The sequence below is a fragment of the Dipodomys merriami genome, unplaced genomic scaffold (genome assembly GCF_024711535.1).
Source record: "Dipodomys merriami isolate MVZ:Mamm:240054 unplaced genomic scaffold, mDipMer1.0.p SCAF_148, whole genome shotgun sequence".
In the NCBI taxonomy this organism is placed as follows: Eukaryota; Metazoa; Chordata; class Mammalia; order Rodentia; family Heteromyidae; genus Dipodomys; species Dipodomys merriami.
Window position 1 is genome coordinate 11,682 of NW_027202804.1, and position 144,179 is coordinate 155,860.

General features: G+C 42.6%; 1 long non-coding RNA gene across 1 annotated transcript; it reads left to right on the plus strand.

The window, feature by feature from the left end:
* Nucleotides 1-46,615: 46,615 nt before the first annotated feature.
* LOC138826670 (uncharacterized) lies at nt 46,616-98,856 on the plus strand. Its single transcript, XR_011371806.1, has 3 exons — nt 46,616-46,700; nt 97,909-98,001; nt 98,724-98,856. It is a non-coding gene; the product is annotated as an uncharacterized lncRNA (long non-coding RNA).
* The last annotated feature ends 45,323 nt before the right edge of the window (nt 98,857-144,179 follow it).

The window sequence follows — 144,179 nt, forward strand, 5'->3', positions numbered from 1 at the left end:
AAGAACTCATAGCAATCTGCTCTTATAGTGTACTTCAAGGAGCAAGCTCATCAAGGGGGAGGATTTCCCTTCGCTCCTGACATCAGAAGGTTCTGGTCAGAGGTTTCTGGGGCCAAGATGCTGTTAGCATGGGGTATTAACCAATCATACTTGAACCCTGTTTTTGTCAGGGGTGGTTGTGGCTTTGATGCAGCCTTGTTCTGTGGACTTAATTAAAACCCAGCTCCCTCTTTTATCCAATTTATGAGGCCTAGCCTGCAGGATTAAGCGATTACAGACAAAAAGGCCCATTTGTGAAACACTCCTAAACTCAAGCTGTTACGCTGCTTACTTGTACTCCATTAAATTAATAAGGAATGAATCGGCTGATCCATTATGAATAAAGCAGTAGGGAGTCTTTGCCGGGTTCATACTTTCTGCTCCCTCCTTGGAGAACATTTGTGTAAAATGATTATGTTCATATTCATTCAATTGGAATTCTGTAAAAGTGGAATGCATAAATTACTCTAAAGACACAGAGTTTATCTTAAACATTAACTATGAAGGGTGAATTAATAAGACTATTATAAAACCATTAGCATTCAGTGTATTTACCTACAACTGCAGTATAGTTCGACCACATTCAACCCACAATTGCCATTTGTGTTCAATGACCAAGCCAGTTTATTTTAGCTCACACTTTATTTAAACTCGTAACATCCTTCTGAATATCTCATTTTCCTATTAATTACTTTTTTTCAGGGATTTTCTCAGTTGGACTTTTTACTTCATAATGCAGCCACAAACTTCTATCCAGAAGTCATGATGCTCAAACATCTTATAACATTGTTTTAACTCTGCAGGCAAAATTGGAGGGTCCTACACTGTGTTCCATAGAAGCCAATCTGGTGCACTCAAACCACAGAGGAAAGGGACTCTTGGAATGGGATTTTAGTTGACCACAATCTGAGAGTACTTTGAGGGGTTAAATGGCTTTGTGTAACAAATCAAATGTCATTTTAATCCACATTTTTCCAGCCTGGACAATCGTCTCTCTGGGCTGGATCATTCAGTGTGCTATGGTTGTCCTGTGCATTGTGGGATGCTTTTAAAAGCATCCCTGCTTCTTCTCTTCATATGCTTAGAATAGTGTCATCACTTCTTCTCTAGTTATGACAACAAACACTACTTCCAAATTTGTCATGCCCTTTAGCAAGGGCATGGAAACAGGCCCAATTGGTAAATGGATGCCTAGATCTCTTTAAAAGCTCTTGGTGTCCTTATTCTGAAAGGGTGAAAGGTGACTGCTGAAGAGTTGTGACAACACTCCAAATACTGGTCATCATGGAATGAGCACCTTCGTTTCCCTTGCTTATCGTGAGGCACAATCAGATTGTCAGAAGGTGAACCACTACTCTGAAATCACTATCACTCCCTTCTTATCCTCTTCCCTGGTGACACTTTTCTACTCCTGTGTGGTGGCTAGTGTGGCTTGCATATGGTCAGGAATATCATATTCTGTTCCTTACACTAATGGAAGAAGAAAGCCAGGTAGATGGGTATTAGCAACACAAACATTTACCACTGGCTGATTGGCACAATGCAGAAGTGGACACTTGTTTCATTTTGTGGGAGACATGATGTCTAGGCCAGCCGCTTGTCCATGCAGTGGGGACTTAGGAAGGAGGCAGGACAGGGTTAACCCAGCTTAACAGCTCCCTCATTGCATACATTTAGACGAATTGCTTGAAATCTGACTCTCAGTTTCCTTATCTGACAAAAAATTTCATAATCCATGCTCATCAGTGCTAAGATGAGAAAGAGCAGAGACAACTTGTTAAATGCAATTGTCATTAGACTGCTTATTAAAGTACTATCATGGGCTCCACACACACCCTTTCAACATATAACTAAAGCTGGGCTCTCTCTACCACGAGGCCCCAAAACTCCTTATCCCCGGCCTAGTGGGAGGATTAATGAATTCTTTCTTGAAAGAACTTACATGTGCATATGGAATTGGCAAAAGTCTGGCTCTTTGGCCCAATTCCAAGCAAAACTAATCATCAGAAACTTCATGCAGATTTACGATTACTCTTTCTATAACAGGGTTAGGCCCAAGCTGCTGAGACAGAATTAAAAGGGGCTGCTGCCAGCAGCAAGGACTCTGGCCTTCACAAAGAAGCATTTTCCAACTCTGCACCTATTGCGGACATTCTTGCTCTAGGTTGGCAGAAAATTAATGTCAGTTGTTAAAATAGCCTAGCTCTTCTTTTCTGAGATTGACATGGTGGATCTTCACAATGGGGCTGTGGGCTTTCATTTAAGGCTAATATAAAAGGACATATAAGACCTACTCAATATCATGAGTTTTAATTCAAGACAGAATTTAATTTTATGATGGCTGGTTTATCTCAATTAAGTTGAGTGTGTACACAGAGGTCTTAGCATGGATGAAGTGGAAACAGCAACTGGACCTTCCTTCCAGGCCGGCTTGTCATATACTAACAGTGCCATCGGAGGAGATAACTATCTTGTCTCTTTTAAAAGTGTCTGTGTAGCATCCCACTGGAAAGTGTCAACTGCAGCTAGCCCAGAGAATAGCTTGTACACAATGGCTGTACATTGCCAAGAAATGTTAAGTTTATTGACACTTCTAACAAATAGGGACAGGCTGTATTAAAAGACACTGGGGAAAACCAAAGTGTCAGGTGACAAGACACCTGCATTGCAGAGTGGCATCCCTTGGAGAGAGTGGCCCTTGGTCATGTGGTGGCCTTTCAGTTCACTACTGTTCCCACCACTCCTGATTGCAACATCTGGCTTCCATGATTCATTCATATCTGTTCTCGTTCTCATGTTATATACTTTGAAATTTCTGTGTTGCAAAGGCTTCTTGAATGACTAAAATAGTTTGTGCAAAAATACTCTTGCTAGATAAATGTTTTAGGAAGGAAAATCTATTATTCATCTACTAACAGACTTCAGATGTCCCTTCCTGATCCCATTTATCCCAGAACTGCATCTTACAAGTTCGCTATGGGAAAAGAGCTGGCTGGTAGATAAGCAAGCTCTCATCATTAGATGTTGAGGGTAGAATGATGAACAGGGTGGTAAGCATACACTTGATAGGAGGAAAAATAAACAAGCAAACAGACAAATTAATGCTAATAAAATTACTATCAGGGATAATTACTAGGTAATAAAAGAACAGATACAGGAAAGAATCATTTGGAACAAATGACTTTAAGCCAAGGATCTGTCAGTGAATCTGAGATTGGGGGGAAGGGGTAAGAGGGAAGGTGGGCAGGAATCCGCAAATGTCAGTGTGACTAGAAGCAGCACACAGAAGTTGCCCAGGGAGGCAGCCACCTGACCAGTAGTTTGGAGGGTATCACTGGGGAGGCCAGCTTGAATTTTCAAGGCTTTTGGGCAAAAATAGTGCCCTGAACGAACACCTGTGTTTACACAGATCAAGGAGTCTCTGCTTAGAGAAACTGCTAACACTTGAATGGGACCAGCCCTCCTCACACTCACTCACTTCTTTCTGTGAATACACCCATGGTCTCTTCCTGTGGGCCCTCCTCCACAGTCCCCAGGTTTCTGGAAGACCTTCCTTCTATCCTTGTTATTGAGTCATCTTGCTAAAGAAAACCAGTTCAGGTTGAGCAGGTTCTAAAGCCAGTGGTGGCTCTGTCCTGTGATAGTTCAGAAAGCTTTTATCAATGTGCAGTGCCCATGAAGCTCGCAGATCGTAGCTATGGGCTGAGGGATTCCACCGGGTGAACTCTGAGCAGTACCCAGGTTACCCAGGCTAAAAAGGCAAAGGTGGGGCGGGGAAGGTAGCTCAGTGTAGAGCCTTGCCTTGCATGCCTGAGGCCCTGGGTTCGATTCCTCAACACCACATAAGCAAAAAGAAAAAAAGCCGGAAGTGGCGCTGTGGCTCAAGTGGTAGAGCGCTAGCCTTGAGCTGAAGAGCTGAGGGACAGCGCCCAGGCCCAGAGTTCAAGCCCCATGACCGAACCACCCTCCCCCCCAAAAAAGGAAAAGGTGGTCAGAACTCTAAAAACATCCTCCCAGATTCTAACCCCATAGGTCAGTGTAGCCTGTTTTTGAACTTCATACATATGGAGTCATTCAGTATGTATTTACTTCTTTTTCTTAACATTTCATGGTGAGATCCATGTGTTTTGCTCATTGTACTTCAGGGTTTTTTTTTTTTAAATTATTCTAAAGTATACCACTGTGCAAATATAGCACAATGTATCATTTTTACTTTAGAGGGATATTAGGTTAATGTAAGTGTAGATTTACTGTGAATGATGTGGTAGTGGGTCAGCACACATCTCTACACATATGTATTCACACATACACATGTTATTTCATGTTCTGATTTAGCAGATCCTAGCGGTTTTTTATCTTTATATTCGCCTATACTTACTTATTCCTTGGCCTTTCACATTGTTCTTTTGATCTTGATGATTTTATCTCCTTTTAGCTCCAATGGTGGGCATAGTCAGCATCTCAAGGTCACTGAGCTAGCTGCAAAACCAGGGAATGACCTTGGATTTGTCTGGTTCCAACTGCCTAGGCTCTCCAGTCACTTAATGACCTCTGGATGTCTCGTTAGCTATGGATTGTTGCTTTGTCAAGGCCCCTCTCATTCAATACCTCCTCTCCCATCATTCCTTCCCCAGGTGGTCAGGAAGGATCTACTGTGCCTGCCTTCTGCTCAGGATGTCCTGTGGCCTCTCTTACAGAGAGTGAGTGCCGGAAGAAGTGGCTCCATACCATACAGACCTGGGGGGGGGGTCTCCAATCTGCCACTTAGTTCTTAGGAACTCAGGCGCAGTTTGTTTTTCTTTAAGGCAACATCTTGCTAACAGCCCAGGCTTGCCTAGAACTTCCTATTCATTTCCACTAACTAAACCTGAAGGATTGTATGCACAGTTTACAGATAGGGACAGTGAGACTCAGAGAGATGAAGGGACGTTACCCAAAGTTACCAGTTTATTACAAGCAGAGATGAAAAGCAGATTCACACTCTAAGACCAGTGTAATTCCCTTGCTTCCTGAACCATGCTGCATCCCTATAGAGACTCGATGTCTGTGATTCTTCTACAGTTCTGCATGTTCCTGGATAGGCAAAGGCTTTTCTGTACTTTTTCACAGAGGCTTGTCAGTACTTGTGAGAAGTGGTTTGGAGCCAGCCTGCAGGCAGGAAATAAATGAATGCACTGAGATGCTGTGAGCCATCGTAGTAGCATCATATAGCCCTGTGCCATGCTGGGTGAGTACCTTTGTACCCAGGGAGAACTGGCCCCAGCTCGTCTGTTTCTTACTGTTGTAGGTTAAAACATGCCCTCTTAAATCCATGTCTACCCAGAACCTCGGTGTGTTCCCTTAGAGATACAGTTAAGGATTTTGAGATGAGGCTATGCTGGATGTGTGTGGGAGGAGCCTAAAAATCCAGTGGCAGGTGTCCTGCCTAAGAGGAGGAGAATGCAGAGACAGGAAAGAAGCCATGTGAGGTGAGAGGAGAGGCTGGGGACACATCTCCCAGGCCAAGGAGCACCAGGGCTGGCCAGTGCTGGGGGCGAGGAGGGGGTGATCCAGGACTCCAGGAGGACCAACTCTGCCCACTCCTAGATTTGGGACTTCTGGCCCCTACCACTATGAACAAATACATGTTTACATTTTGATAGTGATAACTCTCCAGTTTATTAGTTATAGAAAACTAATACATTTGCTGACTGGCTTCAGCACCTTTGAGGTTGAAAACATGCAAAATAGGCCAATGGGGTTAACCATTAGGAGGCATCCTGTGAGGCTCTAAGGATGGTGAGTAAGAGCACACACATGTTGACCTGAAGTCCTTGTGCTTGTAAGACAGATGCTCTACAACTTAAGCCATACCTCTAGCCCTTTAAAAAATTCTTTGTGCTCTACTTGGGCCTTGAACTCAGGGCCTAAGCTCGTTCTTAGCTTTTTCACTCAAGGCTGGAACTCTTCTACTTGACCTATACCTATACTTCCTGCTTTTTACTGGTTACTTGGAGATAAGAGTCTTGCAGACTTTTCTGCCCATGCTGGCTTTGAATTGTGATCCTCAAATCTCAGCCTTCTGAGTGGCTAAGATAATAAGTGTGAGCTACCAGCACCCAGGCTCCCTGTCTTTAACTTTTTTTTTTCTTTTAGATGTGGTCTCATCTTTGTGCCTGGGTTTACTTGGACTGTGGTCTTCTTATGTCTGCTGTCTTTGTAGTTTGGGTGACAGGTGGGCCACCATAGTTGAGATAGGGAGATAGCTAGTTGAGATGGGGAGTCTCACTAATGTTTCCCCAGCTGGCCTGGAATTGTGATTTTCCTGATCTCTGCCTCCGCAGTAACTAGGATTACAGGCATGAGCCGCCGTGCCTGGTAGGCAGCTATGACTATTGGCATAATGGAAAACTTCCACTCTCCCTCTGAAAATGATCCTCTTTGGACCTGTGGACAATCAGTCATCACAGGCTCTCAGAAGCCTCACCCATCATCTCAAGCTATGTGTTCTTGGGATTTCTCTGTGGTTTCTAAAATCAGTACACCCTGTTGCTTTCAGTTGCGAGCACGTACTGCCACAGTCTCCTATCCCCCGTAGAACCATAAACACTCTAATAGCAGTAACGGGGCCGCCTCCATCATGACCAAACATGATTACATTCCACATAAAAATATAAAAGCTCATTTGAGCCGGAGCTCCCCTTGGGCCCATTGCCTGCACTTTTATTGAAAACCCCACATTCCTGGCTCTATGAGCACTGATGTCGGGGCCCACTGAGCTGCATCCCTCAGACTGTTGTAAAGCACCAGGGCAGCCCAGAGGGGTTACTCCAGGAAAATCCCTGTCTCCAATGGGTTCTGTGGCTCAGAGCCTCACACTTTGCTCCCTGGGAGCTCCTATCCACACAGCTTTTGCTTAGTGGCTCCATCTATATACTACCATGGGAGCAGGTCTGTTTCCCCTTGCTGCAGGCTCAGGGCCAAGATGTGTGAATGAACTAGCCTCAGAACCTCCCTGGTCTGTGCCCAGCCATCTTGTCCTGCCTCATACACCACTGCTCTCTCTTGAGTCTTACCTCTCAGCTCAAGCCCACAACCCATGAACCAGCCACAGTTAGCCTCTGTGGCTTTCCCGTGTGTCCTGCCTCTTCCCCCTCGGGAACACTTGACCTGTTCTTCAGGAAATCCTCTACATGCCCTTCAGGTGTCAGGCTAGACACCAACTTTTCCCTAGATATTTCGCTATGGTCAGTTCTGCATCCTCAAGCTCATCTGTGTTTCCTGAATCCCTCTGATTGGCCACCCCACCACCTGTTTACTTCCCTCTCGACTTGAGGCAAGATACTTCTTTCCATTGGGCTTGGCAGAGTATTCTGCTCATGGCATTCTTTACAAATGTTTGTTGAAAGAATTAACACATTTCTGAGAGAAGAAACACTCAAGAGTGGCAGACACCAAGGGAAGCAAGAAGAGAAGAAAGAGAATGCTCAATGATAGGATGGAACACGCAATAGAACGTGATTTTACAATATCAGCCATTTCGTCCCCACAACTATGTGAGAAAGCCAGTGCTCTCTCCCGCTGCCTCTCCCTTTCTCTGACACATGGAGGAGTGGTCATAGATGTTACCTTGTCCAGTGGCAAATGCATATTAACAGAAGGCCCAGGAATTTGGTTTAGATTTGTTCAGCCAGACCCATAGCAAGGTTGGGATATGAGAAATCTAAGAAACACAATCTTAGGGAATAACTCTTGGGAATGAGATTGTTGACCAGTGCAACAGTCAGAGCCCAGTTATCCACACAGCCACCCATGCCTTGGCAGGCCTGAGACAAACCAGCCCCAGCTCTGGTTGAAGTTCCTCATCTGCTTGTGAAGGGGCTGGACACACTAGCATCAAGTAAGTGATTGCCATGCCCATTCAACTCCCCAAATACACTGAAATTTTTTTGTGTGTCTTTTTTTTATTGTGAAAATACTGTACAGAGGAGTTACAATTACATGGGCAAGATAATGAGTACATTTCTTATCAAGCATTGTAGCCTCCTCCTGAAATTTTATAGAATTTATGAAAAACATATATTTTGAAAGTCAGTGATTGAGGGAACAGATGCCAGCATGAGGTTTCTCTTGCAAGTCTTAAAATGGATTTTACAGAAATTTGTGTTTGTATGTATGTATACATGATAGGTGTGTGTGTGTGTGTGTGTGTGTGTGTGTGTGTGTGTGTGTGTGTGTGTGTGTGTGTGTGTGTGTGTGTGTGTGTGTGTGTGTGTGTGTGTGTGTGTGTGTGTGCATCCATTGAAGCCCCTCATCTATAGAATAGCAACTGTGCTGGGGTGACCTTTACAACCTGCCACAGCTACTTGCAAACTTGCAAAGCTTTCCAGCAGTGCTGCTGTCTGAAATAAGACCAGAGGCTGATGGGGCACGCTGTCCATCTCATTGTGCTCCCTTCTTACTCAAGGAAGCAATCAGCTCAGCATGAAACACTGTGGGTCCTCTGGTGCTAAAGGAGTCTGTGGAATGGTTCAGGAAGAGGACCATGAGTTAGGCCTTTGTGGCCAGCTTGGAGTGCATCGTAAGTTCCAGGCCTGCCTGGGTCACATAGCAAGACCCTGTCTCATTTTTTTTTGTTCTAAGACTTTGTAGATGTGGAGGATCCTGAGATGGAGAGTCTCCTGGATGACCCTGGTAGGCACACTGAATTCATAAGGGTCTATAAGATAAAAGGGGAGAGGAGAAATACCAGAAGGCTGTGGAGTGCAGGCGACATCCAGGAAAAGGCAAGAAAGTAGATTCTTATCTGGTTGGCACTGGTTACCCTGAGGGAGGAGGCAGTTGGGTTCTGCTACAGGAGCCAGGGTAGGGGGGAGCATGCCTTGTGGAATGTATTCTCTAAGTGAACTCCAAGCTGGGAAGGAATGTGACCCAATTTAGAAAGTGTCAGAAGGGTAGAGAGCCTGGTGCCCAGAGTTGCAAGGAAGAAATCATACAAACTTAGCCTGGGAAATGTCTACAGAAGTTGGATCATGAACAGCCCTCTTACACTGGGTTAGAAACCTTGTTTCTTAACCCAGAAGAGTGGGAAGTAGTTTGAACGGTGTTAACCCAAAGGGATACTTTAGAACTGTGCTGTCTAGCCACTGGCTTTGTGAGGTTGCATGAACTGAAGTGACTAAAAGGCCCATGCTTTCCAAATGGAGGCTCCTCAGTCACGTCAAACGCAGGACAAGTGCCACCTAGGTAGCATGAGCCTAGCACATTTTCGGCCTGTGGTAGTTGCGGGGCCCAGAGCATCCGTGGAAGAGGTGCCTGGCTATAGATGGCATAAACGGAGGATGAGCATGATTCAGAGCTACTTGCAAGTGCTAGCCTGCATCTGCACTTGCAAGTAGCTCTGAATCATGATCATTCATTAGTGTGGGGTGGTGGCAGTGGACATGTACCTAAGTGAATGGATTTGAAGTCCATTTAAGAAGTCACATGGAATTTGGTGTTCAGACATAGGGAAGTTTCAGTCTCACTCAGGCCCTTTACTTCATTTCTCTAAGCTTCATTTCTCCCACTTGTGAGTGGGTCATTCCTCTTGCCAAAGGGATATTATGAGGTGACGTCCTTGGCATAGTAGGATTTCAACAAAGCATATGGTTTATCCTCTTTGTAACTCTCCAACATAGAATGGTCTTTGGATACTCTGGAGAGGATGAACTTGAGCCAGAGTCACTCAACATCAGAAATACCTACTGACCAGGTAAGCCATCTCTCCCAAGTATCACCCATGTAGCTGGACAGGTCCTTGCTCTTGAGCAACCTGGGGTGTGAAGGTCATAAGAAAAGGTACTAAGAGAAAAACCATATGCAGAAAATGAGCAATTCTGTTTCCACCATGACGGCAGGGCGCCCAAATGGAGCTATTTTGTAGTCACAATACCGCGTAGGACCACTCTAGGAGAATAAGCTTGGGGGAAGCCAGGGGAAGAGCGTGCCATCCGTGTAGAGAAGATAATTGAATCCATGGGAGGTCGACTGGGGCTCATTTCACAGAGAACCGCACAATAGCACATGGCTCCCTCCAAGACAATACAGGCCTTCGAAGGGAGCTGCAAAGGGGAGCACGTTTCTCTATTAAGGCCATAGCATATTCTAAGTGAGACACACTGTTATGCCTCCTCTTCCCTGCCTCTGCCTGGAAATAGCCATAAAAGAAATGAAGTATATTTGCCTTGTTAACACAGTTTGTATTACATATTCATAAACCATTTTGTGAAACTGCAAGGGAAAGATTCAATTGTCTTGGAAGCTGATAATGGCCAAACAGCCATACAGAAGGCAGGAAGCATGTTATGGAATTAGCTGCACAATGAATGAAATGCAACGCCTATAATAAACCCATTCAGATATAAATTATGGCAGAGGAGATGCAATGTTTGTTAAGCAATAAAGCTTGCCACCCTACACGGGAAATTGAATGAGATTTATCATAAAATACGGTGGAGAATGCACTGAGAATCCGGCTCCCCAAACTAGGCTTAATCAAAACAATCTAGAGAGCAGGCTTCCAGGAACAGGAAACCAGAGGAAAATGATAGCGGCGGGTCCAAGGGGCATGCTGACATTGTGACCCTAAATACCCAGGCTCTCAAGAATTCCGCAGAGGGTGTTTACATTTGCACAAAGCTTTGTTTTGATTTTTTCCCTTGGAGGATTACCAAAATGTCTTGAGCTCTGGGAATACAGAATGTGACCAATAATTGCCTTCCTGGTTGCATAGGGCAATAATTCAATTCAAGGACAGGGAACTTGTCCAAGTGACATTGGGCTTTGGTTTGCCTTGGAAATGGTTGAGGTTGATCCCCAGTGAGGCGACTGGCTCTTGGACTGCACTGTTGGATATTTTACTGGGTCCTTGGAGGATGAATGGCTTCTTTTCTCAGAAGAGCTCCTTGAATCTTTCACACACACAGCTAAGTGAACATGAGAGCACATTGTGTATTGATTGCCCCCTGCAGCTGGGAGTTTGAGCTTGTCTCAGACTCTACTTTTGGGGGGTAGAGAGGGAGAAAATGAAGCCAAATAGAATAAAATAAGAATTAACCCAGCATGATGCAGGCTTTCTGGTATTGTTACATGAAAATAACTGCAAGTGTTTTATGACTTTACAAGTTGAAGTCAATGTTTTTAGTATATCGAGCACAATGCAAACTACCTTAGGAATGTATTATAGTCCCAGAGTTAGATTAAGAACGTTCAGAAGCCAAAAAGAATTTTCTGCCTGCTAATAACATTACCTTGCAATCTAATGAAATACTCTCCCAAAAGCCAAGCTTATAGAATAGGCTGATTTCCCATTTGCTGGTAAAAATAAAACCAACCAGTATCCTCCGTGGTCAGTCCACTTACTGTTAAGCTTGTGAGTGTAAATTGGTGTGACGAAGTCTTAGAGATGTAGATGGTTACCACCCTTCTGTGAGGTTGCCAGAGTATTTGAACAGGAATAGCAAGCTTTAATATGTTAAAAACCTTTTGGGGGGAGTTTTACTGATGAATTCGGCTTCCAACATCTTCCCTGTGTCCAATTAGTATGTGTGTGCATGCACACTGTATCCATATATTTTTTGTGTGTGTTTTAGTGATATAAAAGTTATGGGGCTAAATGTATATTATATACATATTATATATTATATATTAATACTATATGTATATGTATATTATATGTATATATACAGAGATAATTTACCAGAAAAGCTCAGCATTAACCAAAAAGATAGGAAAATATAAAAGTATTATGTGGAATATTAATTTTAAAAAATTCCATTTCCTTCTTCTCATCAATACTTACTCTTTATACTTCCTTCCTTAAAATGAAATTATTTGTATTTGTTTTGTAAAGGTCGTTACAGTAGTGGGTACACAACTAAAACACAACAAACATGTCCTCTCTAATCTCATCTAGGAGTATAACACAGTGACTTGCGTTCGTGTGGCTGTGCGTTTCTTCCTTGCTGCCATCTCATTTACTTCCCATGAACTGTCTCCGCAGAGCTGAAATCTCCATGCCCATTTTACAGACTGGAAAAGTTGAGAAATTTTCTGTATCATTAGGGCACATAGCCTTTCAGGTATAAGAAATAGACATCTGAATTGAAGTGATGAAACAGACAGGGATTTCTTTGTCCTCCATAACAAAGAAGTCTGGTGGCAAATCTGTCCAAAATACATCCTCTTTTCTCTTTCCTTGCTGCCATCTTGTAGTTTTTCCAAAAGAAGAAAGGATGAAGGGTGAGGGAGTGAGGAGCCAGGCTTGTGGAGTGTGTCCTTTTATTTCTTCAAACCAATTTTTCTCCACAGCCTAGAGTACAGACTTTCTTCATTCATTTTGTTGGTCTGAGCGTATTACTTGGACACCACTAGCTAGGAAGTGGCCAGAGAGAGGGAGCTGTGGTGCAGGCTTGAGTCATTCAACCACCCCTGCCTGACATACTCAGAAATATTTAAGTACTTGAACAAATTCATATCCTTTACAAGTAACTGAAAAACAACTCATGGACTCAGCTTTCAAACCTGGCTTTTCTTTTTGTACACCTAGCTATTTGAATTACAGTGGCATCATTTCTTTTTTGGCTTGAAATTATACCTCTCAATTATATCTTTGTTAAAGCAAAGAAGTTTCCAAAGCTAAGTAATATTATGCATGAATTAAATGTGAGTCTGAGTTTGTCCAATTGGCATCTTCTAGATAATAAAGATTATAGTGAACTTGATATGAATTGCACAGATCCAGACACTGAAGATTTCCAAGTCCTAGTTTATGATTCTGAATTAGTTTAGTCAATATGGATAATTTAGTGTAATTTCTGAACCATTTGGCTTTTATGGGTAGACTTGGCGAGGCAGCTGTTAGGCCTGATATTTAGAGCTGTCTAAGCATGAGGCTGTTTTTCCAGCTGAAAACTCTAATGTGTATTATATTCCTTTCTGAAATAAGCACCCTGTGGCCCTCACTGTAATGTGCAGTGTGGATTGGTTAACCAGTACACGTCTGTTGCATAAGCAGCACATCAGTCATTTTCCTCCACCTGGGGAAGGGAAGTATTAGAATCTGAGCTGAGAGTTCCAGGGGCCAAAGAAAATGAAAGAACATTAATTCCCTTTAGAAACCTATTTTCTTATCAGCTGACTTGTATCTCAACTATAGATGTAGTCAGTTTTGTATGGAACCTGTCAATGTCCATGATTCAATATAGCCATATTCCATAGTACTGTCTTCCTGGAGCTTGTATGTGGAAGGGCGAAGAGAAAGGAGCTAAAAAGATATCATATAATATAAGCAGTGGTTAAGGCAATATCTGTCTTTAAGATACTGTTTAGGGAAATACAGAAGCAAATGCTATGCTTCATGTTTAGGTCACTAGTACTCAGTCCAAAACATGGGTCTCTGCTTAATAGATTTGGCTAAGATAGACATGTTCTCAGTTCAGTTATCTACTAAACTGGAATCTACATTCAACCACTTACAATCTGGTGACTTATGACAACAAGCATGTACTGCCTGAGAGCTCTGCAGTTTCGTTAAGGTTGGGTGGGGGTGGCTCATCTCTGCCCCAGGTGGTGTTGCTGTCCTGTGACTCAGTGGTACTCTACTGGGGGACTGAAATGACTGGGAGTGGCTGGACTCTGTCTCTGTGTTCTTTCACTGAAGAATCCAGTTTGAACTTCTTTATATGACAGATAGATCCCAAGAGAAATGGCACTAGAAACTTCCAGGCCTCTTAAGAACCAGATTCCAAAACTTACACATCACTCTGTCACACTCCATTAGTCACAGCAAGATCACGATTCAGGAACAGGGCCACCCTCTTCCAAGTCTTCCTGCAGCCTGTGGCACGTGCTCTCTAGATGGGAGGAGTTGGTGGTTTATACAGACAACAAGGTACACCTAGGATATTCTTTCTCTGAAGATGTTGTTGATTTCCTTTGAAAGTCACCCTTGCTTTCCCAGGACTTTAGTACCATCAGATAGAGCATCACAATCAGATAGTTGCAGAGCAAGAGAAATAGAGGTGGATTTCTGGAGTCTGTGTTTTGCTGCCTTTGATGCTCATTGTCAAATCTTGGTGAAGTTTCTCAATGTCTTAGGCTTCAGTGGTGACTGTGATCAAATAAAGAAAGCAGCAGTTCCTTCTCATAAGCTCTAAAGTATATTATAGTTAATCCATGGAGACCACAAAAGGCAGTACCTGACACTTGGTGGAGGCTCAGTAACCTGGATTCACCCCATGTTTTTAGCCGATGAACTTCCTCATCTGTTTATTCCCAAGATTCCGTGGAGGCTTTGGAAGTATGAAATTAATGAGTGAGGAACCATGGCTGCCATTTTCTTCAATTACAGACATCTAGCATCAGATATTTATTTTCAATATAGAACTGAGTCAGCATTTTTGGGCATGGTGGCTCAGCCACTCAAGAAGCAGAGCTTAGGAAGATCATGGTCTATGGCCAGACTGGAAAAATGTTGGTGAGATATCATCTCAACCAAAAAGCTAGCAAAAGTGGTATGTGTCTATGATCCCAGCAACATGGTACAGGAGGAGCATAGTCTTAGGCTAGTCTGCACAAAAACATGAGATGTTACATTCAAAAGTAAAGTAAACCAAGCAGGAGGTATGGCTCCAATGGTACAACACTTGCTTAGCAAGTGTTAAGCTCTGAGTTCAAACCTAGTACCACCTAAAAATAAAAATAATAGTAACTAAATAATAGACTTGAGGCAACTAGAAGCTTTCATATTCATTCAGTAAGTATTTATTGAGCACTTGTTATAGAATAAGTGGTTTATAAATTGCTTAAATAGGGATAGAGGTGGACCCATTGCAACAATGAGATGTACAAGACATTATGTCGAAAAATGAACTTTACAACTTTGGCCGGGAGGGGGGTATGGGGAAGTGTGGAGGGGGGGAGGGGGGAAGGGATGGGAAGGGGAAACAAAGGAGGAGGCAACTATGTTTGATAAGAAATTACCTTGCCCATGTAATTGTAACCTCTCTGTACGGTATTTTCACACACACACACACACACACACACACACACACACACACACACACACACACACACAAAAGTGGTTTATTAGACTCAGGAGGGTATGTGGCAAACACACCATACATTCTTCTTCCCCTGATATTCTAGCAATAAGAGGATTAAGAAGTAGATACAAGCATAGAAGATAATATATTAGCTCATATTTTAGAGAAAGCAGTCATATGATAGAACCTCTTATTGAACCATGAGTGGGATTGCATATAGCCTTGGGCTGGATATTTTATGGCTGGAACTTGGGAGTTTCTGCAGAGATGTGAAGGAGGACAGAATGAATGGCCTGTGGATAGAGCATTCCAGGAAGATGGAGGAATAAGTCAAAACAAGTGTTCTGAGTTCAAAAGGCTTGAAGTCTAGTGGGCCGGGACTTGATGGGCCAAAGGGAGGACCAGTTAGCAGGGATGAAATGCCGTAGCACCTTTGATTGAAACTGTGCAGTAGGTGTAGTAAAACACCATTGAAGGAGGTTAAGCCTAGAAGTTAAAACCGGTTTCCCTTCTTGGATTTGATTCTTAATGATAATGAAGATGAAGACAATGATTTATGTAATGATGATGAAGATGAAGAGGCTGAGAATACTGGGGTTTTTGAGGTACGTGTGAGGATATGTGCTGGTATTTCAGGGCTGGTAGGAAGAATCCTCTTCCATCTACATGGGAGCTATGTAGATTTTCTGGAGAACATGCAGTCCGATGCTCAGATTCTTCTAGCAGCAAGAGTGAAGTATTGCTAGTGCCTGACAAGGACAGCCAGGAGACTCTAGGGTTGAAAGCCTAGCCGAGGCAAACCAGCTGGGGATTTAAATCAAATGCCTGGACCTTCTCTCTCCAGTACATATCAAAATTCTTCTCATCTACACCTCCCCCCAAGAATTCTCCCAGACAGCCCAGAGAGATGGGGAGTGAGACTGGATGATAAGTTACAAGATGTTCTCCAGAACGTGCGGAAATCACAGGGTGGGAGAGGCGCACTGGTTTCCCAACAATGCTCCTAATGAGCAATTTAGCAGTGCACGGTGCACATGTGCGGGGATTCTGCAGCGCCGTCTGCCTTTGGCACATTTGTAGCATTGTTTGGTGTCTGCATGCGACTTGAGATTTCCAAAATGCTACCCAAGGAGGTGGATGAACGGCATCTCTCCAGTTGCATAGATTTGGGGCTGAGGCAAGCTAACTGGTGGCCTCAAGTCACACAGTCAGATGACAGGCACTTCAGAGGCCCAAGTGGAGAAGCTAGACTATTGTGCCCTTCAATGGACATGGAAGTGATTTGATCCTCTGCTGAGGCCAATGTTTCCTGGAAATATTCACTGGGTTATACTTCATCCATTGTTCCTTTTATGAACTCAACTAACATGAAGTGCTTACAGGATCTTAGGGACATTATTAGGTCAGTTGTCTGGGGAATAAGACATGGCCAGGTCTAAAAGATTTCTGCTCTTGTCACTTGGACATCTGCTTCCTTCTATTTCAATGTGTCTCAATCTGACCCCATAGAGGTTCAGGATATAAGTGCTAATATAAACCCACCTGAGTCTGAACCCGGCTCAGAGTTACCATGGGCTAGTATCTCTCACTTTTCCATTTGTGCAAGTATACTGTTAATAAAAAAAATGTATAAAAAGGATTATTGTGCAAACAAAAAAAACGATAATGTCAGTAAAGGACTGTTCTGTGATTCTTTGCTGATAAGCAACACATGGGACGCTTGTTAAAAATGTATCTTCCCAGATCTCCTCCCTGGGAAATTCTAGTTTAGTGCCTGTGGGGCCCAAGACTTTGTTCTGTTGTTTTGACCAATATTCCCGATGATGGTTTGCAGCCATACAGGGGTAGTACAGAGGAAGTAATGACTCTCAACCTTGGTTGTACATTGAAGTTTCTGGGGGTGTTTTCAGGATGCCGGTGAGTGAGTGGGACCCCAAAGTGCCTGTCTTAATAGGTGGGGTATGGATGGCAATGCCTACAGGCTTCCCATGTATTTGTAATATGTAGCAAAGGTGGAGAACATCTAATATGAAGCAAATAGCCTGAAGCCTGACACAAAGCATGACATCATCATTCATCCCTCTATGAGATGAAAAACGCACAATTAGAAAAAAGCAATAGTACCCACTCATATACAGAAAGAGACAAGAGCATCCTGAGTAATCCTTCATTTTATTTCATGAGGAGACTCGCTCAATCTCCTCCCCTCAAGCACTTTTATCTTTTCCATTCTTGACTATAAGCTATATCAAAATGATGCTTTTGTCTTTTCTTTGAGTCTCCCAAAGATTTATCCAGAGCTCTGTATGTATTATAGGCACTGCGCCCCTAGTATTTATAAGTAGCAGAAATGTTTTCACGGAGGGATAGTCACAGCATCGTGTGACAAGCGTGGCGAGAGAGTGGCAGTGAACTTGTGACTTGACACTTGCAGAGTAACTTGTGTCGTGTGGAGGGAAGTGAGAATGGCCATTTGGCGAAGTTGGGAGAAGTTGCTTGATCAAATTCAGAGGAGATACTATTAAGTATAAACTGAAGAAAAAGAATACCAGTTTGGATGGAGTGTTGGATGTAGGGAACAGCATGGAGGTAGACTGGTGAAAGAGGATGTTAGAGAGTTAACTGTACCAGCTCCTTTGTTATGGAAATGGAGACCCTTGCCCATAGTTGGTGGGATTTGAAGGTGGCTCAGGTAACTCTCCTAACATCAAGCTGCAACGTCCCTGTCTCCTGGGGGCCTTAAACCTGAGAGACAATTGTAGACAGATGGACAGAGCCCCTGCAGACCTTACAGAACAATCATCTTGGTGGTTGGGAGGAGGAAAGCTGCCTCTAGGGGGATGAAACTCAGTATCAGCAGAAGGGTTCTTGCCAAAGTTTTCCTTCTAGAAGAGGGTGAGTGACACGCACACTTCCACAGACAAACAAGCCAGCTCTAAGGTCAGCACACAAAGTATACAAATTCGCGCCGAGCGTTCTAGCCCCCTGGAAAGACTGGCATCTGAGTGTTCTGGCAGCCAATACAGAGAAGAGCATGTGATTCACAGAAGTTATAAAAGGAAAACAAAATGTTCATGCAGGAGACTTTCAGAGCTTGACAGAACTGCTGTCACTGACCTCAGTGGACAAATTCACCCAGTGGTTTTGGAAGTTAGAACTCCTGGGGAAGACTGAACAGAGCAGTTGATGGCCCTACTTCCTGTTTCCTGAGTGTTCTTTTGTTTTGTTCTTTGGCAATACTAAGGATTGAACTCAAGACTTCACACTTACCAAGTGGGTACTCTACTATTTGAGTTCCCAGTACTTTGGCTTTTAGTTTATTTTCTTTTTTTAAAAAAATAAGTTTTTTTAATTGTGAAAATACTGTACAGAGGGGTTACAGTTACATGAGCAAGGTAATGAGTACATTTCTTATCAAGCACAGTTACTTCCTTGTTTGTTTTTCCCCTACCATCCCTTCCCTTCCATCTCCACAACTACACAACATCCCCCCCACCCCCCACCCCCAAATTGTGAAGTTCGTTTTTCGACATAGCATCTTGTACATCTCATTGTTGCAATGGGTTTTTTAGTTTATTTTCTTTTTTTAAATACATTTTTTATTGTGAATATACTGTACAGAGGGGGTTACAGAGGGGTTACACTTACATGAGCAAGGTAATGAGCACATTTCTTATCCAGCGTTGTTGCCTCCTCCTTTGTTTTTCCCTTTGGCCTAGGCCACTCTTGAACTGAGATCCTCTTAGTTCTGCCTCATGAGTAGCTGGGATTACTGATGTGCACCGCCATGCCTGGTTCTGAATGATTCTTTTGTTGTTGTTGTTGATTGTGGGGTTGAACCCAGGGCCTGGGTGCTTTTCCCGTGCCTCCTTGTGTTCAAGGCTTCTGCTCTATCACTTGAACCACAGTGCCACTTCTTTTAAGGGGTTAATTAGAGACTTAAAAAGCCAGAATAAAAAAGCCACAGCTTTTGAGTGGTTAATTGGAGATAAGAGTCTCAGGGGGACTTTTCTGCCTAGGCTGGCATGATCCTCAGATCTCAGCCTCCTGTATAGCTAGGATTACAGGCATGAGTCACCGGCGCCTGCTTCTGAATGATTCTTAAGTAAAAACTCCATCTTAATCTTGAAGTAGCTAATTTCACAGTCTGGACACATGATGTTTTGAAATGCTTACTATTGTTATGCTATGTATTATATTTCTTTTGCTTTTGGTTGCCTTTCAAAAGTCAGCTAGCTCTATGATTAATTTCTTCTATATTCATTTAATTTCAAGGGCTAGAAAATAGAGACTAGACGTAAACACATAATTTTCTTGCTATTACAGCTTAAACATTATGATGAAATCTCAATAGGTGCTATAGTATATTAATGACAATCTTGCCATTGGTATCTTGAAAATCTAGGTGGTCTCCAAGGTTTATTCCTTGGAAAGTTTTATTCCATGCTAATGATTCTTTGTACCAATAGTTTCATATTTAGAGTCACCTAACACTTATCCAGCTATGAACCCTTTTTCCCCCCTTCCTGTCAGTTCTCAGATGTAAGATGTAGGTAGGCTCAGTGTAAATGTGGCTTCTCACACCCCCTCATTGTTGTAGGACGGCAACATGAAGAGGCAAAGGGGAGGAGGATACAGTAAGTGAGTTGCACATCTGCTCTGTGCCAGACACTTCTACATCGCTGTTCTAAACAAGACCACACAGTGCCACGTATAGGGACAAGGGGAAGTAAAACCAAACAGCATGTGCATGTTTGCACACGAGTAAATGTCAGAGAAAAATATTATGATCTGTTTAGGTGACATTCCTGAAAAAAGAATGGCGACCAAGAATAAACAATGGCTGCCAGGGGTGCGGGAGGAGCAGCTACAAAAGGAGAGCATGGGAATTTTTAGGAGGTGTTGGAGCTATTGTGCATCTCAACTGTTGTAGTGGAAACTACAACATGAATGTGTTAAAAATGTACAGAACTACCGGATACTGGTGGTTCACGCCTGTCATCCTAGCTACTCAGAAGGCTGAGATCTGAGGATCACAGTTCAAAGCCAGCCCGGGCAGAAATCTCCAATTAACCACCAGAAAACCGGAAGTGGTGCTGTGGCTAAAGTGGTAGAGTGCTAGCCTTGAGCTGAAGAGCTGAGGGACAGCGCCCAGGCCCAGAGTTCAAGCCCCATAACTGACCAAAAAAATGTGCAGAACTAAACTGTCCATCCCCCAAAGCCAATTTTACTATAAACAAATCTTTTAAAAGTCTTAAAATAAGTACAACAATCATTTCTTTTTCTTTTCTTTTTTGTTTTTTTTTGTTGTTGCCAGTCCTGGGGCCTGAACTCAAGGCCTGGGAAATGTCCCTGAGCTTCTTTTTGCTCAAGACTAACACTCTACTACTTAAGCCACAGGGCTACTTCCAGCTTTTTCTGTGTATGTGGTACTGAGGAATTGAACCCAGGGCTTCATGCATGCTAGGCAAGCACTCTACCAATAAGCCATATTCCCAGTCCAACCATCATTTCTTTCAATGTTTTTTTTTAGATATTTGAGTACAATAACAACAATGCTCACTTCCTGACCCTACACTACCTCATTTACAATGTCATTCTCCTCTCTCACCAAGAATAACCCTTCTCCTAAGTTCATATATGTTCTAAGGTGGCAATAATTTCTACAGTCTGGTATTTACCTCAAAAGCTCAACTCTTTAATTATAAAATCAATACAAGTAAACATGGGAAACACTCCAGGGTTTAAATAAAATGAAAGATTGGCACAGAGTATGTGATAATAGCATTTGCTAACACACACACACACACACACACACACACACAGAGCTCCTTTTCTTGAGCTTAGTTTTCTTCTTATTTTTTATTACTGTCCTCATTTACCCAAACCCTGACTCTGTAACAGTTGTTACACTGTTCTTTTAAATAACTTATTTATTTCCTTTTAAATCTCCCCACTTGAAACTCTCACCCATCCATCGTGGGCTACAATAAAATCAATCTCGGGCAGATGTCGGCCACAGACACACAGCAGATGTAAGATTACAGCAGAAACAAATGGCTCCCTTTTGATCTACTAGTCCCTCATGCTTTCTCTTTGCCTTTGGGATTTTCTATGCCATCTCTCCTCTCATTTCTCTAACAAAATGCACTGAGTTTATGACTTGAAACTTCAGCTCCATGCCCCAGATTTTAGCATGAGGAAATTCCAGATGATGTGGGAGGGAAATCTCTGTTAGATACCCCTTTGCAGTCTTTCCTAATTGGCTAGGATTTGTCCCATGGACAGGTCATCTGCTAATATAATGCAAAGTCTGGGCCTCAGGCATTGTCAGTTTTGCTTCCTGTCTTGTACATCTGCACTCTGTATACTTTTTCTCTTGATTCAATCATAGATGGTATCTCTCTGCTGCCACTCACTCAACCATATATTAATCACATTAGTTAGTCCAACTGTCAAGTGGTGAACAATAGGTGAGTAGTTTGAATAGCAGAGATGAGATGGTATCTCATCATTGGTGGCTGTTAACAGTTCAGTGATTGTAACTGGATCAGATTGAATACCTAGGATCCAATCCACTGAATAGAACTTGACCTAAAGAAGTCAGTTCAGTCATCTAGTAAAAGCCAGACTGTGTCCTTACTTTAAATGTCCTCTTTTCCAATAAGATTGCAAGGATGGCTTTAACAATCATTTGTTGTGATTTGTGCCTTGATTTATAAGATGCTTTTTTTTGATAAATAATGTCATCTAACACCTATCATCATATCCACAGCTAGGATGATAATGTGATGTGTGATTATAAGTAATACTTCCCCCCACCACCACCTCCAAATCCCTGCAGAACTCATTATAAATGGTTGTATGGGAGATTGTCCAAGGCATGCACCCAAAGTGAAGCTCATAACACGTATTCTGTTTTCAGGTTATATTTAGGAAGGCAAAGTATATGGCGAATAAAGGATATGATGTCAGACAGTTTGTCACATGCTTTATTGTGTGCTTAAAAAAATCTCCACAGTAATCCTGTGATGTTGGTGATTCTCTCTCTGTTACTTACATGGATAAGCTGTCTACTTCCTACATGGTAGCCCCGTCAGAGACACCCCATCAGAGACAGCACCACCAAAAGGGTAAGATTCACTATGTTAAAATTGTGTCCTGTAGACTTGCGAAGAGGGGTACAAGTGATATCCTACCCTCACTTGTTCTGCCTGCTAGACAACTCTTGTGTACTGCGAAACCTGTACAACTTTATATGGTGACCCTCAGCAAAGCCAACAAAATTACCCAAGCTCACAAATTGTAAACCAAGGTTTTATTGACTGTGAATTCTGTTCCTATTTTAACAAAAGACTTACTGATTAATAAATAAAATTCATGGTGTCCCTACAATGACAGTTTGAGATTTTAAAAATATTGAATGTGACATAGTACATACAATAGATTTTACAAAATGTAGCTTTAATTTCCTTACGACAGAACCTTCTTCTTTTCATATTTTGTGGTCAGCTTTAAGTTCAACCTAATCAAACTCCAACCCTGTCACTCCTCTCTTCCCTAACCTCCCACTTTTCTGAAGCCAGATTCCGCCATGTATCATACACAGGACCTGAAATATTGTCAGTGGCATCAATGAAAGCCACAACAGCATTAGAAGAATTCAAAGAAACTGATTTTCTTTCAGTAGCTCAAATAGCCAATGCTTTCCAAAAATATCTGCAGCTTTGTCTAATGCAGATTTATAACTTGAATCCTAATAAAGCTTTATTTTCCCCAAGTTGTGGTGTTTAAAATTCACATGATGTAATGCCGTTAACTAATGTTGCAATTTATTTCTATTTAGGGCATTATGCAAGGGAAACATAGAAGAATAGCTTAACGGGAGAGAAGAATAGCTTAACAGGAGAGATTCAGAATGATATTAAGTGTTAATGAAAACACAATAAGGCAATAATGAGCTGGATTGCCTGACTCAGGTTGGAGAGGGTGTTTGTTTCCCTGAATCTTGTTCATCTGTCCATTGAGGTGTAACTCCTTGCCCTCTGAATTCCCCCTCTCACTGAGACCTGGGCCCATGATCTACTTTTCTATAAAGAGCTAGCTAGGATGAAGTGCATCTCCTTCATTAGTGTATGGGTAAGTATCTGGCATAGACTTGCAATGTTCACTGAATTCATATAGGGCCATATTCATGGGAGCAAATTTTATAACAACCCATATCTGAAAATGACACGAAATGGTTGTCTAACCAACTGGTGTGTCTAATCAGAGTGACTAACCATCTCCAGTGAGCCAAGAGGATGGCGAAGCATCCTAGTGAGTCTAGGACTGAAAGGTTTCCTGGGGCAGGAGGGACTATGGTGGGAAACCAGCAGAACTGGGTTAACTGGAAGGAGGAAGTCAGTTGTACTATGCCTTCTCTTACCCTGCTCAGTAAGCCTGAGAGTTCTCAATTAACCAGCCCTTTAACACCCCTATACATTAGCTGAGCTTTTTTTAGGATAAATCCCCTGAGAGCTTCCCTCACCTACTTAATACTTATTTTAAATTATGCCAAAATAATTAAAGACCTCAAAGGCCAATTATGAGTTCTTCTCACATATCCATCCATTATCTTTTTCCCCTCCTTGCTCATCTTTTTTTAGTATTGGAACCAAAAGCAAACTAATCTTCAGATGAAAAGAAGAAAGAAAGCCAACACAGGGCAGTATCTGAGTTACCATGGACACTGCTGGGGTTTCACAGATAGGCGGCAGAGGAAGTTGGGACTCCTGGATTAGGAACAATTGATGGTCAGGATTGCCTGAGATAGACTCTTGTGAACTTTTCACTCCTAGGGTTGTCTTCAATCTCTATTCCCAAATTCCCCTCCAAAGTGCCTGGGATTAAAGACTAGAGCCACCATTCCTGGCTGAAGTGAAGTTGTATGTCACTGTTCTTTTTGGAGTGTGCAGGTCATCTTGTGTTGGAAGGACATAGGGTTGTTACTCAAAAGACATCCTTTCTCAGGAACTGATGGGAAGTTGCAAGAGGGCCATCCATCTTGAAGAATAGCAGCCTTGGGTTCCTTGAGTGTGGACCTTTTTTTTGTAGTCTTTTTCCCCTTGTTTGCCTTGTTTCCATGGGTCCTCTGGGAGGACATGGTTGTTTCTATGAGTTTTGGATGATGTCTGAGTCCCTGTCCCACTCAACTCAGCCTGTGGAGGTCAAATTTTTCTTCTTAGGCCCTAAGGTAGAAACCAAAACTACTAAGGTAGGTTCCAGATTTCAGCAATGAGTTTGATGGGTCTTTTCTTGAGAAAGAAAGCATTGAAATCAATCAGATGAGAGTGGTCACTAAGAGGATAGATCCCATTGTATCTTTTGCATGGGTACTCAACCAGTTTTGGAGCTATCTAGCGACTTCTTTGCAATGCTAAGACCATGTGTATTTGGACATAGTATAAAGAGGATAATAGTGGATTTCTCTTGGGCTCAGAATGTGGAAGTTATTTTTAGTCAGGGACAAAGAGTATGAGAATGAGAAAGTATGACTCAGCTAAGGACTCCAATTAGTTCCATGTGAAAGGCCCTTGTCCAAATCTCTCACATGTCAGATGGGGGTAGGAGTGCCTCCAGGGTTGTGGTGTGTGTGTGTGCGTGTGTGTGCGTGTGTGTGTGTGTGTGTGTGTGTGTGTGTGTGTGTGTTTGCATGCACGTGCACATGCATACACATGCCCAGTGCTTAATGATATTGTGTTTGCCATCTTGAATTTCCTAATAAATTCTAAAAAGGGGTCATGTATTTTTATTTTGCCCTGAGTCCCACAAAGTATACAGCTAGTCCTAAATGGGGCCCTGGGGGTGTAATTCTTTACAAAGTCTGTATTTCTGGATGATTTGTTCATAAAGAGAAAGGAAAGTAAACATGCTGATGTGGAAAGATTAGAGTTAACATCTCAGCAGCTCATTCAATATTTCTTTATTTACCAAACTCTTTCCAAACATCTGCTGTGAATCAGACATTTTGTTAAGCACTGAAGAGATAAAACTCCACTGCCAGACACGTGGCCTTGTCTCCTGTACCAGCTGTGTGCATTTCAATTGATTTAAAGGATCTGAGTCTCCGTTTCTACATCTGTAAAATGGAGAGAAATGAGGTTTATCTCCCACAATCCTTGTTGTAAGGACTGAATATGAATCTAGACAGAAAGTGTGTAGCTTATGGTCCAACACCTTGCAGATATACATGACCACACTATTATTGTGTGAATATAATATAATAATTCATGGAAGTAAGATTTATAAAACATCCTGGGAACTTCTGATCCTACCTGTGGAGAGAGAGGGTTTGAAGGTCTAGATGAGATTATTGCTTTTGAATTGGACCCTGAAGATGGATGAGATTTTAGGTAGAATAAGATTTCCCACATCTAGATGTGGTGATGTTTTCCTGGTGACATGCCATGCTTTGATTATGATTGGACACTGGGAGTGCTGGGCATCAAATGAATCTGCTGGTCCAGTTTCCCTAAGTCTGGATCATAAACCAGACCATCACAAAGTTAAGAACATCTTGTATAGTATCCTCTGTGGGAAGATAAGGCAGTAGCTGAAGGTGCACATTGCACTGAGCATTGTATATGGGAGAGTTGGTGCACAGATGTCATCTCTGGACATGACCTAGGTCTAGGAGGTGTCTAAGCTGGCTGAGACCTGGTAGCCCACTTCTCACTCTTCCATTGCTTTTTTAACCCCAAGGAAAGTTATATGTATCATAGGGATGAATGTTGGTGCTCACTGACACTCTAGTTTGTCTTTGTTTCATTGTATGGATTTAACACTGTAGATGTGGGCTTCCCTGAAGTAGAAAGAAAGGGACACAAAGATGTTAGAAAATCAACCCAATTCAGGAAGTTTGTGGAGGGTCAGAGTCCGGGCTCAGACAGAATGTCTTGAACAACAATTTTGGTTACCTTGCTTTGTGTTCCTTTTCTTCCCTCTTCCTTCTCTCCTTCCTTTTTCTTCTTTTCTTCCTTCTTTTGCTTCCTCCCTCCCCCTCTCTTCCTTCTTTCCCTCCCTCTCTCCCTTCCTTCTTCCTTCCCTTGCTTCCCTTCTTTTTCTTGTTTCTTCCTTCTCCATTGTTTCAGATGTACTGAGCATCTCTTGAGTCCTTACAACTTTGTGATGTGTCCACTAGGGCTAGGCAGAAATACCCCTTGCACAACTGTCTTTGCATGCTGATGGTTTGGATAAGATCTTCAGGATCTATGGAGGGAAACAGATGTGCTCCAGCCATTCTGCAGCTCACATACTCAGCCTTGATCTGCCAACTCACTGTGCTGGCATGAAGCAGAGACCAATCCTGCCAACACTATCTCCCCTGAGACTCCCTTTTCATCTCCAGCTCCTGGACCAGGAATCTATATAGCTCTAGGACACAGGTCTTGGCTTCTAGAGTCAATTTGGTCACCAAGGTCATAGGTTGCAGTAATGCCACAGGTTTTAGTTCATCCTCATGGTATCCTAACTTGTACTTGGTCTACTTTTATCTTCTCAGGAATAACTTTCCCTTTGTGATGAGACAGACGTGTTAGTGCATCTGGAAGGTAGAGGTGTCAGACTGATGTATGGACTCTAGAAGAAATCAGGCATTTCTATTAGAAGCTGACCTGGCTCTGTAGGTCAGAAGATCTTTGAGGCTAGTGGTGTGACCTTTTGCCCTCAGTCACCTTACATGGGTCTCCATAAATCATTCAGAAGCCAAAGCCAAGGCCTTGTGTGCCTATGGAGCTGAAGCTGGTCTCCCCCAATCATCTTGTTTCTCTCTCTGGGGCATGACCATAGAAATATCTACCTGTGGGGTTTCCTTTGACCATGATGTTTATATGGTACCCTCTTTATGGGCAGGGTCCAAATAGGTATACACTGTACATCAGTGCAATGAATGAATGGTGAACGAACAAATGCATGAACATGGGGTATAGCCCACTCATGAAGACCCAGCCCTGAAATCTGGGCCTCAGATATCAAGAGACCATCTTGCTTTTGGAGATAACTTTCAGTTTTCTGGTTTCTTTTCTGCGGTGGCCTCTGGCTTACTAGCCTTGGTATTGGACAACAGGGACATTTGAACTGGTAGAGACGAGATTTTCACTGGGTGCTGTAAAAGTCACACTCCTTAATGTGACTTAATGAGAAACAACATGAGGACTAGATCAGCCATGGCCCAGGAAACCTGCCCAGCTGGTAACACCCTTGTAAAAGAGACTGATAAATAAATAAGCAAGCCATCCAGCCTGTCTTCTCCTCGGGCAAATGAGATGAAACAGCTGGCCTTGGACAGAGGCCCTGCTTTGTTAACTGGAAACAGATTAGCAAACTCAATCCATTGACCAGCTTTCCAGTCCCAGCCTTGTAACATTTGAAAAAAGGGAATTTTGAGCATTTCTCCAGTAAGGGCCAGGCAGCAAATAACATGAGCTTTGCCTGAATATTTGTTCTGGTAGATAAAAGTATTTAATTGTTTTTTTTTAATTTTAGAATCTCATCTTTAACTTTCTTATGGATCTTTGACTAAAACCTCAGGGAATTCTATAGAGTGCGTGTTGTCAGTATTTTAATCAGCTTTAGCTGTCAAAACTCTTGTAACCCGCCTCTTCTATTTAAAATGTGTCTCCTAGGCATAAAATAATTAAAGGTGCAGGGCCATACAATAGACACAGAGCCATTGCAAGGTGACAAGAACCTATGGATGAAAAGTATTATTTCAGGAAGTTTTAAATATAAATTTTGTTTTGTCAGAAGGCTGCAGGGCACACATTTTCTATACTGTCAAGCTTGATAGTAACAATATTTATATTTCAAATAAAAAGATTAAATTGCAGTCTTATGTGTTTCTGGCTTTCATCAATTTTTTTTACTAGTTTATCATAGGGCTGCATCTTGGTATGTCATCATACCTGTTTTTTCTGACAATACTTTTATTGAACTATTATGTCTTTTACTGTCAATCTCAGGGTTGAAATAATGAAGGCAGGCAGCCTAACCACTAGGGTTTGGTTGTTTTACAAACAAAGGACTTGCTTTGCACCTTGCTGAAGGGTTTGCAAAAAGAATGTAAAATAAGGAAACCAAATTAAGAAAAAAATAAACACTGCCGATCCACGAGTTTAGCAAGAATGTATGAGGAGACAGCTTTGGGCTTTGCACCTGGAGACATGTATATGCCTTTTCATCTCTACATAGGAAAATAAACAAGGACCAGGCAGGGCCAGCAGAGCGGAGGAAGGAGCTGTGGTTTTGAATGACTGTGCTGGCAGCCCTGTGTCAGAGCTTGTTAGCTGCTGAGACTCCAGTGTCTCCAAAGGCACTGAGGCAGCCAGGGGAGTTCTCTGAGCCCACGGAACAGATGAATATCTGGGTTTCAGGGCAGGCTCAGTGTCAGCCCTCCACTATCATGCTTGACAGGGCAGTTTAGAGGAAAAGTGAAGAGCAACATCTCAAGCACCTGTTAGAGGAGAGCCAGTCTAACAGGGTTTGCTCATTTTGAAGTGGAGAGACCTAGCCTCTAGGTGATGTGTTCCCCTTTGAGCGGTTGCTCTGCTTTCTTCCAGTCTGGCCTTTTGCGCCACTAAGGAGAAAAGTCAGTTGATTGGGATTCTCCCTCCCACACCCAAGTCTATAAGTCAGACCTTTGCAAGTCTAGAAGCCCCATGAGAAGAGCCCCATTTCTGAGATGGCAAATCATCTGTGCGGAGGAAAAGTGTGATTGCACATCCTGACAGACATTACCAATCAATCTCAACACTTTCACATTCTTCCAGATGTGTCCTCAGAATCTCAATAGAGTTCCCTAGACAGCCACAGCCAACCAATCAGAGTTGAAAGCCCATCTTTCTTGCAAGATCCCTAACTCTGCAGGGAATAAGGATCATGGATTTCATGGCTCAAGAAATGCTTGTGGTACATGGTCCTGAGTAAATCAATCCACTCAACACTTTAAGTCACAAAATCCATTCATATCCTTACCTCCTCATACTTTTCTACTTTGCAAGAAAGAAAACCCAGACTCTGGGAAAATGAGTAATTTAGTCTGCTGCATGAATGTCATGTGTCAACCTGTGTATAGCAAGGGAAGCAAACACAATGGGTAAATCTGAATATCTAAAGTTTTTATTGGGCATGTGAGGTTTCTCTCTCCCCCCCCCCCTTTTATACGTGCTAGCACTGGAGCTTAAACTCAGGGCCTTGAGCTCTCACTTGGCTTTTATGCTCATGACTGGTACTCTATCTCTTGAGCCACATCTTCACTTCTGGCTTCTTGCTGATTATTTGGAAATAAGACACTGAGAATTTGCCTACATAGGTTGGCTCCAAATCATGATTTTCAGGTCTCAGCCTCCTGAGTAGCTAGGATTAATAAGATATTGGCACCTGATTTAGATCTCTTTTTTTATGTCTCATGATATTCAGTGGCAAAGAACAATTCAAGGAAGATATCTATAGAAAGATGCAAAGGAACAAGGAGATGTACAAGTTATTATGTCGAAAAAATGAACTTAACAACTTTGGTGTGGGGGTGGGGGAGGATCAGGTGGGGGAGAGGAGGAGTATGGGAAGGGATGGGAAGGGGAAACAACGAGGAGACAACAATGCTTGATAAGAAATGTACTCGTTATCTTGCTCATGTAATTGTAACTCCTCTGTATGGTATTCTCACAATAAAAAGAAAGAAAGAAAGAAAGAAAGATGCAAAGGAGTAATAGAGAAGCCAGGAGGAGGAAGTGTAAGTCTCATGAAGGACAGGACCTAGGGAAGGGATATTGTTGATGGAAACAAGGATGAGCCCTTTCTTGGGGTTAAAATGAGCTTTTGTGTCTAATTCTCTTTATCTCCCCCTCCTCCCTCATTAGGTCAATAGAAGGTAGAGCCCAAACATGTCTGTATCTTGGAAAATTATGTTCTCAATTCCTACAGCTTATACTAGTCATCTATCAAATATTTCTTTGAGTCAAATGGCCACTTATTTCCCAAATGGACTTGAATATCATGGTCAAGGATGGGGACCTCACTCAACGATGTGGTTTGGAAGTCCCTTAGATAAACAGGATAGATGTACAGGAAAATGAAAGTACTTACCAAGACTTGTAATTATTATTTGATAGATTAAAAAATGCAACTTCAGTGTATCCATTTTTGGATAAATGGGCTTTTTGTCACACCCTGCCCATGAAAGTTGTCTAAAGAGGTCATTGCATTATTTCAGTATAACTTGTGCACAGTCATGTCATTATTTCCAGATGATAATCTTTTCTGTGCATTGTAGAGTCATGGCCATTGTGACATAGCCCACAGCTCATTGACCGCAGTGTTGACAGATCAAGGGTATGACCAGTATGTAACATAAAGAAAAAGACACGCCCTAAAACTCCTGGAGGGGACATTGCTAACCAGTTTCCTGACCAAAAATACATTGGGATAGAGGTCTTTAGAAAAAGTAAAAGCAGATTTCAAATGGGTGATTAAGAAACCCAAAATTACTGGCACAGGAGGGTTTAGCTATGAAAAGCCAAGAGTGATCTGTCAGCTTACCTAGTAACATGTCTTAGGGCAGTGTTCAGACTTTTATAGTTCATCTCAATCCATCAAATGACATTCAGCGCTTCCAAAAAATTCTGTTATAAAATGCAAATGAAAGGCAAAAATTTAAAAAATAACCAGTATGCCAATTGTGTGAAATTACAGAGTGGCAATTATTTATTTGCGTATTTATTTATTTACTTATTTGTTTATGGCAGTATTAGAGATTGAATTCAGGGTCTAGTACTTCTAGGCAAGTGCTCTACCACTTATCTGCACCCTGGCTTACATTTCTATTGTAAAAAATACTGTACAGAGGGGTTTCAGTTACATGAGCAAGGTCATGAGTACATTTCCTGTCAAGCATTGTTACCTCCTCCTTTGTTTTTCCCCCTCCTCTCCCTTCCCTCCCACCTCCACAACTACACTTCCCCCTCCTCAACATCTGGGATGCTGAGAAAACCTGACAACAAATAGAAATTCATTTTGTAGATGTAATTCACTCTTAAAAATAATGAGAGAAAAATGATTTGGGGGAACTCATTGGAGTATAGAGAAGGTAGGAACATTTCAAACACTGTAACCAAAAAGAAAAAAGTAGGAGGCCCCTTAAAAGCAAGGCAGGTGACTTGTAGGTTAGCGTGCTTTTGGTTAACTACTCATAGCAGGACTGGTTTGAGCAACAGATTGTCTCTAAGCCATTTTCCCTGGACCTGTCAAAAGGGGAGACAATCTGAGCTAGGTGCTTCCTGCAGAAAAAAATGGAAACTACTCTCAGTTGAAGGAAAGAGGTGAAAGTCTGCCTTGTACTGAAGACATGCCTAAAGGAGAAATTTATCTTCTCATTAGAGCACTTAGTTATACGGAGAATAATGCCTACAATGTGGAAAATTACCATGGAATCTGAAGATTCAGTCCTTTTTTTTTTAGGGGAAGAGAATCATCAGGGAACAACAATGTGGGGAACAATGTGTTCAGATCCAGCTCTACCATGAACTGTTATTGACAACAGCAGCAAATTAATCAAGAAGTGAGCTGGTTTGATGATAAGGACGCTGTCACTTCCCCTGCTGAGATTGGCATGCCTTATGACATTCATATAATTGATGTCTGTTCAATAATACTCAGATCTGGCCCAGAATCTGTGCAGGAACATCTGATAGTTGTATCAAACTTAAAAGTGAAATGCAAGAGAGGGGGGTTTACAGATGGCCACAGATGTTCTCAGATAAAATAAGATTTAAAAAACAGTATTAAAAGCTGCTTAACAGATGCCATATTGAACAAAGGAATGGTTTGTGGTGTATGTGTTGGTGTAGGGGGGATATCCAAGCTGGCTGCCTAGGCTGGCGCATGAGCTCTCCACTACCTAAGAGGCGTAGACTGTGTGAGGTCAAGATGGTTTCCTCCATGCGAGGCATACTTGTCCTCCAAGGCTACCTATGAGAACTTATTCAGCAGAGTAGTGTTCCTGCTTTTAGTTTTGATAATTAAGTCAGCTCCCAGGAGACTAGGCCCCCAAAGGGTCACAACGTTGCCCATACTGAAGTTGGTAAGGTCTTGATTTCTGCTTTCAAAGCAAAGATACAAGTGGCAGGAGCACTTCAAGCTGCTCTGCAGAACAACTGAGTACAAATTGTCTCTAGTAAATACAGAATCAGTGGGCTGCCGGATTGCCAAGGACAATAGCCTCCCAAGCAGGAGAGCTACACTGAAGGTTAGTTAGGGATAGATGTTGGCATACTAAGGCCTACAGGCCAAGTATGCTCTGCTACTTTTTTGGTAAGTAAACTTCTATGAGAACGCAGATCAACCCATCCTTTTCTATATTGTCAGTGACTATGTTTGCATTACAGTGACAGAGGTGAGCCATGAGGCCAGAGGTTATATGATTTTCAAAGTAGAAATATTCTTACTCTGGCCCCTTACAAAAATAAATTCTGAACCATGGTTTCGGACCTTATGATTAGAGCCATGACTTTGTCTGAGACCTTTCTCTGTACCAAAGACAGCAACTTCCATGTGTTCTCATCCATCCACCCACCATCCATTCATTTAGTCATCTGTCAACATTTATTAGGTTCCTTCTTTCTCCCCTTTCATGCAGTTTTTTTCTTTTTGATGCTTGCAAAGGTAAATAAGACATAGCTTGTAATCAAAATGCCTCATGTATAACAAAGAATTTTGTGTCCACGGATGTGGCTCCACTCCAGTTGCTCTTGAAGACAGTAAGAAATACTTATTGGAAAAACATACAATTATTGAGCGCTCTCTGTAGGTGGCATGCTCAGTAGTAATTTTTTTTTTGTCTGAATCATCTGATGTAGTTCACATCACACCATGAGTAGCTTTTACACCCATTTTATAGATCAGACCACTGAGGCCTTTTTTGTCCAATCAGAAAGTCATGGATTGCTAACTGAAACCTATATTTGCTGAAAGCAAAATGCATGCTCTCAAAATAGTCAGGACTCATTGAGTTCCCTTCAGTATGTGTTTTTTCAGTACCCAATCTTCCCCTGTCCTGGTTTGAAATAGGGAATAGAGAGGAACAATTGCCACCTCTAAGACTATGTGCTTTATTATTTCATTTTTTGTCAGCTGAGGGGCTTGAAGTCTGGGCCTGGGTGCTGTGCCTGAACTCTTCAGCTCAAGGCCAGTGCTCTACCACTTGAGCCACAGTGCCACTTCCAGTTTTCTGGTGGTTAACTGGAGATCAAGGGTTCATGGACTTTCCTGCCTGGGCTAGCTTCAAACCGTGATCCTCAAATCTTAGCCTCCTGAGTAGCTAGGATTATAGGTGTGAGCCACCGGAACCCGGCAATGTGCTTTATTTTAACCCAACATAGTCCTGTCCTCAGGTTTAGAGGCCTTGTCTAATTCCTAGCTCATGAGTAAGCCTTCCTCACAGCAATGCTGGGAGAACGTCCCTTATTCTTTCTTTGTTGCCATGACTTCCCAAATAGTTGTCTTTCTCTCAGGATGAACAGTGAAGGACACAAACCTATTGTCTTACACTTATTATTTTCTTTTAGGGAATGAACTGAGGTGATACCAACAAAGTACCTCATAGGTACTAGGAATTTAATTACCCTTTATTATTACAGTGACAATCTCACACTCAGATGCTTGACACTTTTTTTAGCCTCTTCCAATTCTAAGGAAAGCACCTGAGCTACCAGTGCGTTTCCGTCGAGTGCTGAGGGTACCGAAGTTGCTTAAACAGCGGATAAGGTTTATTTGACAAAGCAGTTTTCAACTAAAAAAAGGCCCAATCAGCCCCACGAGGCAAATACCTCTCAAATCAATCTCAGTTGAGTTGGATGGCTGGGTCTGTTACATCACCGTCAGCTTTCTTGAGTCCACAGAGGAGAACCCCCATCCCCTACCCCCTAAGATCTCTTCTTTCAGAGGAAAGTAAATGAAATCAAGGAGAGAGAACCCTCAATCCAGAAGCCAATGGAGTCCTCCAACGGAAGAATCAGCCTGTCCCAGACAACCCAGCATCCATCACATTCTTCCCTAATAGATAATTCATTTTAGTAGATTGTGTATTTGTTTCATGCTTCTCATCTGTAGGTGGTGCCTGTGTCTCAAGGGGAAAAAACTCCAACCACAGCATCAAAGAAGAGCTTGATTAGTCCTAAGACGAAGCCCTCCCCTAAACATGTCTTTATCAATAGCCTTTTTCATTAGAGTCTTTTATCAGCCTAAGTGGACTATGCTTTCCATTAGAAATCTGGTGGAAAGGAGTGTCTGCAGCTTCCCATGCTTCCTCTTTGACAAGATTGGTAGGCATCATCATCAAGGTTTCAGACTGCCAGATTCCAATATGGCGTCTGTCCTTGGAGCAAATGGTAGGAATGTAACTTGGTGACCTCCTGCACTCAGGAACAAGCCCTGTGGGTGAGAAAGGAGGCAGACCCTGGGTGATGTAATTTTGGAGATGTCAAGATGGAAGGTCAAAGCAGTATAGATCAGCTGTCCTACATCCCTCTTGACTTGTGACCTAAGAAGTCTGTCTTCAAGCCACAGTCACACTTGGCATCCTTATGCTGCTGCATATTTTCTAGAACACTGTTCTCAAACTCCTACATGTACGGAGGAGATCTTTAATAATGACCAGGGACTGGGCCATAGTAATAGAACATGTCTTGACTGTGAATCAGGTAGACAACCAATGTTAATGATCTGGTTCAGCCCAGAGCAAATCAGAGATGTTAGAAAAGTTTAATCGGGGCATTTTCACCTCCCAATTCCATAAGCATGCTTTGCCTGCCTGCCTGCCTGCCTGCCTGCCTTCCTTCCTTCCTTCCTTCCTTCCTTCCTTCCTTCCTTCCTTCCTTGTCATGGGGCTCTGGGCTCTGTCCCTGAGCTCTTTTTGTTCAAGGCTAGCACTTTACCACTTTGAGCCACAGCACCACTTCCAGCTTTCTGGTGGTTAAAAAGCTTGGGCTGGCTTTGAACTGTGATCCTCAGATCTCAGCCTCCTAAGTAACTAAGATTATAGATGTGAGGTGCCAGTGCCTGGCTCCAGGTTTCTTTCTTGTTTGCCTTCTTTTTTTCCTCTCATTTTGGTACTGTTGGTATTGGAACACCATAAGTCATACTTGCTACGCATGTGCTCCACCGCATGAATCTGTCCCCAAGTCCTTTTTTACTTCATTTTTTGCGTAGTCTCATACTCTCCCTCCCCTTGGGGCCAGCCTCAGATTGAAATCCTACCTACCTGTGCCTCTCAAATGGGTAAGATTAAAAGTGTGCCCACCCAATCTGCCTACCTTATTCATTGAGATGGAGATCTCATGTTAACAACTTTTTTTTTTTTAATTTTTTTTTTAATTTTTTTATTGTAAAGATTCTATACAGAGGGTTACAGTTACATGAGTGGGGTAATGAGTACACTTCCTCTTGAACATTGTTACCCCCTCCATTGTTTTCTCCCTACCATCCCCTCCCTCCCTCCCTTCCCCAAGGTTCTTTTTTTTTTTTTTTTTTTTTTTGATTGTGATTAAGTGATTACTTAATTTCCGGAAATTCACAGTATTGTGGAATAATGATGCTCATTTAAAGTCACACGTTCATTCTAACTTTCCTGGAGCAAATTGTCTATCACAGTCTGTAATATATAACGGTGTTCATATGTTATATACCATACACGTGATCAGCAGCATGGGGATATTTAGTAGTGGTTCAACCAGATGAGTGGGAGTTCTTTGTTTCTTAAGTCCTGTTAGTTTTGTCATATCACCTAACATTTTGGATTTATCATCCGCTTATCAGGGAGACCATGTACTGTTTGTCTCTTCGTTCTTGGCTTACCTCGCTCAACATGATTCCTTCTAGCTCCATCCATTTCCCTGCAAATGCCATTATTTTTGTTAACAACTTTTTGTCCTGCATTGGCCTCAAACTGTGATTCACTGGATCTCCAAGCAACCATGCCCAGTTTGTTTTGTCTGCTCTTGAATATCTCAATATCAGGAGACCATGGAATCATTTTCTAATATTGCTCATTTTTTGTTATTTGAAATTTCAGTCAAGACAATTATAGCCAATATTTATATTCTTGTGAATTTCGTTAAACTGGCTTGTTTGTTTTTAAACTTTAATGTTTTGTCCTGAGCAGTGACATTTGTGAAATCCCTGACTTAGTATGTGAATTTCACATACACACAAATGCATAACAATGATAATAAGATAATTAATGCAGTCATTAAACCACCCTAGGTACCACATGATCTCTGGGTGCCCAACATAGGACCTGGAATTCTGCCATCATAGACTCTAGAGAACTCCATGCAGGGGTGTAAATGTCTCTGACTGCCTGGTCCCATAGAGCCCCCAGCACAGCTAGCCCTTGATGCTGAAATTGTGGCAAATGTAGCAGTGAACCAGAATCTTTAGATTGAATTTTAATTAATGCACATTTAAAGTTAAATAGCTGCAGATGCACACAGCTCTGGAGAGTCTGTATTTAAAGACAAATCACAAATAGAGTGTATGTCCTTTATAGGTATTTATGTATGTTCCTATTCTGGGATTCAGAAGGTCTAGGCAGTGTCCTTTAGCTCTGCTGCTCTAGGCTGGGGCTTTACCACTTCAGTCACAGCTCCACTTCCAGCTCTTTGCTGGTTAATTGGAGGTAAGAAGCTCATGGACATTTCTTCCTGGGGTTGGCTTTGAACTATGAACCTCAGACCTCAGTTTCCTGAGCAGGTAAGATTACAGGCATGAGCCACTGGTGCCTGGCCTGGCTTTTTTTTTTTTCAGTTCTTAGAACCTTGTGAAGGAGATACCTGCAGTGGCAGGCAGAAGTCAGGGAGGGAAGACTTTCCATTGCATCCTTAAATACACAAACAATGAAGCATCCTCTTATTTACAGAGAGGAGAGGGGAGGAGGAAGAGAGAGAGCTGCAAATGAGCAAATTGTCATCCAATCCCAACTACATTCAAGATTTAAAAGGTTGACATTTCTTTTTTCCCTCTTCTCTCTCTCTCTTTTAAACACCCAGCCCTCCTCATTAACCAGATATCTTTATTCTCTAAATATTTACCACCCTAACGAAATTTACAGTTTAATTTGCTGTATAAAATCATTTATTGACTGATAAACCTCATTACTAAGCTCCAGCGCAGCCCCTGGTACTCCCGACCGTTTTAATTCTTGTAGCAGCAGGCTACTGCAAGAGAAAAACAATCCTGTCAAATGAACGGCGGGGGTCTAAATTATTCAAATACACTAAATCCATGCAGAACCGTTCCCCTGCTCATAATTTTTCTTTCGGAGCCAACAATTAACCGGCAATATTCTAACTTGAACAATGACAGCCATTCTAAAGGAATTCTGGGAACAGGGAGCAGCCCACCTTCCCATGTGCTCCTCTGCTGTTGGGGACCCCAAGGGGTGACCTCCGAGGATGCCCCTGTAGGAGGTTTTCTCTTTTCTGGCTTCTCACCTCTGCAAAGCTGGCCATCCTCTGGGCCCTCTTTCCCCAGATCAGAGGCTGTGTGTGTGTGTGTGTGTGTGTGTGTGTGTGTGTGTGTGTGTGTGTGTGTGTGTGTGTGTGTGTGTGTGTGTGTGTGTGTGTGTGTGTGTGTGTGTGTGTGTGTGTGTGTGTGTGTGTGTGTGTGTGTGTGTGTGTGTGTGTGTGTGTGTGTGTGTGTGTGTGTGTGTGTGTGATTTAAACCAGGTATGCATCAACCTGCAATTTAATTAGTTAATTGCTTCTATACCCTTCTTCCTGTGGGGAAAAGGGGGATTCCAGGGGGTTATTTTTGTTGTTGTTTTCCCCTTTGCCAATGCAACCGAACTAGTTCCTGGTGTGCTAAATCAGAAGACAGGCCCACCTAATTGAGCCTGCAAATAATAAAATAGAAAAAAAAATCTTCTAAAACGGATCTTAGCTTCAGAATACCACACTGGAAAAGAAAATCTTTCCCACTGTGCTGACCACATCAGGATGTGCACACTCGATGCCCTTGGCTGTTTGTGGGCCGTGTTTGTTTAGCTCCTCACAGTCTGCAGATCCCTAACAGTGGAAAACTTCAGAGCATGCTCCATCCAGTATCAAATTCTTAAAAACATCCTGATGTTGATCATGATTGTCCAAGCCTGCATTTATACTTCTAATCAATATTGATTGTCAACACTCTGTCAAGCATAGGTGTATAGGAAGTATTTATTGTGGTGTTTAATGTAGAAAGATGCCAAAGAATGGCACTTAGGAAAAAAAATGGTGCTTGGACAGTTAGATCAGGGTTGGTTAGAATGTGTGAACCCACATAGTCTGAGAGATTTGTTTAAAATGCAGATGAAGTTTTGGTGTGGTAGCTCACACCCATAATCCCAGCAACTCAGAAAGTAATTGGGAGGATTGGCTCATACTTGGAGGCAGCCCAGGTAAAAAGTTAGCGAGGTCCCATCTAACCAGCAGGGGAGGTGTGGTGGCATGCATTGGTCATCCCAGGTAAGTAGCAAGTGTCAATAGGAGAGTAGTAGTTTAGGCTAGCCTGGGAAAAGACATCTGACTCTAAGCCAAAAATAACTAAAAAATGGGGGGCCTGCAACTGTGACTCAAGTGGTAAAGCACTTCCTAGAAAGTGCAAGGCTCTGAATTCAGCCTCCAGTATCATCAAAAACACAAAATGCCTTTTTTTGGGGGGGGGCCAGTCATGGGGCTTGAACTCTGGGTCTGGGCACTATCCTGTGCTCTTCAGCTCAAGGCGAGTGCTCTACCACTTGAGCCACTGCTCCACTTCCCCTTTTTTCATATTTTATTTATTTGTTTTTTTGTTAAATATTTTAAAGTAGTTCCAGACTTAAGGAAAAATTACAGGGATAATGTAGAGGTTCTTCATAGACTCTGAACCCAGGTTCCCTTATTTTTAACATTGCATATTTGTCACAATTTATCAGTGATATTTTTGGTAATATTGGGTTTAGATTCAAGGCCTTATTCATACTAGGTAGGCACTGGAACCCTTGAACCACATTCCCAGCCCCTTTTTGCTTTAGCCATTTTTTTTGACAGAGTATCACAATTTCATGTAAGAATGATCTGGCCCTTCTTCTTGCAGCTCCTGTGTAGTTTACAGGTACGTACCACCATGCTACATTCCCACGGATCACTAATGTTACACCTATTTGTAATCGCTGCACTTTAGTTGAATCACTTTAATGTTTAACATATTCTTTTCCAACCCAGGTTGTAGACATGACACTTGGTTATCATAACTTGGCTGTGACAGTGACAGTTCCTCAGACTTCTGTCTTGTTTTGTTTTTTAATAAAATAGATCTTAATAACAGTAGATATTTTGTAGAGTTTTCTTTATCTGAGACTTGGCTGATGATTTTCCCATGACTAAACATGGTCTACAGGAAGAATACAGGTGTAGAATGCCATTTTTTTTAAAACCACATACCATCACATCAAAGATAAATGCTGTCAACATGACTTTTGAAGTTGCCCTTGATCACTTGTGGCACATTTGTTGAGTTTCATAACTGTGAAGTTCCTTTTTATCTCCCTTAAAAGAGACTATCCTCTTTCAAAAGAAGTCCTTATGTTCTGCCCACACTCAAGAGGTGGGGAATATATTCTACCTCCTTGAGCATGAAGTAGTTACAAACATTATTTGGAGTTTTTTTCTAGGGTCTCCTGGAGACCACAGTTAAGCAAGGGATTTGAGCGTTTTGTAGTCTGGGTAGCAGTGATTCAGTTGGGAATAGGATGTGATACTTTTGTCCTGAGATTCTGCCAGCAGAGACGTCCTTTAGTTCTCACATCTTGGCATCTATCAAGCCCTGGTGGGAAGGTGCTTTGCAAAGATTTCAAACCCTCCCTGCCCTCCCCGCCTTGATGCTTGGGCATTGAGCAGGGGATAAAGGGAGGGGACCAGGGTGCCGGTGGGACCTGGGCCATTTGATCTTTTTTATATGTAAATATGACTTTAAATAATATTTTGTAATGACCTGCATTCCTGTTAGGAAATATCTCTTGATGATTAAGCTTTCTCTCTGCAATTAAGACAGCCTAGTGATCTTGTTAATTAATGCCAAAGAGGGTTTTTCAGCACCTCATTAAAGGTTTTTCTTTTCAAGACCCTCAATGCTCTGGTGTACAGCCAGGGGCAGAGAAAGCCATTTTCTTATGTGTGGAAACTCATCTTTTGATCCTCCACTTCTTCCACCTCTTTCCCATTTCCTTCTCATGATATTCCTTCATTCTTATTTTATATCTCCTCCACTTCCTCTTTTTTCAGCTTCCTTATCTTCTTTTCCTTTTTTAAATTCTAAACTATAGCTGCTTCTTTTTTTTTTTTAATTGTATTTTATTTTATTTGAGAACATACTGTACAGGGGGGCTACAATTACATGGGCAGGATAATGCATACATTTCTTACCAAGCATGCTGCTTCTTGATCTGAAACATTTAAAATGTTAACTATTGCTCCTGGATCTTTTAGTTATTGTTTTCCTTTTATTTTCTAATCTAATACAATGGCTAACCTTTGCTTGAGAGATTTCTGTATTTCAAGTTCTTTTGTAGACACCAGGAAATGATAATGAACTATGATAATGCTACATTGATAAACTTAGTTTGTCACATGAAAATAACATCAAATGAACTAACAAATGATGAACAAATGAAGGATTAGTACAATGAATTTTGTTAGTGGTATGCACCATATCCCACGAGACTGAAAACCAATATGTCCTTAGGCCAAATCCTGACCCCTGCTTGTTCATTTACATATTTAGTATGGCTGCTTTGCACTATGATTTCAGAATTGAGCAGGTGCACCAAAGACCATTCAGGCCTACAAAGCCTGAAACATTTACTCTTTGGCTTGTTATAGAAAAAAAGTTGCTGTTCTTTTCTCTTTACCATTATTGGGGATTCTAATGTTCATTATGTAGTTAAGGAATGGAAAAATCCCCAGCCAACAAAACTGCTTTTCTTTCATGCAGTTTTCCTCAAATGCATTTGATCATAGAACATTCTCTCCAGTGGCTCTTTTATGAATTTGGGGACATTCCATCTGGATGCATTTGTTAAAAGGTTCTCTTTCTCTGCTTGATTTCAACCTCATCACCTTCAAGGCTTCTGGCTTTTGCCTGAATTTGCAGTAAATCCATGTGTTTTATCCCTCAGATGACCTAAATCCAGCTCCCATTTCAGTCCCTGTGAAAATTTCCTTCCACTCAGGCCTGGTCTCCCGTCATCTCTTTCCATGAGTGATGATAGTGGAGCCTGAGTTGTGTCTAATAGCAGAACAAGTTTGTCTGGTTCTCTGTCTGTGGGGTTTCCACTCTTGCTTCACCAGACTCATCTCAAGGAAAACTCATTTAGGTTGTGGTTCATTTTTCTAAGCTCTGTTGAAACTGAGATTAAACTGGCTTGACCTTGAAGACTGGCCAAACCTGCAGACAGAGTCATGGTGGTGCTGAGCAGTACCGAAGGCATGGCTTTCCTCTGCTATCCAGGAGCACCTCGGCTATGGCAGGGCAGATAGCTTCCTTATCCTGGAAGATAGGAGGTGGTTTCAGGAGAAAAATAAATTCCTGTGAGCTTAGGGCTTGGCACATGAAGAGTACAATGGAGTGGGAATGGGATCCCATGTCACTCCTCAGACAGTTTTCCCTGTCATAAATGAGGCTTGAAGAGAATGCTGGACTCCTCAGATAGGGTGTGGGGGCAGATAACTCCTCACTACGGAAATAAAGAGAGCACTGGCAGAATCAGGTCAGTAACTATAAGTCTGAGAGACCAGATTGAAATCAAGGGTCAAGGTACAAAGCTCAAGGCCAGCCAGAGAGTAAAAGCATACCTGCCCCTGGAGTGCCTGCTCCCACCCCTAAGAACAGTCATTAATATTAATATGATGGGTGTTACTTCCATGAATGTATTCTAGTACATTACACAAAAGATTTTACAGCTCCAATTGCAAAAATACCTAGCTGATCCTTTAACACAAAAATGGAGAGATTAGTGGTTTTCTTGAGTTTGTAGCAGGAAGGAAGGTCAGAGGGAAGTCTGGGCGATGGGCTTTGAGACGGAGGGAGCCACATGCTGAAGTGGGAGTGCGGCCTTGTGCAGCTGATATCAACCTCACTGGCCTTAGTCCACAGCACCAGGGACCGAACTCCACTAACAACCTGAACGAGACTGCATGTTCTTCCCAGAGCCCTCAGACGAGAGGCTGGCCTGGCTGACACCTTGGGCTTGCTTGGCTTTGTGAACTCCTGAGTAGAGATTCCAGCCATGCCACCGGACCTGAGGTCTGTGCAACTGTTAAATACGGCCCGGGTAGGCTGCTGAGTTTGTATATTGTGCAGTAATAGCAAACTATCTTAAAAGACTTGATGCGGCTCATTAATGGTTGAATAGTGCTAGAGGAGCCATAGATAGTGGGGTTTGTAGTGTGTCTACTTTTGGTAAACTAGCACTTCTCATTTGTATAGTAGTTCTAACTTCAAAGCTTTTATCATGCCCTTGTCTGCTCCCTATGAGCTGGCACTAGAGTAAGGTCTTGATAAAGGTAGAATTCCATCTTCTCTACCACAGTGGATTCCTGGGGAGGTGTCTAACACAAGTAGAAAGCACAAGTAGATAAGTGAAAACCATCGGCACTGTAGACATCATGGGCTTGGTAGACAGACCTCTCATCTGCCAGCCATGGTGCTGCTACCAACGCGCACAGGGCGTGACGTCAGGCAAATGGTTTTTCCTCTTTCATTTCTAAACCTAGGGGTGGGATCAGAGCTGGCAGACCAGGTAGCAAGCACCATGTGGTATGTGATTCCCCAGATGAAAACACACAGCATCAGATGCTCTGTACATGAGGCCAGCACCTCACGATAGCACCAAATGGATGTTTGGAATCACTGGATCCTCCCTTTATAACAATGACGTCTTTCTGAGTTTCGTGATAGCAAAGGATCTTGCATGGGATAGGAACAAGGTTCTCTGCCTTTTCTGGTTACCCTTATGAGCATTAATCTGCTGAGTTTCATAGAAGAAATTACCAGGATTTGAGTGCTTTGAGGAAGGCTACTAATGGACTGATTTGGGGGGTTTGGCTTCATTTACCTTCCTTCCCCCAGCAGCTTGCATTCATAACAAATTAAGAAACAGTATTTTTAAAAAAGTAGCAGATGAAGAGTCAAAAGTTTACTTTTATTGCTAGTGTCTTGTTTGAAAGCTATGTGGCTCTGAACACTGCATCAAGAATGAAGCACCCCTATATACTCATAGGTTGTCATGTCCATGGTCACGTGCAGAGTGGGGCTCGCGCATGGGGAAGGCTCTGAGCCTTTCCAGCAGTTGTGAGGCATTCTGGTGAGGAAACTTCTTTCCTGTCCACATGGAGCTGATGCGACTACGTTTGTCTTCATTGCGATGGGAAGGAAATAAATGGTGGGTGAAAGAATGGGGGCACAGTGAGTTAAGGGTGTTTTAGGGGAGGAAGCCTAAAAATCATCCAGACCAAGAAACACAGCATTGCCCCTTGTGTTTGTAAAGATTCATCAGAACACAGTCACATTCATGTATGTTTTTATCTGTGCCGGCATTCACATTGTAATGGCACTGTTGAATAATTGTGACAGACTGTGTGGTCCTGGAAAGTTTATAAAGTTTTTACTCTTAAGCCCTTTAGGAAAAATTTTGTTGATTCCTGATTCGGTCCATATGTAGATACTATTGTGGTGGTCTTTTCCTTTCTCTTCCTCTTCCTTCTCCCCTTCCTCCTCCTCCTCCTCCTCCTCCTCCTCTTCTTCCTCCTCCTCCTCCTCCTCCTCCTCTTCCTCCTCCTTCTCCTCCTCCTCCTCCTTCTCATCTCCCATCTCTTCCTCTTCCTCTTGTCCTTCTTCTTCTTCCTCTTACTATTATTAAGATCTAATCAGGAGAAGTTACTTTTTTCCAGATCACACAGCATACACATGCTGAGCAAGTGTACAAATCTAGTTATCTTGAATTTCATAGTTTAAATGCCCCCACGGGAACATCTTAGAAATGATGTAATGAAGAAGGGAAAAACAAAAGCTCAGGAGCACAGGTGAGGTCGAGGACCTCCCAAACAGCCTGGGGTGGAAACAAAAGTTGGTCATGGGAGAGATTAGGAAAGAATGTTCCAAGGCCAATGTGGATAGGTGAGGCTAATTTGGACAGGCAGATTACCTCTGTGGGCAGTGAGTTTGTTTCTACTGGGAGTACGTTTAAGTCCATGTGGGCAGGAGGGAGGAGCTAAACTGTGAGTGGGGAGATGCAGAAAAACCAAGGATTAGAAATGGGTGAAGCTTTAGACAGCACAGTGAAAAGGCTCACAGTCACTCCCTCCACGAAAGTTTCTTTAAGCTAAGACCTGCAACCTGAATCCTACTGTGTGTGTGTGTGTGTGTGTGTGTGTGTGTGTGTGTGTGTGTGTGTGTGTGTGTGTGTGTGTGTGTGTGTGTGTGTGTGTGTGTGTGTGTGTGTGTGTTGGGGGGGGGTTGGTAATCTTGGGGCTAGTAAGAGCTAGGGCCAAGAAGAAAAGCAAATACAAAGCTCTAAGGCCCGTAAGGGCATGGATGAGGACTAAGCCAAAAGAACTCAATGTAGATCTTCCATTTTGCACATTTTCTCAATCTGACCTCACACCAGGTGAGAAAAATTCTCTGATCCTCCCCAAGCTAAACTTTCAGCTGGGACTTGTCAGTTGCATGGATTTGTTTGAGCAAAGGTTTCACACATAGAGAAATAAGAAACTGGACCACTGTATTCATCATACTTTCAAAGCAATTCTTGGTATTGAGTCTACCATATGTTGCTATGAGCAATGTTTTTTCTTTCCTCTGTTTGCTAGATACCCCTGTGCTAGAAATGATGTGGGAGTCTTTTAAATTATCAATGTTATATTGATCGTACTTAGAAATATCAAAATTAGAAATAGCGATGAGTAGTTCCTTTCTGATAAATGCAGTTAGATAAGCATAAATGTAAAGAAATGAAGTAATTAACTAACAGAGAAGATGACTGCTTAGGGCTATTTGTTGAACTTTTGACTCTTCACAGATTTCTTTGAACCCTATTGTTAAGGCAAGTCATTGTGCATCAGACTAGGGGACTGTAGTGAAACTTATATTCACTAATTATTTGGAACTTTTCTACATAATATTTTTCATTCATATAAAAAACCCTTAGATCCTCATTTATGACGATTCCTTATTACAAGAATGAACATAGAATTTAAATGCAATTCTGTTCCAAAAGCTATGCTACGTGGTCACAGAATTCACAGAAACATTAAAAACAAGACTGTAGTTAGATCCATAGCTAAGTCTGCATTGTCATGGAGAATTCTTCAGTGGGGCAGAGAGAGGGCCTCAGTGCAAAACTTCCCTCTTTTCCCTTCAATTTAATGTGTATGGTTCGATTTCATATAAAGCAATTTTCCCCATGGTTTTTAGGTGGTCACAAATGACAAGGGAAGTTCTCCCCTGAGAGCCTCCCTAGATGGCTGCCTTTGACATTGATAGTTCCCTAGTTTGGCCAGAATCCACAGAAATGGATGCCTGCATTTAGATCATTAATAGTTCCTCACCAGGTCTATGCACACGAAGCTGAGAACTGAGGCAATTATGCAAACAAGTCAAGCAAAAAAATCATGCATGTGCTCCAGTGAGCCATGGTTTTAGTTGACAGTGGCTTTGACTTGATTTGTCCACATAATTGCTTCAAGTTCTTCATGACTCTCCTGAAAAAAATGTGTACAAAGTCAGAGAGAAAGAGAGAGAGAGAGAGAGAGAGAAAGAGAGAGAGAGGAGAGAGAGAGGAAGGAAGGATGGAAGGAAGAAAGGGAAAAAATAAGAGTGCGAATTGAGGAGAGGGATGGGGAGAGAAATGGGGAAATGAGGGGAGAGAGAGTTTGATGATTTTGTGATCTTTATAAGTAGGAGGAGAAGAGGTAGGTAGTGGTGTCTTCTGTTGATGTGAAATGAAACTTCTGTTAGTTGGGTTCCCCCCGGAAACTGAAACTGAGCTGTGGATTCAAGTGAAAATGATTTATCCAGGAGATGAGCCCAGGAAACATGAGTGGTGGGTTGGGAAATGATAACAGCTTTGCAGATAACTACTTACTTAGGGAACTATGAAGACCAATAGAGCACTCAGCTTAGAGTTCCACACCAAGGGAGACAGACTCTCCACAGCCACTGCTGCTGGCTTTAAGTAGGGCATTAACTCTTTAGCATTTGAACGGGAAGGGGCCCAGGAAACAGAAAGAGCCCTGGGGGACAGGTGCAAATTCTGCCCTGAGAAGTTTCCAGTGATAAATTCCCAAGAGATCTCAGTGGGAACCAACTCTTACTTCCTGAGTTGGAAGCCAAAAGATCCAGATTTTGTGATCTCAGATCCAGATTAACCTTTTATTCTTAATTTGTAGAGCAAAGCTGCACGTTCGTCTGTGAATTTGGCAAGCACTCACCTTGTTATTCCCGAAGGGGACTCTTGTCCTTTACTGCTCTCTGTTCTTCTCGACAAGTTAAGTAAGTAACAGGGAGTGTGACTCCCTGCTATGTTTTTGGAGTTTTTTCAAACAGTAAATTTGAGATACTACAGTTAAAATAACCACAAAGATGATGTCCTGGCTTGGGCTCCATTGATCACAGCCACTCTGAAATGCTCTATGTTTTTACTCATATATATATATATATATATATATATATATATATATATAAATATCTAATATTCACTCATATATAATATATAATAAATTCATACATATGTATTATTTAAAAATGTAAAGTGGAATGATCTCATCATCCGTGATTTGTATGCCACTCAGCCACTTTTGGTTCAAGATAATACAATGCTGACCATTTTCTTTGAGCAGCTACAAATGTGACCATGTTAAGCCAAATCAACAAGCACTTATATATAATCTAGTATGATTATATAAAGTAAATACTCCTAAGCTATATACACTGTTATTTGCTCCAATACAACTTTGGTTTTTGTCTAGCCTGTGGTGTTATTGGAAAATATGGCAAGTAAATGTGAAGACCGTTAACAATGGGTCTATCAGATGTAGAGCCTAATCTCTTAGAAATTAGGTATTGCTGTTAAACCTATGAGATACTTTATTCTTTCGCTTACAACTTTCATTAAGAATTCTTGAGAATATCAGATTTACTCAAATGTGAAATGCACAGAAATGTCCGGTGATGTTTTGACTGTAACTGGGAGTACATGTATGTACCTGTGTGTGCTTTATACAAGCACATGGGAGTTTTGAAGGGTGTACTTGTATGTTATTCATAAATTGCTAGACATCATCAGTCTCATCCCGAGCCCCTCCTGTGAAGCTGTATGTCTGGAGACCTAACTAGCTCCCTTGAAAAAGGTAAGTTGTGCTTCTAAATTCTCCTTGCCACTAATTTATTTGTCTATTTTGTGCCGTGGATAGATTTTGAAGGTCTGGTCTCCACTGAACAGGGACAATGTCTTACTGATTTAAAATTTCTCTTTGTCTTTCTAAGGACAATGACTGGGACATAGTGATAAATCAAAACAATTCCTGTGTAGTCGATATGTGTGGTTTCCATCTGTGTAAGGTCAATCTTTATGTCAGAACTCAGATCTTCTAGTAATGTCTGGAACCTAAGGAAGTGGTGTGTACTGAGGTAATAACCGCCCCTACCCATGTTGTTCCCTGTTCCCTTGCTTTGTTCTGTCACGTGTCTCAGCATACATGACGGGTGGCCAAAAGGGAGGTAGATGATGCTGCGGCCTGGCTGGTAAGGTTCTAGGTGGACCTTATGGCAGGAATGGCATGACAGTGACAGCTCATACCAGCTTGTGAGAGAAAATAGTAGCATTTCTTCCTAAATTTTTGTTGTTCTTGTTGTTGTTACTATCATTGATTACTGTTAGTAGCTTCAAACTGACAATCATGAGGTAGGCTGGAGTTTACATGATGGAAATTGGTAGCAGCTAAGATGTTCATGACACTGCACAGACAGATATTGAAGTACAAGAGTTTCACATACCCATTAAAAGATGAAGACTAGACTACTGGGCATAGTGCCTCATGCTTGCAATCCCAGTTACAATCAAGAGGATTGAATTGGGAGGTCAGCACCAGCAGGAAGTTAGCAGGGTTAGCTGTCTTAACAAATAAGCTGGCTGTGGTGATTCATGCCCTAATCCTAACAGTTGTTTGGATAGGTAAGAGCATTGTGTGGTCTGAGGCTGGCCCAGGCAAACACAAGGGCCCCTCTGAAAGAAAGAACTAAACCAAAAAGGCTGGAGACATGGCTCAAGTAGTAGAGTGCAAGGTCCTGAGTTGAAACCTCAGCTGCCCAAACCACAAAACAAAGATGAAGAAACCTTTTGTATTATTTATATTACATATAACGAGAGTTTAGGGTCTCTCTTTATACTCCAAGCTGTTCACAAACTTGTGAGCCAGGTGCTGCTTCTGTATATCCTCCTGAGGGTGGGGACTACAGGGGCACACTACCACATCGCCTATTTTTTAAGTTAAAAAAATGACATGTACTTGCTTGGATAGAAGAAAAAATAGCAGCTAAGAACTTCTGCTTTGAATTTCAAAGGAGCAGAATGAAAACCATCCAATTTAATTAAAATATGAATTTCATTGTTTTTGGACTCAAAAGAGGGGAATTTTTAAAATTGATTTTTGTTTTAAAGTTGAATAAAATTTTATTAATTTAATTAGTTCCTATCAATTTTTAAATAAGCAGTGCCTTAGATTAAACCCCTGCCCTGCAATCTCCTCTAAGCGTTATTGGGCTTGCTCTTCTCATCCTACAGACCACACATCCTGGGTGCTCATTGTAAATCAGTGGAGACAAAGTTTGGGGCCAAGACTTGGAGGTCCTTCATCCAGGATCTGCCCTCCCCTCTCCTTCCCTCTTCTCCCCTCTGTTACCCTCCTTTTTCCTCCCCTCCCCTCCCTTCCCTTCCTCTTCAGTTTTCTGTTCCCTTGCTTTGTTCTTTGTTTTCTTGGCTTGAACTCTCAGGGTCTCATGCTCTTGATGGGCTTTTTAACTCAAGGTTGGCACTCTACCACTTGAGCCACAGTTCTACTTCCAGCTTTTCGCTGGGTAAGTGAAGACAAGAGTCTCACTGAATTTCTGCCAGGCTGGCTTCGAACTCTCATCCTTAGATCTCAGCCTCCTAAATAGCTGGGATTACAGGCGTGAGCCACAACTACTTTCCCAGGTATAAAACAAGAGGATTAAGTTATGTGCCTTCTGCTAAATCCTCAGCTCAAACAATAGCACTGTAGAGAAAGGGAGGGGCCCTGTGCTTTGTGGAGTTCTTAAAGAAGTTTCAGGATGGTTTTACTTTTCAGCCCTCCTGCAGGGTGGGGACTGCCTGGGGGAGGCGTCCCATGGGATTAGCATCCCGGCAGCCTATCCGCAGCTCTGCAGTCATTTTTATTTAAGTCTTGGCTTGGCTGAGTCATGTGTCAGGGTGGGATCACATATTTATTTCAGTGTGATTGCTGTTCGTTCTGTCCTGGGCCAAGCGCGAGCTAGCTACTGGGGGAGCTAAGAGGAAGCAGGGGAAGCCACCGCTCAGAATGGCTTGTGGTGGGGTGGGGGGGAGCAGATGCACTTGCTAAGTGATCGTTAAACCACTGCGCGATGAATACTGGGCTAATCCATGAAATAGACACTGCTTAGAATACTGTCTGAGCACACCATAAGGGCTCAATGCATCTTGATTACTATTATGATCAATGTAATTATTATTATTAAACATGCAGGTTGCAATGGGAACATCAAGAGTGGGTGTGATGGAGGGGGTGGCGTGGAAACTCAGAGAAAACTTCACAGGGAGAAGTGATCTTTGTGTCATGGAGATATCTGCAGTTGGGGAAAATGGATCTCAGTGGTCAAAAAACACAAAACATAGAGCCCATGCCTCACTGGAAAAAACCACAAATATTTTAGCAGTTTGAGACATAAATAAGACAAAAAGGTGTGTGTGTGTGTGTGTGTGTGTGTGTGTGTGTGTGTGTGTGTGTGTGTGTACACATCTGTGGCTGAAGATGAATGAATCTGGTGAGTCACAGGACGAGAAGGTAATTACTCACACCCCTCAAGTGGAAATTTTGGGATAAATTTTCCTTATACTATGAACATTGCTCTTTGCTTTCTTCAGGGAATATAAGTAAATTGAAAACTCTTATCAAGTAATCCAATTTTGATAGCCTGTTTTTTTTCCCCACTGCTTGAACTCAGGGCCAGGGTACTGCAGCTTCAATTCTGACCGTCTCATGGTTAACATGAGGTAAAAATCTCATAGAATTTCCTGCTTTGACTGGCTTCCAACCTTGAGATCCTCAGATCTCAGCTTTCTGAGTAACTAGGATTACAGATATGAGCCACTGGCACCCAGTGAGTCTGTTCTTTTAAATTATAATTATTTGTTACTTCAAGATGTTTGGAAACGTCTGAATATAGGATTGTGGAGTAAAATTTTTGATACAGTTATGTAGCTATGAAGATCATCACTAAGGAACAGTATTAAACAGCTTGGGAAAATGCAAGCAATATAGCATCAAGTTGAAAAAGTCTGGAACTAAAACTAAGTATATAAAAAGAATCTCAACTTCCTTACCAAATATCCTTAGCTAGATGTTCGCCAGGCAGAAGGCTATTGTTGTCTGTGGGTGGAAGGGTGTCATGGGGAGTTTTTATTTTTCTACTTGATGACCCTGTGGAGCACACAGACACTCAACCCATACTGGACCACTTTCCCAGCGCTGCCTGGCTGCTCCTGCCTGCCCTGGGGAAAAGGCTGGTCTGTGTGTGTTGACTCTCCACTTCCAGACATGAACACCAATGCTCCACCACCACAAATGAGGACTCTAGGCATTCCTAGGGGGAGAGATCAGGGTAGCCCTGGGATGAGGGCTTCTCACTCACGGTGATCTCATGTAAACTGGGATTTCAATGTCTGTCGGCTTAGATGGGCAGGAGGATGAAAGGGTGACCTGGAGTCCTTTGTCTACCTCTGTAATCAGGAGGTGAACTCTCCTTCTTGAGGGTATGTTACTCGTCAATGCTGAACGTACAGGCCAGTGTCTCTTAGAAGGCAGTGTGCTACCTCATGCTGCTCTCCTGGTTGGGAATGTGTCTCGGGAACAACTGTGATAGCAGCCCATTGCTGAACCCTTGCTAAGCATTAAGTTTTTTGTCTTGCTTGCTCATGAATGTTTGTGGGATCTGTGTTGTAATCTTCTATGCTTGTACATTGGGAAACTGAGGCTTACTGAGGTCGCCTCAGGTGATGATGAGGTTCTACGGGGAGACACAGGTCCTGCTTGGTCTAGTGCTGAAGCCTGTTGAGCAGTCCTGGAAGTTCCCATTGTAAGCACTCTCTCACCTAACCCTGGCTCAGCTCATCTAGCCTCACCTCACCCTGTGATGGGATCTCCATTTTTTGGGAGATGTAGCCGAGATCCATTCATTCACCTAGGTGATATTTGAACTTTTTTTTTTTAAATAAGCACAGTGTGCAAAATCCCTTGTTAGGTGAACTTGGGAATCCTGGAACAAATCAGAGTGAAGCATTCCTGAGGCTCCGTGGCATGGGAGGTCAGGCCAGTGTTCTGGCCCTGGGCCAGTGCCACGTCTTCCATTCTCTGTGGCTGTGAGTGTGGAGACCTTCCCTTGAACGATCTGTGTGACCTGCTGTGGATCCCTTCTCTATCGGTGCTGATTCAGGGCTGAACTTACTGAGCTCCAGTGTCTCCAATTCTCAGATGTGCTTCTGTACCTTATCTTAGGGAAGAATGGTTCCTTATTATGAAGAGGAAGGATGTGTCACATAGAGGAAACAGGAGCCAGGCCAGATTGATAGATCAATGTGTCTACAGTTCACAAATAGGAAAAGCTCACCTATAGGAACAGAACTCAGGACACTGGACACCTGGGAAGGGGACGTTGATTGGGAAGGAAAATGTGTCTGCTTGTGTTGGGAGAGGGGGGTCTTCACAGATGTGTCCTCTTTGATCTGTGCCTAAACTTTATGAACTGTACTCTTTATCAGCTTCTCCATATTAAAAATGACTTTAATAATTTAAATTCCAATCCTATCCAAAGTCATCAGAGAGAGGGCAGGGTCTCCAGAGTCCACTAGTAGCAAACAACAAGACAGCTGTCCTGCTCTGAGCTGTGGGAGACTTCCCCAGGACCTTGGCTTCACTTTATGACGGGGTGCCTGAAGGTCTGCACCGTTCATCGACTAGATTTCCCCAGCCCTTGACTTGAAGGGGTCAGGAGACAAGGTGTGCCAGGAGCCTGCAGCCCTGGGAAGGGGCGCACTGTGCCCAGCACTCAACAGGCGGCGCTCTTGCTCAGTGCCAGGAAGCGCAGGTCCTGGCAGGCTGCCTCTGAAGAGCAGCAGCATTAGCTGGGATGCTCATCTGGCTGCTAAGGTCTCTTCTTCCCCAGACGTCCTGACTCCAGCATCCCTGCTCCTTGTCACTCACTCTGTTTTCCAGTTCTCAGTTCTGAGAGGAGACCGTGACTGGACCTGCCGGCCCATTGTCTAAGGAGAAGTGCACCCAGCCCCTCCTCCTGCCTCGGCGCTGGGGCCCCGGCCTTGCGAGGACCCTACTTCTATGGACTTTCTTTGAAAACCAGACAGAGAGAAAATTCTGGAAACTTGGGTGAATGCTCCAACATAGGGGAGAATGAATATTTCATTAAGGTGGCTCCAGTTATTAAACAACATTGCAAAACCAAGTGTGCTGGCAGGAACCTGAGAACGTTTACATGGGTAAAAACAGTGGGAAAAGAGGCCAGAGCAGCCCCGCTCCGCTCTGGGGGGAGCCCCCGCAGGGCTTCCAGATTCCCTCCACGTTGCCCCTTGCATATCTTCTGTCCCCACTCTGGGCACATCCAGAGTTAGACTGTGAAGCACTGAGAATAACTGTGTGAGGGTGGAGCTGACCACAGCATGCTGGAACCTCCAGCTTCAGCGTGCATGGCTCCAAAAGATGCATCTCCCAGGCAGTATTTCACTGGTATTGAGAGGCCTAAGCCACTGAAAGGGGCCTAGAACGCAGGGCTACCCCTGGAGGCTTCCCTGTTGTCTCCGACGTTTGAGCTATGTGAGCGACGTTTGAGCTATGTGAGCGTCAAATACGGTGAGAGCTGTTTGTATCAGCCAGGCTGGGAGGATAGGATGCATAGAGGCACCATGACACCCACTGGGTTGGGTTGTTTCCAGGTCCTGCTCTACCTGCCCCCCCCCCCCCAGGCCTCCTCTGACTGTTGGATAAGAATACACAAAGGCCTGCTTGTTTTGCCCTGCCTAAAATCTTGAGAATTTCTTCCTGTGCCTAGTCCTGTAGCTCCCTTCTGTAATGCATGGTCACTTCTGAGGAGGGGATGGACAGAATAACGTAATGACTTGAACTGAGCATGATTGGGCAAGATACCATAGGAATGTAGCACTTTACAGATTTAGTTTCTGTCTGGGGACTGCTCCCTGGGAAGGAGCATTTGATAGATGAGAGCCTTAAAGCTTTGAGGAGTTTATTGTCCAGATTCACCCTGCTAATAGATGATTTGAAATCCAAGCTTGTTGAATTGAAAACCTACTTCTTCATTCTATCTTGGTTGGAGAATGGGTTCAATACTGGCTTTCCAACTCCTTGCTCATCCTCAAAAGAGGTGTGGGTGAGGGGAACTCATGGAAGAAACCAAACAGAAAGAGCCTGGGAATTACTGAGTCTGTCTGGGCCATTTTTGAAGTCTAGTACTTACACTGAGTGTTTGGACAAACAACCTTCACTGTACAAGAGCCTCCATCTTGTCTAGATGCTGTGAACACTAATCAAGGAAATACTTGTCGAGTGACAAGTCTGGGCTTAGATAGTCTCATAGTCTAGACAGTCCCTCAGTAATGGTTTGAGCTCTTTTCCTCTTCCTGCTTTCCCCACCTGTCCAGCAAGATTCTTTTACAAGGTTGATTCCTTTTCCCCATCAAGCTTCTTCAAGGAGATTGTGACCAATGACACCCACCCAGACCTTGGTACGTTGGATATTCTCTGTCTGCATCTGGAACTCCTCTTATTACATTACTCCTCTATTACATTAGGTGAGAGGAGCCCAGCCAGATTGATAGTTAAATGTGTTTATAGTTCACAAATAGGAAAAACTCACCTATAGTAACAGAACTGAGGATGTTGGACACCCTGGAAGGGGAAATTGACTGTGAAGGAAGACATTATTTACCTCTTCATATATGTCTCTACAACTGAGAACTTCATGTGGTAGAAAATGTGTCTACCTAGCTCACCATGGAATTTCCAAGTGGAGAACCTAATGTACTCTGAATGTATCTGTGGCTGGATGACTGGATGGATGGATGGAAAGATGCAAGATTGAATGAGTGAATAGGTAGATGGAAAAATAGATGGTGGGCAGGTAGAAGGAAGGATAGAAGAAGTGAATTGATAAATTATTGTGTATATAAATGGTCAGCTCGAGTATCTTCATTTGTCATTCTATCTCACATGTGCATACACAGGAGCTTTTGGGAATACTGTTCTGTTTATTGTTTTGCTTTTATTATCTTGGGATAGGCAGAGCAGTACTCAAAAGCTCAACCTGTCCAAGCAGATACAGGTTTCTGTCCAACTCAACTCCAAGTAATAAAGTCATTTCCTAGACCTTATACTTATTCATAAACTTTTAAAGGAAACAAGAATCCTTTGTTAAGGGTGGATGCCAGACTCAGTCACTTATTTCCAGGTCTGCTCTTCACTCAGGGAGAGGGACTGCTTCTGGAATCTTTGGCTCTCTTCTTTTCTATTTAATTTTTCTTTTTTTCTTTTTTTTTTTTGGTGTTGATGAAGCAGGGAAACTGATAAGCACTGATATCAGGCTGATAATTGCTCTGCTTATCAGAAGATGGTCTTTCATGGCTGTGTGTATGCAGGGAGCAGATGGTTCAAAAGGCCAAGTGATTTATCTATGAGAAGGAGCTTGTAGCTTGGCAGGGACTGGGTCCTGGTGGAGAGGGTAGAGTTCAGGGAGAAGAGAAGGAGGGAGGGCAGGGCCACTCCAGTCCTTTCCAGAGAACTTGTTCTTATCGCAGGCACATTTCCCCAGCATGCAGCATCTGAGCACTTGAACTTAAACCCTGGAAAGCAAAAAAGCAGCTTCAATTTCTTGAGTCCCAGTGGAAGCAGATTAGCAGATTCTGCTATTCTTTTTTTTTTTATTGTGAAAATACCGTACAGAGGGGTTACAATTACATGAGCAAGGTAATGAGTACATTTCGTATCAAGCATTGTTGCCTCCTCTTTGTTTCCCCTTCCCATCCCTTCCCATCTCCTCCCCGTCCCTCCACCCCCTCCCCTGCCCCCCTACCCCTGAACCAAATTTGTAAAGCTCGTTTTTCGACGTAACGTCTTGTACTTGATAAAGCCCCACTGTCCTTCAATGCCATGGTATCACTTTCCTGTGTCTCCTGTTCCTCCTGTCTTACTCCTCTATTTCCCTCCTTGGAATTGACATCTAGGGCTCTCTGCAGGCCCACATCTCAGAGTACAAGCAGACCAACACAGACAGTGGAAATCTGCATTACTGGAAGGATCTCAGTTGCTTCAGCACCTGAAATCCTTTGATTCAAAATTCTAGGCGCATTTAAAGAAATGGAGCTCCTGCATAGAATAACATTGTCCCTAATTAAGAGAGTGTGGGGCTGGCCACTCAGGAACTACTGTAATAATTCCTATGAAAAGGAGAGAAGCAAGGTGTGTTGGCGCATACCTGTAATCCCAGCACTTGGGAGTCTGATGTAGAAGGATCTGGAGTTTGAGGCCAGCTACATAGTGAGAGACAAGATAGAAAGGAATGAAGGTATGAAAGGAGAGTGAAAAGGAAAAGGAGGAAGTTCCTCCCAGAATGACAGCACTGAAACACGTGTCCCTTAGGGCCTTTTTTAGTCCTGCTTCATAGTCTACATTATTCTTATGATAAAACTCTTAATTCTGTATGGTAACAGGTAGGGTCCCTTCTCATTTTGGTCCTTGTTTAAAAAATGGGCTGTATTTGATTGGCATCTTATTATTATACCTGTTTATGGGGTACAGTGAAATAGTTCTCCACATTTATACAATGTGTAAATATTAGATGAGAGTGATTCAAGGAAAATATTTATTGTTCATCTATATTGAGAAAACTCAAAACCCTTTCTACTGGCTATTTTGAAATACATAATTAGCTATTTTGAAACAATTTGTCAACCAGAGTTACCTACTGTGCTACAAAGCATTAGCAGCTTTTCCTCCTATACAGCTGCACCCCTCCGGCAGCCCTAGCTGGCTTGGGGCCTCATCTCCTACCCTTCCTCCCACCCCATCCTGTCCTTAGATATGTCTTGAGACTCATGGACAGCTGGAACCCTTCCTCCTTTTCCAGCTTAGTGATCTCCCTTTTATTAATCTCAGCTCTGCTTTAGTTTCTTAAAGAAGGCATTTATTAATCCATTCATGCATTTCAGCTTCCTTTCCATTGCATATTTTCTTCCCTACCTTGATTCTTACAATCTGTCACACTTTTTTTTTTTTGCCAGTCTTGGGGTTTGAAAGCTGGACATAGTCCCTGAGCCTCTCTGTGCTCAAGGCTAGCACTTTACCATGTGAGCCACAGTACCACTTCCAGCCTTTTCTGTTTATGTGGTACTGAAGAATCAAACCCAGGGCCTCATGCATGCAAGGCTAGCACTCTACCACTGAGCCACCTTCCCAGCCCCTCCGTCACACATTCATGTTGATTTGGTAGTTACCATTTTCTTTAAAAAATGCTGAAATGTTTCATAAACTTTGGGATTATGTTGATTTACACTGTTTATTTTGTCTCTACTAAGAACAATATGATAGAGCCAAACCATTTGATAAATGAACAAATAAACCAAACCATTTGATTAATGAACAAATAAACATGGGAAGATGACAGGAAAGAGAGATGGAGAGAGACAGAGAATAGAAGGAGGCTATCACCAGCTATAGCTAACTTTTCTCCAAGAAGGCACTTGCAGTTAATCATAAATGGATGGCCCAGGCTGGTGCTATTCTAAGCCCATATGACTCCTTTGAATGCCTTCAAATTCTCCAAAGCTAAAATCTTCATGGGAGCCTCCCTTTGTGCCTGATGCCGAGGAAGGGAGATTCCCTGCCCTTTGACTCAGGCGCCAGGCTATGGATACCACTTATTGCTGGAGACCTGCTGGCTTGCAGATGCCCATCCCCCATTCTTTATCACATACTTTCCGGATCAAACTGTAACCCAACAAGAAAGTGCCAAGCAATCATTAACTGCTGTTCTTGGAAAAGGACTAGATCATATAATTGTGCATTTTACAACATTCACCCTGGCCACTGTTCCACCGCCGTGGCCATGCGTGTCCCGGGGATGGAGGCATCGCCAAACAAAGCTCCTAAGATCAGAAAAAGAAGGAGCGAAAAAGGAGGGGAAAGATCAAGAAAGATCAAGATCAAGCAAACAATGTACTCACTATGAGTACATTGCTGAGAGGCTGAAGGCCACTGTATTTAGGTCTGCAGCTAAGTGAATATGTAACTACTTTATATATTTCAACAAAATTAAACTTAAACCTACAGAATTAGGTTTATTAATTTCTGTCAGGGCTCAATGGGGGAATTAAAATGGCCATTCATTATGGACACACAATTACTAGAGACAAAAATGAAGCCCTGAACTATTAAGTATAATAAAAATGTTGAACACTGAGGAAATTTTCATTAAATATAATCTATTCTTTATATTAGGGCACTTAATCCTTGCTGTCTGCTTCTCTGTTTTTCTCCAACCTATTTAATTTTATTACTTAACTTTTTATAAATGTTTCTTAATATAATTATGATTAAATATTTGGAAGGAGAGAATGTTAGTCTCTTAAGGGAAAAAAAGTTTCTTTCTTCTCTTCCCTTCATTCCTAAGGTGGGGAAAAATGATGTTTTTTGGGAAAAGTGAATGCTAAGTGGGATTTTTATTATTGGGGCAAGGCTAGAACATGAGAAAAGAAGGGCCACACTGATCAGTAATTGCAGTGGAGCTTTCCAAGTTACACATTTAAACAAGAGTCCATCACCTCCCTAAAAGCGTCTGTGGAGATTTGCATAGCCAAACCATGTAATTAAAAGATGGGCCAAAACGTTGGTGCTCTGTGCATTTCATTTTGAGCCAGGATGACTTCTTGTGCCTTTGCTTATTGAGAATTCACACTCAGTTCTGCTTCCTAGATGAAGAAACTAGTGGGGGGGGATAGATAGAAAGCTTTAAGAGATTGTGGCGGGACAAGCAGACCCCAAAAGTATTTACTAAAAACAAGGCAAGCTGATTGTGTTTCTGTAGGCAGAAGGGCAACAGGAAACTGACTAGGAGATGGTGGAATTTGGACTTTCCTTGACAAAATGGCAACCCATTGTATCTTCAAGCCTGTCATTGGTTGTGTCATGGCCTTCTATCTTTTTAACATGGAAAGTAATAATCGTAAAAGCCTGAGACTTAGGGATCTTGTGATGAACCAGTGATTCAATATCATACCTGTTAATGGCTACTTTAGTGACTGGCTCAGAACCACAGGGCTGTTGAATGGGCCATGGTCTGTTCACTTCAGGATTCTAGCTCTAGACACCATATTTCTCAGCTTTAAGAGTTTTCTACTTTATACTTTCTTCTGACTCATACCAATCCCAGTAGGTCGATTTTGCCATCATACTGCAGAAGGTATTTGATACTTTCATAGTAATGACTGTGTAAAGTCTATCAACAGTTGAGATATTCATTATGACTTCTTATTGGGGAGAAGAGTCTCATGGAGCCAGGCGCCGGTGGCTCACACCAGTAACTCTAGTTACTCAGGAAGCTAAGATCTGAGGATCACAGTTCAAAGCCAGCCTGGGCAGGAAACTCCATGAGACTCTTTTATCTCCAATTAACCACCAGAAAACCAGAAGTGGGGCTGCTAGCGCTCACTGTGAGCTGAAGAGCTGAGGGATAGCACCAGGCCCAGAGTTCAGGTCCCATGAGCATGACAAAAAAAAAAAAAAAAAAAAAAAGTCTCATTCACTTTTCTAACTAGGCTGGCTTCAAACCATGATCCTAAGATCTCAGCCTCCTAAGCAGCTAGGATTACAGATGTGAGCCACTAGCACATAGCTATTACTTTTTTATTTTCATTTAAGGATTTGCTTCTTTGAGAGCAAACAATGGTTAATGTTGTCGTTACTATTGTTATTACCACTTGCAAAGTTCTGAACATATTTGTCCCCTAATTCTGCCTGGTATTAGTTAAATCTTTAGAAAATTAGAAAATTCTATTAATGCCACCTTCTTCAAAATGGGCCTCCTGCCCTACACCAATCAGGGTGGGGCAGCTCACCGACATGATCTGGGATCTTCTGGCCTGTGGAATGTGTTCTGTTCCTTCCATACACAGCTTTATGCTGTTTTAATATCTGCACACAGTTTAGCATTTTCTTCTCTCGTCTTGGGGCTTGAACTTTGGGCCTGAATACTGTCCCTGAGCTTTTGTGCTTAAGGCTAACACTCTATTACTTGAGCCACAGCTCTACTTTGACTTTTTTGGGGGGAGAGGGGAGGTTAATTAGAGATAAGAGACTCAAAGACATTCCTGCCCAGGCTGGCTTTGAATTGCAATGTTTGGATCTCAGTCTCTTGAGTAGCTAGGATTATAGGCGTGAGAGCGACTGTCTCACGGCAGGTACTCAAATTTTGAGAGCTCATTAGAAAATCCACCCCTATCAAAATCATCTAAGTTATCTCTCCTGGATTCTCTACAGACCTTGGGCCTTTTTAGACCCCTGCCTAATTTTCACTGGGGCTGATAGTCTTGATGTGTGTTTATTAGCTTACTTTACTTCTTGGCCTTCCCATCACAAGATAAGGTCACTAGTGTTGGAACCTCATCTGCTTTTCTTACTGTGAGCTCCTGTGCCAAGAACAATAATAAATCACCAGGTACTCCATAAATATTTGTCCAATAAAGGAATTGATGAATTTATGAGCTTCCTTAAACAAAGGAATCTGTATGGAGCAGGAGATGTTGGGGAGGCCCAAGTTCTCGTGAGAGAATAGCCCATCTTTAGGCAGAGGGCATGTGGCTCTCTGTCTGGACAAGAACACACAAAGCACCAACAGCCTGCCACCTGGCCTCCTCATCCTGGCTCCTTCAGCTAACTGCACAGAAAGCCTGGATTCAGGGACTTCCCCACTGAGTGTTGCTTCTAGAACAATGTTGTTTTCAAAATCTACTGTTGTTTTCCTTTTCTTTCTTCCTTCCTTCCTTCCTTCCTTCCTTCCTTCCTTCCTTCCTTCCTTCCTTCCTTCCTTCCTTCCTTCCTTCCTTCCTTTCTTCCTTTCTTTCTTTCTTTCTTTCTTTCTTTCTTTCTTTCTTTCTTTCTTTCTTTCTTTCTTTCTTTCTTTCTTTCTTTCTTTCTTTCTTTCTTTCTTTCTTTCTTTCTTTTTGCTGGTCTTAGGACTTGAACTCATGCATGGGAACTATCCCTGAACCTTTTTGTGCTCAAGGCTAGTACTCTACCACTTGAGCCATAGCTCTACTTGTGGCTTTTTCTGAGTAGTTTATTGGCAGTAAGAGTCTCATGGACTTTCCTGCTCAGACTGGCTTTGAACTGTGATCCTCATATCTCACCTTCTGAGTAGCTAGGTTTATAGGTGGCTGTAGTGCACACTGATTTCTAGTGTTATTTTCTAGAACAATATAAACAATACTTGCTTCTCATGTTGTATAGCTTGGAAGAAAGGAGAAAACAAAACTATGGTGGCAGAAGTGGAGTTGAGATTATTTCCAGAAGGTTAGCTAACCAGACTTGATTAGAGGGGGACCTGACTGTTCCCTGGGGCTTCCTAATTCAAGTTCTGTCAGCCCTCATCTGGTGCTTGGCTCTCAGCTAATGAGGACATGGTGGATTTTGAATCCATTTCTGTTTTTCTTTAGCTACTTCCGCAGTTAGCTACTCATTTTAGAATTGTCCTGAGATAAGTTGTAACCTTCAAATAGTGAATTTAGAAACAACCACAATCCACCATACTGTCCAATTCACATTTGTCCAGTACTGCTGCAAATGGAGGCTCTGATGGCTTGCTGATACCAGGTTCTGCCAGCAAAGACAGAATATATTCAACCTTGGTGACAGGTGGCAGTTTCTTGCTTAACTAGTATCGTTCCCTCTTCTGCCATGGTTAGGTCCCATTGGTCTACCAAACAGGAGCCAGTGAAGCTGTAAGCTGATGCCAGGCAACATTGTGTATGTGTGTGTGTATGTGTGTGTGTGTGTGTGTGTGTGTGTGTGTGTGTGTGTGTGTGTATTGGTGGGGGGGGGGTTGTAAACTGGTGATGGAACCCAGGCCTTGAACAGTCTAGCTAGCTAGTTCCATGGCACAGGGCTAAACCCCAGCCTCTGGAAATGTGTTGATGCATACTACTTTCTCTCTATCACAGTAATATTAACCTTGTTTAATAATCTATTAACAAAGAGGATAAAGGTCTTATTAACATTCACCTGTTTCTTTGCTGCTAGAATAACAGGACTTTTTGTGCATTTGAACGGCTGTTTTTCAGAATGACACTTTGATAGATGGTGAGGGAAAGGGCACTGGCAGAGCAGTGGTGGGTCACCTGGCACAGATCCTAGCCGGTTGCTTACTGTTGATGTGACCTCGGAGAAGGCCCCTGGCCTCTGGAGCTTGCTTTTCTTGTTTGTAAGGTGGTACAATTGACTCTGCATTGCATTTTGAAGATTTGAGAAAACATTATACATACATTCATACATAATGTCTGCCTTGGGACACAGAAAAGCACTAGTAATATTTATTGGAATTTTTTCACAACTGAAATCCCATGGAATGGATTTTCACAGATTATAATTAAAGCCATTCGTAAGTTGCAACTTTCAGATGCTTGATTTGGGCCTCTCTTTGTCCTGGCCCAAGACAGAAACCATCCAGTCTTTCATAGTAGCTGAGCCTTGTTGTGAGCTTGACCAACACTGATGCAGAGGAAGAATACCAATGGACCAAGCTTTGGAGGGATCCTAGGAAATAGGTAGGAGAGAAGACAAAGATTCTACCTATCATCTTTTTTTCTTCTAAAGTGGCTATTTTCACAGCTATACATATATGCCCCAATTTGATTCTGACCTAAGCAAATCAAGCCACCTCTCTGGCCATTAATAATGACCCAGAAGCAGCTGAGTGGCCTTCAGAGCCTCGCTGTGTATCTGTAACCTGCTCTCCGGGAAAGGAAGTCAAGATGAGCAAAGGGTTTGCTTCACTCACTCACAGTGTATGTTCTGGCTGCTCTTGCTGAGCAAGAGCTGAGCTTCCCTTGTACTGCCATGGGCTACTCAAGACCCTAATAGGCACAAGCATCTCAGCATCTCTTTATACACAGATCATGGACTGCAATTGCATTCACATGCAGTGGTCTGGGATGGGGCCCAAGCTGCATTTACAAAAGGCCAACTTATACTCTAGCTTCTCTTCAGATTGTGTAAATCTTTCGCCTTTTACCAAAAGGCCAACTTATCCTGCTGCTGCTTGTAGTGGTGATCTTTAGACCATACTTAAGTGGCAGGTACTCATCATTTTGTGTGTATCACTCAATTGTCAAGCATTTTTGCATTCTCTTTCTGTTCCAGATATTGACTCCCCTTCCTCCTGCCACAGTGAATCGTATTTCTTAATATTTTCCTTCTTCCTTTGCCCTGTGATCCTTTAATATAAACTTATCCTGTTTTTCCTGTCACTTTCGATTTCAGAGTCTAAGTGACTATAAATGTCTTCATGGTCCATCTCCCAAGCTGGAGTCTGTGTCTATTGATAGGAGAATAACAACAAAATAAACAAGACTATAGATCCTCGGAACAAAGTTCTGAGATGTTTAACACTAGACAGAAGAGGGAAGTTTTCCTTCCCATCAACCTCACATTTTGGAGGTCTAGGTTGAAAGTTTAAGATCCTTAGCACTGCTAAGAAATTTGGGCAGACGTCACAAGGTGCAAATGTGACACATTTGTTGCTACCAAATGGAATAGTTGAAAAAAAAATTTCTTCAGGATATTCCACTGCCCTAAGTCCTGCCCCTGTCACTGACAGATCAAATGGTCTGAGGCTAGATTCAGAGCTTGACTTTAAAAAAAAATCACCACATTTGGAAGGCAGATAATGAGGTTTGGGAGTATGGGAGTAGGGTTGGGTTGAAGAAGCTGAGGGGTGGAGGTTGGTTAAGAGGGCTAAACTTCTCAATTTAGAATAATCTGGTGTGATCGTATTTCTAGAGAGATTCAAAACTAATATTTTCATGTTTGAAAAAAGGAAAATGGAAACACATTTCTGATACATTCTTCTTTCAAATATGTCCTTCCACAGGAAAGTATTCATTTCTGTCCTGGATTAAGTGTAGCAGTGGCTGGTGGTTTTGCATGGAGTTCAGTGGGGGCTTGCTGTGGGTAAAGGTGATCTGATGGGGAAGGAAGAGGAGCCACTGCAATTCATGGGGAAATTATTACCATTTCAAATGTCGATGCATGACTAAGGGGACCCCGAGGTTCCTCCTGTCTAGGCTGTGGACTGATACGAAAGCAGAAATCTGTTCTTCCAGCCTGGCATACTACATGGGCATGGCCAGTGCTCCTCGCCTGCCCAGCCGCCGCTCCCACACAGCCCAGGAGCCTGAGCATTCAGCTTCCATTACAGATGTTACTTGTCCTGTCTGGAATGCTGAGCACAATAACTTTTTTTCCTCTCCTAATTGGAAAATTTTATTAAAGTGCCCTGTAGATAAATAACATCTATTTTCCTTCCTTTTCTACATGTTGTATACATGGAGTGGTATCGAAGCAGGAACAGCTGAAGTTTCAGGTCCCTGGAGTGAACAGAGATGGCATCTCACTAAGACCTCTCACAGCAGCACTTCCCCATACACAGAGATTCTTGTTTTACTTGAACACTGAATAGTTTGGTCACCAGCCTCCTGTTCGCCCTCCATGAGCCCTTAGAAGCACTCAGAAAGGGCAAGTTTTCATGGAGCAGAGTAGGGCAGGCTGACCTCACGTGGCAAGAGTGCCTGGTTGGAAAGATGGCCTGGTGCAGAGTCTTGGTCGCAAAGCTGAATAGTCATGTGGTACTGGGTACTGGGTGGTATATCTGTGGTTCCCACCAAGCTCATCTCAGAGCCAAGGGATTTCACCAGTGTCTGCAGTCTGTGGTAACAGTAGGAGCTCTAGAGAAGAAAGAGCTAGGGTAGAGTCTTGACAAGCGATGGTACTCTTCATCTTCCTAGAATGTTGATACTTAGGTATCAACAACATAGTAATCATGTTGTCTATTAGTACTGCAGGTATCAAGAACGTAGTAATGATGTTGTCTATTAGTACTGCACATGAGTAACCCTCCCAAGAAGAATGGTCATACTGGCATAGCTCTGAAGCAAGTTTTGAATGCCCTCTGCTGGGCAGGTGTTAACTTTTTAGTTACTGGAGTGCAGGATTTTATCTACGTGAAGCCATATGCAGAGGGGACCCATACCAGGTACACAGAAGTATTTTATTATTTTGGTCACCTGTGAAATCTGTGCTCAAATAGGCTGATCATCAACCGTGGTATTATGAGTTTTTAAATGAGGCCCCAAACCATGCTTCTATCTGGAGAGAGTTCAAAGTTCCATCTTGGACCCACCCAGAATGTTCTTGGGAAACCTTCTGGGTCATTTGCATGTGTATTAAATGTTGTGTTATCTACAGAGTAACAAAGGTGGGCAGGAAATGCCTCCATCCCCAGCAGGTCCACAGCCTAGTGTGGGACAGGAAGGTAAATAAATGGGTAATGACAAGATGGGGCATTCACACAGATCAGAGACATTTAGATGGGAGAGGAGAGAGCTCTGCCAGGGAGACTCAGGAGACAGTTTCAGAGACATTTGAGCATTATTTTTTTTTTAAAAAAGTAAATTTTAGTTAACACCAAAGTTAAATACCACGCATATTAAAAGTCCAAAGATAAATGTAAAGATTCCCTTCTGAGGACTAATTTAGTTTAATCTTCAACCTTATGTAACTACAGTGATTGGTTTTATATGAATATTTGAATTCATTTGTTTTAGAAAACAGGACTGGTGTGTCTCTGTATGTGTTTGTATATGTGTCTGTGCATGTTTATGTAGATTATTCCATACTGTACATATCAACATTGAACTTGCTCTTTGATTCTTGCATTATGCCCAGAGGGCTCTCCAAGTAAGTGTGTAAAGAACCACTAATCTTCTAATCCCTTGTTGAGTAGTTCCTTGACTGCGGGTGCATAGTTTCTGCACGTGTTCTTGTTGATGGACATTTATGTAAGTTTTGATTTTTTAATTTTATAAACAGTATGATAGTTAACAAGCTGCTCCTGCCTTCTTGGATAAATACAACTGTTGCATGAGAGATACAGAGATAGCATTTTGAGTCATTAAGCACACAACTGCCCCACCCCAAGCCCAAGTGGCTTTATACATGCATAACTTTTGCCAGGCAAGTATAGAACAAACATACCAAAGTTTGTGGTTAATCCACTTCCTCTCCAACACACAATATTAGCCAACAGTCTCCCATGTTTTCCAAAAGGATGTGTGCAAGTCATATTTTAATTGGTCTTCTCATGTGTATTGTTGTAAGGGAACCATCAGCCATTGATATTCTCTTGAGCTTGAACCAACAAGATGATCTTCAGCAAGCAGCAAAGTTTTTACTTCCCAAAACTTCAAATTGAAGTTTGCATTGCTAAAGAATACCTTGGCCATCTCTCAGAGGAAGGACTGAATATAAGCTAGTGGCAGAGTGAACAGAGATATCAAGGGCTATTTCCTAGGAGTCAGAGTAATAGGGCTTGATAAACTCTGAAATGTAGACCTCAGAGATAAGAGATGAACATATCTTATGCAGGTCCTCAGAGCTGGTTTATTTTTCTTGTTGTTTTTTGCAAGGTTTTGCTATGTAGCCCAGGCTGGTCTTGGACTTAATTAAGATCCTCTTGCCTCTGCTTCCCAAGTGCTAGGATTACAGGCATGCATCATCATGCCCAAATCCCCAGAACTCTTTCCCCTAATCTTCTAGCTGGATTCAGATACTCTAGTAGAAAGATGCTTCTCGAAGTGTGGCTCCTGAAGTAGCAGCAGCAGCACCTGGGAACTTGTTAAAAATATGAATTTAAGCCAGGTACCAATCCTAGCTATGCAGGAAGTTGAGATCCAGAGGATCAGAGTTCAAAACCAAGTCAGGTTAGAAAAAGTCCCTGAGACTTCGTTTTGAAAATAACTAAACAGAAGCAGGGCTGGAGGTGTGGCTCAGGTGGTAGAGCAATCATGAGTGAACATGAGGCCCAAAATTCAAACCCCAGGATGGCCAAAAACATGCAAATGTATCCCTCTCCCCCACCTACATTAAGTCAGAATTTCTGGTGGTGAGTTCGCTAGGAGATTGACTTGTGCATTCAAATATGAGGTCTATGGATGTCACTGATTCAACATGGGAGGAGTCTGATCCTTGAGTCTCAGTCTGGAGGACAACCAGCCACTCAGGACAGCCAGCTGGACAGAATCCCTCCAGTGGTATTTTATGCTAGAGAAAAATGAAGTACTTCCTTTGCTCAGCCACAGTGATAATGTTGGCTACAGCTGTTGGACTCATGTGCAATAACCGATACAAAGTAATTTAAACAACGTCCAGATTTCTACTTGGTGATCTTCCATGCTCAGGAGATTGCTTTTAAAAATCAGCAGCCAGGAGTGCCTCTTCTTTGAGAAACACTGGTGCACAGGACCAAAGTAACATCTTCAGAGCCTCCTATTGAGTAGAGATGGAGCCAAGAGCAACCAGCTGCTCACCGGGGATCTTGATTGCCAGAGAAATCCTCTCTAAGACTCCTTTCTTCTTTTGGGCCTGACATTCATCTGGTTTAGAAGTGGCCAGGGTCTGTCCTGCATTGGGAAGAAGGCCTAGAGAATCAAAACTTGGAACAAGTATCTCCTTCCACTTTCTAGTCTTGTCTCATATTTTACCTAAGTTCTTAACTAACCTTTAATATCTATTCTCCCTGGAAGACCAAGTATTTGCACCAGACTAAGCAAGTGCCTAACAGTCTGTGTACTCCGCCATCCGAAGCAGAGAGAACAACTGCATGTGGTAGTGAACTGGGCTCCATTTGTGTACTTGCACACACTGTCATGTGTGTGTGTGTGTGAAGATTACCAGGTTGAGAAAGATTCTGAAGCTTTGTTGTAACCCAATGAGAGAAAGTGCTCATTAACCAATCACTTGGCATCACCACCTAGTGCCAGCCGGTGTCCTGATTAATCCCTTACTAGTCACTTCTGGAACCTTCTCCTCTGATGCTGAACACTTCCACTTACAGAGGAAAATGTACCCAGAGGTCCCAAGATTCTCTCTGGTTGTCTCTAGGGGCTTCTGAAAATGGCTGGTGACATGGGAGTGGCAGGTGAAGCCTGGCATGCGCTAGGAAAGCAGGTCTCAGTTCACAGAGCATCCCTGGGTCTTGCTGTTAGAACGGGCATTGTGAATGTGTCTCCATGTATCCTGTTCTGGGAGACGCAGATCTACAGCCCATTGGCCACGTCCGACCACATCTGCTTCTGTGCAGCCCACAAACTACAAATGGATTTTCCATCAAAAGAAATAAAAGAAAATCAAAAGAACAGTATTTCATGACACATGCAAAAAGATTTAGTGGTCTGTCATGAAAAATTATATGTAATTCAGATTTTTGCACCCACAGATAAGTTTTATTGGAACACAACCACACTCACTTATTTCTGTATTGTCTCTAGCTACTGGGGGCAACAGTGGCAGATATGGCTAGAGAGATGAAGATTGTATGGCTCACAAGGACTGCCCCACTCTCTGGCTTCATACAGAACCAAGTTTGCCCACTCCTGATCTCACTGACTTAGGAGACTGGTCCACGTTCCCACGCTGTGAAAGCAGATTCCCTGGATTGGCACAGCCTCAGCGTGGCTACTTACTAAATTATTGGGAGGGATAGGGTAGTTTTGAGAGTTGTCCAATTTGAAAATTGGATGATGGGTGGGGTGTGGAGTCTGGCAGACATTTCCCATGAGGCTCTTGGGGCTCACAGAGATATGAGAGAACTTGTTCTTGGTGGCAGTTTTCACCTTGGGGAGGAGAGCAGAGGGATGATCTCCTAGAGAGGCCCTAGCTATTGCAGGTGCTGGTTTTTAATTAGGGTGTGGGCTATTGGGGGCCAGCTCCACCCCAGAAGCATCATGGGAAGGGGATGGAATGCATCACACACATCAAACAAAGGCATTGAGTGAGAGCACCTTGTAGCTTGCACCTCTGTAATTGGGGAGGGGAGGAGTTCCTTGTGCCCCACGGGAGCTTAGGAAATCAAGACACGACTCTGAATGACATTTCCAGCCTTTCCTCAGAAATGGTGGGGAAATCAGTTTTATTTATTAATTCCATCTTGCCGGCTCCCAATTTGGTGCAAACAGTTATGTTTTGCAGCACGTTTCCACCTGGCAACTTGCAGAGTTAATTTAATGAAATGAGTAGTCTTGTGATGACCTGAAGGGGGAAACACATTAATCTGGAAACTATCAAAGCCGTCTGACGTGTATTATTGTAGGACTCAGAAAAAAAAATAAACAGTTTACGTGGAAGATTAAGTGGCAGTGTGGATTTGCTTTTGACATATCTTGTCTCCAAATCTTAAGTTGGGGATTTATTATCGGGCCATCGTGTCACAGCTATCTCATTTATATGATAACACATCTGTAATGTTTTACAAGTGCAGTACGACTTGTTCGGAATGGGGCTTTTTTAAGTCCTAAATTATAGTACCTGGAGAAGCATGCATAATTATAGTGTGTGATAGCAAATGAGAGGGTGCGTTTTCCACCCGCACTCAGCATTAATCGTCAGCACAGCGGGCGCAATAAAGTCATAATTGCTTCTTCCCAACTTCTCATCTGAGCCGTACAGGTTGAATGAAGGCAGTGGTTGGGTGGAGAGATGCCGACTTCATGGTGGGTGGAGGCCTGCCTCCTGTCTACCCGAAGTTCCTGGGATTGCATGGCTGGAGTAGTTCTGAGTTCAGCCAGAAAGCTAGACTTGAGCAGGGCTATACACAGAGGCTTCCAAACCTCTCAATTCAAGTCTCTCGAGTCATTGTATCAGATAGCAAGGTAGAACACGGAGTGTAGGTTTAGTTATTTGGAACTGTTTTGATTTTTTTGTATTGTTTTAGTTTTAGACCAATGATATCCTTTATCTGAATAGCTGTTTATCTGCAAGTGGAAGATGGTGCTTTCTAACTCTCAAGTGTTCTTAAGGCTGTTAGAAATACTTATAAAGCACACAATATACTTCCTTTTTTCAAAAATTATTACAATTAAACATGTTTTTTTTTTTTATTTTTAAATTTGCCCTGTCCTAAATACCACAGATGAGACCTGTAGCGACCCAACCCCATACTGTTGGTGATTCTGGGTCAGTCCATTATGATTGCGGCCACTTACCTTGTTTTTCAGTCCTTGAGCCTTGTCACACCGTATAGGACAGTGTTATTACAGTTCTCCTTCCAAAGCATTGAAGCCTGTGCTGTCCACTGTGATATCCACATGGGTCTCTATCTCACTGGACATGTGGACATGTGGCCTGTCCCAATGCAGGAAGACTGTCATGACAAAATACACCACTATTTGAAGGCTGAGTATGAACAAAGAATCTGCAATCTCTCAGTAAAGTTTATATGGATTATATTTTGAAGCACTAATATTTGGACAATATAGCCTTAAGTATATTAAAATTAAGAATCATCTTTTACAACTTTTTATTGTGGCTATTAGAACATTTAAACTTACATTTTATTGGACAATACTAGTATAAACAAATGAACATTGACCAAAATGTTCCAGATGTGTTTAGAGTTGTAATTCCTATTTCTTGGTATTGTTGTTGTTATTGTTGTCATAGATGCATTCCCAATCATCTCCTTTGAAGAAATTATTTCAGGTGACTTTCTAGAAGAGACAGAGGAAAAGCTGGTGACTTCAATGGAACATATTTGGATTATCTGAGAGGACATAGGAGTCACACAAATTCATTTGCAAAGAACAGCTTTCCCCAGCACTGAATTCTCCAATCACACCTGTACCCAGGTCTTTCCCTCCTCCCCACACACAGCTTTTGTGAACTCAGAATACTGTGAGTCATACAAACCCAGGGATGGTAATTACACCTCCCTTCATTTATGTAAATTATGTGATTTGATCCTGGAAGCAGCCCTGCAGGATGGGCTGTGCAAAAACTGCTGTTCTTCTTTTATGGAAGACAAACCTGAAGATCAGGGAGGACTTCAGTGGCTTACGCTAGTTATCATAGCCAGTAAGTAGCCAGGCCAAGGCTCAAACCTTTATTGCCCAAAGTGGGAAACTCCCTATGCTTTGGGCAGTCATGTGCACTTCAGTGTGAAGGAGACTCATGCAAGAAAGCAGAGAATACCAGGCCACTGCCAAGAAAAGAGACACAAATGCAACTGGGAGGCTGATAATTCCAAAGGTGAAATTTGGTTTGGCCAGATGAGAGAGAGGTGCTTCTGCATACACATTCCATCATTTTACTGTGCCATACCCAACTCAAAATATTCTAGATGTGAGCTTTAGTATGGGCGATACAAGATCAGACTATCTTGCTTGCTTCTGAGAACAATTCTCCTACAGCCATGAGCACACATACACATAACTACCTGTCACTTTTTACAAGTTAGGTTTTCCTCAGAGATCTGAGGAGGGGTCTGAGATTTTGCATTTCTCACAAACTCCCAGGCAATGCCTAGATTGTTGGCCTAAGATCTGAGTGTGAGATTCACTCTGTTTCCCATCAAATACTCACTGAGTCATGGTTCTCAGCTATGGGAACAAATGAAAATCTTTTGGCGGGGTTTTAAGTAGTGCTGGTGTGTGAGACCCACCTGAGACCCATCGAATCTCAGTTTCTGGCAGTGGAGCTCTGAGACTGGTAAACAGTCCAGGTTCCTGGGCATTCTCACACACACCTGTCATAGAAGCACCTGGTTTGTGACTTCACATAGCTCCTATACTTTTCCCTACCTATGGCTTTCTTTCTGGAGGGTTCCTTGCTACCTGTGGCACATTCCATACCCTGTTCATTCATTCTTGATTTCTTGTTGAGAGCGATAGTGTGAGAGGTGGAGCATGCAGGTGGCAAAGTCCAGCCTTCTCTGTGTGCATTTCCTGGTAGGGCAGAGTGCTGCATGGGGTGTCTGAGATGATAGCAAAGCATGGGATAATCACTGAAGGAAAGTGGCCATCTACAAGGGGGAGTTGAGAGAGAAGGGGCCAGTCCTCTGAGGAGCAGGAGAGGATGATAATAGGAGGACCTTTCCAACTCACTCATGGGGCTAGCCACTAGAAGACAAAAATTGGAACTCAGCTCTTTCTAATGCAGCTTTCAAAAACATTAGCAGAGAACTGAAAATCTCGATTCTCAGCTCCCACCTCCAATCTACAGAGGATTGGGTCTGAAAATGTTCTCAGATGTTGAAAGCCACCTGAATGAATTAGATGGGTACCCCCACCCGAGACTGAGACACCCCAATCTGGTCATGGTGAAGCACCAGTTAGAGCCAGAAACCAAAGGTGTGTGAGCAACTTTTCTGCCTGCTCAACAAGTAGCTCAAATATCTTTTTAAGTACAGGCAGGGGAGTCTCGGCTGCCTCCAGAATTCCCACATCACTCCGTTTTCTTTCCTTTTGAATAAACATCTGGTGAATATGACATCAATTTAACTGTAATGACTGCTTTTAATTTTCATCTTAAATCTATACTGTTGCTATATATTGGGATCCTGGCTGGTGCCAACTGCTCTGGCCACATGTCTGCTTTTCATTTCATCTCTGAGTTCTCTTAGGGTAGCTGGCTTCAGAGGCCTGGTTTAATGCAGAACCCTAATTGCAACGTGGAGTGAAGTCAGTGCTGACTGTAGCGTTTTCAGGCTGAGAATCCAGCAAAGTATCTAAGAGGAGGGGAAAGAAAGGCCTCTCTGCATTCCCTTCTCTTCCCAGTGCCTTATCTTTGTACGTTTTTTTTTTTTACATCCAACATTTCAAAAAAAATGGAGTGCAAAGTACTGCTATCAAACAGCAGTTTAGATAGTACCGTCAGCCTGCTACTTTATAGATGTCTTTTCTCAAATTCAAAGTGTCCCCTTCTCCTCTTCCTAGCCTGACATGGGTTTCGAGTCTCATAGTGTTGCTTCAAGTGAGGATAAAGATGCAGACTGAGCGCCTCCTTCCAAATTACACTCAGTGTAGAGCTCTTCCTGGAGTCAGCATAGAATTTGGGGGAAGGAGGTTGTGTGCTAATTACTATTTCAACAATTGTTGCATCGAAATTGGCTATGTAAAGACTCAATAAAACATTTTCACATCAAATGTGAAAAGAAGAAACTTATTTTCTCTAAAGTGCAAGTACCTCTTAATAAACTATGATAGTCTGGACTTGGTGGCACATGCCTATAATCTGTTACCCAGGAGGTGTAGGTGGTAGGATCACAATAGGAGGCCAACACCACGGGGAAAACATGGGACCCTATCTGAAAAATCAAAGCAAAAAAGATGCCATCATGGTTCAAGTGGTAGTGTACCCGCCTAGCCCTGAGTCCAAATTCCAGTATTGCTGATGAAAAGTAAGCTGGGGGGGGGGGGGCTGGGAAGGTGGCTCAGTGGTGGAGCACTTGCCTCACATGCATGAGGCCCTGGGGTCGATTCCTCAGCACCACATAAGCAGTAAAAAGCTGGAAGTGGCGCTGTGGCTCAAGTGGTAGAGCACTCGCCTTGAGCTGAAGAGCTGAGGGACAGCGCCCAGGCCCAGAGTTCAGACCCTACAACCGACAAAAAAAATAAATAAATAAAAAGTAAGCTAGGATAAGGCCATGATGGTGAACTTTTGCCTGTGTTCTTCCCTAGTTGATGGCTGCACTAAATAGAAGCTGCGTAGAGGATGGTAAAGAAGCTCGGTGGGAGTTGGCTGGAATGGGCTGGGCTGGAGGCACCAATCAGAAGTCTTCCCAGTACACTGGCTTTCTGCTTCAGACATAATCCTCACTGCATAAATATTTGCCGAAAGGAACTTAGTGATTAACTTTCTCCAAAATAGTGTCCTGATACTGATTCTCCTTCCCTACTGTTTCACATGCACTCACGGGACTTGCGCGTTATGGAATAGTTGCTATATGGCTGTTGGGAACTAGGGAGAGCCGGCACGAATCCTCATGACCGGAAGGATCTCATCTCTCTCCCGTGGGCCTGCCAGCCTAGCCTTAAAAACGGAAGAAATAAGGAAGGACTGGCCCAGCACTGGTGGCTCACACCTGTAATCCTAGCTCCTCAGGAGGCCAAGATCTGAGGGTCATGGTTCAAGGCCAGCTGGGGTGGGAAAACCCCTGAAATGCTTATCTTCAGTTAACCACCAGAAAAACAGAAGTGGAGCTGTGGCTCAAAGTGGTAAAACACTAGCCTTGAGCAAAAAGCTCAGAGACAGTGCCCAGGTCCTGAGTTCAAGCCCCATGACCAACAACAACAACGAAAAATAGGATGATGTAGTTAAAGCTGAGAGGAAGGAGGAGGAGAAAAAGGTCAGAGTTTGAGTATAGGTTTTAATTGTAACATGACTCAAAATGGATGTTACAGCATACACACACACATGTGCGCACATGCATGCTCGAGTGCACACACGCACACACACAGCAGAACAAGAGCAAGCCCTTCTAGTTTCTCCAAACCCTGGATGTCTGGCACTTGGCCAAAGTCAATATTAACCAAAGAGGCTTGGCCCCTGTTCAGTCTGATCAAAAATGAATTAGGAGGATATGTATAAACAGAGCTTACAGGAGGGACACATAACATACCATGACGAAGGATAATAATTATAGGCTTTAATAAATGCTAATGTAGTGATAACAACTTTACATAGTTAGGGTTGTTTATGCCAAGATCCGACAGTGGCTGATTTAGGATTTTAGCCATAACCGAGGAGCTGAGCGATGTGTTCACATCTCTGCCATGACCCTCTCTGCCGCTCTGTTACCCACGTAGCAACCCCAACCATTCTCTTGGCCACTGGCTTCACCCAAGCTTGGTTTAGGTGCACCCTACTACTCAGATGTGCTGGTTTGTATCCCTCAGCCATGCCACCCAGTTCTCTCATGCTTCAGATGCCCAGCATGGAGTCAGAGTTCCAAGTTTTCTTTTTCCTGTGCCTTCCCTTGGGTAAATGTGAATGCCTGGTATTGCTAGGTCAAGCACACATAAAAGAAAAACAAGGGCAGGGCACGGTGGCACGCACCTGTCTAACCCTAGCTAGGTGGCAGGTAGGGATAGCAGGATTGTGGTCCAAAATCATTCCTGAGCAAAAGTGTGCGACTTTCTCCAAAAACTGAAGCAAAAAGGGCTGGAGGTGAGACTCCAGCAAATGAGACAAAACTCTGTACATTGCGCTGCCTGTGTCTACCATGTACAGTTGTTCACACACACACACACACACACACACACACACACACACACACACACACGCACACACACACACACACACGTGCTGCTTGAAAGCCTGAGGTTTAGTCCTGTAGGTCTGTGCCCAAATCTGTTTCCCTTATTTGCTAGCTATGTGGATAGGAGGTGAGCCAACCTCAGCCTCTCCTGAGTTCAGAATCGTCATTTGTGAAAGAGCCAGAATGTAAGGAGCTTTCCAGAATTATGAAGATTGGAGGCGGTGGTGAACATAATTAAAGGTCTTCAATAGTTTCTGTTAAATAGTAGGACCTCAACTAGTCAAAGTGAACGTTTCTCAGATTATTTTTGTGTCAGGGACTCTGCTCAGGCATTGAAGTGAAGTCCTCTTTAATTATCACTTTATTATCATCTCTGAAGTCCAGGTAGAAATACCTTGAGGACATATTTAATAATCAATGACAATTTGTTAAACAAATGACCAGTTTTATTTAACCTCAATGCATTGAGTTCTGTAAATGTCTCCATTCTTCACCTTGGAAAGTTGAGGCAGGGACATTCTAGTAATTTCTGCAAGGCTGAGTAAAACAAGCATTTCAATGCAGGCACTCTGGGGGCCAGTGCATATTTTCATGGAGGGCCTCTTCAGCTTTTCTGCTTTCTCTGCCAGGTGCTAGTCCACACGGCTTTGGGGAAGTCCGGCTCAGAGCCTAGCTATGAATAAGACAGTGCCTGGATTTTGAGCTATGGGTGTGTCTATAGACATAAAACAGCACACTCTGATTCAATCCCAAGAAAGACTGGTTTGACACCAAAGCCAGGCTGTCAGATGAAGAAGCAGAACCTCTTGGCACCTCAGCTCGTGGGCTGTTCAAGGAGCTCAGCCCCCATCCCAGCACATTCACTCTAGTCTCTGGGCCAAGACTAAGAGGGATGAAGCTTTTTCCTGACACTGTAGAGATTGACCCTGTTGGCTCTGAAAGACCCAAAGTGGTGGGCACCACTGGAGAAACAGAAACCAATGGAAAACTACAGAGGGCTTTGCATCTCTTTCCTACCTCGGCTTCCTCTCTGTGCTAAGATCCCCACATCTTGTGTCTTCTCCTTTCCCTTCCCTTGTCCCATACCTTCCCTTACTTTCCATTTCTCTTCCCTTGTCCTTCCTTTTTGCTTCCTTTCCCTTTCTATGCCTTCCTCTTCCATTGCTTTCCCTTCATGCCCTCTTCTTATCTTTCTTCCTCTCTTTCTTCTTCTGTCTATATTTATGCATATATTGCTTAATTATGTTTTACTCTCTTCTTTCACTCATTTGCTCTATCTTTTTAACAAGTATCTTCTCTTTTGTTTCAGCCCGGAATTATTTTTTAACTTAAAAGTTTTAGTTAGTGGTTCAGACATACTGAAATGGAGTGCACTGTGACTCATCAGGACAGGCACGCACAGGCATTGCTCTGATCATCTCTACCTACTCCCATCTTTGTATACTCCTCTCTCCCCCGTCAGCCCGCCCCTTTCATAGGCTGTTGTTGTCATTGTCTTTTTGTTGTTGTTGTAGTAATTTCAACATATGAAAAAAATGTGACACTTATCTTTCTGAACCTGGCTAATTTCAGTGATCATACCTGCAGTTCCATCCATTTTCTTAAATAAATGGCATGAGTTCATCTTTATGACTGGAGTAGTACTTTATGTCATATCTATCTATATGTATGTATGCATTATATATGTATGTATGTATCTATGTGTATGTATCATCTGTCTGGTCTATCCTATCCTATCTATCTATCTATCTATCTATCTATCTATCTATCTATCTATCTATCTATCTATCTATCTATCTATCTATCTCTAATCTATCTACCTATTCATCCACCTACCTAGATACCCATATCTTGACTCTTGTGAGCAATGCCACGATAAACATGGAGATCTCTTTTGTGTGACGACTTCATTTCCTTATGGTTTGTATTCAGGAGTGAGATGTCTAGGTTGAAGTGTATTTCTGTCTTGAACTTTTTGTTCCTTTTCCTTTTGTCTCTCTTCCTGGTTCTGCCTCCCCTCTCTTTTTTTGTCTCCTAAGGGGAGAGTCAGAAAAATAGACACCTACCAAAGAGACTAACGCTGCCATTGACACGCTGGTTCTGAAGAAGCAGCTCTGGATGAACGCACCTGCCCCAGCGTCAGCAGCACCTGGGCACTGCTTTGTTCTTCTGGTGTTGCTATTGGATTGTGAAATGATTATCGCCACGTAGCCTTCACCTCACTTCCCAGTTACTTTTTTCTGAGGGGAGTCTGTTTGCTTAGCAAATATATAGTATACTCATGTTGGTTATTTTAGGGTAACATTGACCAAGATGGCCTGGTCTGACCCAGCTCTTTCCTGTCCCACACATAATTTGGAAAGTAACTGGAACATACCCAGAATGCACCATCCCCATGTAAGGAGGAAACACTGGGAACAGCACGGTCAACCTTTGTTCCTGCAAGAGGAGCAAATTTGGAAGCACTGGGACACAGCTTACCTGAGTGGGAGGGTCATCCCCAGGCTGTGGTCAGCAAGCAGAGCAGAGGGTATGCAATATGCTTCAGGAGACAACTGTTTCTGTATGTGTCAGTGGCTGTCAGCCAGGGTTGATCTTACCCTCCCAGAAGCATTTCTGGATGTCAGTACTGGATGAACACAACACTAGTGGGCCACAATCATGGATGATGCTAATGACCATTAAAGCCCAGAAAAGCACCCACAGCAAAGGATTGTGTGGTCCCTGAACAGCGATAGTGCTGAGGTTGAGAGCCAGATGCTGGGTATAGAGAAATGTCTCCGGTCAGAATGGTTAAACTGTGTGCAAATGGAGCTGAAGGGTGGCCAAAGAGTGGTGAGAGCAAACAGCTGGAGTCCAGATTTCTCGCCAGGCTGTTCCCCATGCCAGATTGATTGGTGGGCAGAGAGCCAGCTGGTCCTGACCTGATATGGGTATACTAATTTCCCTGTTCTGTCCCTATAGTTCTACAAACAGTGATTTGTTGAAACTAGATTCCTATGTTTACTTCCCTGTTGACAGCAAGAACCTCTACCAGCCTCCATTGGCTGGTCCCAAGCAACTGGACTAGATGGAGATTGATATTGATTGAAGGTGATAAGAGCAGACAATGCTAAAGAAAGGACCAAGGCTTGTACCCAGCCCAATACCTTTTTGTTTTATCCAGGGTTTTACCAAGAGATAACAGGGGAAGTCAAGAGCCAGGGTTCCCAGAACAGGGCAGAAGAGGACTACATGTTTATATGTTGAATTAGGACCAAATGAAAGAGAAACTTAGCACTTTCTCTTAGAATTTTTTTTTGCCATTCCTGGGGCTTGAACTCAGGGCCTGGGCACTGTCCCTGAACTTCTTTTGCTCAAGGCTAGCGCTCTACCACTTGAGCCATAACACCACTCCTGGCCTTTTCTGTTTATGTGGTATGGAGGAATCGAACCCAGGGCTTCATGCATGCGAGGTAAGCACTCTGCCACATTCCCAGCCCCTCTCATAGATTTTTATTGGTAGGAAAGGCCATTTGAGGAGAGTGTGAAAGGAGAGCTGTCCCATGGGCACCTCCATTGCCTGATGTGATCCAAAAGGGGAAATTTCCGCTGTGGCTTCCTTTGCCCAAAGCTGACCTGCAGTTTCTTTGCATGGCTTCTTCTGCATGGCTCAGTGCATCCCAGAAAACACTGGCTATCATACAGGTGCTCAGAGAGGCCATGAAACTGTGTGACACATGGGGTCCATCCCCCTATTCTAACGAAATGTATTATTTGAGAGAATTATTTAAACCTATGTAAATCAGTCACTAGGAGAAGATAAGTTTGGGGTGGGAGCAGGAAGAGTTGAGTTGGGTGATAAAAATAGAATTTTATCTCTATTTGGACTGATTTTGAAAAGGTTTTTAACCATTGCAACTGAATCCTTTTCAGAACCCTCTCTCTTTCTCTTTTCCTCTCTCTTCTTTCCTCTAGTTGCTATGAGAACATGAATCATCTCTTTAGCACAATGACAGCAAGTGTAGCATTTAGGAGCGGACCCTGATTTTTCAGTTTGTTCTTTGCTCTCAAACAAGATAAGCTGTTGTTATTTCTTTCTTCTGGAACAAGCATACCATGATTGCTGAAGTGGTAAGAATAATTGGACCAAATAGTCATGCGATTAATGCAAACAGAGAGAATTCATCTGTTTCCAGTACGGTAAGTGCACTTCTGAAGATGTGGAGAGCTTGCTTTCTGTTTATTCTTGGGCTGCAGAACAAATGTTGCTGAGTTCACTGCCACAGATCCTGAGGGTGGAGACCTTAAATGAACTGTGGGGGAAATCAGCCCCACCTTAGAGAAGGGTGGGCTCAAAGGGCAGGGTGCAGGGTGGCTTCAGGGAGAGGGCTGATTGTCCAAGGTCCAGATGACATTCATGTCTCTCTCTGCCCTCCCCACCTGAGGGACTCAAGGACTTGTGTTAATTAACAGGTGATGTGACCAATTGAAACAGAGGGAAATCAGCCTCTGGGAGATGCTGCAAGGTGCTTAGCTGTATGCTCAGTGCCAGTGTTATCCAGAGACCACAGGCACAAAGTAGGCTCAATTATCCTTGTTGGCCACCTAAGGAACCTGAGGCCTCTCTGCCTTCGTGCTGTGGTGATAGCTTATGCTTTCGGGCCACACTAGCTACTTTGGATCTTGGCTTGTTATGTGATTACTTAGTAACCTTGAACAAGGGATTTCATTGCTTACTGCAATGAAAAAAAAACTCTCTAGTAGTAGTCATGCTTATCTAATAAGCCAGTTGTAAGGGTTAAATAAGTTGAGGCATGAAAAGGACACAGAACTGTCTGTCACATTGAGTGTCCATATGCAGGCCAAAGCCAGGTGCTTTCCATATGCCCTGTCACCTTCCCTTTATAGTGTGTCTGCATAACTCTTCTTCATGCTAACACCCTGCACATCTTGCTAGGTGAGTCTCTTCCCCCTTCCCTCCCCCACCCCCCCGCCCCTGGTTACATGGTAATTTGGCATCTCTCCAATGCTTATGGGAAAAACGTAAGCATCCATTCATGAACTGACTGTGCCTCCTTATCCAGTTACCTTCCAGGTGCCCTTACCTGCTTCTCTTTGTCCACCTCAGGCTCAAAGCTCACCTTTCTCCCTTGTCTTACAGGATTTAGATCCTGTATAATTTTCTTTCTCTTTTTTTTTTTTTTTTTTTTTTTTTTTTTGCCCATCCTGGAGCTTGAATTCAGGGCCTGGGCACTGTCTTTGAACCTCTCTGTGCTCAAGGCTAGCACTCTACCACTTGAACCATGGCACCACTTCCAGCTCTTTCTATTTATGTGATGCTGAGGAATCAAACCCAGGGCTTTATGAATTCTAGGGAAGCACTCTATCACTAAGCCACATTCCCAGCCCAAGATCCTGTATACTTTTCAAGGACTCCACCCAGACTTCCACACCTCCCAGAAATGCCTCTTATAATGTGAACCTATGGACATCTGACCCCCTCCCCAGATCCCAGAGCTTCTCCTGTTGGTGACCCTCTGTCTGTGTCTCCTGTTGCTTGACCAGTGCTACCCATGAACTCTCTTTCTCTTAAAGGCAGTATGGGGAAGCCATAAAGGGTGATGTCACTCCATAGCCATTCCCTGTTGGCTTCTCTTTCCTAGTGATCTGTGAAGAGGGTGGGGATTACAAACCTGGGGACTTGGAAGAGAAGGGAAGAGTCTTAAAGAATGATTCTGTAAAACGGGAAGAAGAAAGTTGTGGTCAGGGGAGAGACTCTGCAAAGAGTCACTGTGGTGTTCCAAGCATGCACTGTCAAAGTCTCAGTGGGAACAGACGATGGAGAGATGAGGAGGCAATGCTGGAGGCTCCGGTTGATGTATGGAACTGTGACCATTCCATGTACCTTCTAACTTTCCCCCACTGTCCTTCTCCCCTGAAAAATCACCCTCAGCCCCATGCTTGGGTCTTTCAGTTTGATGAACAGTTTCACCATTTTTCCAGTAGTCACTAACCAGAATGGGCATTCAATCCAATTAAGTAAATGAAGCACCTCCACTTCTCACACCCTTACAATAGGAGAGCCTCATTCACCTTTGTGTTTGATGTGAGGAGTCCACTGGATGCTGCTTGGCTATTCATCAGTATTCTCTCCTGAGATGAAGGATGTGTTCTTTCCTCCTGCTACAAATTCTGTAAAATCTGACTTCGATCTTACCATAGCTAGTGACTTCTTCCTAATCAAGGCCTCAATCTTCATACTTCTGTGGCATTTGTTTATTTGGAGGGAGATGGACTCTGCTGCCATCTTTCCAGTTTCTTCTTTTGGTTAGTGCCTCTTGCTGCTATCAGAGGAGTCTCTTTTCCCTGCTTGCAGGGCATACTTGAGCTTCAGGATGGCTCTGTCATGTGGTTCTGGCTTGGTCAGTTATCTCATTGCATTCTCAAGTCAAAGTGATTGGTTTGGTGGTAAGACAAGAGTCTAAGTTAGACAGTGGGACTTTTGCTGAGTTTCTTGAAAAATGGACATAACCCTGGAGAAAATATGGACCTGCCCTACCTACTCCTATGTGTACCCACATAGGCAAAATGAAGTAGTAGGTAAATAAGCAAAATAAACTCTGAGATCCACGAAGTGATTCCCCTTGGTCAAGATAGGCCTGAAGCTAGCCAGCTCTCTAGCTCTCTTGCAAGACTTTCCTCCTAAATGAGTCCAAATATTATTCTAATATAGTTTAAATTAGTTAGGGTGAAGTCTCTTATTTTTTTCTCACAAAAAATATAGATCTTGCAGACAAAGCATCTGACAAAATCCAACACCTCTCTATGATAAAAGCTCTGGAGAAGCTAGGACTCCATGGAACATTCCTCAATATAATAAAGGCTGTATATGACAAACATACAGCCAGCATTATACTTAATGGTGAAAATTAAAACAATTTCCTCTAAAATCAGGAACAAGACAAGGATGCCCAATCTGTATACTCCTCTTCAATATAGTATTGGAATTCTTAGCTAGGGCAATAAGGCAAAAGACAACCATACAGAGGATCCAAATAGGGAAAGAGGAAGTAAAACTCTCCCTTTTTGTAGATGGCATGATTCTGTATTTAAAGAGCCCCATAGATTCCTCTCCCAAGTTACTTGAGCTGATCCAAAACTTCAGCAAAATAACAGGGTATAAAATTAATTCACAAAAATCAATAGTTTTTCTGTATGCCAACAATGAGAAGAGAGAGGCTAAAATCAGGAAAGCAACTCCTTTTGTAATGGCCTAAAAAAAAAACCCTAGGAATTAACCAAAGATGTGAAAGACCTCTATGATGAAAACTTTAAAAACATGCAAAAGGAAATTAAAGCAGATTTAAGTAAGTAGAAAGACCCCAAATGGATCAAAGATTTCAATGCAAGACCAGATACCCTGAAAATATTAAGGGGAGGGGCAGGGGAAATACTAGAGCTCGTTGGCACAGGTTGAAACTTCCTAAGTAAAGATCCAGGTACACAACAAATCAAAGACAGGCTGGATAAACATGATTGTATTAAACTGAAGTGTTTCTGCAATACAAAGGACATAGCTAGCAAGATAAATAGTAAGCCCACAGATTGGTAGAAGATCTGTACTAGCTATATATCAGACCTGGGCTTCATATCTAAAATATACTTAGAGCTCAAAAAATTAAACCTCCCAAAACAAATCCTTAAAGAAAAAACAATCCTATCAATAAGTGGGCTAAAGACTTAAAGAGAGACTTTTCCAAAGATGAAATAAGAATGGCTGGGGGGAGATAGGAAGGGATGGGAAGGGGAAACAAAGGAGGAGGCAACAATGCTTGGTAAGAAATGCACTCATTACCTTGCCCATGTAATTGTAACCCCTCTGTACAGTATTTTCACAATAAATTTTTTAAAAAGAAAGGAAAGAAATAAGAATGGCCAATAGACACATGTAGAAATGTTCAACATCTCTGGCCATAAAAGAAATGGAAATCAAAACAACATTAAGATTCTACCACACCTCAGTTAGAATGGCCATTATCAAGAAAACAACTAATAACAGATGCTGGTAAGGATATGGTCAAAAGGAAACATTACTACATTGTTGGTGGAAATGTAAACTGGTTCAACCACTCTGGAAAGCAGTATGGAGGCTCTTCAAAAGACTAAAAATAGAGCTCCCCTATGATCCAATAATTCCACTCCTGGTCATTTACCCAAATGACCACAAACAAGGCCACACTAAAGCTATCAGCACAGCCATATTCATTGCAGCATTATTTACCATTGCTAAGATATGGAATCAACCTGGATGCCCCTCAGTAGATGAATGAATCAAGAAAATGTAGTATTTATGCACAATGGGATTCTATGCTTCCATCAGAAAGAACAACATTGCCCCATTCTTAAGGAAATAAAAAGACTTGGAAAAATTATATGAAGTGAAGTAAGCTAGATCCAAAGAAACATAGGCTGCATGGTCTCCCTCATTTGTAATGACTAGAATATATCTAGGATATTCTTAGCAGAGGATCACAATAGCTCAATAGTTATGTACATAAAACCATATAAAATGATGCTTATCAAAATGAACTCAAAGAAATGGAAACGAGGTTTTTCTAGTGTACTGTTTGCAGTTATTTCTTTTTTCTTTCTTTCTTTCTCTCCCCCCCACCAATTTGGTTTATTCCCTGTTGTCACTGTTTTTGATTTCTGTACCCTTTGTCTTGGATATAAGTTTATCTTAATTGGAGAAAGGAAGGAGAATCACAGAAACACTGAAGCAAAGGGTGAACCAATGTAACATTTACACTCACTAGACATGGTGTTGGATATGAACTTTAAAACTTAAGGGAGAAGGGGAGTCAGGAGGGAATGGAAGAAAATGAGGGAGGGGGTAATACTGTTCAAAAAGAAATGTATTTCCTTATCTATGTAACCTCTTCATATATCATCTTTACAATATTTTTTGAAAAGCCTTCTGGATTTGTAAATATCTCCCACTTAAAAAAGTATATATCTAATTCACAAGTACAGAAAGTATTCCTATGCTCACATTGAGCCTGATAATCTAGCAGATTTCCCTTTAGCTCAGCAAACAGGAAAAGTGGATCTCTCCCTTTTACCTTCATCTCATGTACAAATCCATACCTGGGATTACCTGGGACTCTTCTTCCCTTGCCCCAAACAGAGAGAAAATGGACCTCAATCATGTTTATATCTAAGCAGTATCATTTATTATGGCCATCAAGGGTTTCCCAGAGACTCTAGCCAGGCGTGGGGCTTTTGTGTTGTGTGAGTTTACCAGTCAGTGGCAATTTGCTAAAATAATCATCTTTACATTTGCTGTTAATAATCTTGCTTCAGGCCGTTACAGCCAAATGGTTGGTCACTTCGAGTAATGACCAATTTTTCAAGGATTATTGCTAAAATGATTAGGCATATCGTGATTTCCCAGGGTGCATGCTTTGGAGCTGATCCATTAGCAAATAAAATGCCTTCTGGGTTGATTTAGAAAGTGGGGCTGCTTCTCTGGAAACGTAAATATATGCCACCACATCTGTATTTCCCTTTCCTCCTTCCTTTCCTGTCCATTGAGGATTCATTGTTCAGTTACAGGTAGACTGAGTTTGTTTTCTCTAAGCTCTTCATCATAGGTGACAGGCCTGGCGAGCATTTTTAAAGCTGATGAGACCAACCAGTTTGTTCTGTTTTAGGAAACATCTATTCTTGAGGTTTTGTATGAGCCTAAAAATTGTGTATAATATCTCATTGAATACAAACACCAAACTCCTAGCCTCCAGTTTGCACATGAGGATGGTAAGTAGCAGACAGATGAATTGGTCTGTGTTTGAATCCAGGACCAGGAAGTCTGCCTTTCTCATTTTGCCCCACTCTCTGTAGCCCCATTTGTGCCTCAGCCAAGCATGGTAACCAGGGAGCCCAGCCCAGGTGGTAGCAGATGAGACACCTGCAGACAGAGCATAAGAAACCACAGCAGGAGCTACCCTGCTCTGCTGTAGCTGCCTGGTTCACACCCCAAGCCAGCATGTCTATTGCAAACCTGAGCTGCCAGCCCAGACCCTGCAACTGGAGAAACACGAGGAAAGGGGAAAACAGCAGGGAGTGGGGAGAGGGGAAAGGAGAAAATGATCAAGGGTGATTATCATTGGAGCACATTACATGTATGTATGAAAATAGCATAATGAAACCCCAGAGTGGGGATAAGAAATAATAAAAGAAGAAGGAGTGCATTGGATCAATGTAGGCATGTATGGAAATATCACAATGAAATCCCATTGTATAATAAATATTTGCTAATTTAAGAAAAAAGCAAGCCATGTGTCAGTGGCTCACGCCTGTAATCCTAGCTACTCAAGAGGCTGAGATCTGAGGATTGTGGTTCAAAGCCAGCCCAAGAAGAAAAGTCCATGAAACTCTTATCTCCAATAAACCACTCAGAAAATCAAAAGTGGTGCTGTGGCTCGAGTGGTAGAGCGCTAACCTTGAGCTGAAGAGCTGAGGGATAACGCCCAGGCCCAGAAAAAACAAAAAAGAAAAAGAAAAAAAGAATAAAAAATAAAAAAGCAAGAGGAAGCCAGTAAAGGACCTGAGTGCAAACATTCTAAATAGAACTTATCCTGAAAAAAAACTCTTATTTACTAAACTAGAGGGAAGAAAGGATCTTGTCATGTAAAAGGATCCTCAGACCTTCCCATGGGAAGAGGAACAAAGTCACATGTCCATCCTTTCTTTGGCCTTGCATGAATACATGCAAAACCAAATTGAGACATTGCCTAATCTTCAAAGAGTGAGCTTCAACAAGGGTAAAACAAGTCATTTTCTGCATTAGGACATATCACCTAGACGCAGCAGCCATTCAAATGTGGGGTCACATGAGCTCTAGGAAAGAATCCTTACATGATGCAGAAGCCCACTGATGTAGAGGAAGAAGATCCTATATGAATCAAAGCATATAGGTGCCCAGCTATACCTGGATAGGCTTTTCCCACCAATTAGCATGATGACTGTGGTAATGAATAGCAGAATTACATTGTACTTTTCTAGGTATCATGCTTTCCTCTCAAAGATGTGTAATTTTTATGACAAAGCAACTACATGCTCATCTCAACAATTAAGAAAGTATAGGCCAGATACCAGTGGCTCATGCTTCTAATCCTAACCATTCAGGAGGCTAAGATCTGCAAGATGGAGGTTCAAAGCCACTCTTGAGAGCAGTCTGTGACACTCGATCTCAAAAATGACTAGCAAAAGGCCAAGCTGAAGTCACATCTCCAAAGGAGGAGCACCAGTCGTAAGCAAGCAAGCTAAGTAGATGTGAGCCTCTAAATTCAAATCTCAATGGCAGCCCCCCAAACTAAAACAACAATGGAAAAAAGGAAAGTTTAGGAGCCTTTCTTAAGTTGATGAAGATTATTACTCATCAAGAGTTGGTAATAAGTGGGTGATTCATGTCTCTAATCTTAACTACTCAAGAGTCTGAGATCAGAAGACTGTGGTTTTTAGCTGGCCTGGCCAGAAAAATTCATGAAACTCCATCTGCAATTAATCAATAAGATACCTGGACTGGAGGATTAGCTCAAATGGTTGAGGGCTAGCCTGGAGCAAGCAAGCTGAGTGAACATGAGGCCCTGAGTTCAAATTACAGTACCTGTTCCTAGGGCTATGTCTCATAGCGTGAGGTTTACATCCTCTTATGAGGTAGTAGTCATTTGCAGTTGCCTAGGATTTGAATCATAGGAAGAAGGAAAACAAATGCCAGCATTTGCTTCTGCTCAAGAATGTAAAAGAAAGTTTCGATGAGAGCCAGAGGAGACCCAGGTAAGGATTGAGGATACAACCATTCAGAAAAGTGTTTCAACGACATCTTCTTTCTTGGTGATTTACTAAATCACTTCTGCATTGGTTCTTGGTTAGCCCCTTGTCTTCTGCTAAGTCCGAAGTCAGTCTGACACAGTCAATAAGTCTATCTTGGGTCCTAAGCAGGTGGTGCCTAGGAAATATTGCCAAGGAGGGTTTCTCCAGATGGTGTTGTGCAAGTACCTGATGGAGAATCACTTACTAAACCAAAATTCAAGGGCCAGGGCTGAGAACATTTGCTCTAAACAAGTTACACGGTCATAGATATTCACCAAAGTTTGAACATAAGTGCCGTAAATCCTCCCCTCTGGCTAAATGTCATGTTTTGATGGCTGGATCTACTCCAGTGTCTTGACTGGATTACTGAATGATGCTTTCCTCCTTAGCCACAGTAACTACTAAATGAAACAACCCTCAATCTTGTTATGAGAAAAGTTATCCTTCAGGTGGATGTGCATAAGCTCAGGGGTACTGGTTTGGGACATAACCTCCATTTTTCCCTGTTCGTGCAGCCAGGTAAACCACATCCTGGTCTTAGATGTGGTTCTCCTCAATGTTGGGGTGGCTGGAGGGTGAGTCACCGTCTGCAGCTGGCAGCTCTGCCTGGGGTCTGAATCCCTTTACCCTTCACTGCACCTGCCTCACCATCTCAGGTTGGAATTTAACAAAGGCCCTCAGCACAGAGAAGACAGCTTTGGGCACCTTTTTGTGTCCTTTGTAGAAGGTAGTCCCCTTCTCATCACTCAAGACATGCCAGAGAGTCTGATACTTGGTCTGAAAAGATGTCTGAGCTGGGATTTATGTCCAAATCAGAAGGCTTCCTGAATACCATAGAGCTTGCCAAGTGAATCACTTCAATCTATGTCACAATAGACTTTCAAATGTTAAGTAAAAATAGAGCTATTTCCCATAAGATTAAAAAAAATTTCTAAAGTTTGTTCACCTCCAGGCTCACTAAAAATAAAACATCTAAATGAGTCCAACACAATCTGCAATATGTGAATAGATTTCAGAAATTACTATTAGTTCAGGAAGCAATCTTATGAATGAGTTTCTTCTTCAAGCTAATCCATGGGGCAGACAGGGTGAGATGATCCTGGCCAGGCACAGCAGGACACTGAGTATGAAGCTACTGCATGGTTGTGGCAGAGGCCTTGTTCTCTCCTGTGTGTGGCAGGATACCACCTGGATTTGGTTATGGGCAAGATAATTTTACAGGTAGAAAGATGGAAATCCACCCTTACCTTCCCGCTCTGGGACATTTGATTAAGCTCTTGTGTAATAACTTCATCATTCACACAGGGCAATTGAGACAATAGATTCACTCATTTAATCAAAATTATGAGGACATTCAGTCTCAAGGTCTTTAAGATTATGCCCAAACACTTCTACCTTCTCCAAACTTGTCCATGACAGACATCACTAATCAATTTTGGCATATTTCCTCTGTTGAGTGGAGAAGTAAGCTTCTCAATATGGCACCTCACATTGATACTGTCAATTGAATGCAGTTGGCTCCAAACCTCAGATACCACTCTTATGGTTAGCTCCTGCTCAGCACACTTCTTGTGCCCAGAGACTCCCAATTTAGCATTGTTTTTGAGATAGGGTCATGCTAAGGAGCCCAGGCTGGCTAAGAACTTGCATAGCACTGAGTACCCTAGGCTCTTCTCAGTATCCTGAGTTCTGGGATTATAGTTATGTGCTATCTCACCTTCATGGAATTGCAATGCCATTTAAATCAGTACTAGTTTCTGAACTTTTATTTGTTTATTCTTATATTTAGAAAAACTATACTATTTTAATTGTATTACATTTATGACGTCTTGATATCTTGCAAGGTGAAAGACCTCCAACTCAATTCCTCAGAATTTTTTCTGGCTGTTCTAGGCCTTTTGTATTTCCATTTAAATGATCAAACACCTATTAACATTTCAATTGGGATTTCAATGAATCTGTAGATCAATTTGAGAAAAGTTAATATCTTAACATCTTTTTGATCCATTTACTTTCCATTTCATTTTATACATACATCTCTTATGAGTAGCAGAAGATATTCTCCCAGTCTGAAAATTTTTGAATTTGATTTGGATAGTTAGATATTCAGTTCAACATGTATTTAATGTGATTACTGACATGTAATTGTATTTTATATATATATATATATATATATATATATATGAATGAATTTTATTGGGTATACAGCCAATTCTGTTTTTCTGTTCTTTCTATCTGTTTATGGATTCTGTAGGGTCTTCTATATCTAAGTAATGTCACCTGCAGTAAAAGATAATTTTACTTCTCCCTTGACAGTCTGAACACATAAATATATAGTCTATTTGTCCAGGTTAGAATTTCCACTACAGTTTTGAAGAGAAGTGGCATGAGAAGAAATCTTTATTTTGTTCTTTCTCTCATGGGGAATGTTTTGTGACTTTATATCTCAGATTTTCATAGGTGCATTCATTAGGCTGAGGAAATTCACTTGTGGTCATAATTGAGGTTTTTTTATGAGCAGGTATTGCCAATGCTTCTCTATCAATTGAGAAGATCTTGTGCCTTTTCTTTATTCTATTAATATAGTATACTACATTTACTGATTTTCATGTATTGAACCACCCTTGCATTCTTGGAGTAAATCCCACATGATCATAAGATAAAATTCTATTAGTATGTTCCTAGATTTAATCTCTAGTATTTGTTGAAGTTTCTTTATTTTTGGCTTTTAGCAGTTTCACCACAACATATCTAATTGTAATTGGTTTTGTATTTTTCCTATTTAGGCTGAGGGTTTTTAAAAATTAATATTTGTAGCTTTAAGTCTTCTATCACTGTTTTCCTAAATCCTTATTGGCTCCTCCAATATTTGTTCTGTATTGTCTGTGTCTCCTTCCCCTGTGTTATGGTTTGAATATGAAGGCACTGCCGTCAGCTCATGTACGGAAGCCTTGGTGGCGCTGTTTGTGGACTACTGGAGGCAGTAGGTCCCTGGGGGCGTACCCTTGAGGGGCTGTATATTACCACTGGATCTTTCCTTTCCCTCTTCCTGAATTGTTTTAAAGAAGGCCAGGAAAAATACAGGTAGATGTAGCCTACTTTTGTCTAGGTTAGGGCACAGGCATGTCCCCTCCATTTAAAATAGGCTTCTGTCCCCAAGAAGCATGTTTTAAATGCTCTGTGTAATCCTGCATCTGTCTGCCCTTTTCTGCATTCTTATGTTACTGTGCAGCTGATTTTCATACACTCAAACAAATGACAAATGGTAAATAAATACCTGACATTTAGGCTTTTAAATCACTGCTTCTCTTTGCAGGATTTTGGCTTCTCAAGTCCTGGCTCTCTCAGAAATCTAAGCATCATTGTCTCCTTACTCCACATGACTGTTGAAAGTACTGCTCAGACTCCTGGCTTCTGACTACTGATGCCTGGCTTGGTCCTCCTTCTTAAATGCTTTGCTTTTGTTGTTGTCATTTATATTTCTGGTATTCTGATCCTTTCAGATTGGTAAATGCCTGCAAGAAAATGCTGAGTAGAGTGTGGAGCAGGCTTCTGTGAGTTTGTCTTCTCTCCAGGTCTTGTGGTTTGGGCTGCCTCCCTAGCTCCTCGCTGGCATTGAGGTTTCCCAGTCATTCTTGGTGACTGGTTTGTTCACTTCAGGTTACTTGGCCACTACTATAAGTGAGGCTCTCACAGCTACTCTGGGCTGTGTCTATAAATGAGAGAAGTCAGCAAGGAGAATTAAGTAATCTCCTTACCACAGAGACTTCTGGGGAAAAACTTCCTTCCCTTCAGCCCCCAACGCACCCATCTTCCAGTGCTTGTTATGTCTTCCTTCCTGTCACTTCCTGTCAGTTGGCTCTCTATTTCAATCCATCACACTTTAGACTGTAATATCAGGGTTATACTGAAGGTGTAAAGTAGCAGTATGTGTTTATGACCAGTGGGAAGGAAAGGACTGCAGGGGGAGAGTAACAGGGATGAACATGATTCAAATTATACAAATATTTAAAAATAGAACGAAACGCATTATTTTATAGAAGTAATAAATGCTAATTAAAAGAGTTGATAATCTTATCTATTAGGGATATAGCCTAAAACATTTAGAAATTAAATAATGGATACTTCTTTGAAATAATCTTGCAGAGAGATTTATTTTATATCAGAGTATCTGAATGTCAATAATAAAAACAAGCATATAATGAAAGTCACAACCACAAAATAAAAATTGCACCAACCTGCCACAGACTGAAAATCAGGAAATGCTCCTAGGCCACTATATAAAGACCTGACGATGATGCTCCTCTCAGCCTCCAGTGACGTCAGGCTCTGCATCCTTTACAAATGCAGGTGTAGATTTGCTCATGATCATATCCTACCTGATAACTTTGAAAAAATGAGCACATTGTTAGACAATGATTTTCCCGGATTCCTAGGCCACAGAGGAGCAGCAGCGTCCCCTGAGGAGTTCTCTAAGCTGCCACATTCCCTTGCTCTTGGACTGCTGTCAGGCTGGGAAAACACACATTAAAATCAGGACTAACCTTTACTGAAGACTGCCCTGTGCAAAGCCTATTGCTAGATGGTTCTCCTGAGTTACTTTACTTAATCCTCCTAGAAACCTGTAATTATTATTTCAGTATTCTTCCCTTTGCAGGTGGGAAGACTGAGGTTTATAAAGCCTGAAGAGCTAGAAGCAAGGTGGCAGTTACCAAGTGACCACAGTGGGACCTAATCCCCAGGTGTCTTAACACCATAGTCCCCCTCTGATGAAGAATGGTTCTTGAATCAGTATTCTCAGTATGCATCGGTATTCTCTGCAGGCTTGTCAAAACTTGCAATGCTCTGCCCCACCCTCTGAGTAACTGATTCAAGAAATATGGGGTGGACCTGAAGTTCTTATTTGACACTTTCCCATTTGACTCTGGAGCTTCCAGTCCAAGGACCACACTGAGAAACACTGCACTGGGGAGAACAGTCATGTGATTTGTTGCCCTCAGATGTCTACATGAATCTCTAGTTCCTCCTGGATCTGGAGGAGTCAAAGACTGCTTCATGATAGGTTAGATGACCCATAGTTTTGAATAGTCTCACTTACAGAGTTGGTCCCTGTTAGCTGTTAAAGACAATGCCTCTGCCCCTAGGCCTGGAATGCACTCAGCCCTTCTTGTAGGCCAGCAACAGGTTGGCAACTTTCCCTTCAGCCACAGGTTGCCTGGTCTCTGTTCCAAATTCATTTTAATGCTGTCCTTGCGCTCTTCAGCTCAAGGCGAGTGCTCTACTGCTTGAGCCACAGTGCCACTTCCAGTTTTCAAGTGGTTTATTGGAGATAAGAGTCTCACGGACTTTCCTGCCTGGGCTGGCTTTGAACCATGATCCTAAGATCTCAGCCTCCTGAGTAGCTGGGATTACAGGCGTGAGCCCGGCTTGAGAAACTCTTTAGTACCGCTTAGGACTTCACAGTGAGTCCATTGGAGCCTTCCTTGAGAAGACCACATGTAGCTATTATGAACTTTTGTCTTCTCCTGCCCCACAGAGGTCTCCATTCTTATTTCCACAGTCATTACCCTGCCCCCCTCCACACACCAGATGCTCTCTTTCCAGGCCCTTGTGCACAAGGTACCTACAGCCACACTTTCTTGTATTCAAGAGGATGAATTAGGTGATAGGTTGAGTGATGTGTGGAGGGGGCTGTACTGCTTAGCAGTGAAGAGCCAGCCCTCCAACCAACCCAGCTGTTGTGTTTCCATGCTGGATGGTCTTATAGAAATTTCTTTACTACTCAGTGCCCTAATTTCTCCACTAAACAAATAGAGACAACACTATCCCCCATGTCACAGATGTCTGGAATGTTGAATTACATCCCATGCAAAGGTCTTAATAAGGTCTGGCATGAACTGAGAGGCAACCAAGTTGCCATGGCGAAGAACTCCATGAAGTCAGAAATCTTGGAGAAAGTGCAGAGGAAGGACCTTTGAAGTGATCTGGCTTGTGTCCAGATCTTGCAGTTTGGGTAGCAACTATCTCCCTGGGAGGAGTGGGCTGGGCAGAGGTATGGCGTTGGGGTGAAGATGGCTGGGAGGAATCTCTAGCAGAGACTTCCCCTGGCCTCTTCTCTCAAACACTCAGGCAGGCTAGAAATCACAGGAGGCCTCAGCTTCCCTTCTCTGGTACACCATCCTGCAGATGGTGCATGTCTCTTTTAGGCCTCATCAGGCTCTGATAGTATATGCAGAGTGCAGGGAACTGATTTTCTCCATGTGTGTGATGAGAAATGTTCTCTCGGTATGGCAGATAGTCAGTGGATTTTGGATAAACAAGTGGATATGTGAATAAAATATTTTCCAACTACAGAACAGTCCGTGGCATAGTAAGACCAGTATAAACATGGTTTGTACAGCTCTGTTACTTAGTGAGTGCTCCATGGACCAGCAGCCTCCCTCTCATCTGGGAACTTAGTAGAAATGCAGAACCTCAGGCCCCCCTCAAACTGCAGAATCAGTGCCTGCGTCTTCACAAGACATCCCTCACTCTGCAGTTTGAGGGGACTGAGCTACTGATGAAGAGAGAGCCTTGGGAGGGGCTTGTACCCTGGTCTGTGTCTGATCCACATGGGTGATTTTACTCCCTGTGAGTCTTATTTTTCTACACCTGCCAAATGGGCATCAGCATGTTCACAGATTTGTGACAATTAATGGATGTAAAGAGCCTTGGACAGTGCTTGGAAATGGTACATGCTCAAAATATATTAGCACTTATGACCACACCATGTCCCTTGGACTAGCCATGAGACCATGAAGGCAGTAAAAATAATGCACCAAAAAAAATCCAAATAAACACTGCGCCCTTGCCTTTCCTCCCCAGACCTGGTAACTAGTGAGGGAACGTCTGGTTTCTAGGCTGCCCCTTCCTGCTTGGGGCTCCCTCACAGGGACACTGCTGACGTGAGTGGCACGGCCTTCCTCTCAGCTGTCAGCCCAAGCCCAATGCTTCCTGGAGCTGAGGACACCAGCCAGACAGCAAGAACCACCCTTTCCCTGGAGTTGAGTCATGCTATCTCCATTCAGACAGGGATCAGGACAGGTGGGGGACTCCAGGAGCCAGAGGAGATGCCCTAGGCAAAGGGATGGGTGACTCAGGAGCCAGCATGAGTCATGTGGATTACATAAGAACAGATCAAGAGTATTCAAATGCCACACAGGCCCAGATCTGTCCCCGCAGACTGGAAAGGGGGACTGTCAAGAAGTTGACTTGCCTGGAGACATGTCCTGGAATCTCTATGCCCAAGGAAGATATCTTTATCATCACCATCATCATCATTGATGTGGTTATTATTTGAATCAGGTAAATTGTTTTTCAAGGGGGAAAAAAACTGTAGGTAACTTACTTTAATAAGGAGATAGAGATTAATTAGCACCTAGGCACTGGAAAAAAGCAATAAGAACCTCCTTCATAAGAACCAGGTTAAAAAAATTGTGGAGTCAGACTCAAAAGAAATATAATAGAGAAAATAGACTGACATAAAGAGTGCAGGAATGCAGCCTTTTACTAAGTTAACAAAGTTCTTCTGTACTCTGTACTCTAGAGAGGGCTGGGTGCCCACCCTTTGACCAGAAAGCAGAAACTAGAAACAGCTTTCTGATGGCAAGTAGTCTAAGAAAAGCTTGAGACATTGAATCTTCCAGGTTTATGCTAAAGACCCAATATTGAACAACAAAGCTGGTTATGAAGAGGAAAATGTTGACTAAATCCCTACTTAAAATAGGGAAATACTGAAAATGTCCTTTAAGTTCAGGTCTGCAGTTCTGTTGATCTTATAAATGGTAAATCTGTGGGCCATTTAACTGTAGAAAAAGATGATTTGATTTGAGAGTTCTCAATGTCATAGAAGATGTTATTGGCGATCTGCTTGGTTAGATGATAAAGCAGAAAATAAGATCTTTTTAAGCGTTATGGTCAAAGCAACATTAACAACAACAACAAAAGATCACTGTGGTCTTCAAAAGAATGGAACGAAACATAAAATATTACTAGTGGTCACTGGGGAATCAATGAACACTTCCCCGTTGGATGAAATGTTTAAACTTTCCACATTAGTATTGCTTTCATAATATCAATATGTGTATAAATTAATGTAAATATATATGTAAATGTAAAATAAACAAATATATAATACATAAGTAGTCTAGAAAACATACAACATAAATAGTATCCTATGATTTAGACTGTAAGATTAAGTTTAAAGGGAGGAAATGCTAGCTAGTACTTTATATTCACACATCGTAGGCTCGTTTTTATTTATGCACAAATGGTGACCAGCAAACAAAGACTAGCCAATTCACAACTTTAGTACCTTGTACTTTAGAACAAAAATCTGGGTGTATAATGTGAGCCCTATTAATACTGTGGATTAAATATTTCTTTGTGAAGAACACTGGTTTTCTTATTGCTGAACTAGCCAGGCAACAACGTTTACTTGTAGTAGTTACAAGTCTTTTGACCTTACAGTAGGTCAGTCAAGTGACATCGGAATTGGTACTTCTCATCCCCACCCTCACAGTAAATGCCAGTGGACTGGGTTATTCGAGGATCAAATGTCCTCATCCTGTCCAAAGAACAAATCCTTTGGCATTCCCAATTGAAACATAGTTGTGGAACTCCAAGTCTTCCTGGCTGTCAACAGGGCGTGGCCCTATGTCCTGAAACTCAAAATGGTCAGTTGTACCTTCCTTACAGACTCCAGAAATGTATTTTCAGTAAAATAGTGGCTCTGAAGAGAAGAAAATAGACAGAACCTAACATAGATATCTTGATATCAACCACAGCTTAGTGCTCTGACCCTTTTAAGTATCAGTGACTAGTGGAAACACGCTTCACTCATTGGGAGGCCCAAAACTCTTTCCAAATCTCGGTCCTTTATGAAACAGCCTTCACATCCTTGTGTCCGGGTCTGTTTTTCCTCCTGTGGTCCTCTTATCAGGGTTGGCCAACATCACAAATGTAGCCAACCGCCTCCTTTTGTTTGTTTGTTAATTTTATCCTCCCTTAAGCTAAGAATGAGTTTTTATTTTTGACAAAATGTTTTGAAATGTTTATGCAAATATATGGGCTGCCTTTTGGCCTCAGTTTTGCTCAAAATATTTATTTGCTGGATTCTTACAGAAGCATTTCCGGAAAGTTTTCATTGTTCCCACCCCGGCCCCCAGGTCTGATTTCCTGTCTGTAGTATTGTGACAGATCTTGTTGGCATCCTTGTTCCGTTCTGCCCCTTCCCCACAGTTTTTCCATACAAGCTGCCAGAATACATACCAGAGCACATTTCCCCTTGCTCAGAGCCTTCCAATAGTTGCTCTTAGATTAAACAGAGACTTCATCTTGCTGTTCAAGCCTCAAGGCTCTACTACCTCTACCAGCATTACTAGCATCTCTCCCACTGGCCCTGTCTTCACAGCTGACCTTTCTGTCCTTCTCATATGAAGTTTTCACACATGAATATAAGCAGGGACCTGGTCTGGATGACATATTCCCTGGATGGTATCTGGTACATCATCGGTGTTTACTACATATTTATTGACTAAAAATAAATCACCTTGACTCTTCATAGCAGCCCTATCAAAAGGTATTTTTATCACCATTTTATAGGTGAATAAAAAAAAGATTCAGAATAGAGGAAAGTCCAGCAAGTAGTAGAATTGGGAGGGGAGCTCAGATCTTTCTGCTACTCTATTCCATGGTGCTTTCCATTTCAACAAAACTGCCCCCTGCAGTAATGCCAGGGCTGAATCATGGGTTGTGTGAATGCATGAACTTCCCATGGGTCTTGATCTAAGCTATCTGTGGTATTACATAATTCCCATTAACGTTTTCCTACACTTGGAAAACCAGAGTCTAGCTTTTAGCTAGAGAGTCTTGTTTTCCTGTTGGAACATCTCTGTGTGGAAGGATTCAGACACTTGCATTTCTTCCTTCCTCACTAGGAAGCACAGGGCCCCCTCTCTAGCCAGAAGTCTGAGTTCCTGCTTATTTCTATTCATTTCATTGAGTCCTTGTGCAATACCAGGTTTTGGTTACCAGCTGAAACAGGTGGTTCAAGGGAGGGGAGAGATTTAACACATCCTGATTGCCTTGCCATTTGTGTGCTTCATGAAGACCTCATGATTGCTACTCTGCTGATTCTGAGGATAGAGATTCAAAGCCCAGGCAGACAAATCCAAAAGACTCTTTTATCTCCCATTAATCAGAAAAAAAATTTTTTTTGTCGGTCATGGGTCTTGAACTCTGGGCCTGGGTGCTGTCCCTCAGCTCTTCAGCTCAAGGCGAGTGCTCTACCACTTGAACCACAGCACCACTTTTCACTCTGCTGACTCTGTACCTACATTATCATGCATCTAGTGTTTTTCTTTAAATCATTTCACAATTTTTGATATTTATATGGCACTCTGTGGACACAGGATCAAATTCTGTGGCGGTGCTCACAAAGTCCTTTATAATATGCTTGGCCTGTGTCTGAACCCTTTTGATATCACCCCTCATTTCCCTAAGAAGTTTTAGGTCACTATAGTGTTTCTCTGTCGCATGGTTCAAGCACTTCGTTCAAGTCCTTGTGCTAGACATTTCAATGACTTCTTTTTTTAATAAGTTTTTTATTGTAAAAGTACAGTTACATGAGCAAGGTAATGAGTACATTCTTATCAAGCATTGTTGCCTCCTTTGTTTTCCCCCTACCATCCCTTTCCTCCTAACTCCACAATTATACTACTCCCGCCTAAATTGTAAAGATCATTTTTCAACATAGTAGTGTCTTGTACATCTCATTGTTACAATGGGCCAAACTGTATCCCTATTTAAACATTTTGTTTTTTCCCTTCCCCTCCCCCAATTATACCGACATCAACATCAAATACAGTGAAAACAGGGGTTATACCATGGGTGAGGAACATCCAAAGCAACAAAAAAATCATATGGTATGTTATAAATAAGTTAGAAACAATAGCAAGAAAGAAAAAACCACGTGTGTCCCTATCTTGAGGTTCATTTCGCTTAACTTCATTTGGTCATATGTATATAGCTTTTGACCTTTTCTACTTGTCTCAGACATAGACTAGTTATTGCAAATAAGGGAAACCATGGGACTTCTGTTTCTTTGGGCCTTGTTTACTTCACTTGCCTTCTTTAACACTCTTTCCCTTAGTGAGGAAGCGAGCTCTTTCTCTCTCCAAGAATTGAAGTAACCAATCAGTGTCTCACAGAAGAAGCCAGCTAGAACAGAGGTTGAAGAACAGAGGTATTGCTCTTGTGTTTGCTTTCTCCCTCATTTGTATTGTCAGTTCTAGCACCTGAAAAAAACCTTCCTCTCTCTTTAGGTCAAAAACCTTCAGATACAAGTCTAGGAGTTGCATGGACTCAATGCTTATTTTCCCCCCTTTATCAAAACCACTCAAGCGAGCACTTGTACCTGGAAAGCTCATATCAATCCTTGCTACCAGTATCACGGAACACCAGTGGGGAGGATTGTTGTGTTGCCTAGTGGAGAGAATAGAAACTCAAAAGAAAACTCTGTGTGTGTGTGTGTGTGTGTGTGTGTGTGTGTGTGTGTGAGAGAGAGAGAGAGAGAGAGAGAGGGAGAGAGAGAGAGAGACAGAGAGACAGAGAGAGAGACAGAGACAGAGACAGAGACAGAGAGACAGAGAGAGAGACAGAGAGAGACAGACAGACAGACAGACAGAAGAGAGGAGGAGGAATACCTTGGCACACTTTTAAATAATCAAAAATAAAGGGTCCTGTTTATTTACCTTTTTACCTGGTGCAAACTCCTATTTATCCAGTCAACACATTTGCTTTGCTGCTTTTATTTACCCCTTGAGGCTGTCTCTCAAGGCCACAGAATGAAAGGGCTGCAAGCAGTAAGCCATCCGTAAGCCAGCCTGCCATTCCGTCTCTTTTCTTGTACAACGGTTATTTGTAAACTAATCAATAAAACTTTTCTTATTTTGTTTACTCCTTTAGAACTCTTCAGCCGCCTGCTGAACCATGAAGAAAACTTAAAATAGTTATGATCTTCCCTCTGAGCCTCTGCTGCTTCCCCATAGAACCTGAAGCCCGTCTGTGGTGTTTATACTCAGGGCCATGTGAAGCTAATCTGTATGGAAATAAAGGATAGAAATATTCAGATTGAGTTTTACTAAGTGAACCTGAGGTTTTCTGTTCAGCAAAATAGGCCAGGTAAATGCGTTTCTGATACAGAATAAATCACAGGTTTGAAGACCTATATTTCTCTTTTGCCATTTTGCTTAGAAAAGAAGAATTCACGGCATCCACATAGACTGTGCGGAGCAGCACAAGGTCCTCTCCAGTAGTCTGCACACTGCCCTCCCCTGAAGCCAGAACTCTCTTCCCTTTTAGGGTCTGAAAGTCCTGGGTTCCCAATCTATGCCAGTCCATACTGGGGGCTTGGGAGAAGCCAAGGAAGACAGTAAGGAAAAGTCAGGGATGTATTTATAAAAACAAGAACCTTCAAAGCCAAGCTTTGAGTCTTCTCTCAAGGATGGGACCCAGTCCTCTGACAGACTACACTACACACTTTGTAAGCACAAAGGCTGAGACACGTAGCTATATGTGTGCTGCTGTACTGTACTGGAGAGGCTCCAAAGCCAGCCTGAGTGATGGTGTGTATGCAGGACCTCTGACTGGCTGGAACTTCAAGGAGCTGGAGGACAGGACACAGGCATTGCGCTTGACATTGGGCTTCTGATGAAGGTAGGAGGCCAGGCAGATGACTCAATTTCTGCAGGAAAATTTGTGTAGACGGTGTCAGCACATGCCTTCTCAACCCTGGCACGGATTCTCTTGTGTGAAGAAGTCTTCCATGACTAGGTAGTTAATGACAAACTCTACAGAACTGTCAACTCTCCCTCAGATCCTAGACCTAAGAGATGGATGATGGCAGTCAGGACGGGCCAAGCTATGCTGCAGACAAGTAAGCTCCAATTCCTAGGGGCTTAACATAGTATCTCTGTTTCTTTCCATTCCCTCTTCTATACTGTTCAACAGGGATCTCTGCTCATGGGAGTCATGTAAGGTCCCCCAACTGATGGAGGTTTCTCTCAGCATGTATTTCTGCAATCACTTAAACACAGAGAGGGAACATAGCAAATCATATATATTGTGTTTTCAATCTCTTACCAGAAAGGTTACATACTAATTATGTTCACATTGTCTAAAACAAGTCACAAGGGCAATAATCACAAGATAATCTTGCCAAGTACAGAACACAGGTGTTTGGGGAGAACACCGATGGCTTTTGTAAGCTGTTCAGAGTAGTAGTAGGAACTGTGAATTCATCTCTTGGTCATTAGACATAGCTCTAGTAGAAAGCTGATTCAGTAGGGCAAGAGACTAAACCAAGCAAACCCTAACAAACCAAGGAAACAGTGAGTGCTCCCCAGAGTCCATTCCTACCATTGAGCATTGCTGTTATGACAAGAATCTCTGACCAAGTGAGCAGGAAGATTTGCTTCCTAGCATGTATGTCTCCAACTTTCCAACTTTTCCTTTGTCTTCCATCCTAAGTATGGTGGTCCTAGAAAGTAACCTTATTTGAATGATTAATAATCAGCTGTATAGTCCTCCTTTGTGAAAGTCAAAGGTAACATTAGGACCTTCTTCTTTTATTTAAGTTACAGAATCACATCTGACACAAACACAAAAATGTCAAAGTGCTAAGAACATTCTTTTCATTATTATTATTTTTACCAGGAATATCAGTCATTTAGACAACAAATGTTTGTTTAGTGCCTACACTGCTATGTAGTGAACAGTGAAGACAAAGTCATTTCTAATGGGACACCTAGACATGAATAAGTAGACAAATAAATGTATGGTGGGATTTGGGGTAATGAAAGCCTTTAAAGAAAAATAAAGCAAGGAATGAGTGTGATGAGTGACATGTTGTCTTTACTGATGGTAGTCAGAGATGCTTCTGTAAAGAGGTAATATTTGGATTAAGAAATGAACAAAGTGAGTGAGTCATTAGAAAGTTTCAGGGAGAGAATGTCAAGCAGAGAGAGCCACAGATTTAAAAACTGTGATGTAGAAATGAAACTGATAGGTTTATGAGCAAGAAAGACAACACGGGGAAGCAGAGAGAAGTAAAGGATGTAAGTCCTGAGAGGTAGGGAGAAACAAGATTGTGAAAGACACTGCAGAGATGCTGGATTGCTGGTATTGCAGTTGTATGAAAGGAAAGTGATAGGATAGACCTATACATCAGAGTTGTGTGCATGTACATTTGTGTAGGTGTGTATACATTAAAAATAATGATAGATCATTTTTAAAACCAAGCTTAACCGCACTTCTTATGGCAAATCAACTTCGAAGACAATTTGGAAGGAGGGAGACTAGTTAAATATAATTTACTAAACATGAGTCGCTATAGAGGTGGCCATGTGAAACAAATTTTAATGTCTTAAACATTTGATGATGGATTGAATATGAGGGCAAAGGAATGAGAGAAATCAAGGCTAACTCCTCACATTTTTTTAACCAGTAATACCAGTCATTATTTGAGTAACTAATTAATCTATGGAAATGCTATTTGGTAAAAGGAATGATTTTGAGGCAGGTAGTCACAAATTCTGCTCTGCATCTATTGTTAGTGATGCTTGTTAGACATCTGAGTGAAAATATAAAGTATATGGTTGATGATATGAGTCTGGAATCCATGGAGATATTAGAGGTAGATATGAAAGAATGAGATGGACCTCTTCAGCAAAAATAAGTATTCAAGCTATGAGTGTAGATATGAATGAGAAGAGAATTAAGATGATAATCTTCAGGCAAACCAATATTAAAGATTGGGAAAAGATATAAGAATTGGATTGACCTGTGATATAGGAGGAAAAACGTGAAACTATAATGAAAACTCCAAAACTCTCAAGAAGACAAGACCTGGCTAAATATGCCAAAAGACATCCATAATTAAAAGAGTTTCACTCTTTTAATTGAATGATGGCCAACATTGGGGTGTGCTGCAAAGTTGTTTTAGTCTAGAGATAGGGAGGATACTGAAGTATAATGAAAGGGTGGTAATAAAATGGGTAGAGTTACTGGAAAGAGTTGTGAGATGAAGTGGAAACTTTGGGAATCTTTGATTATCACTAACTGTGATTTCAGTAGAGAGTTGATAGAACAGAGAGTTGGGTAAATGATAAGAGGATGATGGCTTTAAGTAGGACCAGTGGTTCTGAAACCATGATAATGGGGCAGAAGAGAAGGCCATATATATATATGTATATGTATATGTATATATGTATGTATGTGTGTATATATATATGCATATATTCTCCCAATAAAATAAGAATCAAAATCATCTCTTGAATGAACCCTGACTGAGGAATGAGAAGAAGATGTTAATTATCTGGATAGATGGAAATAGGCCTTGACTGGGAACTGTGGTTGACTTTTCAGTGCTATTGGAGGCCCACTTGAGTCATGTGGTCATAAATCTGGAGTGAAACTAGTCATGTGGCTATGACTCTTCTTAGCTACAGTATGATTCCTAGGTACAGACACAAAGCAAGAAGAGCAATGTTGAAACAGAGATGATCTATGATAGAAAGGGATTTGAGATAGGAGGAAATTCATGTACACATGGATCATAGAAGCTGTGGGAAGAATCCTAGCATGGCTAGGACCAGGGTCCCTAATGGGGTATTATTAGTGGGGTATTAGCACTGTTTTTTGGGTGGGGGTATATGTAGATTACAGGAAGTAATCTGGTTCTGGTGAGAAAATCTGATGTGGAAATCTAGCTACTGGAAGTGATGCAGATAACATATAAATCTAGTTTATAACTTAAAAAGATAGCTGATGTATATTGGAGGAAAAACCCTACAAAGCCATTATTTGTTGGGGGCAAAAATCTAACAAGACAACATTGAACATTATTTTTAGACTCAATGTACTGAAAATAATGAAAACTATGGTGGTGTTGGTGGGAGTGATTTACTAATTTCAGTCATTTAAATTATGTGGGCTACTGAGTGTGCATTGACCCTCTTCAGAGCCAGTTTTTTCCTCAAAAATCTTAAGAAATTTATGCTATTCATTATTTGTAAAGAAGTCTTACTGTTTGACAGAATGTGAGTTTTTTAAAGGAAACAGATTTGAGGTTAATTGTTATAGTAATCTCTGTATCTGGCTCATAGTGCCCAACTTTTTGAATGTGTTAGGAGAGATGCATATAGAAGAGAATGGGAAATACTAAAGATTCCACATGATAGTACAGATGATAGTACAGACTGCAGAGCATGGCCTTGAAGTGCTGTTCCATTAATAGTTGTGGTTGTTGTGAATTTTTGTGGTATTTTGTACTTCTCGTGCTCACTGGAGGGGTTGGTGAACATCTGGACACCCCCATGCTTGTATGTTCATCATGCAAATGGCATCCAACATAAGTGATTATGGAAAAAATCACTGAGGAGGGTGTTGTGGACTGTTACGTTAGCAAATAATGCGGGTGCTTGTTATAGCTTCGGTCCCAATGAATCACACCTGCCTGTACACATGACCCTTAGCAATGTGGCTTTGCTACTCTTTCCATTGTGAAGTGGGAGTTTGGTTCTCCATGCTCTGAATCTGAGATAGACATGCAACTTGCTTGGACTCAAATATGGAGTGACATGGTGCAATTTCTGAGTCTAGGCCTTGAACCTTTACTCTGTCCTGGAACAGGCTGTCTCCATGTTGAGATCTTGGCTTGTCTTTTGGAAGATGAGAGCTGTATGGAGTGAGGGACCCAGCAGGCAGCCAGCAGCTAGCAGCCACCCATGTGAATGAGGCCCCCTTGAATCTGCCAAACCATTAAGTCATTAGCAGACTGCCGCCACATGAAGGATCCAACTTAAGACCAACAGACGACAGGCCTGACTGAACTCAGCCCGAATTTGCAACCTGTGGTGATTATAGGCTAGCAACAATGATTATTGTTTTAAGCCACTGAGTTTTAGGGTGGTTTGTTACACAACAATAAATAATTGATGTGAAGAGAAAGCGTCACTAACAACAAAGAGAGGGAGAAAAGGAATGTTTGTTAGTACCCACTTCATGTTGAGCAATCCACAGAATATTATCTAGATTTTGCTTAATTACACCTCTCTGAGGAGAAGGTATCATTTTCTTCACAGAGAGAAAACTGGAGGTCAGAAGAGTTCAATAATTGGTTCAGAGTCTCCTATCTAACAAGTAACAGAGCTAAGATGAGAACGCAGGATCTATCTTCATGCCTGAATTGCACTCGTTAAATATATGATTTCTAGCTTCAGCTCTCTTACAAAACAGCTACATATGTTTTAGCAGATCTTTATCCTACCCAAACTATTGTTTATTTTATAATTCTAATTATCTCACTTCAATAAGTAACTAAACAAATTTACTTAAACGAGAAACTTATCCTTGTGACTAATAACTGTGTTCAAATATGTACTGAATGCTTTCCCTGGGATGAGCTATCTCCTGATTGCTTTGAATGAAGGTACTGAATCCTGGCAGTGACTCTACTGAGATGAAGCTACAATCATTGTCAGATCCATTTTACAGACAGAGAAAAGCAAAGCTTGGGAGACTAATGTTGGTTAATGTCACCAAAGAAATAAATGATTAGATACAAGTTTTCAACCTACCAACTGAACACTTCTACACAAGGCTAGAGAGTCTACACCAATGACATATTTGCCAGCAGATATTTGACAAAATTTGGAGATACTTGTCATTTCCCTGTCTGGGGACATGTGGTACTGGTGACTGGTAAGCAGAGACCAAGATGCTGCTAGGTCTCTAGAGTGCACAGGGCAACGCCTACCTAATCTAGCCCAATATCAACAGTGTCAAGGCTAAGAGAAAGCACACTGGGCTATTCTACTTTCCTAAATAGAAAACAAGAAACAAGTACTACTTGCAATAAATAGAAATTCATCAAGAATTAAAACAATGGTTCAGAATCTCTCTAAAAACTAGTATCATGACTATGCCTTGGATCTCTTTTATGGTTGTTGAAAAGGAGATATGCAAGTGTCAGAAAAATTGTAAAGACCAGCACTCTACAGAAGCTTCCCGCTTGGTGTAACCAGAAGAGCATAATGTTTATAACTGAAATTAAGCTTCCTTGTGCCATGCTGTGTTAGTCTACCACCGTGTCTTTGAGTCCACTGGTTATTATCCCATCCTTTGGGAAATATGGCCACTATCTTCTGGGAGGAAAATCTGCTCCCCAGGAACAAATCCATTACTTGTTTTGTAAATAAAGTTTTTTGGAGCGTAGTCATGCCCACTATTAAGTAATATTCTCAATTGTGCAATGGTGGCATAGGCCATATGGCCCAAAATACATATCTTTGCCACCTCCTGCCTAGAACTAGTCCTTGTACCTAGTTTCCCTCAGTAAACATTTGCTGAATGAATAAGGTCTTCAAAGCTACCACTTGTAGCACAAACTCTCCATTTCTTTCCCTCGAGTTTCCCTGGGCAGCACTGTCTTCCTCTTACCTCGTCCTATCCAGCTGGATTTATTTGTTTATTTATTTGTTTATATATTTCCACTTTGCTTAACACAAAGTGACAGCTCCATTTTTAAAAACAAACACTTGTCGGTCCTGTCGTTGATCACTATAAGCGGCTAAGTTTTAGGGCTCAGGGATATAAATGGATCTGCTTGAGAGCGGCCGGTGATGGATCACCGTCTTGTCGTGAGCCTGGGCTGTTGGTGTTCTCCCTGCGGCTGTTGATATTCACCGCACTCTCTCAGCTCCAGCGCCCAGGGATATATAATAGACACAGGACAGCCCATAAAAGTAACATCTGAAACTGCCGCAGAGCTGAGTATTGATTTATTCATTACTATAAATTTTTTGTCATTACTATGCAATTGCTCTATCTCAGGAAGAATTGATAGATTTGGTTGGAAGCTACAACCCACTGTGCAAAACTTTTTCCCCCTTCTATAATTTCCTGTAACTCTTCTAAAGAATCATTACTCCTTATTACGTAGCTCTGGCATGCCACCTATTTAGATAAATGCACGAACGAGTATGCAGTAAATATTCATAGTGGCCCATGTGTCAACAATATATGTCACTAATTAGATAATTTAGTGGGTCAAATAAATAAATAAGAAAGCAGAAGCTCACCCAGCAAAACGGTGAACTAAGACACACACTCCTCATAGGAGTCTTCGTGTGTAGGGCAGCTTTTCAAGCTCCAGGTTTCACCTGGTGCAGTGACAACTCATTAGAATGCCATAGGAAGGATACAAGGACCTGCTTCCTATGAGAAGGAAGAAAAACAACCCCACAAGAGCAGTGTGGGCCTTCTCAGCAAGGCTCTCCTTGATACCTCAGTAACTCGCTGAGAAATGGGATTGGAAGACAGAGGGCCTTCTTACCTCTTCCACCTCTTTGTTTCATTGAGTCTGCTATTTACAGTTGGGTCAGCACAAAGAGGACTTGGTGGACTGTCTGAATCCTGACCATTGATGAAGTTTCCTATTCTGTTTGGGCCTCAGGGTTCTTAGCTACAGAATGGAGCAGATAATAATATTGATGATAATGAAGAGGATGGTATTGTAGACATCCAGACAAGGTAGCATCATGGAAGCCCTTTGCAGAGTCTAGAATTCCAAAAAGACATGAACAGAACTGTTCTATTTTAATTTTAAGTAAGCAGTCTCAAAAAAAGTGAACTAGGAATACAAATCAACTCGTCTGATAATCAGGAAACTCAGAGCTATTGTTTATTGGGGTCCTCCACTGTATCTTGGACTAGCCTCTTCCTGTAGTTTACTCACTAGAACCCAGCTGAGTTAAGTAGAGATACTTTTTCTTTTACATTTGACAGATGCAGAAATTAGGGATACTTAGTGAACCTTGCCTAAAGCCAAGCTAACACATACCCCTGTCTGGCTTCACCCTCATGTTTACCATACTGCCAATAACCTGCCATGTTGCTCGTCTATCTTCCAATTTAAGGCAATTTTACTTATTTTTAAAATAAATTTAAAAATAAACAGATCTCGATTGAGTTGTCCAGATAGCTTGACTTTATTGAGCAAGTCAGAGTTCTCTTAACATGGATGCAGTTAGTTTGATAAAGGCTGTCCCTGGTGACCTTCTTGGTGTTGAATAGAAATAATTGGATCTACTGCATCCTGAGATCTGGCTGATTAGTTCTGAATGCACAGACCAAGACTTGGTCCTTCCTAGTGACAGGTGCAAATGTAATGGAGACAGATTCACTTTTATCAGACAGTGCAAGCCACGCCTTCAAGATGTGCTGGAACTAGTCATGGCCCCTAAGGGGTGTTAACTACTTGAATATGAATAGGATGAATCTGCACATTGCTGTGAAGCAATCTTAGAAAAAGTGAACTCACTCCTGTCAGCCCCAGAGGCAGCCATATGATCTGATCAAGGCACTACCTTCCAAGTTCAGGTTTATTTAGTCTTAACTAAGAGCATTTGTTAGATTATTGAGCAACTATTTAATTTCCAGTTGCTTTGTATCAGTAGTGATGGAAGATACCCAGAATTCAGGATGACTTGAAATGATTTTACTGTAACTGTTCACAGTGAAAATATGCAGCTGGATGGGCAAGTGAAAGGATGAACAGATGGGCAGATAGATGGTTGGGAATGCCTTAATTGTTTAGGCACTTTTCAAGCTTCCTTCTGACCTAGAAGAAGTCACAGGCCTATTTGTTAATCTTTCTTTCTTTCTTTCTTTCTTTCTTTCTTTCTTTCTTTCTTTCTTTCTTTCTTTCTTTCTTTTCTTTTCTTTCTTTTCTTTCTTTCTTTCTTTCTCTCTCTCTCTCTTTCTTTTTTCGTCGGTCATGCGGCTTGAACTCTGGACCTGGGTGCTGTCCCTCAGCTCTTCAGCTCAAGACTAGTGCTCTACCACTTGAGCTACAGCGCCACTTCCGATTTTCTGGTGGTTTATTGGCGATAAGAGTTTCACGGACTTTCCTGCCCAGGCTGCGTTTGAGCTGTAATCCTCAGATCTCAGCCTCCTGAGTAGCTAGGATGACAGGTGTGAGCCACCGGCACTTGGCCTGTTAATATTTTTTATAATGAAATTTGATACCTCAATCTCTTCAAGTTCCATGTTGATATACTCCTGTGGCAGTTTTCTCTTTACTGATAGCTGGAGTTCAGGACTGGTCTCTTGCCTGGGTTTTGTGTCTTAGCCAACCCTGTCAACTCTCACCAGAGTTGTACACACCCTGCATGAACTTAGGTCAGAGTTGTATGCTGTCTTTGTTTCTCCCAACCTCCCTGGGATCCACCCAGTATCATTTTCAGTGCCCACAGGAGCAGAGTTCTACACAGCGAATACACAAGTAGCTCATCATCAATGAAAGGCTGGTGGGTTGATTGGTTACTTGGTGGCCATATCCTTCATTCTTGTTCCTCCAAAATCAAGAATTATGCATGCTTCAAAATAAGTGGTCGTGGATGGAGGGAATAGGTGGTTTAGGTGATGAAGTAAAAACAAGCCATTAGGTGACAGTGTAGAAATGGTAGATGATTGAGTGTATGAGGAATAGGTGGAAGAAGCTGTGGACGAATGAATGGATGAATTACTGGATCAGTTACTGAGTTGGTATGTGCCTAAATAGTGGAGCCAATAAGTGGATGACTGATTAAAAGGGAGTATATGGGTAGATTCCTGCATGGGGAAATAAGTGAATGGATCAGTGAATGAGTAGAGGAATGCATGGAGGTATCACTGCTTGGAGAAAGCTTGGGAAGGGTCTAAGGGCAACTGAGTAAAAACCGTGGATGGTTGGACGGTTCTGCCCTGGAAGAGGATAGGCTGAGACTTTAACGCTGCCCTGATTACAGCCAAAGTAAACAGTCTTCTTGGTTTACAGAAATGATGTTGCTAACTTGAGGGAGATTAAAGGCATCACACCAAGGGCATGGAAAGTCTGACTGGCTGGCTAGAAGAGTGATAATGACCTGTGGTTTCCAAGCCGTGTTTATAAAATAACCAAAAAGGCAGTGAGTGTGTTTCTTGGGTTCCTTGAGGCCACAGTGGGGAGAGAGGTGAGCTCAGCAGGAGCAGCCGCATGTGAGTGGCAAGCCAGCGGAGCCCAGCAGAGTGCAGGACTGCCTCTAGGCTTCAGCCCTACACTGAGCAAACAAACTTGGGTGCTTTTCTTTCCTCCCCCCTCTTTCTCCTCTCCTCCCTCCCTCCTTCCCTTCTTTCTGCCCTTTCTTTCTTCCTACTTTTTTTTCTCATGAGCCAGCAGAGACAACTTACATCTAAAAACCTACATCTAGATACTGGAAACGGACTCACACTTTGCTTTGAAATTTAGAACTTTACCTGCTCAACTAGCTGGGAAATAATAGGGTAAGCAAGGGGCTTGGAGCCAAACAGTTATTGTTACTTGGTGAGCTTGGAAAGTTTCCTTTGCTCTCAAACTTCGCTTTATCTGCTGAAATTAATGGGCCAAGGGTATGAAATAAAAATAACTATCTTATTTGCTCCCTGCCAGAATGAGCAGAGATAATACAAAACATCTAAAGCTGATTAGCAAATCCTGGGTGTCTTATACATGTTAATAATTCTTTTTTGCTAATTTTTGAATCTTCTTTTTCATAATCAGGGAACACCAACCTATAAGAGACCCGGTATTCATCTGGCCTGTTGAAGGCTTCACAATAAAGGTGCAGACCTTAGTGTTCCCATACCCTTGTGTTGAAATGACCCAGCTCAGGTACTTCAGCCAAAATATTTAAGCCATTCTACCATGGGCTGTCTTTCCAAGATGGGAGGGAGGGACCATCAGTATCAACCAGCCTTTCCTCCATGCTACTACAGGAATACTAATATTATCTCACTAGAAATTTATAGCATCTCAACGACATTGATAGCTATGTATTTACTGCCCTCCCCCACCCCCATAAATCATCTTGGTTCACTGAGGCCAGGGTCTGAGATGAGATCATGCTGGTGAGATACTCTCACTGTGCTCTGAGTTTCTTCTTTCATAGCACTCTCATGGTGGACAGTGGTGGCTGTGTAATGTCTTTTCCTCCCAGTAGACAGTGAGTTCTCTACGGAATCAGTTCTGTTAACTTATTGGCTGCTGGGTCCCACCAATCCACAGGGAGCAAACTCTTCAAATAAAGTGATGATCACCGAATGAAGAGCTTCATTCAAGGAATAAGGAGTTTTGCACACCCTCAAGTTTCCATCTGCATGTACAACTCCTAGAACAGGAGGACTATTTTTGCTACAGTTCTTTAGAAGAAACAACAGAGCCTGGCTTTGCTGAAATTGTACTTAAGACAGGAGCCAGACATTGCCTGGGACACAAGATGGTCATTGAAGTAGCCAAGAGTTCACAGTCAATCTCATAGCACAGAGACGGAGGGAATGGTTGTTGGAGCTGCATTCTGACCAGGAGGCTCCGGGATCTGGTGGCTTGGGGAGGAAGTGTGAGTGTTGTGGCTCTTGGCGGAGGGGAGTGGACATGGGACCATTAATGACCCAGAGGTCCTCAGTGATAAGAAAGGAGGTAGTATTAACAGTCCCCTCGCTCCCTAAGTGAGGGCATCATCCTTCTATCATCATTTGGAAGGGCTAGAAACCATATATCTCAGAACCTTTACTATTCCAAAAAGTTTAGCAGCACCAAAAAAAGCCACAGAACAAAGTTAAGAGTCTTTTTCTGGCTTGAACACAACCTGGCATATGTGGAAAAGCTGGGCTCTGCTGGAATCCTGTTACAATATATGAAGCACTAGAGCCTCAATTATGGGTACTGTGAGGACACAATTTCAGACTTTGCTCTGGCTTTTGTCAGCTTAAGACTCTTAAGGTAGTTTACACAAAGATTTGTGTGTCTGAAATTTTTTCCCCCTGGCAGGGTCTCATTATAACCTAGATAGCACAAACCCCAAATATTTGTGGTTAGCAACAATAAGGAATTTTCCAAGTTGTCTGACATCTTCTAGCCTCGTAGATCACCACCTAGGATCAATATTCAGCCTGGAGACAAAGGGAGAGAGAAGGGTGGTGGGAACTTTTTCTGTGATTTTTGCAATGTCTGAGTTTAACCACCTTCTCTATCTGTCTGTCTGTTAGTCTGACTGTCTCATACACATATGCTCTCCCCATAGCTTTTTGTCTTCCAAAGACTCTTTCAGAGACCTGCAGAAGGAAAATGCTGACATCTCTCTTCAAAGCTTCATCACCTAACAGAAGTGTTTCCAACCTGTCCTCCCTCCTCCACCCCCAAAAAAAGTCCCCATTGTTTCTCAGCCCTGCAGAAGGTAAAGGAGAACCCTGTTAAAGGAAGCTTTCCACACCAACCCTTCCATCTCCCGCTCCAGGGTAAGCCCTGCATCCATGACAGTCTGCCTTCAGATTTCCCAAGTCAAGCATGAGTTCTCTACTACCACATGGGATAAGCAGAAGCCTGTTTACATCAAAAATATAGATTTCTTTTAAGCACTCTGCGTGAGCCTTTACTAAGTCATCTTTACATTATTCTTGTTTATGCTCTCCGAGGCCGGCAGGAATGTAGCCTTGTTGCTGTTTATGTGGTTTCATGATTCACACTCAATGAGGCAGGCAGCTACAGCACGAGGCTGGGATGTGGAGTGAGTCCGGGTGAGGGAAGCACCAAGAAGATTAGAGCCAGCTTGCTTGTGGGATCCAAGTCTGGACGTCATGATACAGCCAGAGACCTGATTTCCAGATTCCCAGACGTGTGTTTATCAGTTTGGAGTTTCCAAGCTGGTCCACCCAGAATAAACCATCTTACACCCGCTGTTTCTGTCTGGCTGATGAGAAGGGATACGTGTCTTCCCCAGGTCTCAGCTTGTCAGTGGACTCCACTGCTCTGCTCGGCTGCAGGGTCCTGAGTGTGCCTCCATGACCTGCTCTCGCAATTCTGCCGCTGATGGCCAGCTCAGCAACATGCATAACACGGCGCCACTCAGACGTGGGCCTGAGTTAAGGTGGCATTGGTGTGGAAAAGGGGTTCCATCCCCATCCACAGAGTGTTCCTGGCCTTACCATTTGGTGAGCAGTCACCACGAAGTATGTCCCACAGTCTGTCCAGTGCAGGGAAGCCAGGTTTCCAAGGCCAGATGAGGCCAAATGCAAAGGCACGCAGACTCTCTTTTATGAGGAAACAGAATGGATAAGAACCTATGTTTTGAAGACACTCAGATCTTTTCTGATTTGTTTGCTTGATGCTTTGTTGTTTTGCTTTTAGAACATTTGGCTATTTATTAACACTATGGCTTTAGGAAAATTTCCTACCTAATTTGTGCCTTAATTTACTCCTCTCTAGTTGGGAGATGTTCTGTATCTCATATACTGCTGAGAGAATTAGGTGAACTACTGAGCATAGAGCACTTGGCACAGGACCTGACAGATAAGAGACATGTTCTAACCATATAGAGGAAGCAAGCAGGAATGGAGAGGCTCTGGTGTGGAAGGGAAGGCAGGAGGAACTGGCTGGACTGTACTTCAGGAGCCATCAAAGCCTCTTCCATGTGTGCTGATGTAATGGCTATGTGTGAGATGTTGGGGGAATTGAAAGGAACTTCATGTTATTGACTCCCTTGGAAAATGTTGGAGACCCCAAATCATCCCTGTCATCTTCCATTACAGTGTGTGTCCAGTGAAGGAGCTCTTGTTCCTTTGAGACAGAACCATCTTTTTCCAAATCTTCGGGGCACCCTGTGTCCTGAGTATTTGATATTTTAATTTATAAGACTTTTTTTTGATAAAAAGCATCCTCTAGATAGAGATAGCCAGGGGAGAATTAGTGTTTGGGAACAGAATATGGTCTATGTTCACATAAAAGAAAGTGACAAGAGAATCAGGGGCAAGGGTGGCAAAGAAGAGAGCAGCATTTAAGGAGGAAATAGAGAAAATTAACTGTGCGTTCTGGTTACCTTCTGCTGTGTAACAAGTCATCCCAAAAGTTGGTGGCTTAAAACAAATGGATGATGGCTTCCCTGGTTCTGTGATGAGCTGGGCCTAGCTGGGTAGATTTTGTTTGTAGTTTTGCCTCATCGTTGACTTGGATACATGAGGGTGATGGCAGGAACAGCTAAGATGGGAGCTGAGCTGGACATGTTGGATGGAGTGTCACATGGCTTGGGCTCCTCACAGTATAAAAACTGGTGTCTGAGGAGGAGAATCTCATGAGAATCAATCTTTCAAGGAGCTCAGGCAGAAGCTGCAAGTGTTCATGACATCAGCAATCTCAGAATGTCACTTCTTCCCCATCCAGAGTGGCCCAAGCCAGTCTCTCCCTGTGAGCCACGAGCAGCCAGTTTCCCACCTCGTGGTAGTGATGAGGCATGGAGGGGTGCAAGGGAAGAATCACTGCCAGCCATCTTGGAAACAAGCCACACATGCAGCGGTTGCACCTGCCTTTCATTCTGCCTGAACTGAGCCTCCCAAAATAGTCCTATGGCCTTTACCATTGAGACCTCTGTTGAGACTATCTCTTCAAGTTTTCCTTCCTTCCCTCAAAATCTTCCTCCATTGACTTGTATATGCACTTCCTCTCTCTCCCATGGATTCATTGTATTTCATAGTAGCTCTCACTGTAATGCAATCCTTTTATTAGGTTGATGCTGGTTATCAGCTTTTCCACACATAAAGTCCATGAGATCACACTCTCACAGTCACTTGTATCCCCTAGAAAGGCCCACTTTGTGGTCACTAAATACATATTTGTTGAAGGAATGAATGGGATTCTAGGAAAGAAATGACTAGTGCAAAGGCCCCAAGGCAATAAATGATACTCTGTGGAAATGAACAAAGCACGTGTGTTACAATACAATACAGGTAGGAGGGGCAGCCGTAGATGGGTGGGAACTTGGGAGCAGCAGTTTAGTTGGTCAATTCCAGATGGACTCAGCAATAATAAGAGTCACAACAAAGTGGGCCTCATTTCTGTCACCAAAGCACTCCAATTGGAACATATCTGAAATGTGGCCCCAAATGACTTATTCAGTAGGATAAATGAAGCCCACCATATTTGGACCTATTTCTCATTGTTCCAAAAGTAACTGATGGAAGGACAACAAATAATGGGCTACCTACCTTCAGAGGAAGAGTTATGCACTTTTCATGTAGCTTTCTGAAGTATGATTTCATTAATTTCTTACGGCATCCCTGTGAGGTTGACATTTGTGTTGGTGAGCTTTTTGTCACTATAATGAGCTATCTGAGGTGACTCACTTAAAAAGAAAAAACAGACTCATTCTGCTTTATGGTTCCAGAGGTTCCATTTCAAGATCAGTAGTCCCATGATTTTAGGGCTCTAGCAAGGAAGGGGTGCTAGATAATGATGGGAGCACCTCACTATGTAGCAAGCCCACAATTCCCATGGAGCCTACAACCAATGACTTAAACCCTGCCCAGCAACCAGTTCCCAATGGCTCCACACGGACCAGGCCTTTAAGTCACAGGCCTTTGGGGGACACTTCATAGCCAAACTAAGCAATATTTAAATTTTATACAAATGAAGATACTGGGAACACAGGAATATGTCTACGTTCACTATTTTGTTTTATTGCTCAGTAGAGTCTTTAGTAATAGCCAGAGATGAAATCAAAAGGAGTAAGAAAAGAAAATGTCCAAAATGAAGCTTGGAGTGATCTATTTCCCCTGTAGCATTGAGTCAACTCGCTGAGCCCGGTGATAACAAGTTGGCCCCATTGGACACAAGGCCAGGTCTGATTATAAGGCAAGGATCTGATTCCTGCCTAATTACCACCCAGTAACCACTACTTAGGGATCCTGAAAAGACCGACATTAGGCCAGCTGATTGAGGAAAGATCTGCAGGTTTGCCAGAGGTAGAGACAAAGGCTGTAGAATTAGGGACAATTGGGCCACACCCCAAACAAGCCATCAGAACAGGCTATTGATGGCCAGGGAATAGGGGAGGGAGCTGTGGTTGGAGAAACATCAGCGATCTCTCTGGGTTAGTTGAAGAGAAAAGAAAGGTTTTTCTTCTGAGATTATTAAAAGTTGACTTTATTATGACTGTTGGGCTGCCTAAAGCTCATTGTTCTGTTTACCTCTGTGCTCAGCCCTTGGTGGACCAAGTGTGTGTGCGGTGGGGGCACAGTTGGGACTCCTGGCTCTTACCTCATGTTCTCTAGCCCCAGGGGTAATCTCAGGGGTTCACGGGACCACATGACCCATGATTATTTCAATAGTTCTCTGAGTCTGAATGGACATCTCACTTGATATCTTGGTCTATGCTGGAAGCTGTTTTCTTCTTTCCTTTTGCTCCATATAGGGAAAAGTTAAATACATTTTTTTTCTCTAAAGGACATGGCTATAATAACTTTCCTTAAGTCAGACCATCTGTGTTGGTGGAAACTTCAGATTTTTGTCTGGAGAGCGGAATTTTTTTCTTGTTTACTCCTGTTCTTTGGGAAAATCCAGGGAATAACAACAATAACAAAAAAATGTCTAGAGTAAAGAAAAACAGCTTTTAAAACAGATCTGGAAATAAAAGAAATTAAGATGCCGAGCAGATACTTCAGAAAAATGTGAATAATGTGACATTTCTCTGAAGGAATGTATAAATAAAAAGAACACTCAAATTACCAGGGATTTTGCCTGTGTCTTGGGGAGCCCATGGTTCCTGTTGCTCACTCCTTCCTTAACCCAGGGTGTTATAGCAGAGCTCGACTTCCCTGAAGAAACCGTAGACAGGTTTGGAAGTTAAGAAGAAAACCCGTGGGTGGAAGAGGAGGAATCATATGCTACCAGACATGATTTGGGTTGCTACTTTGAGTTTTTCTGTCTTCCAAGGCCAATAGAAGCCATTCAGAGCTGTTGATTCCAGTTTTTGCTCACATCAGGTTTTTCCTTGGTTCATACTGGCTGCTATCTTTGATATCTGGCCATGAGCTGTACATAATAATTAGGTTAATTAAAAATGGTGGATGGTGCTTGTCTGTGGCACAAGTGGTTCTAAGGTCAAAACTTCAGTGTCACCAAAAATAATGGACCAATGTCCACCATGGGGACCGGTGGGTTTCATTGGCTGATGAAATTCCAGCCTGTGGCTGTTTCCGGTCTCAATGCTGATGGTATTGGATCCAGGCATGAGATGGGAGTGATATGTGGGCCACTTGTTATCTTTCAAAAACTGCTCTGGTCAAGTGAAGCCCCCCCGCCCCCCCTCTGCCCCACCTTCCCTAAATGCTGGCATAACATTTCTTAAAGATTCTGAGAGCTTTAGCTTTAAAACCAAAGGAGAAATGATTTTCAAACTTGCAAGACCAAGACTTTAAAATAGTTGGAGTTGGTAGATGTCTGCTCTACTGGCCTAAATAAGTCTCTTTCTTTATTTGGTCCATTAAACAGTACCCACTCAAGAAGCCAAGCCATCATCTGATCCTGACAAGGGCTAAACCTGCATCAATTTGCTGTGTGGCTGTGGGGGAGTCACCTGCCCTCTCAGAGCCCATTTCCTCAGAAATAATGAGGAGGTAGTGGTTTTTAAGGATGCTTCTGAGAGCTCCAAGAGTACCACAAAGAGGCCATGAGGGGGTAGAACCTCCAGCCCACTCCAGCCGGATTATCTGCTTTTATCTGATGGTGTAGTCTATATGAGGTATTTGTTGAAATGGTGCTCTTGTAGAAACAGAGAAAAGCTTGGTAATCACCAGATAAGTGAACCTTAAACTCTTGTTGTACACCTCCCTTTTTCCACTCAGGAACTTGGGAAAATCAGGCTTCTGGAAGATCAGAGTGGGGCCTGATAATCTGCATTTCTAATAATCATGCTAGCAAAGGCTTATTCCACCAACCTGGGGACTGCCTTTCTTGTAAAATGCATGGACTTCGTTTTCTGTTTATGCAGCAAAGTGATCAAGAGCAGCCTAAACCCCAGGAAGGAGAGGAGGAAGCTGTGATGGACAATTTTATCCGGGGGTTGAGTATTGGGGCCCAAGGCCACCAAGCACAAAGCTTTCTTTGTCAGGTGGGCTCGGAGCACAGAGAGTGGAGTAGAACTCTGGATGGGAGAGGAGGAGTGGGCACATTGTGGCATCCCCACGCGGGCTTCCCCACCCTCCCCTCTCCCATAGCTGGTGACAGCAATGGCAGGGTTGTCCCCACTCAGGGAGAAGGGCTGAGACCCAACTGCAGCCACAAGGTGGAGATCAGTTGGGCTGGAACAGGGACAGCACACAGCAGCTGCATCTTGCTTGGCCACACAGGATCAGTATCACGGGAACAAGATCAATGGTTGTGCCATGGAGGATTCTGGAAAGATCAGTGATGAATCTGTGGTGTCTTTTGAGCTCAGGAGATCCCATCCAAGTTCCTGCTCCAGTGGGGAGGCCAGCGAATGTTCAAATAGCCTCGATCAGATTTGCTCTTTGGTCAGTGTTGAGTCAAAAGAAGAAAGAACCCCAAGGGGTGTGGCCCAGGATCAGAGTCGTATTGCTTGATTCCTCAATGGAATAAGGCTTACTTCATGTTCCCATTGACAGCACTTTTCAGTTTCAATATAACTCTTAGCTCGTCACCTCTGTAGTCTCCATCTGTAATTTCAGACTCCACGTGACTCAGAGGCCAGTGGTCCACAGGCTTTTTCTAAACACTCTGGTCTGTGTAGCAAAGGGACAATCTGAGATGAGGTTTGTCCTCAGAAACTTGAGAAACCTAACTTAAAAGTGGCAGATCATGCAAAGGGAAAATGAGAATGGAAACCAAGAGAGAAGAAAGACCCAGGGGGAAGACTCCTCTGCAAGGAGCCCCAGTGAGAAATGTTGATCCAACATCTCCAAGTCGACAAAGCCAGATTCCTTCACACCTGACCATCTCAAGCCTAGACAAGGAGTCAGGGGGAGAGTCTACCCAGCTGTTCCCGCTGTCATGCCGTGTGTATTACCCTTTATTAAAGTGTTTACAGGTCTGGGCCACAGTGGCTCATGCCTGTAATCCTAGCTACTCAGGAGGCTAAGATCTGAGTGTCGAGGTTCAAAGCCAGCCCAGGCAGAAAAGACTGTAAGACTTTTCTCTCCAATAAACCACCAGAAAACCGGAAGTGGTGCTGTGGCTCAAGTGGTAGAGTGCTAGCCTTGAGCTGAAGAGCTGAGGGACAGCGCCCAGACCCAGAGTTCAAGCCCCATGAACGACCAAAAAAAAAAAAAAAAAAAGTGTTTATAGGACACTTTTCCTTGGGGCAATGTTTATGGCCTATTGTCAGGTTCTCTAAAATTCTATTATGCTTCTTCAGGAAAAGAATGTACTTTAAGAGAAAGCAGTCTTGTCACTTAAAGAAAAAAGAACACATCATCTGGGAGCATGGCTCAGGTGGTAGAGTGCCTGCCTAGCAAGCTCGTAGCCCTGAGCTCAAACTCCAGTACTACCAAAAAAAGGAGAGAGAGAGAGAGAGAAATTAAAACAAAAGAAGAGATGTGCAAGTAAGATAGCACCTGGCACAGAATGGCAGGTTTTTTTTTTTTAAATTAGAACTGGGTGCAACCACCACAGAGGGAGAGGAGGAGGCTCCCTCCACACCCAGACAAGGACTGCAGCGTTCTTACAACTTACCACCAATGCTGGCAAGTACGCTTTGTTTACTCCCAAACTATATTCTTGCAGGTCTTTATGTAAGTACCAATTCCTGCCTTCACTTCACCTAAAATTAAGACTCTAACCCCAGACTTAATTTTAGCATGGGAGAAAAGACCATGACACACTGCAGACAGAGGAGGGAACTGGAATACTGGAAAATAACTGGAGAATATAAAGATTCAGTTCCACTGAGAGGAGAAGGAAAGAATGTGAAGGGCTCTGTGGTCCCTGTATGGGGAAGGAGAACTGGGAGGAGGGCTGCCCAGAACAATGGGCCGTCACAAATGCCACGTTATGTAACTGGGTCATTTGAATTCACAAGTGTGAAGTCAACAATTGTAGAAGCCTGTCCTTCCGCTCCATGGTGGGAGGGCGGCAGGTTCCTGGGCAGCGCGCAGCTGCCCCGGGATAGGCTCGGTACCATCCTGGGGATGCCAACAGCTGGCATTCACAAGCGTGGGGGTGGGTGACTCCTGACCCCAAGAAGGGGCTCACCCACTGTTGATGCATTTTAATGATGATGATGATGATGATAAAAGACAACAAACAAATTACATCCTTTCTCCCCTGCAACACTTGGCCATTTGAGAATGAATTCAACAGAAGTGCCTCAGGCTCACATGGTGCTGTGTAATTCACATTTTCTTTCACAGTTGGGCTAAGGCAGGACACGAATGTCTGTACACATCAGAGAAGGGGGACATGCGGGAACACTTAGGGAACTTTGTGAGCAGCATGGCTGGTGGAGACATGTGAAGTCATGTTCCCGTTCTGTGTCCTGGGTGTATCTCCCTATTAACACAGGCCCAGGTGCTGGAAGGCTGCATTTGCCTGGCCTCCTGTGTTGAGCTATCTCTCTGGGCCAGCCCTGGACAGCAGCCACACCCAAGGAGCTCCTCCGGCTCCTTGCATGTGTCCTGTACTCTGCACATGCTGTTCCTTTGGCCACCGACACCTCCCGTACCTCACACTTGAAGATCCAGTGCCTGAAACCTAGTGAGACCATCACTCCTTTAAGGGAATCTCTTCTGACTTTCCTAATGAACATGCCTTGTGTCTTGGATACTAGTTACTTCATGGATTGACTATGAGCCATAATTCACTATTATAGACTATTTGTAGCTCAGCTTCTCTCTGTAGAAGGTACTTCCTAGAGGGCAAGGGCCAAGTCTTTCACTTCTGTATGTTTAGGATTCAGCCAAAATGGAAGCCTCAAATATCTCTGCAATGAGGGTATTAGAACAGGTAAGCTGGCATGCAGATACAAGGTTGAGTACTTGTTCCAGTGAGGTTGCAGTGTGCGTGAACTGGACATGCAGATAGAAGCTCTGATTCTTCAGCATTTCCAGCTGTCTGAGCAACTGGCCATCCTGTCCTCTTCCCACAGGAAGGGGGTCCCAGAACAAGTAACTGGAAGACCTATTGTCTCCTGGTGTCCACAGGTGGAGGTAAATGGATGACAGTGTTTATGGCGCTAAGGATGATGATAACAGCTACTTGCATGTGTGTCATGGAGTGTTCAGCACTTCATTATATTTCTCAATTCAACCTTGGACCAAACACAGAAGCTGGGAATGCTTGTTAGTCTCGTTTGCTGGAGTAGAATGACCCGCCCAGGGTCTCACAGCTTAGAAGAGTCAGCCCTGGAGCCCAGGTGGCCCCATACAAATCCTCAGCACCATTTTCTGCTGGATGAATACCTGAGCATGGGAGGGCTTTGGCTGCTGTGCACGCATGTGCAGATAAGCAGCACCTAGATTTGGTATGTGTGTTTGTGTGCATGTATGTAGCAGTTGGCCAGGATGTGTCTACCCAGTGTCTGTGCACAAAAGGGTCTGTGTGTGTGACTCCCTGCCCCGAAGGAAAGATGGGGGCCGAAGAGGGTCAATGTTAATGTGGTGAAAGAGTCTCCCAGCTGTTGATCCATCCCAGTTCCTGCTGGTTTTTCTTCCTTGGCCACTTAGAAACAGCAACACACTTTGAGTTGTGTCTGCTTTGGGTTGGGTGGGGATCCTAGCCTTGCCCAAGCAGAGCTACTGAGAGAACTTACTGATTACAGGATGCAAACCTGTGCTAGTGAAGACTTGCCCTGTCAGTTTTCATCTCAGGTGCCTGGCACAGTTACCTCTCCAGGGACAGACTCTATTTGTAAGGTCTGCTTCAAGCCAGGAAGCACCCAGGTTGTGCAAGCCCATGACAGTCTTGGTGCCCCAGAGACACGTGCGGGTAGAGATGGAGCAGCCCAGTGATACATGCAAATTATACTGTCGCAGGCAACTCAAATGCCTTTGAGGATAGTGCCGAGAGGCATTTTGTGTTACCAGGCCATGGGTGGTGTCCCCTGAGACAGGAATCTTCCAGATTGGAGGTGGGACTGCAGAGTGGCTTGTTCAATCCTATTAAAGGTGAGAAATCACTGAAGGCTGTGGACAGGGAGGAGGATCTGCTCTTTGTCTCCTACAGACAAACCATTGACAGTTCAAAGTGAGAAGCAAGCTTTCCTGCTTTGCTGTCATGTTCCCAAGTCCCTAGGGCAGGGCCCAGAGGAGGCTGTTTTCCTTCTATTCTCTATTGTCATCAAGTAAACTATGTTCTGCTGGGATTTACTTTGTTTCGTTTTGCTTTGGTTTGTTTAATTTCATTTCTTATTATTTAGTTTTAGTTAGATTTTCAGGATAAAGCAGACTGGCAGTGCTCTCAGTGATAATGCCAAATAAATTTACACCGTGAAGTTTTGTTCCCCTTGGTGTCTTGAGATGTCTTCCGTGTGCTTGTACAAAAGCTTCCTACTTTCCAAAAAGTGCATAATCTCTCCTATAGCATCAGGCAGTCCAAAAGAAGTTTTCAAATGTTTGCTGTGGGTCAAGAGCCATGAAAAGCTTTATTGTCTTACCCAGGAAGACACTGAACTCGGGGTCTGGAGACTTGCCAGAGGCCGCTCAGGGAGGGAGGGAAGGAGGGCCGAGAACCTAAATGGGATGGCTAAAATATCCAATAAAATGTTCCACTCACAGGCTTTGGCAGACCACAGGACGATGTCCAATGAACACTCATTATAGGGGATCAATTAAGAGAGGAGAGAAGCCAGAAGCAAGATATGAATGTCAAGTGTGGAGAATCCTCTGGCCAAGGGAAAGATATTCATTGATTTTTGAAATTCTGGAACCGTGCTTTATTATTATAGAAAATCTGTAGGCAAAACAGTCAGACTGTACAAAGAAGGGATTACTAAGTACTTACATGTCCATCACGGCTGTATGGCACATTCCTTCCAGTCCTTTCTGTCTCGTCTGAATGTGTTGTAGAGCAGGAGGAGGGTGTGGCCCTCCGCTTGCCTGGCAAGGGGCCCCGTGGGATGCAGGTGTTCACTCTGGAGTGCTGAGCTGCGCATAAAAAATGAAAAGTCCTTCCCCACCACTGCTAACACTGGCTTGCTTTGGAAATCATGCTCTGTGGCAACAGAAATGCCTTAAAAACCTGTGGCTGGCAGACTTCACAGAAGTGGGCATGGCTGCCTTAGGAAGACAGGGCGACATCCTAACCCCAGCATCTCCCAGTGGGACCTTCTTTGGAAATGACATCATTAAAGACACAATCAAGTGTGGGCCCTGTCTTGGTATTCTGGGTGTCCTTAACACGGAGGCTTTGGAGTGGCACAGGGGAGGTGACATGTGGATGTCCATGCGGCTGTGGACGCAGAAGTTGGACTGATGGAATCTACCAGAGTCCAGCACCTTGACTTTGAGCTTCAAACTCACAGCACGTGAGGCAATACACTAAGACTGTGCAAAGCCATCTAGTCATGAGTTTTAATACTTTGATATAGTAACAGCTGTAGGAAACTGATATGATGAGAATCTGTTTTCTATCCAGATGTGAGCCTTGGGTGCTGTTTTTATTGCTGGTTGGTTGAGTTTACTTTGTTTTGTTTTTGATAGATCAGGGGGATGTTCATGTGCAAACTTTGAGACTAACTGCTTAAACTGTGTTTGCCTGGCTGTTTTAATTCCAGGGCACACTGAGGTGAGGTGGGCCTATTTCACGAGATCTTTTTAGAGTTAATTTGGTGACAATGCCTTATGGCCAGAGCTAGCCTTTAAAATCGTGGTCACAATTTCTCCTCTGCCACGGGGACCTTGGAGTCTGCATGTTCCACACAAGACAGAGGAAAGATACCCACTCTCCAGTCTCATCAACTTGACACGTGTAAGAAACAACACTCATTGCGTTTCAGTGTGAATCCTCTCTTATCCTTAGCCCTGCCCTCCTAACTAAGGATCTGAGAGAGGCAATGCAGATGGCAGCAGGGAGATAGTCTATAAGAAGGCCGCAGTCTGAGCTCTTCTCCTCCCCCGCCTCCCCCGCCCCCTGCTCATGTCCTTACAGCCCAGAGAAAATGCATTTCCATGCAGTTTAGTGATTATAGGTTTGTGTCAAGGCCTAAGAAATTTTGGATTTTAATGTACACTGTCTAAAGATGTGGCTCTGGGCAAGATCCTTAGCTGCTCAGAACCTCAATTTGCTACAGTGTAAAATTAGGTATAATAGCTGCCTCCCAGAGGTGTTGAGAGGAACGAACGCCACAACCATTAGCAGCATCCATCCATTGATGAAATATGAAGCACAGGGAACCACTTTTATTGTTGTATTTCTACTTTATCACAAAGGTTCTCGTCTTTGGTGGGCAAGATGTGTCTTTTCTGCATAATCTCAAATTGTATATGTGTTTTTCTTAGATTGTTTAAGCGGTTGTGACAAAAAGTCACCAACCAGGTAGCTTATAAATAAGAGAAATTCAGTTCCCACTGTCATATACTCGCTGTCTGGTGAGGCCACACTTTCTGCTTCGCAGATGGTAGCTCTGCCATGTGTCCACACACTGCAGAGTGACCTCCTTCCTCTCACTCGGCCATGTTCCCTCAAGCTTCTAGAACTCCCAGGAGAGTACAGGGCAATGTGTTCAACATGTGATCCTACGCAGAGTATTTCCTATTCAGGCCATAATGATGACCTTGAAGTGACTCCAGAGGTCAGTCAGAGTGGAGAAACCTCTGAAGAAAGTGTGATCCAGTTCACCAAATAACGGTGCCTACCATCTTAGATGTGCTGTTGGCAGGAAGTCCTCTGGAGTTTGCCAAGGCTTACCTCATCTTCACAAAAGGATGGTGAGATAATGAACATTCTCCCTACTTCTCACAAGTGGGAACTGATCTACAGAGATGCTATAACTTGCCCAAGTTCACACAGCCGGTAATTGGTGAAATTAGAACTTGAACCTCAGTCTGTCTGAACCCAAAACCTCCTTAGGAGAGAACGATCCCTGTTTTTCTACTGGTCTTTCTTAGGATGACTAAGGCATAATTCTGGTGATGAGCATCTAGCTTGCATGGCCATGTCTGGTAGTGAGCCAGGTCCTAAGCTTCTGGGAGATAAAACAGTGGTACAGATTTCTTGATTGTGAAAGCCTGTGACATTAGCAGAATGGAAATAGTCTGGTTGGTATTTATTAAAGAACCAACTCCATATGTCTAGCACACAATCTCTCCCCTCTACCCCCTAATGGACTCAGAATTCTAGATATGCTCTAGCATCCTGCCCTTGAAGATATTTCCCCAACCTGGGAATTATTTGTTGATACTTCCTTCTGGACAATTCCTACCCCACGTGTAGGGGCTCAAGTCTTAGAAGTTGATGATGGGTTCTTTTCCTTTGTGATTCCGTGACTGACAAACTTCCCATGACTGACTCTTTTCCATCCATGACCCAAAAGTGAATTGCCCTAACATCATTCACCCCCAGTGGAGACCAGCTTCTGTAGAGCTGGTTCCAACCATGTTACTCAGCATCCCAGGGTCTCCACTCAAGGATAACCTGTGGCATGTGACAGACCCATGCCTTGGAAACATTAATCACTGATAATGCCAGAAGAAGTGGAGTCTTAGGATCCAGGCCAAGGGATTTCAAGTCCTCCAACCATGGTAAACATCAAAAAACCAGTAAGATGTGTTGGGCCATTTGCTGTCAGCCTGTGGTTCATTTTTATCATGGGAAAGTCACTGAAGCTGGGAATCGGAGCCCCTGCTGCTGAGAACATGTCCTCTGCCCTATTAAGAGGATCTCCCCCCCGCCCCCAGTAATTATAGGGTAAATGACTTGTTAAATTCGAGCCCTCACAATACTTCTCTTGACATGCAGTTCATATTCCTTGGGTGGTTTCTCGCACTTTCGGGTAGTACATATTTTATAGAGAAGGGAGAGCTCTCCAATTAATAGTAATTGTGATCGAAGCAGTAATGGTCGTCTCTAGCCTCATTCCGCAAGAGGAGACTGGAAGGCCCATGTTAATTGCCACAAAGAGCTCTGTCTATCTGCGGCAGTATATAAATAATAAATTAGAGGAAGAGAGCTGTGCAACTGTTATGGTCTTCACCGAGGGACGGATATTTATGTAGTGCTGATTGCTAAAATTCTTCTCTGAGTAATTATTAGTAAAAGTGGAATGTCTACATTTGTAAGGGAATTTTAATTAAAGGGAAGGTGACTCTCATTACTGAGGCAAAGGCGCTTAGGGATTAACATGTGGGGCCAGGACCAAGGCTTGGGGTCTGATTGACTTCCCTGGCTGCCACTTGGACAGCAGCAGGAAGCCCAACTCCTCTGGGTTCAATTTCCTCTGGTTTTTAAACTAGGGAAAGTAAAACAGTTGTAAGTGCTTGGCATTCCTTTGCAGTTGAAGTTTGTTTTGTTGTGTGTCTGTTTTTTTTTTTAAATCTGATTCAGCTCAGAATTGTCCAGCAGCACTGGGTCATCCCTCTTCTGTTAGAACCTCTCAATATCTTCCATGTTTGATAATTTCACATCACCATTTTGATGCTGGCGTTCTGTGGAGTAAATAAGACCAAGTATGCAGAACAGTGGTCAGGCATTTCTGGTGCATCACAGACTTTCAATAATGTTTATGAACAACTTCTGGCTTTAGTGGCTTGATTTCCATTGGTGTGACTAATTTGGCATTGAATTTAGAAATAGGAAGGATATTGTTCCTGACCCTTAGCCAATTTCTGTATGCAACTGAATATTCTCAATTCCAGATCCTCTTCATCTCTACAGCTCTCCATTTCATTAATGGTTTTTTTTTAAACATTTGTATTTATTAGGAGGTGGGGTGTAAATTATTTTTTAAGCAGTTCTACAAAGGGGTTTCAATTCAACACATCAGTTTCTGAGCATACTGCATCTTGGTCAACATCACCTCTTCCATAATTCTCCGCCATCTCACTCAACCCATCTATCCCTTCACTTTACCTAGTTTTATTTGGGGTGTAGATTTTTTTTTAAGAAAGGGATATAAGCAATTCAATCTCTGCCAGAAAGTTGCTGCTGTGTTCTCTGGAATTTCAAATATTTCATGGAGCCCTGTGTTGGTTATAACTATACCTTCTCCTGAAGACCTGGGATGGGCCTAGAGGGCTGAACCAAGGAGATTTCAGTGAGGAGACACAGAAAATAGACGAATGGCCCCAGATGACTTGTTGTGACGGGCATTATGGGCAAGCTCCCTCCTTCCCTGCAGGAAGATAAGTTAATTTCAGACCCAGCCCATTCTGTTCCCTACCTCCCAGAGAGGAAGCTCTGTATTCCGGATGTGCATCCATCAACAGATGGTTAGAGATTCTCATTTGGCCTGGGGGAGATGATGTTTAGACTTAACTCCCAACTATGTCCATCGCACATGGATGCAGACAGCCAAGAGACACCTGCATTTACAGGAAACTAGCTCAGAAAAAGAGGGAAAACGTAAGGCAAGAAGTAACATACAAGGAAGCAAGTTTAACAAGGAAAACAGATATGTTTAAGGTGATGTACTATGCTTTGAATGATTCCGTGAAATGTAAAAAAACATTAATATACAGACAATCCCATTATTACCATTTTGAGTTCTCAAGGGAAAAGCATGCAATTAAAAATTACGTTAATAAATTAGTGCAGAGGATGATGAACTTCCTCTTAAAGGGATAGTAATTTTTTTTCTCTGTGGCATGTAGGGTCTTGTCACAAATATTCAGTTCTACCTTTTTATCTCACAAACAGCTACAGGGATTATGGATATGTCGGTATCCAGCAAGATTTTATTCATGGACAGTGAAATTTGAATTTCATGTAAGTTTCATGTCACAAAAATGTTGCCCTTTAATTTTTATATAATTATTTGAAAATGTAAAGGTAATTATTACCTCATGTATTACATATAAATGGCTGGCTGGCTGTGCTAGACCTGTGGGTTGTAGTTTGTTGATATCTGACTGAAAAAGATGGGGCCTAATGTCTTTTTTTAAATCCACCTGAAATGAAGAGGTGGAAATTGTGAGGGAAATGGCGAGAAAAACAAGGTAGATTTAGCTGAGATTTGTTTTGATGACCAAAATGTACCATATGTACCATTCTGTTTTTTTACTTTGTGTATTCATTCATGCTACCGGGATTAACTCACAAGAAAAGAAAAAGAATTGACATTTGATTGACCACTGTGTGTTTTCTTTTTAACCTCACCCTCCTAGCGGGTCAGCTTTGTTTCAGTTTTAAGGGTGAGGAAGTACGTATAGATGGAGAACATATTTCAGCCCAGGAGCCCAAGGATTACAAGTCAGGCTAGGAGCTGAATCCAGGTGTGCATGGCTTCACTCTAGGGGTCTCAGCAATGTTTAACCCAGTCCTGGGCTCAGTACTTTATATATGATATCTTATCTATTACTCCCACGTAATTAAGGAAATCAGAAGTTATGAGAAAACTTCAACCCTACAGGGCTGCTAATTGGCAGGGCCAGGAAGCAACATTAAATTAAAATTTCTAAGGCACAAGCCAACTTGCTGACTTTAGAAAGTAACTTAATTTTTCACTCTATAGAAATTTTACCTTGAAGCTTACACAAACCTAAGGAATGCCTTTACATAAGAGTAAACAGCAGCCAACATGGTTGACTCTGGTACTCTCCTCTTGGCCAGATTCTATACCAAAAAGGGACCCCATGCATCATTTCACAATGACCATGTGGAAGTTCAGTCACTTCCAGGAGGAGGCGATTGCCTGCTTCCATCCCATTGCTGAAGCTAGGACAGCAGGACTCAGCAGTTAAGCCACTTAGCACTCTAGCAATACAGCTGGCATCTATTTGCTGTTTGTCTGTCTCCTTTAGAAAGTATCTTTCTGAAGGAAGGTTTTTGTTATTTCTCTATTTCCTGAATTAACATCAGGACTTAGAGCATACATAGACACTTAAAGTACTTTTGAAATAACTGAATGGTAAAGACATGAATGAAGACATGAGGATATAATATCATCTTTAAACCCAACTTCTTTTCTCATCGACATTTCTGATCTGCAAAACCAAGTACTTATGCCTGTGATCCAGACATGGCAGTGATCTTTTCTAAACCACATCATGTTTTCTTAATGTATTTTAAGCAAAGCAACTCATGTAAGAAGTGCCTCATAAAGCATTAGCTGCTGTCAGGACTAGTATAGGATGCGAGGGGTGGCTTGTTGACGTGCCAAAGGAAGAAGGCAATAAAGCTGTCTGCAGAGGGTCCTATCTGGACTGGTCTCAATTCAGAGGGAGAAGGTGGAAGAAGGAAGGAAGCAAAGGAGGGAGGAGGAAGTGGGAGAGAGGAGTAAAGAGAGGAGAATAAATAGGAAAAGGGAAAGCAGAAAAGGAGATAAAGAAAAAACAAGGCAGGGAGAGGAGGGAGGGAGAATTGTTGCTTAGGCCCGTAGGTAGGTGTATCAATAAAATGTGGAGAAAGCCTGAGATTACTCAGTGTTTTCTGAGACGTCATTCTATTCTTCAACAAAGGGAATTCTTACAGGATTTATATGAACCTGAACTTGATGCCCGAAGACTCTGGAAAACTTGCAGAGGAGGCTGGCGAGATGCTCTCAGGAGATGAGGTGGCTCTCACATATGGAAGAGAATGTATTTGATCGTATCAGAGTTTTCATATTAAAGCCACCCTGCTCAGCAGAACGTTTTCACGCCTCCCCGCCCCCTTTGTCCTGTCGGGTGCGTGATGCCATGTTGAAGGGGGGATCCCAGGCTGTGCAGCCTTTGAGCTGGCATCTCAGTTCAGAGTATCTCTCCAACTCGTGACAGGACTGACCCTGAGCTGTCCTCGTGTGGGCTCCTGCCTGTTATCCCGTGCACACACTCATACATGCAAAAACTCAAGTGTGCATACCATCACACAATAAATACTCTCTCACACACAGACAGTCCATCCACAGCCACACACACTCTCATGTATGTACACATGCACAGGTACACACAGTGCCATATGGAAATTCCCACAGAGGCACACTCACACGTGCAAAACCTCACAGTGCACATCTGCACATACACATTTCTGCATTCCCACATACACATATGTACCCTTACAATGGCACCTTTGAACAAGCATTCAGATACATGTAAAAATATACTCATTCGTACTCACAAGCGCACGCACACACACACACGCACACACGCACACACACACACACACACACACACACGCACACACTTGATTACATGCTCCTCTGAACATATTGTTTACTCTCTAACTCATTCTACCATCCTGTGCAGAACTCACAGGACATGATCCATGAACATCACTGTCTGTCTCCCACAGAAAAGCTCCTCTGGGCTGAAGCCAATCTTCCAGTTACATCAGCTACCTGCGTAGTTCATCACCCACTAAATATTGAGCAGTTGGGAAAATGCATGGAAAAGCTGGAAAAAGCTGGGGCAGGGCCCTCTATTTGGCCAGTAACACAGCCATTTGTGTGGTTGCTATTCTTCCCCTGCCTGTGTGTTATTCAGAAATCCATACATTGTGTTTGCCTTTTGTGTCCAGCTTCCAACAAGCCTCCCTTTGTCCCCGTCACAAAGACCAATAAACTCTGTGTGGCAAATAAGTTTCAGGGCCTGCTGGACATGGTGACTAATTGTCATGCAGTCTATATCCTTGAGACTATGAACTGATATGGGGAGACAATGGCAGAGAGGGAGCCCATTGAGTAGCGAGAGCCCCCTGGTAACCTCATGGGGGCCGAGATGGGCAACAAGGGGCCTATTGAGGATGACAGTCCCCGCACAGAGCCAGGCAAAAGGGAGCGGGTGGCCTGACCACATCGCTCAGCTCCAATGCGGCTTTTGTTTGCCTGTCAATGAGAACTGGCATTAGGATCCGTTCTGCTTGTTTTATTTCAGCCTTATGGAGGCACAGTGGATAAGCCAGAATTGCTTAGACTCAAGGTTTACAGTGTGGTGGATGTATCTGTGTATTTTGTTATGATTACCACCAGCCAGTTCCTTATCACACCCGTCACCACCCACAGGTACCATTGGGATGCGACCCTTAAAATCTACTTGCTGATCAAGTTTCCAATAAATAGACCCATATTCACTAGAGTCTCCAAGCTGTCCCCAACACCCCCCACCCCCCGCACACACACACTTACTCATCTTCTGATGGCAACTCTCCATGTCCCCTACCCTGGAATAAGTTTTGGATGGATGGCTCAGAAATTTGGAAAAGAAAAAAAAAATAAGATAGAGAAAAGCGTTTCTGCATCCCTCCTCACCCCAGGCCTGCTCTGCTATCCTCTGGACGCACGGCTTTTGACTACCGTGGAACGGGGGTAACCCTCCACTTAGCATGGGCATCATCTTGGCTCTTCCCTAATCCCCGTACCTGGAATCTTGGTAGTCCTTTCAGAGGAAATAGCACTTCTTCATCTGTGCTTCTTCCGAAGGCCCAGGACAAGCAGAGTACCAGACAAAGGAGAAAGGAGGAGGTTGGTGAAGGCCCTGCCCCTTCCTTGAAAGCAATCGCGTCCATTTCATCTATTGTTTTCATTATGGCAAAGCCAAACTAAATAGGTATTAAAATGATGTTTTTCACCCACAGAGCATTTCTAAAAGGTTGGCTGTAGCTCACAGCATTTAGTTGTACAATATTAGGAACAACAACTTGGATTTCTGATTGCAAACCGGTTTTATGGTGTCTCCACTAAAGGAGACTTCAAACGAAACAATCGTGATTACAGTTTTATTCTTTCCTGTATTGTTATTTCATTTTCCACCTCAACATATTCATCAGACTCTTTTCTCTCCTCTGATTCACATCCCTACTCAGGACATAGAAAATGGAATGGATTTCAATTTCTTTTTTTTATCTTACTTTTCTTCAGAAGGCAAAGGAAACAAAATGGGAGTAAGACTAAGAAAATGGGCTGCTCCATTTAAGAGCCTTCCTTACATGAAGCAAATTTGCAAATATGTTTTGTTCTCAGTACAACATCAACACATTGCAAACATTCTGAAAGTATATCTGTCGTAAATACTTTGTAATAGTCTTTCTGATTATAGAGACATAATTGTGCATTTGAAGAGGGGCTTATAAATTTCCCCCCTGGAAAGATGCCATTTCCCTGCCATCTTGGAGTATGTGTACTGTTAGGAGAGAGAGGATGCACCAAGGACAGGTGATTGCATGGATTATAGTGCTGCAAAGGGATGAGGGTGTGAATGGGAATAGCCTTTTTGATATGGAACCTCTGTGAGGCTCCCAGTGGAGATGACCTTGAACTAAGAGCCCAGGGATGAGAAGCGGGTGTCTGGGGTTGGCTTGAGGGAGGGAAAGACCGATCAAGGATTGAGACTGGCTGGTCAAGGAGTAGGTAGATCATCAAAGAAGCTGGAAGGGACAACAGAGTATTGCCTCTGGGCTTTGGTTGGATGATGTACATAAGTTTATATTCTAGTTCCATTGTCTTCTGTTTGTTATCTGTGTACTTGTAGCCGAGCTGCTCAAATTCACAAGGTTTATCCTACTTGTTTCCAGAAGTTCATAAAGGTTCTAGAACAGCTCTCAGCATATACTTTACATGAGGTAGTTAAACTGCCACCTAATCTCTAGAGATACTGCAATTTACAGTGAACATGTTGACAGAGTTGCCTTCTTCCCATACTGCTTTCCAATCAGGCAAAATATTATATAGAATAGAAATCCACAGGCTAGAGTGGTCTTCCCAAGTCCCTAATCTTTGTTAGATTTTTGGTGCTTGACACAGAGATGTGAAAAGATGAAGGGAAGTCATGAACGAACGGGAAGAGTAGGTAAAAATGCCAACCATCTTAATGAGGTGTAATGAAGAGTATGTCAATGCTGAAGAGTACCAAGGAAATCATCAATCCCACTAGAAAAGAAAGGAGATGCCCAATGGGGCAGGGAAGTTAACTGGGGGGGGGCAAGTTTCTTAATGTATAGGAATCAGGCAGAGTGCAGAGAAGAGCACTACAGGTTTCATAATCCACATGTTCAGAGGCCAGAAGACACGTGTGCCCTTGCAATTCTCATAAATGTGCTGGCAAATACGATCAGCTTGCCTAGAAGGGACAGAAATGGAGATGTGTCAAAAATAAGTATGAAGGGTCACAGTTATGACTCCCACCTGCAGAACCAGAGTGTGGAGGAGAGACACATCTGAGGACAGTCTCATTCACCCTTGGGTCCTACAAAACAATAGACTTTTCATCGTATTTGCTCCCATTGGAATTTGAGTCTTTGTCAATTACCCTTGGAGACAACCTCACACAGAGGAAATGGAAGACTAGGTACAACTACAAGGACCTCAAACTCCAGTGTGAGCCACTCAAGGACTCAGAACCCTCGGCCAGTGCTCCCAGGATCATCAACCAGCTAATCAATTTTCAAAAACTAATGACAGAATAATCTGTCACACAGAGAGGCACAGTGGATGATTCTTCCTTTCTGGCATTTAAAAATCGCATCTCGGATCTCCTGGATTACTACAATTTGTCATTGGTCTCCAGGGTCTGAAGTCTTTTGCTCTCCTGTTGCCGTTGTCTTTGCTTCCCCGCGTAAGCCAAATGAATTTTCTAATATTCGACTCAGACTCTGCAGCTCTCTGTTTCCCCAGGTGATCGCAGGAGAACACAGGAGGCTCTTCTCCCATATTACAAGCACTTCCCAGCCTTTGCCCTTGCTTCTCTCTAGGGTCCTCTCATCAGCACTCTTCAGTGACACCATTGCTCAGCCCTCCCTGTCACATTGGAATCATTTCCAGTTTTTAGAACTCTCTAGGCTTCCTCTTCACATCTTCAAGCATGGAACAGCCATGAGGAGCGACCTACGTGGAGACCTCCTCTCCCCCCTCCCCTCCTTCGCTGCCTATCTCCCTTTTCCCTCATGTTACTGCATGTGCCATCACTTCTGCTGGTGAATTTTGAGTAGCAGCCCTTTTGTGGACGATTGAAAAGCCAGACCTTTCCCTGAGTCTATGGCATCGATTCTAGTTGACCATCTAACTCTTCCTAGCAATGCAGCTAGGTGAAACATCCCATTCTCCTCCTTAGTCATGTGGTAGTCTTTGTAATAGGGTTCTAGCCAATGAAGGAAATGGATGATAGACATTAGGAATACAGCAGAAATGAAACATAGATCCTGTCATCTTCAATTCTCATAAAGGAAGATGGCCTATCAACAAAGAACGGGGCAGAATAATCCCAGGCAAGAACACATCCTGTAAGGAAATGCTGAGGAATGAGTTGTAAGTCAATGAGGTGGAGGAAGTGCCAGGCCCTCTCTTGGATGATGTGGCTAATAAACCATTTCTGGAGGGATGACAACTGCTCTAAGGGTTGAACGAGGGGAAGGGAACCTCCCTGTGAATTCCTAGGACAATGTGTTCTTAACTATGGCTTCCTATTAATTCCAATATGTAGGGAGCTTTCAAATCCATATCTTTAGTGTTAAAATCCATGTTCTTTAAAAATATAGTCTTAGTTCATTCTCACAGGAGTTCTGATTTAATCAGCCCAGGTTGTGTCCCAGACATTTTTCATTTAATTCTTCACTTGATTCTAATGCATGGTTAAAACTTATGATGTACTGATCCAGGTGACCAGGTTTTTTTTCCTAACAGAAACAAGTCAGAGGTCAGAGTGGTCGAGTCCTGGTTGGTTGAGTTAAGGAATCTGAGTTTTATTCTGATTGCTGTGGAAAGTCTTCGGGGAAGGATCTTGGGTCCTATTGAAATGGTTCATTTTTTAAGATATAATGTTTATGGAAACAGTAAGAAGTGGTAAGAGAAGAACTTATTGTTAAGGGATCAAGAAAAGAAGATGGTAGATAATGAGGAAGGGAAGATACTTAGGAAATTAGATTTCAGATTCAGTCTGGGCATAGAATATGGCCAGATGGTAGAAGGTAATCTGGAAATCAGCATGACCTTTGGGAGTTGGTGACCCATTGCAACAATGAGATGTACAAGTCGTTATGTTGAAAAACGAACTTTACAACTTTGGCCAGGGATTGGGGGGGTGGGGTGAGGGTGGGGGGTGGGAGATGGGAAGGGATGGGAAGGAGAAACAAAGGAGGAGGCAACAATGCCTGATAAGAAATGTACTCATTTAAAAAAAAGAAATGTACTCATTACCTTGCCTATGTAATTGTAACCCCTCTGTATGGTATTTTCACAATAAGAAAGAAAGAAAGAAAGAAAGAAAGAAAGAAAGAAAGAAAGAAAGAAAGAAAGAAAGAAAGAAAGAAAGAAAGAAAGAAAGAAAGGAAAGAAAGGAAGGAAGGAAGGAAGGAAGGAAGGAAGGAAGGAAGGAAGGAAGGAAGGAAGGAAGGAAGGAAGGTGGTAGAACCATTGGCAGAGATGAAGGAATCTGGTGTGGAATGGTTTGGAGTGGGAGCAAGTGAAAGAATAGTTCTGTTTGAAGCATTTTGTTTGAGATTGCAGCAGACAACCAAGAGAAGAAATGTGGCAAAATGTGTCACTGACAAGACCTTGAGCTCAAGCAAATATATAGAGATGAACAGGGTGAATGTTGGTATGTAGAGGGCATCTAAAAGCAAGAGTGTGGTTTTTTGTTTGTTTTGGAGAAATGAGCCATTAGCTTTGGTAAACGAAGATGAGCCATTGGTTACAAGTATAGTAATTATCTACTGGGCCTGCCAAGACACTAGGTCTTTGATGACTTTAATAAGCGTTGTTTAGATGACACTGAAGAAGTAAGAAGGAGGGTACAGATGACACTGGAATAAACTGGAGGATTTGAAAGAGCCAAGGAATTGGGCACTAGCAAAAGGGCCTTGAATGGGTTGTGAATGAATGAGTCTATGAATGGCAGCTGGATAAGAGAACCGTTCAAGCCACAGGTTCAAGCCAAGGCTGACAGCTTGCTGATGCACCCACCCTGCCAGATACTCCTGTGGCTTCATTGTTTGGCATGGGCTTATCAAATCAACAATTCATTTTCAAATGGCCTCACAGGAAAATATCCATAAATTGTCCTTTCAAGACAAAGGGATATTTTCCAGGTGTTTCCTGGATGATCCAGGTGGACTTACTCAGCCGCTTCCCAGGGAAGCCTGGTACTTTCCTTGCTGGAGACACAGGCGCAGGGGCTCTCCAAGGTAGCTCTGAGGAGAAAAACCAAATGATGTGCTCCAATATGCCTGCCTATGTAGTCTCTTTCCATTGTGCCTGCCTTAATTTCCCCCATAACTTCCTTTTCATTTTTTTCTTAAAAGGAAATGAAGAAGAAACTCAAGAAAGAAAATACATGCAAACAAGTGCCCCTTTTGTCTTAGCCCTGAATTAGTCCAAAGCAAACAACCTCAACCCAGGGTGCAGCAGCACCCTACAACCAGTTATTCTCATGTGACTCTGAACTTCTCACTACCTTGTGGTCGAGTAATGTTCTTTGAAGGCAGCTTCATCAATAAACCACTCTGCTGGTGTTTCTCAGGCCCAAAGTAATGAATAACAATTAGGAGCATTTAAAAAGTAATATTTTCTCTGCAATTTGAAAATTGATTTATGAATTTGGGGATCCTCCAATTTCATCAAATAAGTGGTTTCTTCTATTTAGTTCTTTTGCCAGTCTGAGCAGAGCCCCCTGAACTGGCAGGCTTGTGCTCCTTCCTTGCCATTTATTGATTTTGATGGAAAAGAAACTTTTAACATCTACCAGAATGTGACCATGTACATAAATAAATCCCAGAATCATTTTCACTTAGGTAATTGAGACATAGGAATAATTGTACCATTGGTCTGGATATCTTGTGACCTACACATCATCTAAGAGAACACCCTCATTAAATGTTTAATACATGCAACTTGAAAATTTAGAAAAGAAAGTACAGAACGTACTTCCTAATTACTAGAAAGCAGTAGAAGGTAGGTAGGTAGTTAAGTAAATAGATAAATAGATGGATAAAAAGATACACATAGGGGCTGGGAAGGTAGCTCAGTGGTAGAGCGCTTGCCTTGAATGCATGAGGCCCTGGGTTCGATTCCTCAGCACCACATAAGCAAAAAGAAAAAAGCCGGAAGTGGCGCTGTGGCTCTAGTGGTAGAGCGCTAGCCTTGAGCTGAAGGACAGAGTTCAGGCCCCACGACCGGAACCAAAAAAAAAAAAAAAAGAAAAGATAAATATAATAGAACATTGACACAGATTGCAGTTTTAGATTTATGGTTCTTAGCATTAGAAATAGAATTAAGTTTACATCCAAGTTATCTTCTTTTTCATCCTGTTTTTACACCATCAATAAGTTCCCTCTGCATTGGCCATCCTTCTCGAGTGGGATTACATCATGTGCACACAGTCGAATGACTGTGCACCTCCTTCAAGACTGGGTGCTTAGGAAGAATTAGCAATACAGTCATAATTCACAACTTCATTTTCAGGGCATAGAAAAATAATTCAACAAAAAATTACTGAGAATTTTCAGAGTTTGGGAACAGAAATGGGTTCTAAGGATACAGAACTGACAAGAGATATTTCCAGCCAATGAAATTTTCAACTTAGACTCCAGAGTAATAGAATTATATATACATATACATATGTGTTCACACATACATATATACACATACACATATACACAATACACACATATTTGTATATATACATATATGTACATACATACATATATACACACACACATATAGATAGATATACTAAAAGTAGATGCCAGACTCTTCTTTCTTTCTTTCTTTCCTTCTTTCCTTCTTTCCTTCTTTCCTTCCTTCTTTCTTTTTTTTGATTTGTTGTGTTTCTGGGTCTCTATTAAGAAAATTTCGGGCTGTGCCAAGGAGACCTAGGGTTTCTCCTATTCCGTTCTGTAATGTTTTCAGAGTGTCTGCTTTGACTCTTGATCCATTTGGAGTTGATTCTACTGCAGGGTGATATATAAGGATCTAGCTTTAGTTTTCTGATGGCAGACGCTTCTATTTTCTACTCTTAGTTTCATGTCACAGAAGTAAATTCGTTTTAGACTTCTTATATTTTTTATGCTTTGGCCTAGAGGTTTCCTAACTGATACATCCACATAGTGCTTCTTAATTGGCTTGACTCTTGAATCAATGATGTTAAACCACAACGTCTACATGATGTCTTGAGCATTTTGTGGAGAATAGCAACTGCCAAGCAGCAACATCCAGGTTTGAGCTAATCAGTTGCTTTTTCATCAACTGAGCTCTCACTTAAGAGACCCTGGCCTACTATGATACATGTCCATGAAGGCCACTGGACTGGATACCTGTCAATGAAGGCCATTGGACTGGGCAGGCCACAGCTTCAAAAATGTCCAATGGCCTCTAGAGCTGTCTTTTCAAATGGAAGGAAAGTATTTCCACTTCCCAAAGTCAGGTATACTCTGTAGAATTCTTCATCTTCTACACCTGATTCCTGGCCTAATTCTTATGGAAGGAATCATAGTGTCAACTTTCAATCTTGAATGTTTTCAAATCTTTATCTCTGTTTCATCTTTGGTCTGCTGTGTAGACCTTGATGGGTCCACAACTCCTCTCAGATATTCTTCCAGCCTTGAAAGAAAGTTCACAAATTCCAAGATGTAGTTTTTCTAGGAGGTGGGCAGTGGGTGGACCTGGGTTCTGTTTTCTTAGCCATGAATATTTATAGCCATACTGCTACATTCATATATGTGAAGCTAGTTTTTGCTTCTTTATGTATTTCCTAGGGAATTCTAACAGAGTGAATATCTGCCATACATGTGTTAAATATTCTAGTTCAGCTGTATTCCACAGTGATTGTCTCAAAACTCCTGGTAGTTGGAGACAAGTGCCATACACACACACACACACACACACACACACACACACACACACACACACACACACACACACACACATACACACATACACACACACACATACTCACATATATACACTCATATATGCTTACACATACACACACACACACACACACATATATATACACACACATACATTAACAAGTGCTGGGATTTGAAATCATAGGCACTAGGAAGGTATTATACTTTAAACCATTCCACCAGCCATTTTTTCTCTGGCTATTTTTGAGATAGGTCCTTGGTCTTTGCCCAGTCCAAGCTGGGCTGTGATCTTATTTATAGAAATACTGATGTAAGCCAAAGCACTCAGCAAGGCACTAATAATTTTTATAGATCCTGGTGATTACAATGGATAGTCAGATAGAGAAGAAGTGCCCCAAACCTGCTTTGTAACCTTAGTGAGTGAGTTGTTTAAACTTTCTAAGCCTCATTCTACTAATCTCTAAATTGGGGATAATCATCACGTCTGTCTCTGAGAGTGTTAAAAGGATTATGTGAGATCACTTATATGGTTTTTCATAATGTGGAACACATAATAGATACTTGATAAATAAAAGTATCATTGTCTTAGTCAGCTTGACTGCTAGAGCAAAGCATCATAGATGGAGTGGCTTCATGATACATATTTATTTTCTCATTGTCCTGGGAGCTAGAAGCCTGAGTTGAACATGTCAGCTTACTGGATTCTGGGGAAGGTTCTCTTCTTAGCTCGCAGGTGGCTGTCCAGGCGAGGGGATGGGTTTCCATGGTGGAGAGGGAGAGGTGGGAACAGTGAGAGAGAGAAAGACACTTCTCTTCTTATAGGGCCACAAATTCTATCAGACCGGGACTCACCTAGTATGACCTCCTTGAACTTTAAACTCACTCTGAAGGTTAGCATTTTAACTCATTAATTTTAGGAGAACACAATTTAGTCCATAGCAATTAGCACCAATTAATTATCATTATTTATCATTAGTGATTATTCATCATTATCCATTTCCAAAATCGTACTTCTAGGCTGGCTAACTAGATTTATCTGGTATGCTCTTGGTTTTGGCAAGTTCCTGTTGCAGTCAATACGAAATTCACTCATCGAAGTATCTAAGCTAGAATCCTGAGTGAGCCTGAAGTCTTCTCCCCTGTCCCCCTTCACATTTGATCAGTCACCAGTCAAGCTGCTCTAACTTTAAGGAAAACTGAGTTTTGTCTCTACGGCTCCATTTTACCCGCTAATGCTATTGGCCATTTCCTGATTGCTAGCCCCTCTAAATTAATTTCCCTTCATTATAACTTGTGCATGAATCAGCATCCCTTGAAGACGTGTTTAAACAGATGACTGTTTCTCTGTGGCCTCCTGTTGTCTGATAGGGCAGGCCAGTGGAGGGCCTGGAAGTCTGCATTTCTAACAGGTAATGTTATGCTGTGGGGTTCTGAAATTTGGGGCTCAGGCTTGGATATCACCAGGTGATTTTTCACATTGTGAGTCATTGGGGAGATGGAGCCCACTGGAGATTCCAGAAGCCTGTGGCTCACGCAGCAATGACACATTCTCATCCAGGTCCCTTTGTGGACTGTGGGGTTCTGCATCAGCAGGAAAGCCCTGGCAGCAGATGAGCTCATTGTCAAGTGACCCGCTCAGCTGCGAGTGCTTTGTATCCCATGCTAGTTCCCAGCAGTGACTTCTAATACAAAGTGCGAAGTCAGTGACTCTGGACAGGGGATTTGGGTTGGGATGTCAGTCACTTGTGATTGGGCTGCAGAAACATCTATCATGCTCAAAACCTAGCACCAGCTCAAGCAGACTGAATGCCTCCCAACAACTTGGAAATTGCACCTCCTAAAACCCTTCACCTGCTCTACATATGTCTGTTCATGTGTTCACTCAGCCTGATCCATTCCAGATTCTCTGTGCTTGCTTGTTTGTTCATAGGATGGCTGGTTTATCTTGGAAGCATTGACTTTGTCTGCTGGGGGCCAGGTACCCAGGATAAAATGTTGAGGAGATCCAGGGCCTGTTCTGTAGGTTTAGAGCCCAGGGAAGTTCCTCGGTGTTGGAAATTTGAACATAAGTTCACCTGTCCTGGTTCTGGCTTTCTCTCCACACTCAAAACGGAGCTTTCCTCCTCAATAAGGAGTTCTCAGTGTTAACAACCTGACAAACTCCTGGCATTTCTCTCTGTTACCAGGTTCTTAGGATATGGATGCTCCCCATCATCTTCATATAACTTCCACAGGGCATAATAATCATTATTTCTTCAGTGAAGCTGCCATCCCTCGTTGTGTTAGTTATTGTTGCTTTATGACAAATTCTCCTGCTATGGCCTAGCTTGAAACAGCACTAAAACTACTCAGTGAACAGATAAGTAGAAACTACAACAACCATTAAATATCTGAAATCCTATTAATAGGCATCTACTTTCCATCAGTTAGTAGAATAAATGCCTATATTCTAAGTAATAAACAATACTTATAAGTAACGCTTAAAATACCTTTACTACCCTTGTAAGTAAGGCTTTATAGAGTGTAGTCACGTATGTGGGTATAGGTAGAATCTTCTAAAATTCTGGAAGGAATCAGTGAACAGCCTAGCCCTGGTCACCCTATGTAAAGCAAGGCATGCCTGTGAAAAGCTAGGTTTTCTATTGTATTTGACGTTAGCCCATTATCATTACTTTTCTGAAAACTCAACGTTGGAGAGTAGAGTCTCCTTATAGTAAATGGGCTTAAGGTTGCCTCTGGAAGAGAGGAAACTATAAATCAGCCATAATTAACTTGAAAGATGCAATTTTGGTGAGAGCTGGCTCCTTGACACAGTGGCTCCCTCGCGGTTCCGATGAGTCAGCAGGTTGCTGAGTGACCCAGCACATCTCTAGGATGGGCTGGCTCTGAGATGGCCACTTTCCGAGCGAAAGCCTTTCTCCTTTGCTATTTTCTCAAAGCTTTCTCTATGACAAAGGCTCCAGATAATGGGACCAGAGAAGGAAAGTCCAAATGCCAGAAACATTTATGTCCCACCATATTTTAGCACTAGTATGTGCAATTCAGAGCATTCAGGCCCAGTGTAGGTATTTAGAAATGGGACAGATTCTCTGGAACTCAGAAATGACACACAAAGTAGAGCTTACTTAGAGTAATAGCATCCACTGGTGAACACTTCTCAGGATCCAGTCCCACTGATAAGAAGTTATCAGTTCAGGTGTTGATGTAGGATTTATCTGGGCCATCTGGGACTCTGGAAATGAATGATTTTGCAAAGGCACAACACTAAGAAGTACCGTGGGGATGTGGAGGAAGCTCATGCTGATAATGCCTTGTTCTCAGGCCAGCATTGCAAAATGTTTTCCAGGCTGATTGCTAGGCTTCCGGTCTGGACTGAGCATCTGCAGGGACAGCATGCTCCATGTGTAGAAAAGGTGACCTCTCAGCACAGAGATTCATATAGTCCACATAGCAGAATTGAAGGGAAGATGGAGCCCATAGCTTCAGCACAAAAAGAACAAGAAATAAGAACCATTGGCCATGTGTTCTGGCCTGAGAAAGGAGGAAGACATCTAGACATCTAGAATCTTTGACAAGAATGGTTCTCATGCCCTGTGCAAACATCCCTTAAGCAGAATAGACAAAAGCCCTTCCAAGACACTGCACACATGATGTTAGAGAGAATGGGAACTAACAAGTAAGTTATAATAACAAAGAAGATCTCAGCTTGTCAACGTACAATGAGGCTTTTATGGGAATATATAAGCCTAGAAAAGATGGGGACATGTTTTTGGATATCCCAGGATACAAATTGGAATTACTCGTGCATGGGCAAAGTAAGAAAACATGAGCTAAATAAACTAAACTATCACTAATAATTAAAATGTATACAAATATCTATGTACAATTTATTGAGAACCAATTATGGGGAAAGAATGTGTGTGTGTTTGTGTATATCTTACCTAAATCAGCATGATGCCAGTCATACAGCAGACTTCCCATCCTAAAGATAAGAAAACTAAATCTTAGATAAGTTAACAAACTTTGTCAGTATTGAAACTTAGTATCTGGATAAGCTGAGATTGAATTCGTTTGTATCTGATGCCAAAGTTTAAGTGTAGTAACACCACTAAACATTGAAGTCTCAACAACAGTATTATCTCTTCAAAAGAAATTTCTAAGTGCCATTTCTGTTGGAGACTTAATAACTTTCTCTGAATATTTCAAGAATGAGATATTTACTCTCTTTAAGATAGCCCAGCTTATTTACCCAGAAAAAGTATTTAAAATGTTATATTTTAGGGGCTGGGAAGGTGGCTCAGTGGTAGAGTGCTTGCCTTGCATGCATGAGGCCTAGGGTTCGATTCCTCAGCACCACATAAGCAAAAAAGAAAAAAGCCAGAAGTGGCGCTGTGGCTCAAGTGGTAGAGCGCTAGCCTTGAGCTGAAGAGCTGAGGGACAGCGCCCAGGCCCAGAGTTCAGGCCCCACGACTGGACCAAAAAAAAAAAGTTGTATCTTAGTGTATATATGTCTATGTGTATATAGATACATATATGTATAGATATATCGATCCATCATACATAACTGTGGAGATTTTTATAAAATACATATTCTTATACCTTTAAGTGTTCATTTAATTATTCTGTGAAAAGATTCCTGAAGAGATTTTGAGGCATAGCTCTAAGAATTTCTTGCTACTAGCAAGATGGTAAATTGAGGCTAATAAACAGTAGCAAATTCTGGTTATTTCTATTCTTTTCTCTTTCTGTTTTTCAAACCCATTTTTGTAGATAAAGTTTTATTGGAGTACAGCCATGCCTGCTTATTTATATATTGTCTATGGTTTCTTTCTAACTACAGTGGGGCAGAATGGAGTAGTCCTGTCAGACACTGTCTGGCCCACAAAACCAAAAGTACCTACTCTCTGGACCTTTATGGAACACATCTGCTGCCCTTAGTTCTAAAACACAAGTGCTCAGAAAACAACAGTGGAGGTAATGTTGAAAATGTAGGTTTGGATCTCCTTAAAACCATGGCTTTTCATGAACCTGGAGGAGCATCAGAGGTTCTAAGGCAGGAGAGAACAGGGCTTATTCTGCCATGGGACAAGCAGAGAGAAGGACAGGATAGAGGAATGGTTCAGGACAATGGTGTAGTATCTGACACGCTTTGGAACAAGACTGGACTCATCTATTGACACAAGAAATTGGTAACAGGAAGGGATGCCTCTTGAGTGACCACTGTTTAGGGATGGAATCTGAACACGTCCAGGGGTTGGAGGTAGCCTCTGCACACAGCCATGGTTTGAAAGGATTCCATCAGCTGTCCTACGGACCGCAGATAGGGGATGGGAGCTGGACAGGACCCTGGATGAGCTGTGGGGACCTTTGCCGCCCAGCTCGAAAGCAGTGGTGACTGGGGTAGGCTTCTATACACCACGTGGTTTAGCAAGAACTGCATCTGGAACGAATGGTAAAACTGGAGAAACATGAGCTCTAGCCAACTAGGAGTATCTCCCCAGAAGCAAGTGGACTTGAGGAGGGCCTTAAGAGAGCTGGAATGTGGATGCCCAAGAAAATCCAAGTGGTTTGTTTCTGTCTTACTACATTCCAATTTAGGAAATGGTCTAAAACAACATGGTTAAGTAGGCAATGCTTCTTTGTAAAAACTCTTGAAATGCTATTTCTTTTCCTTGGCACAACAGCCAACACCATATCAAAATTACACCCATGCATCATCCGGCATTCTTTCTGTATCCCACTGAAACTTGCTTTAGGAGTGTGCCTTCTGCATGTTTCTTATTAATCCATTTCCAATAACAACCACAAATGGAATGTTTACTTTGCTTGATAGCATTTATAGTTCTGCTTGTTGGCCTAATATTTGTTATTCTTTATTTAAAATTATTGCTAGTACATGCTTGCTTGAAACATTGGGGCTTTTCTAAAGCATGTTATGCTTCATACTATGGAGCACAGGTATGCATGTATATGACAGAGGTCAATATATGTACATAGGCATGATGGGAGGTGAGAGTTTTTTCTGATCAAAATTAATAGGAATACTAGTCTCTTTTTCAATGCCATAAACTTGACCTCTAAATAAGCTATAACAGTAAATGCAAATACTAACCTTGCTAGGAATGAGCTGTTCGTATTGTTCTCTGTCCTCTCTCCCTCTGTCTAGGGTAAACCATGCCACCTTGGATGGTTGGATTATGTATACTTTTAATGAGGTAGGATTCATTAGTGCCTTGTGGAAAGGAAATGTAGTCTGTGACATCATGGGATCCCATGAATGATGGGTTTCAGGTTGGAAGAGAGACCTCATAGCAGGTGTTTGTTTATGCCCCATGATGACAATATTTGGTAAAACCTCAGCATCAGTCATATAGAACTCAAGGATATTTTATTCAGGAGAAAGAGAACTTAAAAAGTAGGGAGCAGGAGATGGGGTGATTCATAGATGCTACTGACAGAGTTTGGCTCTGGGGTCCCTGTTTTGGAATGGGTGGAAGCTGCTCAGAACCTCTCTTGGCAGCCATGGTGAGAAAGGAAAAGAAGGTTGGAGAAGGCCACATGGGAAGGTACTCATTCTGTATGAGAACATGGTGACTGGAAACAGCTCTCATCCTGGCCAAAGCATGCACCGAAAGACAGTGGGCAAGTGTCATAATTAT